Consider the following 131,326-nt stretch of genomic DNA (forward strand, 5'->3'; position numbering starts at 1 on the left):
GTCTTAATAAAAGAACCACGTCCCCTGACTTGCTCAATGGAAGCTGATGTTGCCGTAATAGCTGCATAGCCCTTGAAAACAAGGGTTGATTGGAGCGATGACACCTTGAATACAGGAGTATTAACATTACTCTAACATGCATGAATCACTTCAAGAGGGTAGAGAAGGGAAGTAACCAACATGGTTAAAAGCTCTAAAAAATAAATAAAGGCGATTGATTTTGTATAATAAGTTACCTTTAAGTTTATTTTGACAGACTCATAAATGAAAGAATGTCCTTTTTGTTTATAACAGAACTTGTGCCAAAAAGTATATTCAAATATCACAATAATATCGTTATTGCAATACTAAACAGTTAGAGTTAATGTCGCATCTTTCATATCGTGCAGTCAAAATGTATAGTAAATCACAGTAGTAAAATAAAAAATAAAAAAATAAAAAATCTAATCTAACTGGACAAAACGTTCTTGGAGTGTTGGGTGAATATAAGGTATCTGACCAGAACAGCGGCTTCACTCCAACAACTTTTTGTCCAGTTGACAGATTCATACCTGGACGATGGAGGGATTACACATACATCTTTTTAAATTACACTTTGCATTTGACCAACAGGTGTGGAGCACCCATCTCCAGAACTACCATTGATTCTGGCAGACTTGATGTGGTTGTTCAAGTCTATTCGAGCCTATTATCATCCCTAGATTTCTAAACTGATTTGAAGGCTTTAGAGAGACAGACTGGAGGTGGTTACTGACTAACTTTGTTTCTGTGGACCAAAGTCAATGACTTCAGTGTGTGGATGCAAAACAACTTTGTGCAACTAAACTCAGACAAGACTGATCTGTTGGATGCAGTGGCAGAGTGAATCCACTGGTCCATATTCACCTGCTGCCAGTGAGACATAGATCTGAGTGTCATCTGCATAGTTGTGGTAGGACACATAATTGCTGCGTATTAACTGGCCTAACAACAGCACGTAGAGATTGAACAGAAGGGGTCCCAGGAGAGACCCCTGAGGGATCCCACAGATCAAAGCCATGTGATCTGAGACACAGTTACCAATATAAACAACATACTTCCTGTCTTCTCGATAGTCTAGCACAGTACCAGAGATGCCCATCCAGTCCTTTAGTCTCTGCAAGAGGATCCCATGATTGACAGATGTCAAAAGCAGCACTTAGCGCTAACAGGATCAAGACGGACTTTGCCTGCATCAGTGTTGAGGCAGATTTCATCTGTCACCTTGATAAGAGCAAATTTCTCCCAGTGAACAGCCTTTTCAAGGACCAAACAGATTGAGATGGACCAGTAATTGTGTAGTACTATGGCATCAAGACTGCTCTTCTTTAGGAGAGGCTTGATAACCACAATTTTCAAAGCTATTGGGAATGAATGGATTGGAGTGACATGTTAATTATACAATTGAGTGGGGATAAACTATTGAGACTTTACAAAGCTAGTGAGGTTCACATGGAGGCAGCATGTGGATGAGCTCAGACTGGTCAGTTTCAGGGGCAAAGTGAGTCAACTCTAGATGGTTGAATGGTTGTCATTTTCATTGTATAAATTATGGCATTTTTTTTTATGTTTTGAACCTTGTCATTAGAATACTGCAAACTCACTGGATATGGAAATGAATTTTAACAGCAACAGAGCTGGGTTTGTTTGTTGATCTGTTTACTGCTGCAAATAGAACAGGAGTTGTTACTGCAATAGCCTTGTCTGGGATCCAGAACACACTTCAATACTTAAAGATGTGGATCTAGTCACTGAATCCCCCTGTTTTCAAATGGGAGTGACATGCATGTTCCAAAACATTGTGGATTTCTGCAAAATCATTTCTCCATGGACTAATGTAGCATGTATAATGGGCTCGACACACGGGGAGCGACTAACGACAGCGACTAGCAGCAGCTTGTCACGTCACGCTCTGTTCCAGAGCAGATCGCGAGCCTCCTACACGTCTGATTGGCTGTTTATTTGGAGGGAATTTTGAGGTTAATAGCGGTAGATGGGGAAAAAGACGCTAAAATGAAATCACGTAAAGTTTTGCTTCATTTGACTAAAATATTTCAATTGGTTGCACTTTACAAAACTAAAAAAAAGCGACCCTGGGTCCACCCTATTCTGCAGCTAATTCTGTTTAATGTAAAAACCTTTAATAAATATATTTTTTTTAATGCTGAATCAGTCTTTAATACATTTGGTTATTAGCCTCCATAAATTTATCTGAATTAACAAATTTGCGCATGTTAACTTACCACTCACATTCACCCTGGCACCAACGAGTTCCCAGGCAGCTGCTTTTTTTGATATATCTCGGTAGTCCCTTTGACATATGTCAAAAAGAATTGGGAAATCCGACACCGTGAGTATAATTTTCTCCTCCATGATGTTTCTGAAGTGGACAGTGCATTGGCTCGTCAATCAAACTCTCGCTGATTGGCTGTTGTGCAGGCGACAGCGATAAAAGTAGAACATTTTTCAACTTTCATTAGTCGCGTCGCAGGCCTGCGTGTCGACGTCGTGCACATGCACGAGCTTTTCACGTGCACGACTTTCGTTTGTCGCGGAGGTGAGAGAGACAAGTGATTTTCGCAGTGTCGCACAGGTACCATTGAAAATAAATGGAGAGCAAGCGACGTCGCTCCCCGTGTGTCGAGCCCATAATGCTGCAATATGATAATCATATAATAACTACCAATGATAATAATAGTACAATAAAATGGGCTAGGATCAGAAGATATAGGTCGGCTCGGAGGAAAATGGGGTGCTCAATGAAAACCAGACTCAAATATTGGAGTTGAGCTCAGTTGTGATGTTATTTACAAAAGTGCCATAGACAAACAGAGATTATGTACAATAATTTACAAGATGTGTGTGTGATGTAGAACAAAAATGGATCCAATGCATTTAAGGAGTTATTTAGGTTGAGTGCGCAAGCTGCAATTTTTTCCCACTGTTCATAAAAAGAGTTCATAATCCACGTAAGCGCAAAAAGGGTCAATAAATACACATAGGCGCAAAAAGAGTTCAGATTTGGAGGATCGGTGAACCAGTTGTCGGTTTGTGCAATACTTGCAAAGTCCAGAACCCTATCACCAGCAGAGATTGTTGGTGTGCGTGCAAGTGTGTGTGTGGGGAGCGGCTACAGAGCCTCCTACCGCACTGGCGGACGGGCGCACTCAATACTTGTCCAGGCTCGAGGCCTTTTAGCTCGCCATCCAGTTCTGGAACCTGGCCTGTACAAAACAGAACCATCAATAAGTAATACCATAAACCATGTATCACAGCTAAGTTACAAAAAGTAACTGACAGTACAACAATTTGTCACAATAAATCGTCATAATGATCATAATTCAAACTCATGTACATGTATAAATATTTGTTTCATCACAGATTACTCTTTGTATAAAGGTCATATCATTAGCACAATAATTCAAAGTGCATTAAGGTTTAAATATTAAACATTACTCAATAGTTTCAGTGCTAACATTATGTAGAAAATGTCAATAATTCTGTGCAATATATATATTAATGCATTTCAAAACAGTACAGAATAAATATAGCATTTTAAGAAATGATTGTCTTAATCTTCATAGGAGTGCAGCTAGCGCCAGCACCAGCTGACAGGTCCAATCTTAATACAAAGGAGCGCTAGCATTAGCATGGTAGCTCCAAACAACCAATAACAAATCAGCACTCACCAGTTCCACTTAATACAGTCACACACAGCGCACCATCACGCAGCAAGAGGCATCTAGAAAGGTTAGCAGCATAACAGTTACTTAGAGATCGTTTTAAGCCGAGATCAGTGAGTTTTAAAGGGCTAAATGCTAAATGCTAAATACCTACCTGCAGCAGCTCAGCCACTCCCGAGACCCACAACACTCGCGAGCCGCGTCGCAGCGCCATATTTAAAGAGACAGCGCGCACCAAATCTCGCGGTACGTGTACGAAGTCTCACGATACTTCCGACTTAGTCTCGGGGCAAAACCCAAGGCAGAGACGAACCGGGAGCAGAAAAATACCCGAGTTACACTAAACTCATGGGGCCAATCTCAAGTGAGATGAATTCAAATTTATTTGTAAATCATAGGTAACCAATGAGATCCTTCATTTCATATGCATCATTGAAAAAAACAAACAAACAAATCTGATTGTACAATCACGTTTGGAGGAGCTTGAGACGCAGCGGAGGGCGTGAGGACTAGACTGATATCAATCTGAATGGAAATACAGAGATGTATCATTCTGAATTTGCCAGGCAAGCCATTTCCAAATAATTTCCGAATAATACTTGGCCACACTTCTTCAGTACTTTACAAAGATGTGAGTCTGGTCACTAGTGAATCTCCCAGAGTTCAGATTGACGTGATTGACAGGAGAATTGGACAATCAGGGACACGCATGGTCTGTATCAAAATACATAATGAAAAAAGTATCACAAACGGCTGAAAAACGTCACAAATTTCTGCTAAATCAATGACTGAAACACTAAACTTTGTTAATCTGAGGTGAGAGAAACTGGATTTTGTTTGTAAATGTTAGATGGCCAATGAGTTCCTTTCTTTCACATGCATCACTGGAAAAAGCAAATCTGATTGCACGACCATGTTCTGGCTTGAGACACGACTGAGGGTGTGGGAACCAGACTGATATCCATCTGTGTAAAAATACAGAGTGATATTCTGAACAGGCTAGGAAAGAAAATACCTCTCCCATGGTAGGTAGTCTGCATAAAATCTGGTTAAATACATTAAACTTTTCTTTTTTCAGCTTTCTTTTAAAAATAACCTGGTGCATATCCAAACAAATTAGTCTACAAAATGACATTACATAGTCAAATTGTTTAAATTTGTAGACACGATTTATTAATTAATACACAACTGTAGACTCCACATACAAAAGTGACAAAGCTCCTCCCACAACACCATGAAATTTACATTATTTACATTTGTCAAGTTTTACACACTGCAGTGGCAGAAAGAGAAGAGGTTGCCTGAGGTCTGGTAAAAACATAGGAAAATACTGTCCGATATTGCATTTCAAAAGCAGAAAAGCTGAACAGTGTTGGTCACAGAATAATACTGAGGCTCAAGAGCAGAGGTGAGGTAATATCAGGTCAGTTGTAACGTTTAAAAGAGAATCCAGCATTCAGTGTACAATTACCAGAACCACAGTAAACTATGGAGAGTTGTAAAGTAGTGATTATATGAGGTACAGTTTAGTGTATTCACAGATAGAATCATATAAACAGAGCTCCTATACATTTTCAACTTTTTAGTCTATACCATTAAACTATATGCTGGTGAAAAGTGCACAGAATGAAGAATAATGTGCATTGAAATCTTGAAAAGTCAGCCATAACTTCCTGCTGCTGTCCCATGGTTGCCCATAGGACATATTGTTTGAAATTATGTATGAAAACTGGTAGAAATGCCAAAATGTGACTAGAAAATAATACTGCAGTGCATATTCATCGACAATAGTACATGTCCCCTCAAGGCTATCATACATGCACTATAATAAATGTATATTATTTGTGCACTGTGTAATTTATTCTTGGTGGAGAGTATGCCATCTCCATATATTGGAGATGTTATTGCTTAGTCAAATGTTCCACAGTATGTCATTAAATTTGGTGGCACCACTTGACCAAGTTACGAGTAAGATCTGGGGAGAGACAAGCCCTCTCACAGTAAGACTACATGCTTTTCAAGGTATTTCTGAGCAATAAAACATCCATAATGAAATGAGTGCTAGATGGTTGCTTTGTAGAACATTCCAGGCAAAGTAATAATATCGCCATGGAGACAAGCGGGAGGCAATAAGTCCATGAAAAAAGTTACACAGTGCTACTTTAACACAGAAAAGGATACAGTATAACCATGATCATAAAATTAGGGCTTCATTTTAAAGTTGCAGTATTTGAAATGTTTAAAGTCCATGCATAGGAACCCTGTGTACAAATGGACTACTGGTACAAAAAAAATTAGTAATCGTAGCATTTTCTCACATAGTGGTCAGTTTTGATCCAAAGCTTCTGAAATTATCCAGCTCTTCTCTCCCTTGCATTGCCATTCTTATTTTTGTCCCTTTTACACAGAAGGGCAATGCAGAGTTGTTCACTTAAAGCAACATCATACCTCCACATATGCATACATTTGTCATGCACATGATAGAATATAGTATGTTCTGATATCAAGCATCATTTCCACATACAGCTCCTCAGACCCCTCATTGGCCTTGTTTACTTCTCAGATTATTACGACTATAGAGTGAAAATGAGATTTGGCTAACGCACAGATGAAGCGTACATGCACGTGGTTAAGAGGGCCCTGAGCTGTAGAAATATCAGGCTAGCTCTCATGATGAAAAAGAAATAACTAACAAAAAAAACAATTAACATCAAATGGCATTTGATATTGCAAACAAATTCAGAACAAATGTTTCTCTTTTGAATATTGAAATATATATATACAAGAGATTATTCATGATAATCATAATTTGGTTTAGAATTTGACATTAAAGTGCTTTTGATGCCATCTACAATTGTTAATATGACTTCAACTCAGAAAACAATGTTGACTTGAATAGTTAAAGTGGGAGTATTACACTTCTATGAGGTATTAATTCTTAACACATTCCACATTGTTTTGAAAATGCTATATTCGCCATAAACAACATATTAAAATGTTTAATTAGGTTTTTTTTAATGCTTGTTAGCTAACCTCCTTTTGCTCCCTGCACTCTCCATTCAGAGTACTATCACAATACAATCAGCGTGCATTTTGCTAATGAAACTACTGCACATCACATCAGGTTTGTAAAGTTGTAGTGTAAAGTTTGTATCATGATTTAGTATATTTATGGAAAATTGTCATGTGGGACCATGTGCGACATGCTTGAGAGTCTTGTACAGGAATCGCTAATTGTAAAATCCACTCAAAATAATATAGAGTCTCACCCCATAACCGGTTAATTTTGCATGGATGAAAAAACAATAAATTAAACCAGTATAAAATATTTTGTGAAAAAGTCAATAAGTAATAACTCGTCAATTCTGAGTTGAAGTTATTTTAAGTCATGAAGATATTTGCAGTGTTCAAATGTTTACTTTTAAGTGCTAGAGTTGTACTAAAGTTTCATATGGAACCATTAAAACAGGGTCAGTTTTTTTCTCCCAGGGACATATGTGTAGTAACTCCACAATCATCTGATCCATGCCTCAGAACACGGGGCTTAACTGTCTACTTCCTTTGGGCAAAATACACATTGAAATTCCTGATGAACAATATCTAAAGAATAATGACAACCTTTATCGAAGAACAGTCCCGGCCGGTAAAGCAGAGTTGCATATATTCACTACTGTAAACACTGCACTGTTCTGATGGTACATAACACTATGGTAACACAGTGGGATACAGAGGGTCTGTTCACTGGCCCTCCTCCTCACGGAGGAACTGGAAGACGGAGGAGAAGTCCTTGTTAGCGTAGCCACGAGAGCACATGACCCTGAAGATCTGATGGGCCAGAGAGCCCAGAGGGATGGGTGAGCGTGTACTGGTGGCAGTGCTTTGGGCGAAACCCAGGTCCTACAACAAAACACACAAGACTATGTATAAGAATGTATTAATTTGATACACATGAACAAACAGGTGACTCAACCAGGGCCACATAGGTCAGATCTGTGCAGAGGTGACCTTGCTCACAGAAGGAAGGTATATTTTTCAAGGTAATTTTGAATAATATCTTCAGGGAAACAAGTAGATAGGGATTTACATAATTTCCTACTGCTTTAATAAATGAGCCAAAGCTGGCCCAATGCTATCAGACCATATTAATGTAGGTAGCATTTAGCAACACATAAGATGCAGGTTCTCCACCTAATATTCAAGTAGTGAAGCAATAAAATATGAAATATTTTCAGATGTGATGTAGTTGGATTTGGAATGTTGGAATATTTTGTTAAAAAGTCCACCATAGGGCTTCAATTCACAACTATTTAGCTATTAAATAAGTGTGGCAATTATTTTCTTCAATTAATAGATACGTTGTTAGATCTCTAAAGGCTCATGAATATGAGATTTGTACTAAATTAGACCCAGATATAGCTAAAGTGATGTACACTGACCATCAAAAACACAAGTTTTACACATTTCCTTTTAAATTTTATGTAATTACTGCTTTGTCTAAATAATTAAACCTACAATGACATGTTTAGGATTTTGTGTATCCATAGGTTTCAGCTTCTTGTCACATGCAACATTTTAATAACTTTTTCCCATTCCAAAGATCTACTACACCACAATTGTGAATTGCTAAAGCAACAGTCCTTTTTGGCATTCTGAAACCCATGGATAGATCCGGTAATTATCATTATGTTTGTTGATTATTTTGACGATTCATTGAGATTTATCAATGAGCTAGTTTCAGCCCTACTCTAAGGTCACTGGGCAGAAGTGGTGTAGTGCAGTGTGCAAAGTGTATTAACAGCCACTTAACTCTTGTTTCAAAGGCTGATGTGAGTCTGGTGCTCTGGTAATGCAGGAGCCGTAAAGTGAACGCAAGCCACAGATGGAGAAGTGAAAGGGGGTAGCACACCACAAAAGAGCCATCAGCAGAGCACAAAGACAATCCCAGGCAGACAAAGCAGAGCCCCAGGAGAGATCAGGGGGAAATCAGTAACTAAACACTGTCACACTCCATTTTACTACCCTCATCATGAGCCCACAGAGCCCAGACCCACTGTGAGCACATGCTACTTTCTCTATACTTTTACAGCTGGGACAGTTTACAATAGGGATCACTGTGTTGTAGCCCGACAGTTGAAGAGGCATGAGGCTGAAGTTCTAATGCAGGAGAAGTTTATTTAACCTCAGTACAGCACCCCACACCGGGAGACCTGAACCCTCAAAACATTGTGACAGTACTATCCATTCTAGTCTAGTGCAGCCCAGTCTGGCTGTACTGCTATTGTAGAGAGTATCTGATGATGGAGCCCAAAATAAGAAGGGCTGAGCTGGCAGTGTGGGGCTGGCACAGAAATGCAATTTCTCTATCACAATGGTCTTCATTCAAAAAAAGTACAATTTTCTCACACAGAGACTGAGATTGAGTTGAGACTAAATAGGGACAAGGTGTGGTTTTAACTATATAACTTTCCTGGGATCTGCCATTTGTCTCCATGGAATTGTATTGTGCCACAGTATGGCATTGAACTTATTCATTTTGCATTTATACAATTACATGTTTTTTACTGCTAAAAGGAGCACTAGAACTGTGAATGGGATTACCTTTTCACTGATCTTAACTTGACCTAGTTGCTCTTCATAATGGCAGTGATAGATATAATTAAGTGATCCCAAAAATTATAGTTATTTTGTCAACCAACTAGGACGCATGGCCAAAGATAGTATTGATATAAAGTGCAAAGTTATAGTAGATAACATAAATTATTACTTAAGTAGAATAAAAGTAAATTAAAGTAGTAATGCAATTTTCTAATTAAAGCCCAATGACTTATAGTGAGAAAGTAGCTCCACATATTACAGTACCTTGGCCATGAGTGTGGTGCCAAAGCCACCTTGGTAGTTGTTTGCAGACGGGACCCCCTCCATGACTCCAGGCACTGGGTTGTAGGTATCACTAGACCAGCAGCGGCCAGACGACATGTTCAGGACCTGGGCCAGGAGCTTTGGGTCTAGGCCCAGTCTGAAGGAGAGACACAACCAAAATAAAATATATGAAGAGTTTATCTGCAATTTTTAATCAATCAATATTTATTGATAAAATCTGTAGAAAATGGTAACAAAAGAAACAAACAAAAGAAAGTGTTGACGTTTTTTAAAAACTGAGATATCTGTATTGCAGTTTAACCTTAAGTGTATTTGGTTGGAAAGTGAGGTAATAGATATATATTTTTCCCATTAGCAAAGCCAACTGAGTATATTATATATTTACCCCAGATGCCTTTCCTTTCACAACCTGGTATATTACAGTGACTGGAGTGTGCAATGGATTAATTGACTTATCCTGACACTTTGCACTTCAGATGAGGTTTGAGGTGGCTACCTTTTAGTTTTAGGGCAAATGCTCACCAACAACCTTACGGTCAAGAATAAGAAAATAAACACGAGGGCTGAACAAATGGGGATAAATATAAAATTAACAAGCCTTGCAGTTGTGTATTAATAATAGGATTCTTTTGAAATTTCAAATTTTAAACTCGCCCAGAAGAATTGGCAAAAATACTGAAATATGAACTGACAAACTAATACAAGAATAACATTTAAGAATATGTTTGTACAATTGCAGTTTTTGTAATTGATCTTATAGCCCTAATAAATATCTAAACTGAAATTGAACATTCTGTATCCAATTAATTTCAACTACTACAGATTTTCCCTTATTACACTGCACTACCATAGATAAATAAATAAAAACGTGTGATCGGTGATAGAAGACATTTTGTGGCCAGTCTGGACAGGAGCAGGAGAAATATGAGTGCAGAATCCAGAAACGGCGCTGACCCCTGTTGTACCCCGCCCGGCCCATTCCTCACGGATACTGCCTCAGCGCTGTGTAATGTGGCCTAATGCACTATTGATGTTTAGCACCCGGGCTATCCCTCATCAAGCCTTTGAGCAGCAGAGAGAAAGTGGAGGAGTGGAGTGGTTAAGCAGTCAACAGCAGCCATAAAACTCACAGTGCAGCGATACAAAAGGCTACACTAGAGTCTCTGTCCCCCCAGTCTGTCAGTGTGACAAGGTCTATTATACTGCAATATTTCCAATGAGCTTTGTCTAAAGCCAGCAATTGAATACTTTGATGATGTTTTAATCCTTATGCAAAAGTAAAACAAAGCGTAACATCACATATTACAAAAGACATACTTTTTCAAGGTATTTAACCCCTTACAAATTCAGCCTTATGAAATCTGTGTCTAAAACTAAACCTATGTCAACCCTTTGGAACGCTAACAAATGGCTGGGCTCTTTGTGAAGATGAGGCGCTGTAGTTTTGGCCCTTTTTGATCTACTCTCATTAAAAATGAGAACAAGCTTTGTACAGAGTAATATCAAATCTCAAATCCTGTTTGGATTATTAATGGTAAACAAAAGGATAGGTATAGCTGGAGTCTGGAGGGATGGTAAACAGTAGATAGAACATTTGTTGGGTTTTGACAGTTCCCATGTAAAAGCTGAAGCATATATCACTAAAATTTTAATTTAGGCACTTGTAATTGTGGAATTCCAATTAAAGTCCTATTCATTTTTTGTGAATTTTAGGGTTCCTTTTTATTTGTGGGTTTGGAGTAAAAACTGGTCCAGATTCTTCCCAGAGGGTTGATTTGACTGAAAATAAGTGGGTTACAGCTTCATAGTTTCCATTTATCAGATGGTAGACAAAAAGAATAATAAGAAAATTTAGAGTCTGAAGGCCCCCTGGCACTTATGAGACTATAACATATGGAGATCACCATATCATATTTTGTTCACTGTAAAACACAATTCTTGATCTCAACAAACTTCATAATAGAAATGGGTTTATTAGCTTTTTGTTCCAAAATGCAGAACTGATGGGCCCCGCCTCTTCATTATGGCATTTCACTGTAGCAAGGGATTTTTATGTACATGTTTTTACTGCTGAAAAATTGTTATGTGACATTTTTGAACCCTATGCATGTGTCAGAGTGTGACTTTTTTGAATAAACACATGCAGAGCAGTTGGTGGAGATGGGTGGTAGGTGAAAACAAAACTTAAACTTCAGGACAATACAGGATTACTCAAACATGTAGAATCACAATGAAAATAGTCTTCTGATTCTGATTCTGAAAAACAGCTTAGAGTAAAGTAATGATGAGTAAAAACGGTTATAACATGGTTAAAATTACATAAAGGTTGATTTTATATTAATAAAATGATTGAGACAAAACAGTAGCTTGAGTAGCAATAGTGTTACTAAATTGTAAAATACTGAATATATTACCAAATAGTGAATAGTGTGGCTTCCAAATAATGCAATACTGGAAAAAGTACAAAGTATAAAGAGTGGTATAATAAAACGTTAACCTGTCTTTGCATGTTTGTACGATCACATTTCAGTTAGTGGACATAAAGGGCTTTTGTGCATCACATTGCAGCTATAGAAATTTGCACCCATTTCAATATGAATGTGCAGTCCCACAAACTGATTTGAACTTTACTGGTGTTTATTAGACAAAGAAATAAGTATTTTAAACTGCCAAATCATTTTAGTGTCTTCATTGTCTCTACTGTTCCATTGTTATGTTCATAGCCAAGACGCTTCACCCACTATAAAGCAATCTTTTTATAGCATTTCTGTGCTGTACCAGCTCCAGATCAGCCCTTGTTATTTTGGCCTATGTCATAAGAAGTATAATACTCCTTACAACAGAGGCATAGTCACACTGGACTAGACTGGAATGGACAGCACTATCACAATGTGTTGAGAGTTCATGTCTCCAGTTGCTGGATCCTGTACTAAAGGTAAATACATTTAGATTAACTCATGCCACTTCTCTTTAACTTTGGGGCTACTGCATTTATATCCAATGTCTGATATTTTGGCTGAGGCTCACAAGCTGAAGTAAAATTACAATAAAGTTCACAGATTAAAATGTATAACACAATATATTTTTTCTGATACAATTTAATCTTCCATATGTATTCCATTCACTTGATAACCAATACTAATGGGACAAGATTCTGTGTCACAAGATCTTGCAAACAAGGCCGTGCACACAAAGGGAAAATCATGTGTGCAAAATCTTCCCATTTAGTTTGCATTTGGCTTTGAGCAGAAAAAGGTGCTGATTATGTGCTGATCTGGTAATACAATTTGAGAAGCTATAGTTCCAAAAATAGTACTACAATGACAGCGCAAGTATTAAATAGCAATTGTGAGGCCAAAATTGTGAATTGGATCGCCTAATTTGTTAATCATAAATTGTTTCAAAATGTCATCTTGTCTCATTCTCGAAGACCCACTCTAGAGAGAAAATTGTGTTTTCTTGTGTGTACGAAAACATCAGCCAGTATCACGGTCTCTCATACCAATAATAGCACCAATATATCAGCCATCTACTTGTACAGACTAATGCAAAAGTATAAGTCATGACACATTAACATATTCATTCTGGTGACTGACAGTAAAAGAAAACAGAAGTTGTTGTGATTATTAAATAGCTTTCTAGTTAGTACACAAGCAGCGTCTGGACAAAATGGCCAAAGTAGAACAATACCCATAAAGAAAGTGGGTTCTTCCACAGTTAATAAGCCCGGCGCAGACAGCCTTAGAGTGGGCTGGTGTTACTGGGGTGCCACTCCAGCCACTACACTGTCTGTGGCTTTGCTTGTCACTGCACATTTTGGGACATTACAGTTTGAGTGCACCACAACAAGGCCGTGCGCCGCCTTCACTGGGCCTTGACTGCATACACCATAACACAGAGCCTGATGCCTGCTCATGGACGGCCCCTCCCTCCTCCTCCGCCAACGCCGCACAGGACCGCACGTTTAAGAGCTGTCTCGCGACTAATTAAGAATGGCAATGGCATTAAGCCGCTCCATTCTCCGGGGTTCTCTTTGTGTCTGCGGTGCTGGCTTTTAACTGCTCTAATGTTTTGGAAATGTGGCCTGACTGACGCACGTCTTAACAGGGAGGCTCGCTCATGATGGCGTCTCTTATTTTGGTTATTTACGAGACGAGCACAAGAGGAACAAATAAAACTACAAGCTATAATGCCACTCATAAGTCTTTCAAATCAGACCATTTACACTACCTACTTTTGGTAATACTATTTCTAACTACAGTGCTACATGATTTTTCATGCATACTTCATTGCTGAGCTGCAATAAATAAATAGCAGTCTATTGTAGTCTGTCATTTGTAGTCTATTGATCCACAAAAATGATTGTTCCAGCTATCATTTATTGAATAATAGGTCGATATAGTAATTATCATGACAGGGCTACTAGAGCTTTCAAATGTAACGGTTGTCATTCTTCCACCCATTTACCTCAACATTACACATCACATCATTCATTTCTATATAATGCTTCTTAAAGCTCCTTCACAAAAACGATGCTCTTTTAGATGGCGTTTGCCACTGTGACTCGCCGGCTCTCCTCCCCCTCCAGCACTGTGTGCTCTTGGGGGGACATATGTTTGACGGCCCCTCCCTGTGTTCTGGGTCAGTGGCTGAAAAGGTTAGCAGTGGTGGCGGTGCTACAATAAAGCGCGGCGGAGCGAGTGCGTCGCTTGTTATTGGGCCCGGAGACGCTGACGGACGGGGCCTGTTGTCCTCTGTTAACGATAAATCAATAAAGTTCCCGCCTGCCTGGGGTGAAGCGTAATCTGCGTGGAGAGAGAAACATGTCATGGTTTAACAAGATTGACATGGATAAACAAGGGAGGACATGGATATGGTTAGCATGTAGCTGTGCGAACGCTAATGTGATTATGTCAAATGAACTGGCGAAAGAAAACAATCTACACAGCAGGATTCATGCAGGGTCCATGCAATCAAAATGGCATGGCACCTCAACAAATATGAGTAAATAGAGCCCCTTGTCACTTAATACTTGTATACAGGGATGGTTTAGCCATTATTTGTTACTGTGCAAGTCTTTTATGCCCATGTTTCATTCCCACTTTATCATCAGTGCATCACAATTGTCTTTTTGAACAGAGTAGATGAGTAAATATATTCATGTATATCCCAGAGAATTACATTTTGTTATTATTTATACAAAAGCGAAAGGTTAATTTCTAAACTTCAAAATAAATTTGGTCTCTTCTACGTACATTAAAAGGCAAATAGCAGTTATAAGCCACAAATACAAGACAAATATTGGCTCAATCAGCTCAAATCGGCTCAATCAGCTCAAAAAAATCTATATTGGACCATGTCTATTTGAATGTTTTCTAAAAATCACAGCCATAGGCAAAAAACAACAATATGTCAAAAATAGACCCTTACGGTGTTTCCAAACAGAACCTCGTTTGTACCCTTCTCCAATGCATTTTCAATGGGAGGAGTCAACAACATGACAATCAACTTTCTGCATTCTGTTGAGAATTTGGGAAAGACCGTTTTTACATGAGATACCCCGTCTGTCACAACCGACCACACATACACACACAAGTGAAGTTTCCTGCCCGGGGACACAATGACAGTATGGTCTCTGTCTAGTTGGTGGGCAAATTCTGCAGCACTGTCTTTAAAATGAGCCAGTTGTGTTTTTCCACATTTTTTTAAGGTCAAAAGTTATTCCTCATGCATTCTGAGCATGCTAATTATTCACCACGGTGAGTTTATAAGCTCTTTTCGCAACTCTCAGGCCAGAGCAGAGTTTTGTCATTATGCCAACAACATCTAGCATGCTATCCATGCACTTCCTGGACAATAAAGCACTTTATAATTAGATGCAGACAGTACATAGCAGACTTATTTATTATACAATATATCTGCAATGGGGCAAGACAAACTTTGATCAAATACATTGAAATAATTGGGCACAGGGCCTTTAATAGGCCAAAACACACATCACAAAAGGATAGAGAGCTAGTGAATATCTTGTCACTTGCAGGAGGAAGGAGTGTGCGACTATGTTTCTAGAGACATTACAGAGCTAATGAGCACATCTCCTCTCACACAGGAGTTTACGGGGCCATTTACACACTCAAGCAGCACTTTCATCTGCATCACTGTGCATTCGCAACTTTATTACAGCCCAAACAGCCGTGTGGGAGCGAAACCTTAATGTGACGGTGTCTTTCATTAGTGCAAATGTAAATTAACAAATGGTGGTTCCACTGTGAAGAAAGGCTGTTTAATCTGAACTTGTGAATCTCTGCTGTGCCATACCAGCTAAACAAAATGAGTTATATTTGAAAATCTTCTGTGATTTTAAGATATGACACAAAGTGCGCAGACCATAGACAGAAGAACAATTTGCAACGATTATCTTTCACACTCACATGAAGGACAAAGCCGCCACACTCACAGTTTTCAAAAAAGTTTTTATACAAGCGGAGTACAGCAAAAGAGTTATACGATCCAAAAGCGTGTTATAATGAAAACGAATACAAGAGGATATGACGTGAGTGCTGTAAGCAGCCTCTCCAGAGAAATGTGCATTAAATCCAGCTTGATCCACATGTGTGGTGTATTCACTCAATATAAACTGATAGTAAGGAGCCAGTTAAAGTCCTTGTAGCCATGATGATACATGGCACTGGTGACAATCATAGGTTTCCAACATGTACTTTGTGATTTGAGGTTTTGAAGCCGTGACTCCACAAATGGTAGTAACAAAATCACAATGACCACACAGACATGAGAAGAACCACCACAAATAATCACTTTTAAGAAGCACTACTCGGACCACATCTCCCCAAACTCATGTAGTGGCAAATCAGGTTTAGAATGGAGCTTAAAATGCTCTAGTGCAGCCGGCCTTAGGGCTGCATGGGCAATAAGGCTATAAAACTTTTAATTGTGGTTGTGACGACCTGATTATATTTAATGATAGTGAGATCCTATATTCCTACTCTCAAACATGTAAGAGGCTGAACACATTTTACAACAGAGGGTGGAGCTTGGAGCAGAGCTGATGCACCATGGTGACTCAGGCCATGCTATAAGCAACTGCCATGGACTCAATAGACAATAGTCTACTGAGTATCATGCAAAAGCTGCAACAGGGAAATGTTTATGAAATTGAATATGAATAAAACAATAACTAGTCACCAGAGTGAGTTACTGTTAGTGTGAACATATCTCTGTAGCGTTTTTCCTCAGCCTGATTGTGACAAAGCCTTGCTCAACTCGGAACGGTCGACTGCGTGCACAAATGACAAGGCCAGATGAAGGGATTAAAAGACAGAGTGACACAAAGCAAACAGAGCCTACACCGGGGGAGTGTGTATGCGTGTAGGGAGCAGTCATAATTGTCATGCCAGGCCATCCTCTGCTCTCACAGAACGCCACGCGCGGCTGAACACAGCCTGGCTCCATCTGAGATCAACAAATTAGCTCCAAAACTGTGTGAGACTGTGTGAGAGTGTGTGAGAGAGTGTGTGAGGGGGTGTGTGGGGGTGTGCGTGTGTGAGTGCGTGTGTGAGTGCCTGTGAGTGAGTGTGTGTGAAGCCAGGTAAAGCACACATGTGACAAAAGGCCAATGCTTCAGTCTGGGATGAGACAGTGTGACTAAATTGGCTGCGAGTGTTTCTTTGCATATGGGAGTGGCGGCAGTGCACCATGGGAGATACATGGCGGTGCCTTTGGATAGCAAAAGTGGGTTGGAGGGGCTACAACAGTGAAAGGAGATAGTGGGATGTGAGCAGAGCTAGGCTAGGTTAGCATAATTAATAATGAGCAACGATCTCTAAAATATCCTAGACCAGGACTAAACCCAGACTAGAACAGGACTAAAGCAAGTCTACATCAGGACTAAACTAAGCTCAAAGGACAAAACACCATCGATTAAAGACCTACAGTCCTACACTGCACAATTATTGTTGTTTGTTGTTGTTTATTATTTAATGAAGGAACAATGCATATTAAGAACAGAGGCATGGGGAACGAATCCCACACCTGTAAATATGCAGGATTATAGCCAGTACTAATTTTCATCCTTTGTCCCTTCCTAGAAAAATTATGTCAACATTTCCAAATAACACTTTCACTTTAACTATTATTTATGATGTAGCCACATTTGAAATTAACTCCCAAAAAGCACTTACCTCTTTAAAAACAAATTTGAAATCAACAGCATGACAACATCTCCTATAAAAGCTATTTATGTCCTGTAGTGTTTTAGATATCAATTTTCTGAGACTTGGGATTTACATTTGTGCCGTGCAGAGTGAAGCGGTGTAAATGGGAGTGCCCATATTTCAGCCTTATTCTACTGTGGTCTTATTTATGTGTGCACCCTGGACGACTGTGCTCCCTCCTCTGCACAGATAAATCAGAGCTTACACAGGAGCCCCATCACTGCAGCTAAACGGGAAACACCACACGGCATAAATCCACACTTATGGAATGAGTCGCCTAATCAGTTATATAGAAGGGGAGGGATTAAAGATAGCAGAGGGAAGTGATCATCTGGGGAAGAAATAACCAAACAAAAAGTGGTATTGAGTCGGGGGGGGGGGGGGGGGGGGGGGGATATTTGGGTTAAAAAACCCAATTATACCACTACTGTATTATATCTGTACATTAGTGTTATGTGTTTGGACCCCCTAGAAAATGAGATGGCATATGTAAAGAGAAATTCCAACAATATCAAAACTGAACATAATTAGTGTTAGACCAATATATCAGCTAAGTATTGGTATCGACCGATATTCACATGTTTGAGTAATACTGATCAAAATTGGTACCAGTTGACCGATATTGCCCTCTGCTAATGAAAGGCTTAACCCTGCCTCCCCTTCGCACATGCAGGAAGAAAACAGCTCCGTGGAAAGGGCAGCGATCTGGGATAGAGATGTGCTGCTGCTGTATTAAACTGTTATCCTGTCTTTATTCTGAGTCAAAAGGCCCAGTACAGACAACGTTATGGTCTTTTAAAGACACTATATCAGTTTTTGACAATATGTTTGCTTGAATAAATTTGCGACTATTCACTCATGACCTGTCACTTGTGCAATGCTTTTATCAGACTTGCCTTGTTTGCCTCCTAACTGATCAGTTTAGACGTATTTGCTGTCTTCAAGTTAGGTTTAATTGCTCACAGGCTCTCTTCTCCTCCACTTAACAGAGTGCAGGCAGCTGAGGAGGAGGGAGGAGGACTAGAGACTTTACTAAACAAAACAAGAAATTGTCAGGATGGAAAAATACTTTGACTCTAGTATAGAATAATTAGGCCCATCTCTAAACATACTGAATAATATGGCTATGCAATTTTGTGTAGTTTAAAATAACAAATTATATATAGAAAAAACATCGTCCCAATATTGGTTATCAGTTAGCTGTTGAAATCTGTGTATGAGCGTTGCTGTCCTTTTTCACAGACTGTGATATTGGACTGGTACTCAGTTTCAGAAACTACACTGAGCCCAAATATTGGAATTAAATCTGAGGAAGAAAATATAAAAAGAATACAAGTAAAATATATCATATGCATGGGTTTCAGAGTGACGAAAAATAGCAATTAATGATTCAAAAAACATACCTTTTGATTTAAAACTGTAAAAAATGTCTCCTATAATCAGAAGTTGAAACCCATGAAAAATGTAAATCTCCAATCATTAAAATCCCACATTGTAACTTTTTTAAATCAAAAAGTAGACAGAAATAATGTCATGTTTTTGTTTTGTTTTTTTAAATTACACTGAAAAACTCGCATCTCCACAAACCTGACTCTTCTTCGGCCAGGACGATGCCCTTGACCTTCTCCTGTTTGTTTCCATGGAGATGTTGTTCCTTTGGCTGTAATCTTCCAGATTGTAGAATGAAATGTATTTATCTCTATGGAGAAGGCTCTCAAGTATGTTTTAAACTTTTTCATTTCTTAACTATTATTTGAAAGAAGTGGAGAGTAGTGCCACTTGCTGCATGTTACCAGTTGTGGTAGATTCACTCACTACACACACATATTCAGTTTGGGCAGTTTTAGCCTGTGAATTATCCCTAATGTGTGGTGATGAGGTCATTATCTGGTTAGGGATGAGTACACTGACAGCTTTGTGATAGAGGTCTATCAACAGATGGAAATCAGGACAACAGGCCCTGCCCACTCATCCATCTCACTCAAACAGATACACCCCTTTTTATGACACAAACACACACCCCAATCCTCTCTGGAGTGGGCCCTTCTCTGCTAAATAATGACTTTAATATACCAGATTCAGGGTGTTCTGAAAGACCAACTGGCTTTTGTGCAGCTCTATACTCTGCTTATAGATGATGTCTTAAGTCAACTAAATTTGAATTAATTGAATAATTATTGAATTTACATTTAAGGATTTATGTGGAGCCTAGTACTTCCTAGTACTTTTTTGTATAAATAGCTCCTGTATTAGTTGTTTGGGTATGATACATGGTTGGATCATGGAGATTAGGCCAGTAGTCGACTAAAGAAATTCATGGTTGACTAAAGACATGTCTTGCAGATTGATTAGAGGACTTAAAAAGGGCCAGAACAAAAGCTCTCAAAACTTTTCTGTATCTTTATGTATCTGATCTAAATTGCACTCACAGGACTACAACTGCACTGAAATAATTGCAATAAACAATAATCTATACAGAAAAATTTACTAGGTGTTTATGCAAAAACATTAAACTTACATTTTGAGTTTAATCTGTCTTTTTACAAAAAATAGCAAAAGACAAAGTTTAAATCTATCAACTGGACAAATTATTGTAGGAGTGAAGACATTTGCTACTCATCCAAGCCATTTCTTCAGTTCTGGTCAGATTGCTGGTGGACACTGCCTTATATCTATCTGAAGGGAGGGGCTAACCATACTGAAACTGTAAACAGCTATTGTCTCCAGTTTCAGCTGAAACTACCCTATTTAACCTTTAATGACTCTGCTATTGCTATTGTTTTCTTTGTTTGGGTCTGAGGATGGAGTTATAGATGGGGGATAGATGATGTCTAAGGCCCCCATTCCTGTTTAAGGAAGGACCGTCTTTCCTCACAAAAATAGCTTCTTTAACTCCCGTCTCAAACCATTTCTTTTTTCTGGCTAAAATCTGAATCTCACTGTCTTCAAAGGAGTGGTTAGTGGCTTTGAGATGGAGATGTAACGTCTTCACTCCTACAACAATTTGTCCAGTTGACAGATTTAAACTTCGTCTTTTGCTATGGCTCAGACCTGGACGACTGAGGGATTACACAGACAATACAAAAAATATTATATTTTCAACTAACTACTTCACTTCTTTATGCTGTTCTTCCTTATAAATCCTTATAATATAAATAAAATGATTAGTTGACTAATACAAGTTTTGGTCTAATGCTCTACAGAGATACTGAAAGGTTTTGAGAACTTTTGCCACTTTCATGCCACTGTCCCCACTGTAAACTAATAGACACACAAAGTATGTCTTTAGTAAACCAATCATTTTTTTAGTCGACACAGCCCTAGATATGTGAATCTACAGAATCACCGTTTACAGTTAGGATATCTAAATGTAATGATCAAAACAAGACTTCATTTTTTAAGTTCAATAGAACGTGTTACCTGATGCCGAGGTTCATGGTCTCGGCGGTCCCGATCATCCCGATGGCCAGCAGCATGTTGTTGCAGATTTTTGCAGCCTACAGGGAGTTCATATAAAGAGACAGGAAACAGGGTAAAAGACTATATAACTGAAAAAAATCTATACTATTATGTTATTATGGAGGGTCTGCCACCTGCTTGCCTTCATGGGGGTAATGTTGCTTTGCCTAGAATGTTCCACAGTATGGCATACAAACATTACTTGCATTTATAATTTTTTTTACAGGTGTTTTTGCTAAAACAAATATTTTGGAAACCTCGTGGTACTGTGAGTGGTTTCTGCCTTTCCACAGAACTGACCTGTTACTTGAGCTGATGGCTTCACTTGCTTATCTCCATGGAAATAGATACCATGGTGTGTAGAAATTTCCAGGCAAAATAATAACATCTCCATGGAGACATGGGCTTGCGGACCCTCCTTCAGAAAAGTTACCTATTGCACCTATAAATTAGGGCTAAATGATTTAAAGAAAAAAACTAACTGTGTTTTTTTGGTGAGCATTGCGATTGCAGAGAGGTTAGCAATTTATCAGTTTACAAGATTCAGTTTAAATTCAGGAGAATTACAGTTAAATTCAAATATTAAATGTTATAAGTGTTTACAACTGTCAAACTAAACTATGGCGTTAACAGGTTTTAGACATTATAAATTGGCTAAAGAATTACAGGTTTTGCCATTGGCTAATTACAAACTCAACTTCTTGTAGCCCTATTGTCAATTGTACATATTAGTGCATTCAGAGTATAAAAACATAAAAACCCTGTACCACTGTGGATAACTGCTGTGGTCAGCTGCCCTTACCTGTCCTGACCCAACCTGGCCGCAGTAGACCACGTTGGCCCCCATACACGTCAGCAGCTCCTGGGCAGCCGTGTACTCCTCCTCTGGGCCCCCCACCATGAATGTTAGCTTGGCCATGCTAGCAGCACCCACACCTGCGCACACACACACAGGATAAGAGGCAAAGGGTGACAGTGGCAGGGGTAAGAAAGTACTGGAAGACTCAAACTGTTCAAATATACAAGCAACGATGGTCCTTAGAAGTTATAATTATAAGTTAGTGTAAGACTGATAGATAAAACATACTAGCTGAGGTGGCAAAGTTGATAGTAGGTAGGTACCAAATTAGCAGGTACTATCCATGGGTTTCAGATTAGGAAAAACAATTAACCAGTCAAAGCAAAGTGTTCGATTTATTGATTGGTAAAAGTTAAAATGGCGCATTTAAACAAGAAACTGAAACTCATCAGTAGTGCATTGGTTCTCAGAGGTCATTTTCACACATTACTGTGTTACTAGGTGCAGCCAGGGGCCGGAGGGGGTCTGGTTTGGGAACCACAGGATTTCATCTCTGTTGTTTGCAGATGATGTTGTCCTGATGGCTTCTTCGAGCCAGGACCTGCAGCAGGCACTGGGGCGGTTTGCAGCCGAGTGTGAAGCGGCTGGGATGAGAATCAGCTCCTCCAAATCCGAGGCCATGGTTCTCGACCGGAAAAAGGTGGTTTGCTCTCTCCGGGTGGGTGGTGAGTCTCTGCCCCAAGTGGAGGAGTTCAAGTATCTCGGGGTCTTGTTCACGAGTGAGGGAAGGATGGAGCGGGAGATTGACAGGCGGATCGGTGCAGCGTCTGCAGGTCCGTTGTGGTGAAGAAGGAGCTGAGCCCAAAGGCGAAGCTCTCGATTTACCAGTCAATCTACGTTCCTACCCTCACCTATGGTCATGAGCTCTGGGTAATGACCGAAAGGACAACGTCGCGGATACAAGTGGCTGAAATGGGTTTCCTCCGCAGAGTGGCCGGGCGCACCCTTAGGGATAGGAGGAGCTCGGTCACACGGGAGGAGCTCGGAGTAGAGCCGCTGCTCCTACACGTCGAGAGGAACCAGCTGAGGTGGCTCGGGCATCTGCTCAGGACGCCTCCTGGACGCCTCCCTAGGGAGGTGTTCTGGGCATGTCCCACCGGGAGGAGGCCCCGGGGAAGACCCAGGACACGCTGGAGGGACTATGTCTCTCGGCTGGCCTGGGAACGCCTTGGGGTCCCACCGGAGGAGCTGGAGGACGTGTCCGGGGTGAGGGAAGTCTGGGAGTCCCTGCTTAGACTGCTGCCCCTGCGACCCGGCCCCGGATAAGCGGAAGGATGGACGGATGGATACTGTGCTCTGTGGAATGACTCAATAGATTTAGGTTTCTTTACTTCACTGCTGCGTTGGCCATCAGCTGATCGCCCATCAGCTGATCACCCAACTGATTTCCATGATAACGAGCTTCAAGCAAATGGCGGCCCATAAAAATGCACACACGTGCCTGCTTACCTGGCACTACATACAATGGTCTTTTCTTTCATCTGTGGCTAAATACACCGTGAGCACTGTACGCACTGGTGGCGGAGGAAAAAATGCTTTCTGAACAGCACACTGACAGATCAAGGCTCACCTGCACAGACAGAGGCAAGAGGAGATGTGTCGCTAATATTAAGTTGAGATCCAAATTGCCTCGTTAGCGGAATGTGTCAAACAACAGCTCTGCAGCGCCCATTCATACAAATATACAAAAATACACACTTTTACTTGCACTTAATACCATTTCATACTGGCTTAGTCATGTTTAGGCAGTGTTTGGTTTAGGGGTGTAATCCAAACACCATCGACCAACAGCTCTCGAACAGGTGTAGTTGACTCTCACTGAAGAATATAGTGCAGTAAACCGTAAAGGACACAATTTGTCAGCAGCAGCATGAGTGACTGTGTAGAAAAGGTCATACGTGGCCCTTCGGCTCTCTCTCTCTCTCACTCTCAAAGGGACAGTGGGTATTCCTCTAGGGAGCTATGGCCTTTTGTCCCGGGGCAGCAGCTGTGCCTAGGGCTCTGGGCTGGAACCCCCCTGGTGGACCCCTCATGGGCGGAGTGCTGACAGGACACAGGGGTAATTAACTGCACACTTTATCATGTTCAATTAGGCTCGGAGCATCCAGGGGGCTGATGGCTTAAGGAGCGTGCCGTGTTCAAACAGTTTAACACAGCTGGTTTAACACGTCTGTGCTGGAGGATGGTCAGGGCTGTCAGGTCTGCTGAGACACTACTAGGGTTGTAGACCTTTAGTTGTTTAGTTGATTAATCGGTTGACAATGTATTACTTGACCAAAATTTGAATTAACCGACTAATCATTACATTTAGATCATACAGGACAACGAAAAGGCAAAAAGGAGAAGTTAGTAAGTGAGAGAATTAGCTAAAGATTTAGTATATTTATATTTACACATGCAGATTAACCTCATGATTCACAAGTTAAATCTGTTTTTATATAAATACTTTTTTGTACATATAGCTGTTTTTACATGAACTCCCATGCAGGTGTGGTCTTGTAAGTGCTGTTTGGGTCTAAATCTAAATGACAATCTGCTGTTTGCTATGATGATACACTAGAATGAGGCGGGGCCATAGATCTATTAAAATAACTGGACAGGATATTGCCATCTTGGATTAGTGGCCACTCTTTACTATTGGAGAGAAAAAATCCCTCCTGCTGATAACTTTCCGTGACTCAGCATTCATTAAGCTGTTTTGTATCAATATTGCAATTTACAATGTGCAAAATTTGAAATGATGATCCACTCACGTTAAAGTCCAATTCTAAATACTTGAAATTAGCATAATTTGTACCATGATCTGGACAACGCTATAAGCATACTCGTAGTCAACAGCGTAGTACAATAGTGCCTAACACAGCAGCCCAAACAGATGAAGTCAGCTGGACGTGTCTTCTGGGGCCCATTTCGCTCTAATGAAAGGCCTCTTAACAGTGAGAGCCTCATAATGTCACTGTTAATAATTAAAAGGGAATTAACCCGTGACAAAACAGCTCAAGTGGTCCTATACTCCTCCAGCTCAGTGCAGAGATGAGGACCACTACTGTACATGTAAACACAGATCCATGCGAGATCAGCCCCTCCCCCTCTCTAATTGGCTGCTGTTGTCAATGTATGATAATATAGTGCTATATGGAGCTGTCACTGGGTTATTAGGGACTACAGCAGCATAAGGAGATCACACAGGAACATATGGCATGTACAGTTGTTAAGATATTAAAGGAGATACATTATGGTTTAGTGTTAGCGCCCTCTGCTAGTAATAATGGGAGTAAACCTAAAAAAAAAAAAAAAACATACTACAGATTAATGGGTTTTGGGAGGAATGAGCACTTTTTTGGTTTCAATTGGCAATACAGTGGTCCCTCGTATATTGCTGGGGTTACGTTCTAAAAATAAATCGCAATAGGCAAAATCCGCAAAGTAGTCAGCTTCATTTTTTTTTACAATTATTATATATGTTTTAAGGCTGTTAAACCCCTCACCACACACTTTATACACTTTTCTCAGACAGGCATTAACATTTTCTCACATTTCTCTCTTGTTTAAACACTCTCAAAATTCAAACCTTCGTATATTATATCCCCATTCTTCGAACGTTCTTCTTTAAATCTGTTGTTCATGTGCCTCTGCTCCAGCAGTATCCGCAGAGGTGGCCTCTCCTTGCAGAGAAACACTTAAGTCCAAAGTGTTTCTGAAATTTGTCAATGCAGAACGTTTCATCGGGGACATATGTAAATTAGAATGAACACGTTCTGTACTGTACAGGAGACACGGAATGGAGGAGACTGACTGACAATGGTCTACAGTCCCTTAGCCAATCAAAACAAATTCATACGCTGTAAAATTACAGACACAAAGATCCACGAAACAGCGAGGCCATGAAAGGTGTACCGTGATATAGCGAGGGACCACTATACAACAAAATGCAATAGAATATTTTCTGTTGTTTTCTGTTCAAATGTGACAGCTGCACTAAATGTAATTACTAAAAGGAACGTTTTTGTACATACATAGTGCTTCCCCCTTTTGGCGAATGTGCTTCCACTTTCTGGAAGTGGTAAGTCACATGCCTGATTCCATAGAAATAGAAATTAAAACCACACATAGGAACATATTCCATGGAAATAAATGTATGTTTAAGTTTCATACCATACTATGTAAAATTATTGGAAAAGGAATGACATTTCCATGGAAGCAGTAAGTGTCCTTCTCCAAGCCAAATCAGAGTTCTAGGTTTGTGGAGATTCAAGCCCGAGTTTTTCAGTGCAATAAACCAAATTGAAAAAAACAAAACAAAATGGGCAGACTTCTCTCTAACTGCTGCAGTGAGCCTCGTCATTTTGGTCTTAAAATGTTCTTATTTGCCCCTATAACTGTTAGCCTTGATGGGTTTCATTTTGCTGGAGCTGAACACTATGGGTGATGACACATTCAGAGTCCAGTAAAATTGTGCATAGATTTTTGTTGTCATATTGGCCACGTGTAATATTTAAGTTGAAATCTGATCCCTGTGTCAAACTGCTATTTTGGTGAAATCACCATGTCATAATACAGTACTTGTGTTTAATGCAGGTCTATATGCTCAAACACACACTCCTCCTACTGGTCAGCCTCTATCATGCTCTGAGTGGTGCTCCAGGTGGATTTAACCAATCACAGAAAGATGCCAAATTTCAGAAGCAGCAGATAGCTTTAGTTACCTCATAATAGATAATAAAGTGCACTAACCTTGATCTAGGATCTACAATAAGGCTATATGAACATTTTAGCATACCACCCGCCCCTAATATGACATCATCATGAGGGTCCCATAATAGCCTTTTTATATTTGACTTGATTGCTGTGAGCGTCCTACCCTCCCTCAGCCCCAAACATGCTGACAACTGCTGCTTCATTAGTGCGCATCACCGGAGAAGACCACTAAAAAGGAGATTATTGATAACACAGCCAACGTATGGGTCGATATATCGCAGAGAGAGAGAAGGGAGAAAAGAGAGAGAAGGGAGAGAGAGAAAGAGAGAGAGAGGAGAGCATGAGACAGAAAGAATAAGTCAGATAGGAAAGAGGGAAGGAGAGAGAGGAGAGAGAGAGTTTGAGAGAGACAGGAAGAATAAGAGTGAGAAGGGGAGAGAGGAGAAATAGAAAGAGAAGAGAAAAGAGAAAGTGAACAAAAGATAGGGGGATAGAGAAATGGAGAGCAAGAGAGAAAGACAGAGTGAGAGAGATGAGTGAAACAATAGAAGAGAGGGAGCCTGGGAGCACAACCAAGCAGTATATAAAGAGGTAAGGAAGAAAAACAAGGGATGGCCTACCACCCACTCTCCCCCTCAAATTATCTAATCACCCATAATAAGCTCTTATGATCTCTAGTGGATTTCTATAAGCTGTGACACAGGCGTGATGGAAGATGTGCACCGCGGCTACAATAATACCTCATTACCATAAGAGTGCGCTGTGAGCTGGTGCTGTTTGTTAGCATTGTGGACCGGGGGTGGAGGGGGGTCCTGTTGGTTCTTAGGCCCATTCTGGCAGAGACGGATTAAAGCAGAATCCTAATGAGGCTTCTGGAGCAGGGGTGCGGGCCTCATCCATCCCAGTGGAGGTGACGGCCCGCGATCGTCGGGGGGATGTGGGGAGCGCATGGAGTGTACGCCTATGATGGAGGACATGACGGAGGGCGAGAGGGAGCAAGGGCGAGGGGTGCTCCATGAGAGAGAGGGGAGGAGAAGAGGGAGCAGGAGTGGTTTAGATGGGAGAGGCAAAAGTGTGGGCCTACAACTTGGCTTGGATGAAAAGGAAGATGTTATAATTTATTTAAGCATAAGTAGCAGAATTGTTGAAACAACAGAAACGTTGTTTGGCTATAATGTTCTGAAGTATATTTAACTTTCTTTCCATGGAATCATACAAGTGATGTTCCACTTTCAGAGAAGTTATACAATGTTGCTTTTAAGAAACTAGTATGTTTTTTTTTTTGGTAGATAAGCTTACAAAAGGTAGGTAGAGAAGTTTTGACTGAATTTCAAATTGAAAATGACTTCCGGATGCCACACAGATGACGATGTTCTGATGACTACCTTTGAAACCGTTTCTACCTTGGGCCATTTCTGCACTAATTACACCGATTACACAGACTTGTCATTGTGGTACCAATATTGGTATTAGATATCAAATCTTTTCCTTAGTAATTGAAATCAAGTTCTTAATTTTAGTAATGTGACAACAGTAAAAAGAATACAGTCCACTTTCGGGTCCTCTGTGTTAAGCGTATTCCAATCACTTCCCCTCTTTCTGTGTCAATATGTGTATATATGTGTGATGGATGCACTGTGCTGCTGTACAGGGCTGTGAGACTGTACACTCACCTCATTCATGTGGTGGACCTAACTGTTCACTAGACCCTATATGAACCAGCAATCAGCGCCTTAACAGACACTTTAACACAGGGCTTTGGTGTGGAGATGAGACTGCAGCATGGGAGTAATGACACAAGATCAGAAAGGGTTTTATGCAGGATAAGATGGGGCTGTGCAGCACATTTTCATCAGTGAAACCACAAACACTAAAGAAAGTCGTACTCTGATCTCGTCACAGTGAATCATTTAACAGGTACTTTAGTGTAAGTTTATCAGATTCCATTTCCTCCCATTTAACACATAGGCTATTCACATTTCACCTGTAATAGGGCCATTAGGAAACATCCACTGAATATCGGCATCAGTGACAACACTGGTTTTATAGATCGATAGAAACTGCTAGAAAATGAATGTATGCAATATCAAGTGTAACTGACTAGTTTTGTACAATGTAAGTGTGGTTTTAGGGATGTAACAATCTCCACACATGTCCTGTAAATTATCAGAAATTCCTGATAATTCCAATGGAATATTACCAAGTTAATTAGGGAAATGTAGCCCCTTCAGCAGTGCTTCATATCCACTAATGCTGTTTAAATGAAGCCTACCGCCAATAAAACGTGCCAACTGCTTTGCACACAGCTCATAAGTAAGTCGTGGTGACGTGTGAACCTGCTGTGGCTCTGCTCCATGTTAGAGCAGAGTGCCGTGTGCAGTAGTGGTTACGAGGCTGTGGGTCCGTGTTCTGTGTGCACACGGCTCTGAGTGCTAATGAATTTAATGTGAACTACAAACGTGCTCCATGCTACGGCTCCCTGTGATCTGTTTGATTGGAGCAGATGGCATGCGCTTGCTCTGGTCTTCTCTGTAACCGTTTTCTGATGGTACTGATGGTTGGCCTGTGAAGTCAAAGCCACAGTGTTTATGCCACGCTCAAGTTTCCATTAGTTTAAAGGGACGACGGAGAACTAGTAAAGCCGGTGTTTGAATCTGGCTTCATTAAATCTCAAGTCTTTATCACATGTTTAAAATTGGCAGTATTTCTCTACAGTGATGTTCAAAGGCTTTTCAGAAAAAAAAAAATTAGTTAGTGCCTGTTCAACATGTTTAATAGCAGTTAGACCACACATATGCACACTGTACGATGGTTCACACGATCAGTCATGGCTACAACCAGTTTGAGAGAATATCGGGCTCTAGGCTTCGTGTGACAATTACAATGGGTAGCTAAGGCTAGCACTGCATGCTAGCAATGTTTTTGTGTTTGTAAAAGTTTCATACAAGAAAAATGGAAAAGGGGAGAAATGCTGTTACTTAAGAGCACTTGTATTTACTGTTGGCCATATTTTTAAAAGAGATTGTCTCTGTCTCTGTTGCAGCGAGAGGATGGCTCACTCTGCAACCAAGACTCCAAAATATCAGACACGCTTGATATCAGTCACAGCTCATCTTTGACTGTACGACAATTACACGTTTATTCTTTTCCTCACCAGTAGAAATCTTTTGTTACACATGGGCAAAATCATGCAGGGGACACCTGGTTTAAGTCGAAATGTAGAGCTGTAATGTAGAAACTAGACTGGGGTGACAGCGGCTCAGTTAGCGCTTGTCCACCAGCCTGAAGATTGGCAGTTTGAATTTCACTCTAAGTTCTGTTGTTGTTTCCTTCAGCAGGACACTTCACCCACCTTGTCTATGTTAAAATGTGGGGTTTGTATGATTGGAGGTGAGCAGAGGGGCCATTGGAGGAAATTGGCAGCCTCACCTCCTCGAGTCTACTCTAGGACAGCTGTGGTGGCTACAAAAATACCACTTGTGTGGCTCGGGTTTTGTTGAACCTGTAAAGAGCAATATATATGTTAGGCATTCCTATTCTTTCAATTACGTCATGTTTTAACTATGTTGTTAGGGACGGGACAGTAATTAATAATATAGTTTATCACTGTACTCAAAGAAGCTACTTAGTTACTCATGTTCTCTCCTAGATCCTCGTTTCTAATTATAGCAAGGTACAATTCTATAAAAGTTGTTTAAACAATGGTACGTTTCATCAAAGCTACTCTGTGTTTGTCTTGTTCAGGTAGTAATATTGCTTATTGGCATTGTCTCCCTCAACAGAATACAAAATAATCTTGACCTTGTGATACCATAAGCCGATAATCTATGAAGTTTCAGTGTTCAAATGATCAGCCAATAGCTTTTGTTTATCTTGGTTTGAACTGTTTTACGCTTTGTCAGAGTTCCTTTTCCTTGTTTCCCTTCATGTACAACACTTATAGCTGTTCATGAAATACCAAACCTAAGTACTTCAAAAAGCCTGAATCCTGCATGCACAACTAGAATTGTGCCCGCTTTTATACATGATGTAGGTGCGAAATTTGGCATGTGACTCTGTAGCACTCAAGTTAGTAGCCCTTATACTAATCCACACTTTGTGCTTAAGAGTCCTAGGAGAAAGGGAGCATTCAGGATAAGCACATTTATAGCCAACAGCGCTGCCTCGTGTGGAGCACCGTTATAATTACACCAGAGCAGATTGCTCTTGAACAAATGGAAAAACCTAAACAAGCACATAACACAGATCTCAGCAGCTGGACCGAAGGTTGTGCCAATCTAACAGAGCTGGTATGGGCTGGAGCTAACCACAACCACAAGAACAACATGCTGGAATAAAATTGGGACGTGACCCTCAGTGAACGACAGTATGGACTTTTATAACAGTATTTTTTTTGGGGGGGGCTTAATATTTATTGTGTGTTTTATTTAATGTTGAACGTTTTATTTGTCTATGCTGTGTTCTAAATGATGATGCAAATTGTGTTTAAGTGTCATAAAGGTAATTTGTTTTTGTTTTCTAGTGAAACTCATGGATGCCATTGTGTCTTAGGGTCCTTTGGGTCAGTGAACTCAATCTCAGACACCTGTTTGCCAGGTAAGACTAATTAAAGGAAAAACTACTTAAGAAGGATGTTCCACATTATTAAGCAGACCACCATTTTCAAGCAATATGGAAAAGAAAAAGGATCTAGTGCCGAAAAGGGTGAAATAGTTGAATACTTACAAAAAAGTAAGCGTGTTCATCATACTATTGGGACATTTGTAGCCGATTCAGAGCACACACGGATTCGTGCAGATAAAGGCACAGTGAGGAAGGTTTTTGCCAGACAAATATATGTGATGAAGAGAACAGCTGCTAAAATGACATTATAAAGCAGCAAATGGGTATTTGAAGCTGCTGGTGCCTCTGGAGTCCCACGAATATCAAGATGTAGGATTGTCCAGAGGCTTGCAGTTATGCACAAACCTTCTAGCCGGCCATCCTTAACCAATGCTCACAAGCAAAAATGGCTCCAGTGGACCCAGAAATACATGAAGACAAATTTTCAAACAGTCTTGTTCACTGATGAGTGCCATGCAACCCTGGATCGTCAAGATGGATGGAGTGGTGGATGGTTGGTGGATGACCACCATCCCAACAAGGCTGCGACACGTTCTTCCATGACACAAAAAGAAGAATCGTGCTTTCCGTAGCAAAATCCTCTTCATGCAGGACAATGCACCATCTCATGCTGCAAGGAATAACTCTGCATCATTGGCTTCTGTGGGCATAAAAGAAGAGAAACTCATGGTGTGGCCCATCATCCCCTGACCTCAACCCTATTGAGAACCTTTGGAGCATCCTCAAGCAAAAGATCTATGAGGGTGGGAGGCAGTCCACATCCAAACAGCAGCTCTGGGACACTATTCTGACATCCTGCAAAGAAAACTCTCCACAAACTCACAAGTTTAATGGATGCAAGAACTGTGAAGCTACTATCAAATAAGAGGTCCTATGTTAAAATGTAATTTGACCCGTTAAGATGTTTTAATTGAAATAGCTTTTGATTTCAGTAATATGCTAGTGCTTCTAACTGAAAAATAAATAACCATTTTCAGCTCTTTACAACAATAACCTGGTACTGAAACTCTGTTGTGCATAATAATTTGGAACAGTGCATTTTAAGTTTTTATTTTTGAAAAAAATGGACCGAGAGATTGACAGGCAGATTGGTGCAGCGTCTGCAGTGATGCAATGGCTGTATCGGTCTGTTGAGGTAAAGAAGGAGCTGAAAGGCAAAGATCTTGATTTACCAGTCAATCTACGTTCCTATCCTCACCTATGGTCATGAGCTCGGTCACATGGGAGGAGCTCAGACTAGAGCCGCTGCTCCTACATGTCAAGAGCTGAGGTGGCTCGGGCATCTGTTCAGGATGCCTCCTGGATGCCTCCCCAAGGAGGTGTTCCGGGCATGTTCCACCGGAAGGAGGCCCATGGGAAGACCCAGGACACACTGGAGGGACTATGTCTCTCGGATAGCCTGGGGACGCCTTGGGGGGAACTGGAGGACATGTCTGGGGTGCGGGAAGTCTGGTAGTCCCTGCTTAGACTGCTGTCCCCCTGACCCAGCCCCAGATAAACGGAATAAAATGGATGGATGGGCATTGAGAGGTTTTGTTCAATAGCATTCAAATTGTACTGTAAAGGTTGATAACTTGAAAATCATGATGACTGTCATTTATATTGACAATTTGGCAAAATCAGAGAAACATATCATTTGTATAATAATTTGGAACGCAGTGTAGTATGTAACATTTGAGTTGTCGAGGCTATAATTAAGTAGTTAGTTATTGAATTAGTTGTAGATATGTTAGATTGTGCCACTAATTTATTGAAACTCACTTTATTTCCCATATATTATGCTTTGAAATGGATTTGCATTAGGACTTAAAAGGTGCACTATGTAATCTTTGATTGGGAGTCCGACACCTGCTCGTCTCCAGGGAGATGTCTTTGCTTTGCTCTTAATGTTCCACAATATTGTACAGGATTGTGAAATAGGGGTGAAGAGATAAGGAAACATTCAGCTAATTTTTGGAGCTGGGAATTGATCTCACAATGTGCAGAACAATTGACTACTCGGCAACATTTTAACAAATATTTTTTATTATTAAAAAACTGCTACTAGGGTTATCAAAAGTATCGAAAAGCAGATACTAATCAATACTAAATCTAACATCGGAAACAAGATGCTTATTTGACCAGGTATCGATACAAAAACTCAAATTCACAGGACAGAAATAAACCTTTCTTGATTAGCTTTACAATGATCTTGAGCTGTAGCAGAACAAGTATAAGACCACATAGACTAGTGGACTAGTGTATGCCCATGGACCACTATGGAACCAGCCTGGACAACTAAGGGATTACAGAAATATAAGATAAAAGAAAGTACAACAATTTACTGTTGAAAATCAGATTCTATCGTCTAAAAAGAGTGTTTTTTTATTATCAACATGGCGTCGATATTGCGTATCGAGTCTATTCCTTAGCTCCTCAAAATCAAGTTTGAAATTTTAGTATCATGACAACTCTAGTGCATATATATGTTCAATATCATATCTCTAAGCAGCTCTTAAATACTTTAATACCAGTGTGCTCAGCTCTTGCTCCGGCCCTTCCCTCTCCTCCCCATCAGTAGCATCATCATCATGGGTAAGTGGTGTGCCCCGTGGGGAGGGCCTGGTCGATGTTAGTGACAGAGGGAAGAAGCAGCACATGCACACAGGATCAATCCATCCCCAGGTCCAAGGAGGGCCATCAGGACACTGACACTCTGTAATGAGCCCCGATCACACTGTTAAAGGCCCAGGCAGGCTAGAACTCCAGCAGATCAGTACAGCTCTCAGTTCCTATCAGAGAAGGCACTCAAACTTCAGGATTTTTACTTTAAATCATGACATGTCATGATTATAAATTTTGAAATGGGAACAACTGCTATATGGCACATATAAAGTTATTAGTTAAAGAGGAGCAAAAACATGTCTATTAAACATTTTCGACCAATAAAGCATTTTAAAAACCATACATTTAACACAGTGATTTAAATATATTATGTGTTAGCAGTTAATACCCTCTCTTTAATATTTAGAATGATTCATTGATTAATTATTTAACTCTATAAAAAACTGCATTAGTATGTTAAAGTTTGTTAATTAACAAAAACAAAAATATTTGTATCTTTATCTTTTGTATTCATCTCCAAGTGGATATAGTAATATGGTAAAACAAGTCTACAATTTGAACAGTAAGCATTAGAAAAATAAAATTGCCTACACAGTTGCCAGCACAATCTGGGGAACCAAATAAAATGTAATAACTAAAAAAATCGGTCTTACCATATTAAAGCTTCCTTACCTGATTTTCAGATATTGAAAGGGGAAACTATGTATTTAAATCTCTCCAACTCATCTCCAGCTCTCAGAAACCATTTGGGTAATATTGAAATGCATGAACTGTCATGGTTGTGTTCGGCTTTAGAAGTATTAAATTGGGGAGGACTGCCAAAGTGCAGCCAATCCTAGTACTGCTTGTGGGTCTTATGATTTATAATAGATCCATTTTCTTTCGCTTACCCACAGCTTATTTATTGGATGCACAGCTGTCTCATTTGGTCACAAAGTGCTAGGGCTGTAGTTGACTATTAAAATTCTTGGTCAGCAACAGACATGTAACTGCAAATCGGTTAGTCGACTATAAAGGGGGTGTGGCAAAACCTCTCAAAACTATTGTGTGACACAAACTGCATTCACAAGACTACATCTACATCGCAGGAGTTGATGCAAAATAATTATTTATGCAGAAAAAGTACCAGAAAAAAAACAAACATGAGTTTAATCTGCCTATTTACACATAAATACCAAAAAATACCAAATCTTCATCAAACTCAGTCACTCACCAACACCTTTCTGCCGTTGTTCCATATAAATCCTTACAATCTAAATAAAATGATTTATCAACAAACACAAATTTTGGTAATGTAATACGCCATCAACTGATTATTTGACTATACTCTAAAAAATATGCTGCACTAGAACTAGCCATTGTATAGACCTTTTTGTTGGATATATGGATTTCATTTGTTGATGTTACAATAATGATAACTGAGCGTATGGTGCAGCCCTACTGAGCACATGCACTTTGTTCTCCCACTTTTAAACAGGCTGTGGATATTCAGGTTGGGCCACATGGGAGCCAGCACGCAGGAGACTGACACTTTGACGGATCTGACAGACTGGTGGTGGTTCAGAGCCTCCAGAGCCATACACCAGCTGCTGGGGGCTCCATCTGCAGCACCCGCCCTGTCACTGGTCACTGTGACTCCTCCCCCTGGTCCCTGTCCCCCTGTACCTCGACAGAGAGGGACAGCCCCACCCCCTGTCCATCTCTGCTCTGACAGTGAAGAGGCCAGTAGGTGGGCAGTAGACAGTTGTGTGTCTAGTGGTTGCTAGCCTGTTAGCTCTGATACATAAAAGGTACCATGTGTTTAGCACTGTTCAAGAGGACATATTGTGCTTTCATCTACTATATAGCTATAATCTATGACTTGCATGGATCATGGCTATATGCTGAATATTTTAAAGCGCAATATTTAAAACAACTGTATGATTTGTATGTATGTTTGTATGGAAGCTAACTGCAGCTGCAAACCAATTGTACCTGCAGGTATAAATAAAAGTTACTTACCTACCTACCAACTTAAAAAGAAACAAATCCGCTGACTTCTGTGTTAGAAAACTGCGGTAAACAAACAGCTGCGCAGCTGTCTGTCGCTCCTATAGATAGCTGCAGATCACACTAGAGAGCAGAAGATTTTTTTCCCATTTCTAGCTAAATGACTAAGCAATGTTCCTAAATCCTATGTCTATTACCGATTAAGAAAATAAAATTGGAGAGCAAAGTAAGTACAGACCAGTGGCGATGAAAATGGTGAGCGAACAGAGCAATGACGTATACCGGAGAATAAAGATTGCTCAAACATACATGAATCACTCTAAATACAACGATGAGAGAAATTAGAAAGGAAACAATCTTGCAAAAAAACAAAAAACATGTTATAATAGGTCTGCTTTAAAACTACTACTACTTGTTCTTAGCAAGTCTGTTCCTTAACACAGCATTTCACATTTTACCATCTTTGAAACATTATCTAACTTATAATAACAGCAGCTGAGATGTATAATCAATTTGACAAGCTTCTCAAAGTGTTTTTACAGTAGGCCATTACATAGTTAGTCCCTCCTCTGCATCAATCAAACAGTCACCTAACGCCTTCATACAGACAAGGGGAATTGTCTTGCCTAAGGGCTCAATTCAAAACATTTCCTGTCAGAAGACAACCTCTAGTCTCTAACTGATCGATGGTCGTGACAAGTTTATAACTAAACTCCTTACTGAATATTTGTAATTGCCAAAATGTTACAAATGTCAAACTTACATTTTTGGACACATGAATAAGAAGCATATGGTCAGTGCTTTTTGGAAATCAGGTTTTGAATTTAAGGAACCAAGACCTCAGAAAGACTTTACAAACTTGTGTGCTAGGACTATGAGATTAATCAAAAATTTGTAAACTGAAATTGCAATTTGAATGGACATTCACAAAATCGCAAAGGCTCTCCGGGTTCGGAGAGATGTAACCCGACGTTTGTGTTTTTAAAGTCGCTGCGCTCCTCGTGTGTTGTATCAGTGTGATTGTGAGCTGCTGTGTCATATCGTAACCACAAAACATCATCACTGCACAGCCAATAAAACAGAGCATCAGGGGCAGCTGGAGTGACAGAAATGGGCGCAAGATACAAAAGTCAGGAAATAGCAAAAATAATGAGGGGACTTTATTCCTCACCTCTCGTACAGTTGTAAAGTTACACTGAAGCATTCTCATCCATATTATTCATTAGAGTTTATCCTCTGCAAATAATCACACCCAGTCCATAAAACAGTGCTATTAATTCTGTTCGAAGTGTTCTTTAAAAAGTAAAAAAGGGAGAGGAGATCCTCACGTCTGTCTGTTTACATAAGTCCACGCAGCGAGGATCGGGGTGAAGCTACTGCTACAGTAAACACAAGCTCTATTTCCTGTGTTATTTATCACCATCCTTCTGTGAAGTATCACACCACATTTCACAAACAATAATAGCATAGTTTTGACTTGGATCTAAACTAGAAGTGCAATGATCTGATCTTTTGAACAGTTTAGTATCTCAAAGTCATTTTACTGTAGCCGCTGACACAAGGTGCACTCAACTTTTAGCTTAAGGTGCACGGTCTCTTCGCTACCATATCTCACTCCAGTCTTTGCACTCTGAGATTTAAAATCTCATTAATTCTCTTTGTTACATTAATTATATGTTTTGTTTGAGGGTGCTTTTTCAGAAAGATACTTAATAGTTTTGAGAGTTTTGCCACATTCCCTTTTTAGTTGAACCAGAATTTCTTTAGTCGACTACAGCCCTATTCAGGCAGTATTATGTCTGCAGAAACGTGTAAATCATTGTTCAGTAATTTTGTAATTTCTTGTGTTAAACCTCTCAACTAATGGACTTAGACATATTATAAGTATCACAAGTGCAGGATTAAAATTTAATAGCTCTTTTTGCAGTATTTTGCAATTAATGTAGCATATCTCTATGACTGTGTACCAGTCCTGGACATATCTACAGCGTGCCCATCCATGAGAGTGCCTCTCTCCTTCACTGAGGGTTTCCATTTTTGTTTTCTTTATGGGTTTTTTTTTCCCCAAAAAACTTTCTGTTGGTTAAACAAGGTGACTGCTGCTGACTTTTTGTGCTAAATGCAATACAGTCTCAGACCTGTAAGGATTGTGTACGAAAGAGTGCAGAGAGAAAGGTTGGTGACCGGTTTCTATAAGCTCACTGCCTCTGAACCTATTATATGTAATGTTATGTCTGAGATCATCAGCATATTATACCAGTCACTTGGAGCCTCTAGTAAACTACCTTCTAAACTCTGAGATTGAGTGTGTAGTGCTGAGGATGGCGCTCAAATACTCACATAGCAGTGAGCAGCAGGCCTCTGTTATGTGGTGTGCCTATGATTAGAGTCATGCCAACTCAAGTGCCCCAAACAGACTGGGCCCACAGCAGCCCTTTCTCCAGCCTGCTCACAAGCAGGCACCGTGGCCAACAAGCTGGTGCCTGGGTTTTCTATAGCTCCACAGCCCACTTTCCCAGGGCTGCATGGGAGGAAAACAGAATGAAAGATATTTGGGGGATTTATATAAAAGCCGCGTCCGTTAGCGATGTGGCGGTCGATCATGGGAGTCAGACACAAACATGAGCATTCTGGGTAATTACCGCTAACGACCGGCGCTCGTTAGTATGGCTCCCCTGTGCCAACACCCAGAGTTGTGACATCAGAGCGGGCTGCTGTGGTGTACTTTCACACAGTGTGGGGAGCTCTCTCACAGCACAACACAAAGTCTAATTCAGCACAACTTACAACTGTCCCATTCTGCAAGACTATCATTTGAGTTTTCTCATTAAAAGGTCCTCTACAAAACCTTTCTGGTGCAAGGTCCGCCACCTGCTTGTCTCCACAGAGAGGTTATTGCTTTACTGTTCAACAGTATGACATTATCTGGGGTTGGGTAATGTTCAACGGTAGTATGGTAGCAACAAATTTTAATGGTACAACTGGTACCAAAAGTAAAGTACAAAAAACTAGTGCCTTCATGCTTCCCAGCAAGAAGGTTCCACGTTTGAGTCTTTCTGCGTGGTTTGCATGTTTCTCCCTGTTTCTGGGTGGGTTTCCTCTGGGCACTTCCCCCATCAACCCAAAACATGTACAATAAGTCAAATCTTCCAGCTAAGGTGGTCCTGATCAAGATCTGGAGATGGATCCCTGAGCGCTGTATGGCAACAGCTGCTCCTGACAGACTGGGCCAGCAGCACAGGTTTAAGAATGGTTCAAATGCAGATAATGAATTTACCTTACAAGAGACAAATAAAAAATATATAAGTAGTGTATTGCTTTGTATCATGCTTTTGTATGTTTATGGAAAATTACTGTGTAGGAGCATGAATGACGTAGGGTTGTGGGATGAGAATCAGACAGAATCTTACTGCTTACCGTGATGGGCTCAGCGCACATGGAGCAACCTCCCATTTCTAAGGGGCCGTGTGTGACAATGCGAAAATCACCTGTCTCCTTCAGCCTGGCAACAAATGAAAGTAGTGCCCATGGAAACTTGAGCATGTTAACGTGCACATGCGGAACAATCCTGAAAGTTTAAACATTTTCAACTTTTGTTGCTGTTGCCAACGCTACAGCCAATCAGCAAAGTTCTCTTTGACAGGGCACTGAGCTGACATGAGAACTGCCAAAATCAGCATGGAGAAAGAAGAATATTCACTTGATATTTCACAAAACTACTACGAGGATATATCAAAGAAAGGTGGATCGGCTTTTTACTTCTGATGCACCGCAGAGTCAATATTAATCAGCAAAAACCTCATAGGTCTACTTGGTTTCATACTTACAGCTTTTCACCCTGTAATGTCCTCAAATTTCACAGCCAGTCATATCTGTAGAAAACTTGGGATCTGCCCTGGACTAGAGTGTGACGTGAAACTACCGCTGCAGTTCATTGCGCCCCATGTGTTGGGTTTTTAACCTGATGCAATGGGTGAAACTGGTGGTCACTGTCGTTTGTCATCCCCTGTGTGTCAAGCCTATAAGGAGGGATCAAATAGGGAGAGAAATGCATGGCTGACTACTTCAGGCTTGTTTTTGATGAAGCAACAACGTTATATGGTTGAAAGCTTGAAAAAGGTTTTTTTTTTTTTTTTTTTTGCATAATACCCCTCTTTAAGACAGTAAAAATCAAGTTCAGCTCCTTTAAGTGCAGTGGAGGCAGAGGAGCTGGTGCATGAGTGCACTGGTTGTTTCTTTTTTAAAGGCGATGATGAGTGGGCAGTGGAGATCTGACGGTGAAGTGCCAAACCCAGTGACGCACAGGCCATATACAAGCTCTGGTGTTAAACATGCCACTGCTGAAAACACACACGGACATTTCAATCACAGAGGGAAATTACAGAGCAAATGCAGGAAATGGACACTAAGCAATAGGCAACTGCTTACGGGGTTAGACTTCAAATGACTTGGTGTGTGAGAGATATTTCCCATAAAAAACAATGTCAAATTATCCACATTCAAAGCAATATTTAGTACAGGGTTGTCAAATAAATGGATAGGGATGCATCGTTCCAGCTTTTTCTGTTCTGATACCAATCTTGATACTTTGACTTGAAGTATCTACTGATACCCGATAAGAACCAATGTAGAGCAGAGACTGAAAATAGAATTTATTTCGTATAAGGCATAAGGTAAAAAAAACATCGAGCATTTTATAGCTACCGTATTATATATAATTTAAAGGCAGAACAACATTGAAAAATTAATAGAATAGTGTTTTAAGCCAACACTATCCAGTAAGTCAGTTGGTCTATAAATTACCAAAATGGGACTGACCCGATATCCGGTTCAAACATTTTCAATATCAGCACAGATATGTGATGTATTGTACCAGTGCATCCCTGTAAAAGGATACCCAAATATGCTAAAACTAGCTTTGAAACTAAATACTCAATTGAAATATAAATATTTAGCTCAAAATTTGGCATTTCCAAGCTTTAAATTCAGAACAAAAAAAAATTTTTTTGTTTTGAAAATTACTTAAAAAAAGTAGTTTTTATTTACTATGCTTAAAATTTCATATATCCACAGTGCACATCACTACAACACTGTTCATGTTTGTTGGATTGTCTTTGACAAAACTAACTTTTAAACAGCCTTGATTGTATAACTTGTCTCCAGTGAGGAAGGTTTAGCTGTCACCTTCTCAGCAGCAATGATGGTGACAGTAGTATAGAGTGCCCTCTCCTGGCGGGAGTGGGGCACAGGTGGTGGCCGTGTGTGTCCGTGTGTGGAAGGAGGAGGAAGTGTCTTTATGAGTGGTTTCCACAGGTTAATCCAGGGTAAACAAGGATGGCCATCTTCTGTGACCTCTAACCCCTGATCTAACATCAGAGGAAGTTTCATGTGCCAGGCACTTTTCTGACATATTGGTTGGGAAGCCCATTGCTCACGATTGCAAATCTGCTCCTACATATTCATAACCAAAATATATAGGGTGGCTGCAAAAGTATATAGTTCCTCTTAAATATCAGGCCATGTGACTCTTACTTGCATTTTGACTTCTTTGTTTTTCTTGTTTGTGTGCAATAGCAAACTATAAGTAATTGTTCTAATAATCAGAATTTTAATAGCAGCTTGCGTCATTATTGTTGCCATACTAGCTTTGCCGTGGTAGGCACTGGCTGTGTCTGGGAGGCCTGCAGGATGCATGTATTAGTTTGGACAGTGCTTGTCTGACTTGGATTCATTTCCTGGAGACTGATTCCAACCTTATTCATAGTCACTAAATGCCTAACCACCATTTTAACTGAACTTTAAACCATGTTGTTCATCTAATAACAAAGAATTTACACCATGAACCTGATCTTTATCCCCATATGTAAGGCAGGTCCTCATGTTGTGAGTATGTATACAGATTTTGATTCCCACAATGTGATAAATACCTACCTTTACAAACAGGGCCTATATACAAGACAGGGCCTCATCAGAGCTCATCACTGCTCAAACCATCACAGCAAAATAGGAAACAGAAGCACACAAAAAAAATAGTATAGCTGCATGCTACAATTCCAACCAAAAATTACACGCAAAATGTAGCAATACTGACAACACCACCGTCAGAAACTTGAATAATAGATTGCTATGTAGCTGTCCTAAAAGGCCAAAGGTTTCTGTGAACTTTCTCACAGAAAAAAATTGGACAATGAAATTAATTAAATCGATTTTTTTTGGTAGGGCTAGGAAATATGGTAAAATAATTTATTACTCTTTTCCACTCATATTGATCTATTAAAATACAAATTAATTAATTGTATTTCTTTCTTTCAAAATTAACTAAAAAAAAAAAAAAAAAAAAAGCAAAGCTTTTAACCAGTGTCATTTCACATAATAAATCTAAATTTCTTCCTCCAGTTTGAACTCTGCTCCAAACCACATGCTTTTAATGACAGAGGTTTAGCTATCCTCTTGATTAAAATTCAATTTTGGACAATTCGTGATACTTGGACCTTGAGTAGATTAGAATATGATTAATAGCACAGACCTGACAAAGTAAAAATGACATTATATCCAGCGAACATAGTCAATAGGATCCGTGTATGTGTGGAGGATTATAGAGACTGAAGCTGACAAACTCTGTGATGGACATTTTTACAGCAGCTGTCTCATCCATATCTTATCAGGCTCCTCTCCTCCTTCTGCGTTCCCTGCTTTTTATGGCTCTTTATCTCACATGAAAGACACTGACAGAGGACGGACGCCATTACGGCTCCATCAACATGAAACGGCCTGACGTGGGCTTGTCCGGCACAGTGCGGCCCAGCACGGTACGGCCCATTAAAGAGGAGCCTGGCCAGTGTCAGGGAGCGTCAGCGTAATGAGACTTCAAACCTTCACCTTGTCTTCAGACTATGGTCAAAGGCAGCAGTAAAAGCCGAAGAGCACTCAGTAATAACGACATGTCCCTACGCCTAACGCCAAGGCACTAACCAGCACTTAGCCCCACAGAGCACAGGTTAGATATAGTCTAAGAGACCTCACAGAGCACAGGTTAGATATACACAAGAGGTGGCCCAGGGTTCAACTGCTTACACTCTGATGGTCATGGGAGATAAGCCAGGCCTGCAGCTTAGAACTCACATCTTTAATATCTCGTCAGTAAAATGCTTCATGATACAAATATTCAAGGTACTGTCAAACAGCATAGGAATAAGAAGGCCCATCCAATTTAGGACAAGGATTCCTCATGCAATCCAGAATTTGAAAAAAGTTAATGTAATTCAAGTGTTATATCTGACTCAGCAACAGTAACGTCTGTTCAGCCGTATTAGGGGAAGCAAACCACCACAGAGCAGCAATAGTTGAAATAACTCTAAATGCAATTCACCCAATAAGATTTGACCATGAACCTCCTTTTATCACATTCATTTTGGAGACCACATCCACTAAAAGCATTCAAGAGCCAGTTTGGAAATCCAAATGCCACAGTTAAGTATGAGTTATATATTTTTCCACAATACTTAAATTATCTACAAAGAGAGCCCTAAAACAGGGCAAAACAAGTGCAAACCTTTGCTTCGGATGAGACCAGAATATGCGCTCAAAGTGAAGCCCTAACCAGTGACTCCAGATTGCTGAGAGATTAGAGCAGTACCATTAATGTGTGCGTATGAGTTACCTCCTGACACTGGGGCATCCATGAAGACTGCTCCCATCTTCTCTGCGGTTACTGCCATGTCCTTGGACACATATGGGTCTATGGTGGACGAGTCGATCAGCAGAGTACCCTTCTTCACCTTTCTACAAAAGACAAGACACAAAGACCTCCATTAGGGAAAGGCCAGATCTATACACAGGGCCTAGGATGACACATATGCTATCTGTGCATTGTAAAATTGTGTTCAATTCAGCAGTACTGCTCTAAAAACTCAAGCTCGAGATTTAAATGTTTGTAATATTTTATATGTTTCACAAAACTACAGTCTGGCAGTATTCTATTTTTGCTGCTCATTAAAATATAGAATAATATAGTAGAGGATATTGCCCATTGTGGGGTGCGGTATAGTGGCCAAAGTCTAGATCACATGTGTCAAACTCAACGCCCGGGGCCAAATGCGGCCCGCCACGTCATTTTATGTGGCCCGCAAGAAGATAAATTAAAAGGCATGACTGTCATTTTTAAATAAGTCTATACTGCTTTAATGTTTGCACTGACAATAAACTAATGAGATTTTCCCCGCAAGTGGAACTGAGATATATTTGCAAATAATCATCACAAAATGTTCATGAAGAGGAAAATTGTTGGCATGGAAGGAAGTTGGGAGGAAGAAAGGTGAAGGTGAATACAAGTTTGTGCTTTGAGGAGAAAAACCTGTATCTTTTTTGTGTTATGAGGCGCGGTCGGTACAATCTACATCGACATTTTGACACCAAAGACGGAGCTAAGTATGCAAAAGTTAGTCTGCAAGAAAAACAACAAATTGTTCAATAATTAAAAGGCTGTAAAAGGCTGTATTTGAAGCAGAGCTGAAGGTCTGTGAGCAGGTGTGTCCCGACCACATACACACTTTTAAAAATGTCAGTTTATCTCAGAAACCGTTATGTAACAAGTGAAAAAGTAATTACATTTATTTTACATGACATTCAGTTACATTTAGTGATATTTACACTGCCGCAGTTACATCTGGCCCTTGATGGCGGCCATTTTGCTCATGTGGCCCTCGGTGAAAATGAGTTTGACACCCCTGGTCTAGATACATGTTGAGTATTACCACTAAACAACTAACTGTATCCACTTTCCACTGATCCACATGGGCCATCTTAATGTCACTTATTTGGTAAATTTGGTAAATTTACTGTAAATGCTGGCTGCAGTAACTATCTCTTTACAGGTAATGCGTGTATTTGGCACAAGCTACAGTCTCAGTTGCATTCAGTATCGCTTGGACCACATGAACTTTAGCACAGAATAAAGAGGAAAGGTCTATATGACAGGTGTGTGTGGTGCCTCAGCGTACTTGAGAATGCCACTGTTTCCTGTGTAGGCATCGATCACATTGGGACTTGAAGGCAGCATGGTGATGATGCGGTCTGCTTTGTCTGCAACGTCAGCTGGTGTGTCCACAACCTGCAGAAGACAACATGTCTTTAATTAGCACACCATCGGCACTTATGCTGGGCCTTAACAAAACTAATAACATGCATGTAAGCATATGAGAGCAGTTGACAGTTGACAACAGTGATTGTTAATGTTATGTCTGTGTCAGTCCAGCAGTCTCCCGGACCCTTTGGAGCTGTAAGGCAAAGTTCTAAATCCAAGTTCATGAGTTCAAGTAAGCTTTAATCATTTCAAATATAAAAAACTAACTCTTATAATATTATAAATATTTTATTTGGCACACACACGCACAGCATTGTGAGTGTGATAGTAGGGAAGCCCAGTCTGTTTTTTTCTTTTGTTACAGGTTGAAATTGTGCAGCTACACTGTATTAAGGCAGTAAGTAAAACTCCCTGAAGAAGCATTAGAGTTTGTTATAGTTTGACAGTCACTATGACTGCATGTAAACCCGAGAACTACAATTGAGGTGTGGTAGTTTGAATCTCCTACATCTCAGTAACAACACTAGGAGGAGACTAGGAGAGACGTTTAACTGAACTCTGTATGATACAACAACAAACAGGCAGATATTAGACATGTGTTTCGTCATGCAGATCTATTACGCAAAATCAACTTTTCAGAGCATTTAACCATGCTATAGTTGTTTCCCTTTCTCATTTGTCCTCTCAAAAATGTTTTTGGAGTGATTTGTGCATATTTGAAAAATCTTTAATCGCCAATCTTAATTGGTGATTAAAAGATACTGCCTATCCTTGTTTTCACTGCCACCAGCATATGCCTGCTGCTCTGTACTTACTTCGTTGCTCAATTTTATTTTCTTAATTGTTGATACACATGGGATTTGTCAGCATTGCGTAATCATTTTGGTACAAATGAAAAAAAAGCAACTACTGTTGCTTAATTTTGTGTTTACTTGGGTTATCTTTGTTTAATATTTAAATTTGTTTGATGATCTGAAACAGTTAGGTGTGACACATATGCAAAAAAGTAAGAAATCGGGAAGGGAGCAAATACTTTTTCACAGCACTGTATTTGGTTCTTTGACCTGGTGTAGACTGGGATAAGAGTAGTTTGACAGGTTTTGGAGCAAAGACAATTTGAATTTGGTTGTAGGGGACTGTCAGTTGTCTGAGTGTGTAAATGTGGTGACTGATATGGACCTGTTCTGCTATTCTTGCTATCTTAGTGTAGTATAGAGCATTACCTGTGCACCTATGTCCTGCAGCTCTTTACAGGACTCGGGGAATACATCTGTGCAGATGACAGGATAACCGTTCTTCAGCAGGTTCTTGGCCATAGGAGAGCCCATGTTCCCCAGGCCAATGAAGCCCACTGGAGTTTTGGAGGCCATGGTCCGCGTACACACTGAACAAACCAATGAGAGACATCAGGACCTCACACTGGTGCAAAACACTAACACATTTCACCCAAAGCCCATCTAGGCTACCATTTACTACTATTATTCTTCGGCATTGTCAGAAATGTGTATGGTCTATCATAGGGCTGTCACACAACTAAAATTTCAAACTCGATTTCAATTCTAAGGAACAGGTTGAATATTGCCACAGATTTTGATACCACAAGTACACTACCAGTCAAATGTTTGGACACACTTTTTTCATTTGGTGGTCTTTTTATTTTCATGACTATTTACATTTTAGATTCTCTCTGATGGTATTAAAAATATGAATGAACACATGTAATGTACAAAAAAACTCAAAATAACTCCTTTTTTTCCCCTTCTTTTATCACTTTTTTGCAGTCTTGGCATTCCACTGATGAATCCTGACAAGACACAGTGGTGAAGCGAAAACCATTTCAGGAGACTTCATCAAGAAGAATGAAGCTCATTGAGAGAAGGTAAAGGGTTTGCAGAACTATCACCAAAGCAAGAGCTGCCTATTTTGAGTGATTTTAATAAAAAAAAAAAATAAAAAAAAAAAAAAAGGTTGAGTTATTTTTTCTTTGCTACATAATTTCACATATCTTGCATCATATATTTGACATCCATCCAAAATGTAGAAAGATGTAAACAAAGAAAAAAAAAAACATTGAATGAGAAGGTGTGTCCAAACATTTGACTGGTAGTGTAAGTAGGTCTATAATAAAATATTCTGTAACATATTCAAAAACATTCTCATTTTAGGCAATGGACTGCAATTGCCAACACTAAATAATAGTACTTTCATTATGTTACCATTTGGTACTAGTACTAGTTCTGATAAAGCTCAAGACCATTCTAAAAGTTTTTATTTTTTAAATCAGTACTCAAAGAAAGAATCTAGATTCAGTACCAGTTTTAATATGAATAAGTATCTGTTTTTCAATTTGACAACCCTTGTCTACCATAGAACTAAATAAGTAAATCATGTATAGTAATGCATGTACAATAATGTACAATACTGGTCAAGCCAAAGTGAAGCAGGCACAGAGATTCAAATGATTCTGGATTATGAATTATGTTTCAAATAGCAACAAGTACAATACATATTCAGCTATACTTATTTGTGATACTACTACAGTGTAAACACTGACAGCAGTTGTGGGAATGAACTTTGGGCTGTCCTGTGAAAACACTACATGTTTATGCTTACACAGCACATGTCAACTCACTCTGATATACTGATAGACTATAGGCCGCAGTGAAACACATAACAAACATGGAGAAAGTCATACTAAACTGTTCTGGATTTAAAGGTGTACTGTGTAACTTTTCTGGTGGTCACTATTGCTTTGTTTAGAATGTTATACAGAGGAGCATCAGAAAACACCTAGCGCATCTTTAATGCGCTTGAGTTCAATCTCAGAGATGTTTAGGTATAGATAAGTCGATATAGTAACTATCATAACAGGCGTATCGTTCAATAAATGATTACTGGGAAAATATGCTGGGGCTCAATATTTATCATGTGTACATTTTTTGGGCAAAAGTGAGCAGACTGGGTACTTTTGTTGTACTACAATAAGATTTGAGCTGTAGAAAGTTGAATAAATGACTTTTTATGGCTAATTATTAGTTCATTCTTTTATTTATTTGTTGCAGCTCATGTCTTTTGATCATACTGTTGATTTAAAAATGGTTTACTGGGATTATCTTGTATTATTGTTGTACTGTATCAGTGGCCTACAGTAGTTTCAATATTACCGTTTATTGCGATATCTCTCTGTAGCAATATGGTGTGCTTAAAAGATTATTATTGTGAAAGGCCTATGTATAGAAAAAAGTGATATGGCATTACCCAGTGATCTACAAAACTACACAATCTAAAGTACATTTGTCAATGTCACAGGTGCATTATAGTACATGCAAAAATAAGCATTCCCATTGTACCAAGAGACTAACTATTTAGGCTATCTAGGTTTTTCCTCTTGCATACAGTCAATACAATACAAATACATTTTTATGTAAGTACACATGTGTCAAATATCTTCTTATATAAGACAATGCACAACATGCATATTACAGGACATTTGACCCAAATTATGTATTTTGTCATTTCAAATGTCATTGCTCCTGTGGCTACAGGTCCAGAAGTGGGAGTGTGCAGATAACCATCTGCTGTACAGAATCTAAAAGTAAAGAACCCGGCCCTTGCACAAATGCAGTAGGAAGCATCAGAGCAGGCTATTCTCCTGCCGTGTGCAGTTCAATAAATTCGCAGGTGTTGGGACATCTGTAATTGATTACAGAATTGATTACAAGACTGTTCACCTAACTGAGCTAACAGGCTAGTGCTAACATGGCCTGCTCTGTGCAAGTACAACCATAAAAGCCGGCGAAAGAAGCTGATGTGAAACACGAGCAGATACGTTACCGAATGCAGAGTCCACATGTTTATTCCAGCTGAATAAAACAGTGCGTGACCCCCGAAATAACGCGGCCATGCTTGTTTCCCCTTGACCTCGGCGTGTGGTGACAGCTCAGCTGTCAGAAAGCCCAACAGCGCAAGTGCCCTGCCAATCAGAGCGCAGCATTTTCTCTACCTGTCCAATAGCAACGAGGCAAAGGCGGGACTTCCGGCTCAATGCACAACAAACCTTCCATTGTAAAAGTTTGTGTGTAAAAAGAAGTACAATTTGATATTATAACATATTTACGTTTCATCTTTGTCTTTGGTGTTTTCTTTTGGAGTTTCACAACGGATTTACCACTAAAAACTGGTCACTTCTGTTTCTGTTTTATTTACACATTAGTGTAGAGCTAATAAATACTGAAGTACATGGCATATGCATATAATCATTCTTCACTGTTATTTAATGTATACATCTAGAACACTTGTTGGATCTATTTATGTCTATGTCAAGAGGTAATTATATTGTATTGGCATTAGCAGCTCTGCATGAGCCTACATGGTATGAACAGGCCTACAGATTCAGGCCAATATGACACGTACAAACCTACAGGATAGAAACAGCCCTACACGGCATAAACAGGATTACAGAATCGGACCTACAGAGCTGTCCCCTTTAAGAAGACGCTCACGTGAGTCGCATCCGAGCGCTTCTCAGCATCACCCCGGAAGTGCCGCATCCCTCAGCAGCTCAGCAGCAGCAGACGCGTCATCGCCACAACAACAAGAGGACCATCATCAGAGAGCTATCAGAGGAGCAGCGGGACCAGAGCAGGGCACAGAACGCAGCCCGCACTCCCAAATCCTTAGTGCCCGGGCACACTCTGTATGACATGGGTACGGACTGTCTCTATTACGCCCTGCTTTCTTACAGCTAGCCTATCCGCGGGGCTAATGTTGTGCTAGCTCATGACAGGACAGGACATGGACAGGACATGGCCTGTTCGGTTAATGATCGCAGCTGAGCAGTCATTAATCAGATGATCATGTGAGAAACGAAGCTGAGTATCACTGGCATCTTGCCACGCGGTTATTGGAATGCACGTTTAGCAATAGGTAACGTGACGTGTGTTAGCTGGCTTGTTATGGATGCTTTTTGTCAGCATTTGAATAATTTATTTTTATAATGTTACACGTATTTATGGGCTATATGGGATTTATACTTGTACAACAATTACTAGGATTACCTCGCAGTCAGTATATATACTAATGCTTTATATCAGCTGCATAGAAGGCGCCCTGGCACCACCCTGAGAATTGCAAATGGCATGGAGAGGGCACAAGTATCAAGTCCACATATTAAAAAGAATAAGACCATGTAAGTAACATGGTGTAGAAATCAGTGCTGTCATATGTTCTTTTTAATATACTCCATATATTTTAAATGCCGTCTTATATCATCCAGCAGCAGCATCAAACTCCTTAGTCACACCCAGTGGCTCATGTGAGCTACTTGTAGACTGACTGAAATGGGAAATAAGAACACAATCTCCCCAGGAAAAAGTTAAAATTATTTTTTATCTAGTCTCTAGTAGCCTTGGTTATGTAGTGGTTTTGTTAAGTTTATATTTTGAGTTAGTTGACTAATTAATAAAAGATTTACTGTATGGTTAAAATATTGTTATGACATCATAGAGTGTCACGTGTTATTCTCTAATAACAATAATGTAATAGTCGTTGTGGTGGTAGGATTTACCACAAATATTTCTTGTTGTAAGGGAGAATATTGTTACAATGTAGCAAATTCAAGGGCTTTGTCAAAAATATAGCTGGTTGTGTTTCCCAGAGATTTTGTTAAGGCTATGGTGGTACAAATGATGATTTATTTGAATAATTTCATGGCATTCAATTTATGAGTATAAATTTGACTTACTGCATATATTTAACTTTTAAGCAGTCATTTTTGACCAGTGTAGTCTTATTTATAGGTTTATAATAATCCAATTATCAACAAAGTCAGTTTTTTTTGTGCCTATATAGCCCAGTTTATTTTAGACTATGGGGGGCCACCAGTCTCCTGTATTAATAATAAACGCTGATATGGTCAGGTTCAACTTTTATTTATATTACTTTTAGATATGCCTAATGAAAATTGTGATTAATAGGGAAAACTGGCCCTTGCTCACATTTTAGGTGGTGCTCTACTTTGGTGCACTATATAACTTTTCTGATGGAGGATCTGCCAACTTCTTCTTCCAGGAGAGGTTACTGCTTTGCCTGCAATAAAAAATAGGATATTATTCACACAATATGGGTTAAAATGTATCTACACTACCTGGCTTTGGACCGCCTTTAGCTTTGGTTATGGCACTCATTGGCTGTGGCATTGTTTCGATGAGCTTCTTCAATGTCACTCTGTCATAATGAATCCTGGCATTGTCATCTTGGAATATGCCCATACCATCAGGGAAGAAAAAAATCCATTGATGGAATAACCTGGTCATTCAGTATATTCAGTTGTCAGCTGACATCATTCTTTGAGCACAGACTGTTGCTGAACCTAGACCAACTAGAGGAGACTCGTACCTATTTGCTTAGTTACATTCAGGTGGCGACTTTTTTTTTTTTTGGCCAGGCCAGGGAGACAAGCAGGTGACGCCACTGGCCATTCATTTTTTTAGCAGTAAAAATACTTGTAATTGAATAAATGCAACAATCATCAGTTTCCCCAGGTCAATACCTCTGGTCAGCAACCAGAGGTAAACATGTTCAAATCAAATAGCTTATACTGATAACAATTGTAACTGATAATAACTGCAGCCAATCATTAATCAATGCTAGTGCAGCCTCTGCAGCTCAGTAAGTGGATTCTGGAGGTTCTGAGCTTTCATGTGAAGCATGACCTGTCCATGTACAGAGAATGAGGAAACGCTTGTATGTGTCCTCTATATATAAGTTAAGGCACTGACAACTCAGGTTCAGTTGTGACTGTAGTTCCTTTTTTTAAAACCGTAAAAGTGCACATTCTACATACAGTTCCTTTAATGCCATACTGTAGAATATTCCAGGCAAACTTTTCCATGAGAGAAGCAGGTGGCAAACCCTCCACCTGAAACGTTATATGATGCTTAATTATTTATGACATTTTCGCTTTCTAGAATCTAAAAAACACAATTTACTCTGAATACAATTTACAAATTGACATATTCATCTTCAAATGCTGCACTAAATGTGTACTTACTTGTCCTGGCCTGTTCACCTCCAGAGCCCTGAGGAGACCTGCTCGAGACCATGTCCTCGTTCCAGGTGGTGGACTCCTCGCCGGGCAGCAGCGTCAGCATCATGGAAACCTCCAACTTTGCCCACGTCATCTTCCAGAACGTGGGCAAGAGCTTCCTGCCCCAAGCCCCCCTGGAGTGCCACTACACCCTGACGCCCTACATCGCCCCCCACCCCAAAGACTGGGTGGGCATCTTCAAGGTACCCATTACAGGCTAATTACAGGGCACGCCACGGAACATCTGAGCCAATTCAATAACCGATATTTATGGTGAAATTATTGTAATTATTGCGGAGTGTTTTGACATGGATTACGTGTTTTATGAATTGGGCTTAGTGTTTGAGAGAGGCTGCTAACACGTTCATAAGGATGCCGCTAATAGGTAGTCTTCCCGGTACATGTTTGAAAAGTTTACCACAAGCTTTGGTGTGGTGGAGGGGGAGTGGGGGAGAGTAAACATGGTGGGCTGATTCTGGTAGGTCTCGCTGTGGGGCAAACATTTTGGTGCACTTTCTGGTGACCTACATGACAGTGGTTTTCAAAATGCGGTCCATGTCCTATGGGTCTGTGAAGGTACTGCAAGTAGACCTAACTATTACCATAGATCAGGGGTGTCCTAATTTTGGCCGGAGGGCCAAATGCAGCTCTCAGACCAATTTTTATTGTCCCTCAGGTCTTCTGTTGAGCTGGCCCAGTTGATCATAGTCAGTACTTTTTATGGCAAATTTGAGCAATCCTACCACTAGAATCTATATAGAACCTAAAATTAATATTTCAAGCCTTTTTAAAAGTATGATGTCAAAACTATGTTAAGTGAATTATCCACTATTGACCAATGGTCTGTGGCTGTTCATGTCACATATTTTATGGCCCTCAGTGAAAAGAGTTTGGGGACTCCCATAATAGAAAGTGACAGATGTGTAGACTAGTCAGTGATTTGTTTTTTTTTTTATTTGTTTACTCATCAAACAATTATTTTTATTGTACACTAAGACCTTTTAAATATTAAATAAAGGTAGAAGTCTCTAATCACCATCAGAAACCAAAAATCTGTTTGGAGGATTGGATGAATTTTCTGTTGCTGTCTTTAGCCTATGTAGAGTCGTTGGTGCTGTTGGTAAATTGTGTTCTTTAAGGAGATGTTGATTTCAAGGAAAGTATTAATTGTATTACATGTATGTTTGCATAGCTTAGCCCTGGTTTTAGTTTCAGTTGGCAAAGTAACCACAGATTGAAGGGAGGAGCAAACATGACGGACTGGTTACAGCAGGTCTCCGTTAAACACATAATTACTACAACACCTATCAATCACAATAGTCAAACAGTATCAGGACAGAAATGAAAGCTAGTCATCACTTCCTTTACTTATCCCCTTTCCCTGATTTTTAATAATGCAGTTTTATGCACTATGCCTTGCACTTGTATTAGACATCCTTGGTCAAATCTATAGTAATTTAGAATAATAATAATAATGTATGATATAGTACCATTGTTGATATTTGTCCAGGGTATCAAGATTACCGGAGGGCACTTTATCAAGAGCACTATAACACTACATTGCAGTGTTTTATCATTTAGGCCTAGTTTCTTTGAGGGACCGGGACCACTAGGCCTGTCACTGTAATACTTTAATACATTCACCTCTCCATATGATTCCTACAGGACATATAACCCTGGCCTTTTTCCCCATCTCCCCTCTCTCCTCCCCACATCCCTTTTTTATCAACGCCGTCAAATCTCACACATAATTAAGAGGAAACCCAAAGCCTTGTAAAAGTCCAAAGACAAACAGTCGAATGTTGTTAAGCCTGTGACTTCAAAACAGGCACTGTCATTAAAAAGGAATCAGGAGCAGGCTTTATTTGGAAAAAGTTGATTGGAAAATGTAATTGTTGTAATGCGGCCGATCGGCTTTGATGGTTAGGAGATGGCCCCAGGCAGGAAGCACCCGGGCCAGGATCTGAGGCTGAGTGACGCGTGTGTGGCGTGTCTGTGGTAGTACCCGGAACAAGTGTCTTATCACTGTACAGGTTTTATAGTGTAGTGTCTGATGTTTTACTGGATGTCTTAGTGGATGTCTTCAAAAATAATACTTTTTATGTAGATGTAGAATAAGCTGAAATCATAGTTTGTTTATTTATTTTTTTGTTTTTGGGGCGCTAGTGGCACAGGCAGTATGTGTTTGCCCTCCAACCACTGGGTAGCACAGAGACTTAAATGTAATCTGAACTATGTACAGATGCAACTATAGTCATATGATTTATGATACAGGAAGAAAAAGTTAACATTTTTAATTGCCCTAACTGTTTTTATTTTTTTTGCCAGTCATAGTGCAATTTTATTAAATGTTATGTTATTTAGAAAGGAATTTGTTGTTCTTCTAAGGCCTGAAAGTTATGAATATTGTGAGCATCTTCTTTAATACAGTCTTCAAGACTTTTTTTTCAGCTGTGGTGTGAGAAGCTAAAGTGAAACTGGAAAACAAACAGAAATGAAATGTAGATTAACTTTTCAGTAATATATATATATATATATAAAAAAAAAAAAAAAACGCATCAGAAAATAGCTAGCACCACAAACTGCTACTTTAACAAGTTACATTACATTTTTGCAATCTTTTCATAAGATAATTAGTAGGGATGCACGATAATATTGATCACCAGTAATTACTGGCTGATAATGGCAATTATGACGTCACATCGATAATTCCGGTAAGAACATTTTTCACGGATAATTTAATCCAATAATTAGAAGCCCAGAATTCATTGATTCAGCCGCTTTTCCTCCAAGGTTTTCTCCCTCCGAACGCTCACTCTTTGTGTGTGCTCCAGTCGCGCACACACAAAGCAGCCGCACACACACAGAGCAGCCATTGTTAACTTTCAGGAAGCATCTCTAGATGAGCACACTACAGTGGGTGAGGTCTGTGAAACCCAAAACTTTTGGCATTTTGCAATTTTATTTGTTAACTGGTAACGAGACAAGGAAGACTCTATATCTCCTTAGAGTTTTAAGAAGTAGATGAAGAGGTTCATGAAGACAGTTCTACCAAACACAGCTGGTGAAAGTGACAGAGATGCCACAAATGACACACCAACCACACTCTCTTGAAGATATCATGGAACGCATAGGAGTACGAACAGTCCTAGCTCCTCCAAGTCACACACAAGCACATCATTCATTAACCAAAATATGCACTGGATAACATTGCTGCAGCAGTAGGACCAACTCTCAGGAAAATGTTCCCAAATATGCAGGAACTGTAAAAAATGTAAATGGATGTAAAACCAACATAAAAGATCTTAAAGGTAATTACTGTCTCTCCATCTTGTCCAGATGACAACCAAAGTCTGAGATTTATACATTAGTACGTAAGGGGTTGGATGACATGAAAAATTTTATGGTTTGTGACAGGGTCGGATGTCCATCCATCCATCCATTTTCTTCCGCTTATCCAGGGCCAGGTCACGGGGGCAGCAGTCTAAGCACGGACTCCCAGACTTATCTCACCAGACATGTCCTCCAGCACCTCTGGTGGAACCCTGAGGCGTCCCCAGGCTAGCTGAGAGACATAGTCCCTTCAGCATGTCGTGGGTCTTCCCTGAGGCCTCCTCCCGGTGGGATATGCTCGGAACATCTCCCTAGGGAGGCGCCCAAGGGGCATCCTGAATGATGCCCGAGCCACCTCATCTGGCTTCTTTCAACATGGAGGAGCAGTGGCTCTACCCCAAGCTCATCCTTTGTGACTGAGCTCCTCACCCTATCTCTGCGGAGGAAACTAATTTCGATGAAACCTCAAGAACCCGATGGAGAGTATAGCGCTTGTCCAGTGTTACGTGACCGGGATGAAAATCCGTTCTGGTCCTCCTGAACCTGAGGTTCAACTATCAGTTGGATTCTCCTCTCCAATACCCTAGGATAGACCTTACCAGGCAGGCTGATGAGTGTGATTGCCCTGTAATTGGAGGACACCCTCCGACCTACCTCCTTAAACAATGAACTACGACCCCGGTCTGCCAGTCCAGCGGTACCGTCCCCGGCCACAACGCGATGTTGCAGAGACGTGTCAGCCAAGACAACCCCACAACATCCAGAGACTTAAGGTACTTGGGATGGATCTCGTCCAGCCCCAGAACCTTGCCACCGAGGAGCTTGCCAACCACCTCAGTGACTTCAGCCAAGGTAATGGATGAGTCTCTGGGTCCCCAGTCTCTGCTTCCTCCTCAGAAGACATGGATTTGAGGAGATCCTCAAAGTATTCCGCCCACTGTCCGACAACATCCCCAGTTGAGGTCAGCTGCTCTCTGTCCACACTGTAAACAGTGTTGGTGAAGCACCGCTTCCCACTACTGAGGCATCAGGTGGTTTGCCAGAATCGGAGGCCATCCTATAGTCCTCCTCCATGGCCTCCCCGAACTCCTCCCAACCCCAAGTTTTTGCCTCTGCGACCACACAAGCTGTGGCACGCTTGGCCCGCCGGTACTCGTCAGCGGCCTCAGGAGTCCCACAAGTGAGCAAAGCCTGATAGGACTCCTTCAGCCTGATGGCATATTTTACTTTCGGTGTCCACAACCGGATTTGGGGGTTGCCGCCACGACAAGCACCACAGACCTTATGACCAAAGCTACGAGCAGCCACATCGACAATAGAGGCTGAGAACATGGCCCACTCCATGTCCTCAACATGGTGTTTGTTTTGGACAAACTGTGGCTTGCACAGAAGTCCAATAATAGACTCCCCCCCCCCTCCTCCAGGTGTCACTGTCATTGCCCATGTGGGTGTTGAAGTCCCCGGTTGGTGCCTGTCTAGTACCCCTCCCAACAATTTAAGCATTGGGTTTTTGTTACACTGTTCTGCCATTCAGTTAAGAGTTGTTCGTCAAGGTTATCTTGTTTATATGCAAGTAATGTGTTTCACTATTGAATATTTTTGATCACACTGACTTTTAATACTTCTGATTTCTACAAAGCTTTTGTTCATTATATTGTATTTATTGCATTAACTTGAATATTCTAAAAATGTTGTTGTTGTTGTGTCAATAAATATCATTTTATTGATTTTGAAGAAACTAAAATTGTTGACTTCCCTACAGGTTCTTATTCTTATCCCTTACTGTTGCACTTGAACCTGCAGTGGTTGCCCTCTTGTTTTGTGTGTTTTAACTCTTGTCTACTACATTACATAGTGACACATATGGCAGGTTTCCATTAGTAGCTGAATATGTATGTAAGCACGTAAAGCTCATTGGCTTTTTAAGATGGTTTTCTGCTATAGAATAGCAACAAATATCAAACACAGTTTTGTCACAAATGTATGGGTAGCTGTACCCGCTGTAACCATTCCTCTTGGCAAGCTTGGATGTTTTGATGGGAACTCTCACACACCTAACAGTTGAGGTACGGTGTATATCATCACTGAATGTTGTCCTGGAGCTGCTGCATTTCTAGATGGTCGAATTCTGTGGGTATTCCATTGGTGGACTATATATCTATATCTGCAGCTCCTTCTCCAAGATGGGGAAGAGGGACTATTTAGTTAATGATAGCCAAGTGATATAAAATATAAGCTAAATTGTATGGACAAAAGTGGGTATTCAAAAACTACTCAATTACATAACAAATAAAGGTTAAACACTAAATATAGTAGTATATGTTGTCATACTAAAGAAGGCCCACTGCCATTGGATTTAGTATACACAAATGACCCATTTCTCAGTAGGCTCATGCACTACACTAGGATATGTCTTACCTCGATCACTTCAAGACATGTGAATTGTTCTAGACTCTTGTCCAGAAAGTCACCAGAGAAGTAGCTGGTCTCTGTGTGTGCTGCTTCCTTAGAAATCCCCACCACTGTTCTACCCTGGTTGTGATTACTTGAGCTTGTCAGGTAACTTCCTTTTGAAAAATCATTTCATTTCTGAGTAAGACTTGCATTTGTCCCACGTAACAGTCTTCCAGATCGGGCCGTATTCAAGTAGCAGTTCCATTGGATGATGGCACCTCATTGATGTAGTGATCCAAAGGTAAGCGGTGGATGCTATTAGTGGAGTATGTGTGTAGCCATATCACCACAAACATACACTGCACCATTTATGGAGATCCCATATGGTGTAAGTTTATCATAGGAATATATGTGTAAAGGTAAAATGTGCCAGAGCTTTGAAGATGTTGAAAGACTAATAATGAGATTACTCAACATGTGTGAATGTTACGAAACACAACTCTGAGCATGTTGTTTCGTCAAAAACATTCCAACACGAATAAAAGCTGACATGAGACATTTTGAATGATATAGGACCTTTAAGTACTTATATCCAAGATTCATATCATTATTACAGCACCTGCTCTATAAACAGTTAAAACCATTTAAACACATACAATGAAATAGCAAGAAATCTTTTCGTAGCCCTTAATAAAATCACCGCCATTACATGAAACTTGACATTTTCCTTGTTAAACCATCAGCTATAATTTATTAGCCTGTTATTTGTTTTAGCTGCGACTATCATAATAATTTACTTGAGTGTGGGGATAAACTACCACACAAACCCTCCACAATCCCAAATAATGGCTCCAACTGTGCTACCGACGCGTGATTGGTCGAAAATGACTCGCCGTAACCTGACATTACCTGGCTCTTCAAACTGGCTGCGCTAACTGCCCCGAGGCTAACTGTCAAATATGAGATGAGTCAGGAGGACAGGAATCCAGTCCCCTCTTTCTCTCTGTTGGCTTGTGCAGGTGTTTAACTGTGTACAAGCTGCTCCTTCAGTCACACGGGAGGCTACAGCGGGACATAGACGCTCCCTAGTGGACAACATGCAGAGAGACTTTGAACAAGGAATAATATTAAGCATGAAAGAGAAAAGAGTTGTTAATGGGGCCGTACACATAGGCCTGTCACGATAATTACTATATCAACTTATGAAAGCTGGAACAAGAGCTTTTTGGGGTCAATATTTATCGTGTGCACAGTTTTTTTGCAGTACTGAATTTTTGGTTACTTGTATTTTTGGTTATTTTTTGGCGGCTTTATGATAAGATTTGAGCTGTAAAAGGTTGAATTAAGAACTTCTATGACAGGTTACAGATGCAAAATAAGTACTAAAGTGTTTCCTTCTTCTGTTTATTTATTTCAGTTGATGGCTTTTTAACAGTATTGTAGATGTAGACTAGTTTTTGTGGCATAAATCTGCTGTTGGGTTATCTTTTCAGTGGCATAAATTTGTTTCAATATTATCATTTGTCATCTATATTTTCTTCAGCAATATAGTGCACTTTAAAATGTGTTATCTTGACAGGCCTACATACATAGAGATTCTAGCTTGGGCGGAATAATTTGGGGAAAAATATCTAATTGTGATTTTTCTGACTTGCATTGTGTAGATTTCTTATTGACTGATTTATGAATAGGATTCTGTTCAAACGTGTCCAGTAGAATTGACAAAAAGAAATAATGAACTGAGAAATTATAGATTATTTGTACAGATCTAAACTATAGGGTGAGCATTTTTTTTAATGCAGAATAAGACAGGATATTTTGTTGAAATTAAATTAAGGTATTTCAAAAATTGCAGCCTTTGTGATTTGCTTTGTGATTGCGTCCTTTCAAATTTTGATTTAATTGTGATTAATCTTGCACACCTAATTATAGCCATTATAATCATACCCAATTTGGTTATGATCTAGTCCAGGTCAAGACATGTTCTGGTCGTTGCATCATATCACCAAAGCAAATTTTTTGTTTGTGAATTTTGTTCACTTACAATGGCAATAAACCTAGTCCAACCTCTGACCTGGTTTAGACTTGATAATACTTAATTTACTTCTTTACTACTAGATTAGCTGTAGTTCTGTTTTTTCATTATTAGCTCCTTGTATTACCTGGTTCAATACTTGGTTTAGTCCTTAATTTGTCCTGGTTCAGGCCTGGTCTAGACTTGGTTTAGTCCTAGTGTGTCCCTCACAGACCTGCTTCTAGTTAAGTCCTGATTTATTTGACTTGATGATAATTTAATATTTGATTTAATAATGGAAAGTGGTTTAGTCCTGATTTTAACATGATTTAACACAAGTTTAAACCTAGTTTAATGCCTGGATCAGTCCTAATTTAGTCCGGGTTTAGACCTGGTGTAGTCCTAGTTAAGGCCTGGTCTAGGCTTGATGTTTGATTTAGTAATACTTATGTTGTGGTTTAATTCAAATTTTGTTGTTTAATGCTTGTAGTACAGAGTTGGTAATTTCAGACTTGGTCTAGACTAGATTTAGACCTAGTGTTGTCCTTTGGGTCTGGTTTAGTCCTGGTTTAGTCTTGGTTTAGTCATGATTTAGTCTGGGTTTAATCCTGGTTTAATCCTGGTTTAGTCATGGTTCAAACCAGGTTAACCCTTTGTTTTATTTTCACAGTATACTTACTTGCCCGTTCAGACCTCTACAATATATTTGGCAGTTCTAATCAGCAGGATATACTTTAGATTTATGGATGTATCTAGAGTTAGTGTTAGAAAGCCCCTGTGCGCTGCGGCTCTAGGTTGTGGCATGCCTCAGATGGCGGCTGGGAGAAAACCCGTTGACGCAGCGTATAATTAGAGTGTCATCGCGCCGCTCACTCACACCTCAGTCCCATGATTGATATACACTGCTCCTGTCATTATTTTATAACATCTCCGCGCCGCTGGAATGCTCCGCCACTCTGAAACGCACGTCACTCAAACTTCGACTCTGCAATTAGACAAATAATTTATGTGCACGGCTTTCTCCACATGCTGCAGCCCAGCATGCCGCGATACCAAAGGAGGCGGAAAGAATGTCCCTGGCCCTGTTTTCGTTGGGTCATGCAAAGATAGAGTAGCCAAAACTTGTACTTCCGCATTAGTAATATGATTTTGAAGTAACGTTACTCTTACTTTAGTATGATGTAGTGGTCCAAGAAATTGCTTAAGTAAGAGTAAAAAAGTATTTGGGAATGTAATGAATGTAATTGAATGGATAAAACATTAAATAAAGCACAACATCTGGTATTTTCAAAGGATAGCCATAAAAATGAGAAAAAGTGAATCATCTAAAGAAGTTGTGTGAAAAACTCAAAGAAGAAACACAAATGTTCAAATCATTTAATATTTTCAACATCTTTCTATCATCTATCATCAACAGCTTTTGTCTCTTGTAAGACCTACTCACAGTGGAAAGAGTAAATAGACCTCATACTCAAGTAAGAGTAGTGTTACTTCAATTAAAGTGTTACACAAGAAGGAGTAATAGCATGCTACTAGAAAGTACTCTGAAAAGTACAATGTATTTACAAAGTTACTCAAGTAAATGTAAGTAGTACTGCCCCACCGCTAGTCTTGTTCAATAGAATACTGAAAAAGTGGTGTTGTTGTTTTGTGTTGAAAATACCAAGAGCGCAGAATGAGCCTGGGTGATTTACGGTCATGATCCGAAATTATTTCTGGCTTACATAATTTTACTAAACAAATGTGTAATTGGCACTGATTGGCAACAGCTACTGTTTGCATTGGCTTGAATATGGGTCACGATTGTACGTATTATTCTTTAATACATCATAAAATAGTAACTGTATTGCAAGTAACTTCATTGATATTTTAAGTACTAGCCTCCAGATTGTTTGCCAGTGAATCATGACTGAATCTTTCCAATCTCATATTAAAGCCACAGTATGTAACTTTAAGACAAAAAATAGGTTCAACTAAAACCATGTTTGTTTGTTGTTGTTTTTTTTAGTTTTTTAGTTTTTTTAGCATTTCAACTTGAAATGCTAAATATGCAAATTAGGTTAATTTGCAGCTTTTTCGTCAAAAACATGTTCTGGCTTCAGTTGCCACTGAAATTTTAAAGTACTTTGTAACATCACGTAACACTGTTCTGATTACAGCCAGGTGTTTCTGATTACAAACACCTGGCTGCAGGGGCGGTGTTTGAAGTGTGGATATCTGTTAAACCAATCACATTGTTCGTCATATGTCCAGATCCCGCCCCTCCTCTCTGCTCGCACTCTTCAGTCCTCCAGACACTGCCCATTTTAGCAGCTCTATTTGAAATGTGGTTGTGGGCAGAGTTTAAGTATTTAGTCCCACTTTAAGTAAACATTTGCCATTTCAACTTAAATAATTTCACTGAATAGACTTAAAGCAGTTCTGCTGTGTTAATGCTACAATGGCTATTGTTAAATGCTTCAGAGTTACATTTGTCAATAATTCTGTTTCCTTAAACTTATATTTTATTGCAATTAGCATATGTTCTAGACCCAGTTCAGTTAATCTGACATGATGATACCTATTACCTTCCAACCCTTCTCTAATATTTTAATATGACAGAAAGACACATGAAGAAGCTGCCAACATAATACATCACTTGACAGTTGCTCGAGAGGTTTGGCCACATTTCCAGAACTGCACTGCTCCCAAACCATTGTCACATACAAACACACTGTGGTGTCTGGTTGGGCTGAACAATTTTGGAAAAATATCTAATTGCAATTTTTCTTCTGCTCAAAGAAATATGAACTGATAAACTAATGTTAGAATCCCATTTTCTCATGTGCAATCTTGCAAGATTCTATTGTAATTTACCCGAATATCTGGTGCATTTAGGGCATATGATTGTCTGTTTATACATTGTGCCTTATAGATTCCACCCACAAGGAAAACACAATATCAGAATATTCACGGTGGGCACAGGATGCTGACATGACAAAAATGATTTTCAAAAATTATGTTGTGGTAGCATCAGAATACATTTTCTCAATTTCAGCACTAAAGATGAGGCTCGATTTCTAAAACACTGTACCCCATATAATTTTCAACACAAAACTGCCTGTGAGTTTAAACTAGTTTTCTTTTTGACAACCCATTTAATGTCATGTTTATGACATTCAAAACAGTAATTTAAAGATACAAAATGTTACTTTCAGGAGGTGGTGGTACGTCACCTGCATGATTCCATAGAAATGGATAGTTAAAACCATATGTTGGCTATAATCTTCCACAGTGTGGTATAAACCTATCTCCATCGAAAATGTTGGAAACAAGAAGCAGGAGGCCCTCCTCCAGACCAAGTAACAGTCAGGTTTGGTTTATTCAATATTACCATGTAGTTTGATACTTTTCAGACCTTGGTTCAGCCATATACTATAATAATAGTGTGAGTAACATGTCCCGTCAGTGCTGTCAGGGCTGTGTGTGTTCAGAATGTTGTGAATGTGGAGGTGTGCTGCTGCAGTTCTCACTTATGTAACTCAGGATCACATCTGTGTGAGTCTGACAGATTTATGACCCCTGCTTTTGCAAATGTCTGAACACCTCTCCCTTTAACGGCTGTCGCCTCACAACAAATTACATTACAGCCCACATGAAAAAAATTCGCATTTTACTTAAAACTGTAAAGGAACTGTATATAGCTTGCACTCTTACTGTTTAAAAATATTATTTCGGTGTCACCTGGGTTGCCAGTGGCTTGACCTGCAGATAGAGTATACACAATTTTCTCAGGCCATGCCTCATGTGAAAGCTCCGAACCTCCACCATTCACTCACTGAGCTCCAGAAGCTGCACTAGCACAGATTAATGATTGGATGCAGGTGCTGGGGTTTAGGTAGAGAGGATTCAGATCAGAGAGTCATTTTAGGTTTAAACCTACTGGATTTCAGCATTGCACTGACAACCCGAATGAGAGACTCGTGTGAGGCTCATTCTGCTTTCTGATTGGATAATCATCTTGAGAATCAAAATGTCAAATTGTACATAAGTACATGGGACATCATGTCCAATGTTTGTTTTGTTTTTTGTTTTTTTGTAGCAATTAAGAAATGATGAGCATTAGAATTTTGATTTAAAAAGTCAGTGATCAACTTATTTATGGTATGGTATTTTTAATGGAGAGGCCTACAACCAATTCTCTCTTAGTAAAACTATTTGGTTTTGAGCAGAGTTCAGAATTTGGCGGAACAACAATCTGACTATTTTTTGTATAAAATTGTAATGATTAAAAGTTTGTCTTGTTTAAGTTCAGGAAATTATAATTGGAATCTTTTTTCATATATATATATATATATATATATATGTTTTGAGGCCTGTGCACATGTGTGCCCGCCCAGCTAGTTCCCACCTCTTTTGGACACCCTGAGTGGGGCCAGGAGAGGCAGGAGGAGACAGGAACAGGAGGTGTGGAAGAGTGCTTTCCTGGTATAGATACAAGTATACTGTTTAGTCTGACTAATTAGTTTTATAATGACACACTGAACTACACCAATGACCAGCCGTGTTATAGCCCCCCTAATTAGCCAATCACTGAAGTTGTATTTTTAAAAAAAATTAAATATCTTGTGTCTTAAAAGTATCTTATTATGTATGAAAGATTCACCACCAACATGTTCTGAAATACATAAACATTGTAGTTGGTTGGATAAGCTCAAAATGTGGTACATCTTTAGTTTAGCATTATTGAGGAATCTTATAATTTTGGATGTGCAATTATTTACGTTAATCAAATTGTACAGCCAGTCCTCTGTTAGTTTGAAAGAATGTTGTCAAAGTGGAGGTTCATTCACACTTGCTTTATTAATCCATTAATTAAAAATATTGCCCAGATATGCATATTTTGCTCAGATTGTTGAGTCACAGGTAAAAATGTTAACTTCCCCTGCGCAGTTATTAAGTTCATAAACTATCACCGGACACATCCTGTGGTCAAACCGTTTTCACAACAAACGCATAACTTCTTATGGCCAAAGTGTGTAATTTCTCATAGTTCATTCTCATGGCTGACAGCAGAGGAAGCTCTAATGCCTAAATGTCTCACTGGAAACAGAGGTGTAGTTTATAAAGTATGTTTTTCAAATGCAGACATTGTCCCAATGTGACCAAAAGCATATTTAAGGGAATTAAAGCGACAATAATGCATAATATGTGTCTGTGTTGTCTAGCGTGCTAATCACAGAAAATGGTTATCTGCCAATCCAAACATGAATTTTTGTTTGTTAGAATAGCTAATTCACATAATGTGTTGTTAAGGGATTACAGTAATACAGGCTGATCATGTTCATTGGAAGAGCCAAAATATCTCAAGTGACATTTATCAGACTTGAGATAACTGTTGTGACACAAACGTATCAAAGCCGGAAAGCAGAAGCTGCAACCAGAAAGGATCCAATTAGCAAACTGCAAAGGCTGCAATTTTTGAAGTATCCCCATTTCCTAGGATATTTTGTTGTTTGTGTATTTTGTTGTTTTCTGAAGTACTATTTTTTTAAATTCTGCATTAAAAACTGGTAGCCCTGTACTTTAGATCTGTACAAACATTTGAAATGTGTTTCAGGTATTAGTTTGTCAGTTCATATTTCAGTCTTTTTGTCAATTGTTCTGGACATGTTTAAAGTGGGATTAAACACCTAAACTCTGCCCACAACCACATTTCAAATAGAGCTGCTAAATTGGGCAGTGCCTGGAGGACAAATGTGGAGAGTGAGGGGAAAGGAGGGGCACGGTCTGAACATTTATGAAACAGTGTGATTGGTCTAACAGGTATTCACACTTCAAAAGCTGCCCCTGCAGCTAGGTGTTTGTAATCAGAAACATATGGCTATAATCAAGCCAGACTTGCGTGATGTCACAAACTACTTAAGGCCACTGAAGGCAGCACAAAAAAGGAGCAGCAGAAAGCAGCAAATCTGTAAATTGCTCAAGTCTCAAAGACTAGGAACAGTAGATTATGCTATTAAAACAGCATATACACAGTTTAGTGGGTTAAATGTTTAGTTCCATTTTGAAATGTGAACATTGGACTGAATCCTATTATTAAAACATAAATTGCAAGTTTCTGCTTTCTGTGTTTGCAGGTTGGATGGAGCACAGCACGGGACTACTACACCTTCCTGTGGAGCCCTATGCCTGAAAACTACGAGGCAGGGAGCACAGTGCACCGGACTGTGGTGTTCCAAGGTGCAAACCACTACACACACTCCGCACTCTGAAGTCACTCCTCCATTTTACAGCACATATAAACGCGCAGCACTTTGATTTTAATAAGGGAACACGACCGCAGAGAGAGGCCTGGGACCCTGCTCCTCTGTAACCGCCGTTTACTGAGCCTCTCATAGTCAGATATTACCCAGTGAAAATATGAGAGCCTGCTGCGGTGTGGCACAGTCAGTAAAACCGGTTAGCTAGCTGCCTGCGATGCTAGCTGCCCTGCTGCAAAACAGAGCACATTAGGGGTAGGAGTGTAGCCACAGGCGTTATGACAATGAAATGTTAATGCTTGGCACTGTTGACATGCAGATGTTGTTCAGAGTGTACTGTGTTAGGACATAAACAAAGAATGTGGTGACTGATGGTTTAGATCACCGCTAATAATACAAGACCTTGTAAAATTTGTTTTCTATTATCAACACTGATGATAAATAATTAACAATTTTTGGCTCATTTTGGATTAAGGTAGGAATGAGTAGCAGTACAATTCAATTTGACAAACAGTGCTATGACTCCAGTAATACAACTATAAGCTGTAGTTTATAACTTAGAATTTTATAAATTTGAATTTTTGAAGTTATATTTTTAGACAGTTCATGTATTTTTATTTCTCCTTTGCTAATATTATTTTAAAGGAAAAAAAATAAGTCTTGAGGAGATTTTAGTGAGTTCATTTAAACACTATTTAACACATGATTTGTTCATTTTTCGTCTTGACATTGACTATTAGTTTTGTTAAGGACCCAGTCTGTACATCTTACTATTTCATATTAGTAAGTTTAAGAGAAAGTGGCACTAAAATATATACTTCTTAATTACAAATATATATTGTGAGCAAAAGAACTCTCTTGTCTTCTGCAGGCTATTATGTCCCAAAGTCAGACGGAGAGTTCTACCAGTTCTGTTACGTGACCCATTCTGGGGACATCCGAGGGGCCAGTACTCCATTCCAGTTCAGAGCAGCCACACCCACTGAGGAGCTGCTGACCGTCACTGAGGATGAGTCGAACTCGGACATACTAGTGGTTAGCACGAAGACCGGCCTGCTTCAGGTACTCTCACCACATCACAGGTTTAGCTCAATCATGCTCTGGTATTTTAATGAGAGGGATGAATCCATGAGGTAAATAAAGGAATATTCATGGGTTAGATCTGGACTTTGTCTGTAAAGCCCTTTGGGGGGGTTGTTGTTTCAATCTTGCGTTGTACATTCTGGCCATTATACTGTGTGCAGAGGGTGGAGGAGGCCCAGCAGGAGCGGAGGGAGCTACTGAAGACTATGCGCCTGCTCCAGGAGGACAAACAGCAGCTGCAGGAGGAGCACAGACGCCTGGCCCAGGAGAGAGACCACGAGAGGGACACCTGCGCTCTGCTCCGGACACACAACCAGGTCAGATATATGCACAACCATGTATTCTCTCTATACCACACGCAAGAGAAGATTGTTTAGATAATTTAAATAAGTGGTTTATCTGTGCCAGATAACAGTCCCGTATGTAATGCATTATTCAAGACTTTTAAAACTACTTTTTATACCTGGATGACTGGATGGCTTGCAGTTTTACCTCACAGCAAGAGGGTCCCAGATTTAACTCCTGGGCAGTGTGGGCACTTTCTGTGTTCCATTCTGTACCTGAGGGAGTTTCCTCATACACAATAGCCAACTTTTAAGCTAAGATAGTCTTGACCAAGCATACCTTAAGATCTGGATAAGGTTTGCCACCCCCCACTGCTGATATTAATGGATGATCTTGAAGATTCTGAATCTGCAAACTTTGAGTGCAAAGATCCGCAGGATAGAACTATGGCTCGCTGAGTGTTTATAGTACAGGGCATTGTTCTTCAAACGTCAGTGTATGTTTACTTGTAGTGGTCAGCGCACAGACTCTGGCGTAGACTCTGTGTTTACACATGGATTTGGAGCCAGTTCCTCCACAGTGATCACAGGCTGAGAGCAGCAGCAGCAGCAGAGGAGCTCCTGTCCCCGTCTGAGAGCCAGTGCCACAGCAGCCTTTACGACCTGACTCAGTGGGCCAGAACGGAACTGGGACGCCACCGCAGGCCCGGCACCCATGACGTCAAACATCCCCCCTCCTCTACCCCCCTCCTCCCCCGTCCTCTGGCACCGCGGGGCCCCACACATGTGCCAGCGCGCAGCAAACAACACAAACACTCTCATTATGCCACCCGCCTGCAAAGCCCTTTTAGAAGCTAGTGTGGAATGAGAGGAAAGCTCAAGCCCTGCCCAGCCTCAGGGACAAAGTGCGCTCAGTCACGCCATCACACTGGCCAGGCCTTGCGCACCACGGCGATTCTCACCCCACCACCGGCACATTCCTCACTCCCGCTGAGAGAGAGAGAGAGAGAGAGAGACGTAGAGAGAGAGGGGGAATTAAAGCGCTCACACAGACCCTTTCATCGCATTTCCCATCAGCAGATTCAACACAATGCATCACAGGCAGAGACAGACATGGCATCTGAAGTAGTATCAACTTAATTATAGCTACTGAGTAATCAGTGACTAAATAATGACCATTCTTTTTTCCCTTACACACCCATAAAACAGGAAATGCGCTGTAAAAACTAATTGATGGTTGATTGAACAAATTTACTACCACTCAGGCAATTGTCAGTTAAGAGAAAAAGATGTTTAATACATGTTTATATTGTTTTCTTACACAATTGAGTCATTATTTAATTCTGGGATAATTATATTTTATTTTTGATTTATTAAATTTTTAGCAATTGTGAGTGTGACCTAGTAAAAGAATTTTATGTGATGTTGGGGTTATAAATCAAACATATACACAGTTTTTTGGGGGGGAGGTCAATCTAGCATGTGCGATAAACTATTAAAAACTAACATTGTCAAAGGACTGAAGGATAAATTACAATTTGAACTGTCACAATTATTCTATAGCAATGACTGATTTTGTATTGATAACATTTAATACATGTTCTGAAATGTCCCTATGTGTCAGATGCCCTCCCTGTGTCTCCATATGGTCTTACTCTGTTTAATAGCTGCTAACCCTGAAGTTTAGACCGCTACAAATGTGTTCTGAAATGTCCCTGTGTCAGATGCCCTCCCTGTGTCTCCATGGGGTCTTATTCTTTGTAGAAGTCTAAACTACAGGGCTAGCAGCATTTTCAAGCATGTTCTGAAATGCAATGTCTATCAGTTTTTCAGTTAGCATAATCATCATTCACATTTTAATACCTCTGGTTAGTCTAATTTTTTCACTTCAAATCTATATTACAAACCTAATCACAATTGCAACACAGGTCAGAAATGCTCTATTTGAGACAACAATTGGAACCAGATATTTTCCCAAATTCACTCAGCCCTAACTAAAAGCATTTACCATCCCCTCTGAGGGTGGGTGGGGGAGGGGTCAGCCTGTAGTGTGAGAGTGACACAGAATCTGGTCTCACATCGCCCCCTGGTGTACAACTGTGGACCGACCTTACCAGCTCTTGCCTCTCAGGCCTGCTTCGAGTTACTCCCCTGTACTTTTTTCTTTTTTATGGAGGACAAAAGAGCCGTAAACGTGGTGGTAATACAAAGACTGTTATTAAGACGCCGCTTTCATTCACCAGGCCTGTCCTCACGCAGATATACTGCGAGGAGCTAGCATGCCAAACTTTTACGCACACGTACAGTAGGTGCGCTATGCTATAACCAATGAAAAATAGCCTGTCGCACATGAAAACATAAGTACATATTTTGCGGCTGCTAATTTTACGACTACACTTTTTATAAGGTCTTTATGCACTGCTAAAGTGCTTCCCCAAACGCCCGCCGTAAAAAAGTCCTACAGTAATCTCCAGGAGCGTGCACGAGCGCGGGGCATGCACATGTGGACTGACCAGAGGTGGTACAAAGTCTGCTACTTGTACTTTAGCTACTTTTTAAAGAAATTCAATATAACGCTTTTGTCACAATTTAGTCACAGTGGGAAGAGTAACTGAACGTTTTAACCAAGAGTACTGTTAGTTCAATTAACATATTACATTTTAACATTACTCTTAGTCAAGTAAGAGTAATGTTACTTCAAACTAATATTACTCCAAGTGAACTCCTTTAAGTGAATCTAATTGGAAGAACCAAACATTAAATAATGCACAAAATATTCTATTTTCAAAGAATATAAATTTTTGAAAAGTAAATCATATCTGAAAGAGCAGTGCAAGAAACAAATTTCATGTTATTGACACAAAGTTTTGTCACTTGTAGACTTACTTACAGTGGGAAGAGTAAACAAAACTTTTACTTGAGTAAATATTTTTATTGAAGTAACAGTACTTTTACTTAAGTAGATGTAAAAATATGCCGCTAGAAAAGTACTTTGAAAGGTACAATTTCTTTAAAGAGTTACTCAAGTTAATGTGACTGTATAAATGCAATTGAGTACTACCCACCTCTGTATGCATTTATATTTTCATATGAAAATTATTTTGTCTATCTTTAGAAAATACTAGATTTTGCACCTTATTTTATGTTTAACCCTTTAAATCGCAAAACATCTAATTTATAATTTAAAGTTTATGTCCCGACAGTTATTACAAATACTTTTTACTCTTGAATAATTTCTTGGACCACTCCTTTGCACTTCTACTTGAGTAATATTTTCAGATAATGTTAATCTTACTTGAGTACAATTTTTGGCTACTCTACTGACCTCTGTGACTGACAGGTGAGGGCTGCCTTTAATTTAATAATTATTATACAAATTTTACTATGGACCATTTCAGGCAAAGCTATTCAACAACTCCATAGAGACAAGCAGATGGCAGACGCCCCACCATATAGGATAGTAAATTTGTCAAAATCAAGTTTGAACTTTTCAAATAATAACAGCTTCAGAATTCGTTTGAATTTTTTATTACTTTAGGCACATTTAAAGCCTGAATTGACAGCATAAAACAACTTCCCCTTAGTGGAGATGTCACATTGTCAAATGTATAGTGCTATAATAATTATTATTAGATTGCATTTAAATCAGATATTGTAAAATTCCTACATTTATCCTAATGTGATGTATAAATTGATTAGGTTATTTCAGTTCTTTCAGATTTGCTTGTGGTTTGCAGTGGTCAAAACCAAGCTATTCCTCAATTACCTTATGCATTCTGAGCATCCCAAATATCCATCACGATGAGTTTATAAGAGACAACTCTCAGAGACCAGCACCGTTTTGCTGTGATGGTAAAGCTAACAACAGCTAGCAAGCTAATGTGCACTTCCTGATTATCTGACAATAAAATGCTTTCTGATTAAATGCAAACAGTATGGAGTGGGCCTCTTTTGATCTCAAGAGCTGCTTATACAATGTATCTGTACCAGGTTGAGACAAATTTGGCTGAAATACCTGGGGAAAAATGTGGTTATAGCACACTAACCATGTGCAGCCTCTGTAGTTTCTCAGAGGAGCAGTGGGTGTGTCTGCAGAAGTATGTCGTCCTGTCAAGTAGATTTTTACCGTGATTTAACGTCCCCTGGCAGACCAGCGGCAAGTTGAAACTGCGCCATTTCTCACTACATCACCATTTTCCCTCAAGATTTATCATTATAATACCAGATCATAAAAGCAACATAATGGACCTGTGATTGTTTTACACGATGGCTGTATTAATATGGCTGATAGTTAGTGCTTTGTCTACGCCAGTGTATCTTCGAAGATTATCAGCAGGTTGTCATCATTTGTAAGAACTGATTTGTGGAGGTGCTGATAAGATAAGCCAGTGCCCGGGAGCGGAGTCCTGTTATAGTGGAGGTGCAGCTTATATCACAGATGTTTGATTTAGATACATAACATTTGAAATATTGTGTCAGAGATGGCCAAAAAGATGGAGCATAAGTGATCCTATCTTCTAATGAGAAGAAGACTGGGCAGTGTAAGTGATTGCATTTTATAGATGGGTTGGGACTGCAGATGGATGTAGGAATATTATGAATTACTGATTTCATCATGAAGCAGTATGAAAAAACACATAGTATGCAAAATTGACTTAGAGTTTTTAATCATGTTATACTGTTGTCACCTCATCAAAAATATACCTGAAGTCATATTTTCACTTCATTCTCACTTGTTAATTTATTAAGCCAAAGTCATCTTGTTTGAGCTCTCAAAAATGCTCTGTTTGCATTTTGCCCACATTGTTGTGTCACTGGTAAAACTCTGAACTCTGAAACTGTGGTCAAACTGTGTTCACAACAAACACATGGCTCTATTAGCATAGCATTTATGGAGGATAAGGACTTCATTTGTTTACCTTCTAAATGTTCATTCCTGTTGCTGACAGCTGAGGGAGTTCCAGCAGCTAAATGCTTCATTGGAAATGGAGGTAAAGTTTATAAAGTATATTTTCCAAATGCAGACATTATTTTAAGCTAGAAAATGTGAAATATTTATTCCAAGGTGATCAATAGCATGATTAAAATGGAATTAAAGAACACATTATTGTGCATTCTGGCTCTAAGTTGTCACAAGATCTAAAGCTGAACTATGTAACTTTTCTGGAGGGGTGTCTGCCAAAGGCTTGTCTCTATGGAGAGGTTATGCTAAACTGGAACATTCCAGCCAAAGCAATAAGCATATTTATCTTGCATTTATTCAACTACATCTATTCTTATTGCTCAAAATAAAAATATGCACTCTTGCTGTTACTTGCCTGCAACTTGCTTGTTTTCATGGAGTTACATACATTTACTGCCATCCCGTGGAACATTCCAGACAAAACAATATCTCCATAGAGACAAAGCAGGTCGCAGTCAGTTCATAAGAAATGTTCCATAGAACATATTTAAATCCAATTTCAATTAATAATAAACTTGCAGAAAATAAGAAAGCATGAAAATGCATGAAAATGCATAAAAGAAAAGCTGGTCTGCGTGGTCTCGTTATAATTTTGACGCAGTGTAAAATGTTAAATATTTTATACGAAATTTTAAAAGCCCAGTATTAGCCACTAAAATATGATCTAGAAGGCATCCTTAGACTGACATATTAAGTATGGAGATTTGTGCTGGTGGATTCTTACTGTCGAAAAATGCAAATAGAAGAGTCATGTTGAAATGATTTATGGCAATGGGAGAGGAGAGAAAATGCTCCAAACCTTTGTGAAGAGGTAACATTGCTTCATACAGAAGCAACTTGTGATTTTGTTTTGCTGTGTTCAAAAATTGCACTTATGTCAGTTGGGCAGAGCCAGTGTATATATGATTTTAATCAATAGGGCTACACATATCTGGCTTCAGACACTTCACCTGTTGAAATATCCCTTCATACTGTCAATAAACATGGCAATTGGTTATTTTACAGTCATATAATCGGCTACAGCAACTTAATCAACATTAAAACAAATGTGAACATTGAGATACACCTGTTTAACATGTTGATTGAACATGTGATGATAATAATTATTAGTCCCCACTGTGGGACTAATAAAGGCATATCTTATCTTATAATGTATTTGTCAAAGTGTAACTAAACATTAAATCCACTACTAAACTATATATGCAGTTGAAATCAGAAGTTTACATACACTATATAAAAAGACATATTTTCTCACTGTCATGAAATGAAATCAGACCAACCTTTTCCTGTTTTAGGTCAATTATTTTTATTTGTTAAATGCCAGTAGATGCAAGAATTCTGAAGCTCCTATCAAATAAGAGGTCTTATGTTAAAATGTAATTTGACCTGTTAAGATGTTTTGATTGAAATAGCTTTTGATTTCAGTAATATGCTAATGCTTCTAACTAAAAATAAACAAACCATTTTCAGCTCTTTGCAACAATAAGATGGTTTGAAACTCTATTGTGCATAATAATTTGGAAGCAGGTTTGTTTGGTGTGCCCTCGAGCAGACTGTATATGTTTTATGTTATAAGTTTTAATAGCATTGTCTACTGTTCCTAGCCATTTTTTGCATTTTTTTTTTTTGCAAACTAGGTAATGTGCAGCTTTCTAGTCAAAAATGCCTAAATCTTAGTGTGTCCTGCCTTCAGTGACCATTGCAATTTCCAGTAGTTGGTGACATCACACAGACTTCTTATTACAGACAGGTTTTTCTGATTGCAAACACCTGGCTGCAGATGCAGACTTTATAATATTTGCACAAAACTGGACACTTTATAACACCGGCCACTTTAATAAGTTATGTTTGCACTGTTTGTTCTGATGCTGCTGTTGTATATATTTTCTACCTTTAAGTATTTTATTTGATTTTTAAGCATATCTTTTTTTAACTTCGTGAACTGTGTTCACAAACGATGGCAATAAAAGGATTCTGATTCTTTGAAGTGTGGATAACTGTTAGACCAGTCACACTGTTCTTATACCCACCCACCCACTCCTCCTCCCTCCTCACTCTCTTCTTTAGTCCTCCAGGTACGTCCCAGTTTAGCACCTCTATTTGAAATATGGTTGTGGGTGGAGTTTAGGGTGTTTAGTCCCACTTTAAGAGCGTGTTTGTGTTTTGTAGGAGCTGCTGCGCTCATCCCAGGGCCTGTCGGAGGAGAGGGAGGAGGTGCGCAGACGGTTGAGCGAGGCCACCGAGAGAGTGAGGCAGCTGGAGGAGGACCTGCTCGGAGTGACCCAGCGAGGTCTGCAGAAGGAAACCGAGCTGCACTGGTACTGCTCTGGCTCATACGTCTGCTCACAACTGCTCTGTCTGCTCCTAACTGCTCATATCTACTCACACCACCTCCATCTGCAAGATCTGCTCAGTGCAGGGAAATGACCATCTGTTGCCAACCAAATACTATACTAAAGGGATCGGAATGTATGTACTTGTCAATGTACTTGTACTACTACATACGCAGTACTCAGACAGCAATCAGGCAAGCAGTAAGATTTATCATTAGGTTTCTATCAATTTTCTTTACTAAATTTGAAGTGAAGCAAATGAACTGATCTTTATAGTCAAGTAAAATTGGTAATATTAAATTTACTAGTCAATAGTGGAGATAGATCGATATAGGGCCAACCGATATATCGATCTATCTCCACTAACCAAAACATGAACGCCCTTCGAGACAACTGTTGTTGTGATTTTGGGCGTTACAAAAATAAATGAAATGAATTGAATTGAATTATTGCCCTTTTTAGCATATCAGCTATATGCTTTAAATCTCTAGCACGGGCCGATATTTTGTTTTGGTCGACTTGCTGCCTAAAGAGCGCACATAAAACATTATTTCTTTAAAACTGCGAAGAGATAACTTCACAAAATGACTACACTACTATCCTTAAAATTTGTGGTTGATTTTGTAAGAAAATTAAATTATATCATTCAAGGAAAATACTCAAAATCAGGACCACAGATTGGCCCAAAAATATCGATAGAGCTTATGGATCATCGGTTTCTCTGGGTTCTAAACGATCAGCATCAGCATTGGCCATGAAAAATTGCATATCGGTCAATCTCTAGTTACAAGAAATAGTCCCTAACCCAAAGCTGGCAGTTTGGATGCCTGTGATTTTTAGTGTGCAATGATGGATGGAGAGGTTAGAGGTCATTCACTATCATTTAGGACTTAACTCTGTAAAGAGCATGGCATTTTAATGAATATACACTTTATATTATTATATTTATTTCCTTTCTTTAACACTATCCTGTTTTGCTCTTTTTAGCCTACGTGAGCGTCTGAAGAAGCTGACTGGAGAGAGGGATAGCCTAGAGAGCCAGCTCAAGAATGAGAAGGATGAACGAGACCTGTACAAAGTATGACACTAGGGGCCAGCAGACTGGTGTCTCTATGCCTTTATAACATGTCTGTATATGTGTGTGTATGTATGTTAGGCCCACCTGCGTAGCACGGAGCTGGAGAATACCAAGCTGAGTGCAGAGCTGCAGATGCTGAAGGCCGTGGAGCTGAATAGAGAGGTGACCATCGCACAGTTCCAGGAGGAGCTCGAAAGGCTGCGGCTCTGTGTGGCTCAGAGGGATGGTCTGGAGAAGGAGCTGTTGCAGCATAAGGCAGATAAGGTATATGCTCTTCAGTTCTGATGTTTCTGCTTAGAGGGCGGGTACTATAAATGTTTTGATGCTGGCAATGGTAAAAGCAGAGGGAACTACAGGGACCATAGTACATTATGGTATAGAATACTATAGCGCATTGTTTCACATCCTAACACATAAATTCCACTGCTGTGCTGTGTTCAGGCAGAGCTATCCCGTGTGCGAGAGCAGCTCCGTCAGGCTGAGGAGCAGCTGCAGGCATCCAGGCAGCAGGCCTCTCTGCTGGCCTCAGAGCTGAGAGACTCAGCCAGTGCCCGTGACCACTCCATGACGGAGTTGTACCGAGCCCGGCTAGAGGCAGACAAGCTCAGAGCCAGTCTGTCTGAGGCACAAGCCGAGTGTCAGCGCATAGAGAGCCAGCTGGACCGCCTGAGGAGCACCACAAACAGTCAAACACTGGTGAGAACACCTCTTATATAACAGTGCAAATACAGCCTTAAAGATATATGCAAAACATGACATACACTTGTGTCAGGCTGTTGGGCCCAGCGGAGAGGCCCTCCCCAGCATTCTGGTGGTGTCAGAGGCAGAGGTGGAGCTGCAGAGGGAGGTGGAGGAGCTAAAGCTGCGCCTGCACATGGCTGCAGAGCATTACAAGGAGAAGTACAGGGAGTGTCAGAGGCTGCGCAGGCAGGTAGCCAAGCTCAACAGCAGCCCAGAGGCTCAGGGGGTGAGTCCTGCTCTCAGTTAACACTAGGTGAATACACACACAGATATAATCCAATATTAACATAGAGTGTGCTTCAGGAGCCAAAGAGAAACGTTTCGACAGAGACAACACAGGGGCCACTCACCTCCAGCCCAGAGTCCCCCACAGCAGGTACTGTACACACATCTACAGAACATGTGCATGTTGCTATTTATATAGCATAAGTTTTTTTCAGTTGATTTGTTAACTGAAAATTCCTATAATTGCCCTAATATTGATACTCTCCATTCTCTTTTTTTCCATATATACTTCCATAGGAAATATAGAAAGTGCAATCCTTGAAGACGCTATGACAATCAACCCTGAAGTAAACACAGGGACATGTGCACTCATTCAACCGCTCATCTGCTCTGAGAGTGAGGGAGTCCTGAGGGGCGGTGCTACTGAGGACAAAGACCAGACCAAGACCCCTGGAGACTTCAGACCTGATGTCTCAGATGTCCAAGCAGAAGACAAGCTCACAGAGACAGTACAGAGCCTTCCACTGGGCAGCTGGGTGCAGGTGGACACTCACGGGGAGACAAAGGTTGAGACACCGAGCAGCAGTGAGGACAGGGCAGTGGAGGGGGACAGTGACAGGGAAGAAGGACAGGAGGATACAGATACAGATGAGGAGGAGGACACAGATACAGATGAGGAAGAAGAGGAGACAAGCCCCACGGCAGAGGAGGAGAGTCCCACAGTGGAGGAGGAGAGCCCTGTAGTGGAGGAGAAGATGAGCTCCAGGGTGGAGGAGAAAGAGACAAGCCCCAGGATGAAGGAGGAAGACACAAGTCCCACAGTGGAGGAGGAGCTAGCCCTGATGGAACAGAAGTGGAAAGAACAGTGTGCCATAAACGAGACACTCAAGCAGAGACTGGCCAATGAAGAGGAGCGATTCAGGGTAAGTCCCGCCCACACACAAACAACAGGAACAATTCATTCTCAGCTTATCTGTTTATGCCTAGTGTATAAGATTGAAAAGCACATGATTCAACAGATATTTTTCAACTGTAAATGAAAATGAATGACTAGTGCTAGGATTTAAAATATTTTAGGTCACTATTATTGGTTACTGCAGTAAATGTCTTAATAGAGTTGACAAAGTATCGAAAATCAGGTACGAATCAATACTAAAACTAGTATCGAAAGTAGATTTTCATTTGAGCAAGTACAAATACTAAAAAAAGGTACACAGATATACAAATATATGTGTATATGTACAATGTATTAATGTATACAATTAATTAATTATGGCTCTTTTTTACATTTGTCATTGGGCTGCAAGATTAATTGCAATTGAATTGAAATCACAATTTGAAATCACAATCAAATCCCAAAGGCTGACATTTTTTAAGTACATAATTTCACCAAAAACAACAAAATCTCCTGCCTTATTCTGCATAAAAACTGCTAACCCTGTAGGTTTGTGAGTTTTATATTTTAGTCTTTTGTCTGTCCTCTTGGTTTAAAATGTAAACTTTGAAAAGAATGCCATTATTTAAACATAAATCACAAATCTAATCACAATCAAAATGCTTGTCAGAAAAATCTATTGTTTTTTTATTTTTTCTCCCCAAATCATTCTGCCCTAATTTGTCATCCTCCTTGCTTATCCATGTGTGTGGTAAATGCGTGCAACTCTCTCCCAATCCTGTCCTCCCTGCGCTGCTCTCCCTGGCTGTGCGTGCAGCGTTTAATCTCAGCCAGAGAAGTTATGTTTATCTCAGCTGTAAATAAGGCCCTCCCGTGTCTTTGATAGAGGCTCCGGGCCCCAAGTGGCCTCTAATGGCCTCCCCCAGACCGACACAATGCCATGTTTTATGACTGTTTACATCCACCACCCAGAGAAGGCAGAGAGGGAGAGAGAGGTGGACAAGTTAACTCCCTTCACCTGAACTTAACCTCCTCACTCGGGGCAGTAAATCCAGAGGAGAGCCGGAGAGGACACGGGAGATGAAAGAGGAGCTGGGCCCGAAGACGGAGCTGGATTTAGGGCAGGAAAAAGCAGCGGTGACAGGAAGAGCGGAGAGGAGACAGGACGCAGGAGGGATCATGTGTAAGGAGAGAAGAGCGACTGTCCATGTAAACTATCCTACTCCTACTACGTCAGGGCAGAGGAGAGGATTTACTGTGCTCCCCTGGACTGAGACAGCCTCTTATCCACACACACACGTTGGGTTTCCGTGTTTCTTTGGGATATTCATTTCTTGGAGACTGATCCCAAAGTTTGTACTTAAAGGGCCCATATTACACTATTTTCAGACCTCTGTTATAATGTTGTTTCCGCATCAAAAACTTAAGGTGTTGTGTTTTGTTTCATTCACACATGCCGATCAATAAAGGCAGATTAAACTTGTCAATCATGAGTTTAATCATGATTTTTTTTTAAATAAAGTAGTATATAAAATAAAGTAGTATAGTTTAAGTAATAATAGTAAACTGGTATTGACTGGTATTGATGTGTTGTGTGTGTTCAGATGCAGATGGCGGAGCGGGCGTGTGAAGTGGCAGACCTAAAACGCAGCCTAGCCCTGGCCCTCAGAGACAAAGAGCAGCTCCTGGAGGTACCAAACAAAGTTATTACCTTCCGAGCATCATAATTATTCACCGCGATGAGATTGTAAGTGCTTTTCACAACTTAGAGTCCAGTGGTGATTGTTAACTTAAATTCTAATCACAAGTGCAATTTGATCATTTTCCCAAATCATTGAGCCCTACTCTAAAGCATTCAAATTGAAACTGAAAGACAAATGATCGCACAGGAACATGTTTAAAAAGGTTAAACTTAGGCTTGATTTCTTCTTTAGACTCTGATTGCTCTATTTGATATGTCAAACTACACATCTTTAAAGTGTATTTCAAATGGCTCTGAAATACCATAACCCTTATCTTGTGTGTAAGCGTTCTCCCTCTCTTTATCCCTCTATAATGAATACATCCAAAGTGGGCTCGGGCTTTTAGTACCGTGCCATCAGACAGTGCAAATGCCAGCCGACATGTCTGTTTCGCCTCCTCAACCCTGGTTTAAATGTTAACGTGCACCACCACGCGCTAATGAAGTCATCAGGAGAAGAGCGAGAGGGGGGAGGGAGAAAAAGAGAAGAGGGAGAGAGGAAGAAGAAGGGAGAAGGGGGAGAGAGGGAGAGAGAGAGAGACAGAGAGGAGAGAAAGAACACGGTGAGAGAGAAAGGAGGAGATAGAGGGGGGAGAGAGATAAGGAGGAAGAGAAATGGGGAGTATGAAAAGAGACAGAAGAGGGGAAGAGGAGGGAAGGAAAAGAGGTGAGAGAGAAAGAGAAGAGGTATAGAGAGAGTGAGAAAGGAGTAAAGAAAGAGAGGGGGGCTCACAGCACCACAGGCTGACACCATTACAGTCATGAGTAGGGTACTAATGCTCCATTTCTCCTTTAATTACAAAGGCCAGGCGCAGTGAAGAGGAAACTTCTGCACTCACCAGCTTTGTGGAAATAGTTTGCTTAGGCCATGGAAAAGCACTTTTAACAGCACATTTTTAACAGAATATTTGGAGTGGAACATGGAATGAAGCTGCTGTCTGTAAGTTATTAAATCCTAGCACATAATTCTAAGAGTCAAAAGAAACTAAATAAAAGTCCAAATTAAGTGAAGAAGAGTGTATATTACGGCTGTAGTCTTTGGTTGATTAATGGGTCAATACCGTTTTAGTCGACCTATTTTTTTTATTGTGGACTCGGCTAATTATTGTATTGGAATCATAGAGATTCACATGTTTAACAGCTAACCAGAGAAAGAACTGAGTCAGTACGCTGGAGTTTTTTGGATGAACGAACACTTACATTGTGTTTCTGTCACATGAAGATGATGTTTGTTATTACTTAGCATACATAGTTGCAGTAATGCACAGGGCATGTATTTCGTAAACCTAGAATTTCTTTTGTCGACCTCAGGTTTGTGTCATGGTGGCGTAGTGGTTAGAACTCTGTCGGCGCGTAGGGAATTTCTGTGAAAAGTTTTAATGTTCTCCTAGTGTCTGGTGGGTTTCTACTGGTGCTCCGGGTTACCTCATCAACCCAAAACATGTACAATTGGTAAAATCCTCCCGTCCTTACCTAGCCTAACTCAACATGTCCTCCTGACAGGTCGTCCAGTGGCACTGATTTGAAAATGTGTTCTCTGCATTTGACTTTTCCAGAGTTACTTACCTACCTCAGTCCCATTTTATCACCTTAAAAACCATTTATATAAATGCACTTCACCTATCTTCCTTATTCCTGCCATTTTAGCAGCCCTACTCCACTCTGCAACCAGTTACTGATGCCTCGATCACAATAACCCATACGACTGGCCATGAATGGTCTACAAGCAATTTTATTATTAATTTTTTTTTTATTTTGCTCATTTCTTGTGGCCTTCTTGAGGCTGCCTTACAAAAATGGTGTTCGTGGAGCATTTGTAAGTTCGTAGCTAGGTCGATGATCATGTCAAATATTTTGTATGAAGGGGGACCCTAGAATGGCCAATCCACCCCCATAGCTCCCCAAAGATGTTTGCCCCATTTTCATAGGACATTCAGTGTTGACTAAAAATGTTCAAATGGCAACCACTAAGTGTTCAAATTGAACAATAAACAATACAATTTACAATAAAAAAGAATTCTATATCAAGTTTTATAAATCACTACAGAGTAGGTTTGGGTACCGAAAATCGAGTCCATGGCAGTGCAGTTCTGTCAGCTGTGGAGCGGGTTTGGATCATCACCGCTGCTGCAGGGGGCCTAATGAAAAATGTAAACTCTGCTGTTTTTGCATTAGGCTGATATCCACTCTCTATTGAGGGCTTTTGTGCCATTAAACCATTGAATAATTTACATTTGTAGCTTGTAACAGCATCTGGATAAGCTTGTTGTAGTTGGAGCGCTTAGTGGATTTTTATTTTTTTTTTTCTGTGGATTTATCAGTAAAGTTATTGTACACTGATGTGTATTGTAGTGTATGAAAGGCTCGTGACAGCTGTGTGCCATTATACTCGTCACTTACGCACAGACGTCCCATGTCCGCTCATTTGTTTTAACTTTTTGTTGTTGTTGTGTTTTATTTGCTCCACGTAGCCACTAAAAACTTAGTCCATTCATGTAGAAGCTTGAGTAGTAAAAGATGCATAAAGCCATGATCTGAAAACTTCTGCACTAAACGGAATCCATCTGCAAAAATGTGCCAAAAGCCATACGATCTTTATAAGGTCGAAGTGACAACGCCTAGAGTTGTACACAGTGTGGACATAAAGCGGCCGTGTGATAGTAGGATTGGCGTAAAGATGCATTAGGAAGGCCATGCGGCGCATGTTAGAACAATGTAAGAACGAAATAAATCTGTAAGAAACTCCACCCTCCTCCACAAATATCTGCAAGCTCCAGAGTTTGTACAACCTGGGAGCTTCGTATGAGCAAATCTTTTGTACAGGTTATTGTGACTGTGGCTTTACTCAAAACAAATGTGCAATGTTGTCTGCTGTGTGCCAGGAGCTGCAGCGATACGTGTGCAGACAGAGGGAGCAGGAGGCCCGGGCACAGGGGTCAGAGGTCAGACAGACCATGGTCCTGAGGTACCCCCTGCCCTACCCCCAGGAGCCCTGCCCACCCCCCCTTGTGCCCCAGCAGCCCCCAGAGCTGAGGTTTGGAAATCCCTACTCCAGTGACACCAAAGGTACAACTAAGTACACTATTATATTATAGTTAGTGGTTAAAGTAATATATATACATGACAATGGAATTTAATGGTACAGTGTAACTTTCTAGAGTTCACCTGCAGGATTGCATGGAAATACAAAGTTAAAACCACACTTTAGAACATTCTTCATGGAGATGGATGCATTTTATGCCATACTGTGGAAGATTATAGCCAAAGGAACACCATTTCCATGTAAACAAGCAAGAGGAGGGCCTACTCCAGTCCAAAAAAGAGTCAGGTTTTTCAGCTCAATTAAATTAAAAAAAAGGTTTGTACTTAAAAAGTTGCATTGTGTCCTTTAAAACTTTTATTGGCCAATTATATTTTAAATTGATAATTTTGTTCAATTGTTGAGTTGCTTTTTTACACAAAGTCGTTGTTTTTAAGTTGTTTTTCATAGTTATTGAATATAGATGGAAGATGAATATAGATAAATATAGTATAATAAACTATAAGTATAGTGAAAATAAAAATAGCAGTAGTTTATGGTAATAATAAAACTTAAATACATATTGTTGGATGTTTATAAGCTCACCTGCCATTCTTCTCTTGTGTCTGTGCAGAGTGTGTTGATGCTGCTGTGTCTCCAGATCTCCTGCCCCTCCCCCCTCCAGAGGGCCTGCCTGGCCTTCAGCCCTGTGCTCCACCCCTTTCTCCCTCTAACCCTGCCCCTAACCCCGGCTCCCCCACCCTTCCCTCTAACCCCGCCTCCTCCAGTACAGGCCCAGGAGCTCCAGGCTGGGGCCAGGAGGTGGTGTGTATTCAGCCCAGCCGCAGCACCAGTCCCCCGGACAATGCAGAGCATCCCCCAGACAACACGGTGAGGTCTTCCTCAGACTGATGAAGAAATGGGGTGTTTGTACTGCACTTTAATACAACTGTTTAAAGAGAGGGTATTATGCAAAATCAACAGTTTGGAGCTTTCTTCCATGTTATAATGTTCCCTCATCAAAAACATGCCTGAGGAGGTTTTAGATTTCATCCATGCATGTTTGCGTAATCTTGCCCAATGCTTTTGTCGAAGACAATACAGTTCTTTCATAAGCACCAGCCTCCTAGTCTGGGGCATATCAGAATGTAATGTATGCAACATAGATTATCTACTACAGCCACTTCATTTTCGTGTTATTTCCACAGTTCTTTAAATAGCCACTACTATGACCCAAGGCTTCACATATCTCCTAGTCTCGTTTGCTCCTCTCCAGAGCTGTGTGCTCACAGTGGAGGGGGAGGGCTCATTTACATACAGCACTAATGAACGTCAGCGGGTCAGGCTCAGAAAGACAGGCCTAACGAAGCACAATTAGGCGGGTTTTGCATAAGCTCTGTACTATTCTGTCGGATTATCTCAACTTGCGCTGGTTAGACGGTTTTACTGTATGCTAATCTCAAAGTTTAAACACGGCTGCCCATTTTGTAACAAGTGTCTTTTCCACTTGAGTAGTCTGACCAAATCAAACCAGTCATAGTGGTTTCGTAAATGTCATGTTTGTGTTGTAGGCAGCTGAAGCTTCGTCTGAGAATCGCACAGATGCCAGGGCCACCTTCTGCTTTGACTCCAGGTGAGATCTACGCTGAGATAGAACTATAGGTCTGCCTCTAGTTTTTTGGCTGTGGAAATGGTTTCTTGATGAGAAAACACAAATTGATTTAAAATACTTTAAAAAAAAAACGCACACACATTAACAAGCTCTGTACCTGAGCAGAGCAGACATCACATGGTTAAATATACACTTAAAAACCATCAGTTTTCAAGTGGACAAGTGCAGATCACTCTGCAACGAATGTTTATGAGTGCAGAGCAGAGGAGCACGGTCCACTGGGCTCATTAATATAGTATAAAGATTTGTGAAATATTTAAATCATAGAAAATTTCTCATTTTAAGCATTTATATACATTTTCCTGAGAACATTTTGTGTTCAGCTATTAAATGAAATCTGCATGCAAGTTAATGCATGGTATTGAAATACTCAGTGCATCTTTGAAGAATGAATCCAATTGCAAAAGTGTGTGTAACCTGAAACCTGTAGTTAATGGATTACCAGTAGTAAATGTTGTGTACCTATGTGTGAGCAGTAGGAGCAGTGAGGCCCAGCTGCGCTGCCCCCTTTGTGAGGTCATCTTCCCTCCACACTTTGAGCAGAGGAGCTTTGAGCAGCACGTGGAGAGTCACTGGAAGATCTGCCCCGTCTGCTCCGAGCAGTTCCCTCTGCACTGTCAGCAGCAGCTGTTTGAGAGACACGTCCTCACGCACTTCGACAGGCATGTGCTCAACTTCCACCAGACTGACTGAAGCCCTACTGTGTCCAGATCTACTGAAGCTCCCTACTGTGTCCAACACTCATAGTCCCACTAAAGCACCCTACTCCTGCTATTGTGTCCAGCCCTCAGCAACCCACTGAAGCACCCTAGTCTCGCTACTGAATCCAGCCCTCAACAGACCCTCTGAAGCACCGTACTCCCACTACTGTGTCCAGCCCTCAGCGACCCACTGAAGCACCCTAAGCTCCCTTCTGTGTCCAGTAGGACATTCTTAAAAGGAGCATGATTCTACATCTTAACAATTCTCGATCAATTCTAAATTCTCTAAAAATCGATTTAAAAATGCATTAAGTGTCTCCGCCACAATAAAACGCCCCCTTTAAATAAAAAAAATAAAAAAACAGGGACTAAGCCTGTAGATTGTGCTCATTTTTAAGTCATTGTTTGCTGCTGGACTCTCCACAGCTCCACGCACCGGAACAAGGAGAAGGGGGGCTGTCTCCAAGTGCACAGACACACACACACACACACACACATGCAGCACACACATGCAGCACACACGCAGCATGCACACACAGGGGAGGAGACTTACATGAGACTGCAGAGAGACAGAGGACAGATGAACAGAACATTAGCACTACTTTGAATCACTTTAGCTCCATGCTTGTTTTACCATGTTGTTCGCTTTCCTTCGCTGCTAACTACAGCTACAACTTATTGGAGTTAAAGGGCCAGAGCCCCGTTCATCATAAATAGGCTATGACCTTTAGTAGAAAATATTTTTAATTTTTATCTTTGAAAAATAGGCCTACGTATTTAAGTTTAATTACTGCAGTATGGAATTAACTGGGCTCCTTAGATAATGATTGAATAGATCTATTATTTTTATTGAATTATGAACTAATAAAATAAATACAACTAAATACAATTTCAGGCACCTTCTGTTAGATTCTTGCCTGATCTAAGAATAATTCTATAATAATAATTTTGTATGGATGTACAGTTTACATAAGATTGTTACCACAGGGAAATGAATGTAGTTTCAGGATTTAATTTTGAATTGTTTTCAAATCGAGAATCGTTTTTGAATTACATCGGAATCAAATCAAATGGCCAGGGACTTAAAGAATCACACCTCTAGTGTCCAGCCCTCACAGACCCACTGAAGCCCCCCTACTCCTTCTACTGTGTCCAGCCCTCAGCACACCCACTGAAGCCCCCCTACTCCTTCTACTGTGTCCAGCCCTCAGCTCACTTGAAGGTGACAGAGTATGCTTTAGACAGGCTTTTGAAAAATACTACTACTTAAAGGGGCCTGTACCTGAACCCTGAGTGAAGAACATATTTCAGAATGAACTAATAGCCCTGCCCACTATGCCCCCTCTCTCACACTCATGTTGAACCATGACTGAGAAACAATTCAACAATGACTCTGGCCCCCTCTGCTGGGAAAAAAGGGAAGTGAAGAATTTTGAAATGATAAATTGGCAGCAAGGCTATTGTCACATTATCAGATAAGTTTTAAGCTTCAGACAGTTCAAAAGCTCAGAAAAGCATAATACGTCTCCTTTAATGGTGGGCTGTCATGTGACTATTGAATCAATTGCACTTTTCTGAAATCAGCAAATGTTAAAAGAATGTAAAAAAAAAAAACAAGTTTGCAGACAGCATCAGATGGGCTTTGGGTGATACCACATAATCTCTGTGGTGGTGCATATATGGTGTGACAGGGCATCAGGCTTAATCGGTTTTGGAAGGAAGAAATTATAACATGGAAGCTGCATAGAATTGCTTTATGACAAAGTTTAGGCTGCTAAGAGTAGGGCAATAGTGCAATCAAGAGTATATATAAGAATAAGTATTTATAATGGAGACGAGGGGAGTAGACATGTACTTGAATGGGAAGGGAACAGCTTTTATTGTGAGGGTAGTGCTGCCACTTCAGGAAATAACTTGTCTGATACTGCATAGTTTGAATGTAATTCCATTATTGAAAAATTGAAAAATGTATATCACTGTACCAGTTTTATTCTAGTTTTGGAGTGAACACAACAATGTAAGATGTGTACATTTGCAGCTTAACAGGCTACAAAAATCAAATATTAAATGAAAGATCTACTATTAAAGGTGCTGTACCTGTTTTTCAACCAAAACTAGGTCATTTTAAATGGTTTGGTCTAAAAATATTCCTCACTTATCTTATGCATTCCGAGCAACCTAGTTATTCACCGTGATGAGTTTATAAACACTTTTCACAACTCTCAGAGACCAAAATGGAGTTTTGCCATGACTAGCTAGTAAATAGCATACTAATGTTAACTTTCTGATTATCAGACAACAAAACACTTTTCTATCACTGACATATTCCTGAGGTGGCAGCACTACTCTTGTATAAAGTAAATCATAAGTCTAAGTGCACTACAGAAGGCTTTATTGTGAATGTACTGTACATATGAATCTGTGTAGGGGCCTGTCCATTATATCTTTTACTCTTCTTTTACATGTTTTATTTCTAAAGGACAGTTACTTTCTGTTCTGCTTGTGTTGGCTCCATAGTCTTCTTTATACAGTCATCAGATCTGTACAAATGTTTTTATTATGATTTTATTTTCCATGTCACAAGTGTAGACCAGATGCCCATATTTACTGTCTGAAGTGCATAAGCAGGAGATGTGTTTTTACTCCAAACAATCGAATGTCGCCTTAAAACAGCCTGTGTGAATCTGCTTTGATAAGCCTGTCAGCATAATACATTTAAAGTCGAACATATTGGAATAAATTATAGAACACTTGCCACTGACACAAACCTTTTCTAAAGGAACTAAATCGGAATTCTAAGTAAAGCTGAAATAAAAAAAAACAACAACTAAATAGCACAATGAAACGCTTAAAGGGCCCGTATTACTTTGTTTACTGACCTGTTGTAATGTTCTTTCCTCAACAAAACCATACCTGGAGTAACATTTCGTTTCATTGACACATGTTAAACACAAACCCGGCTGTGTTCTCAGACTGAAAATGTTGGAGATGTAGACAGAGTAATAAGGTTTACTCAAGCATGTGTAAATGAATGAAAACACAACTCCAGGTATGTTTTTGATGAGGTAACAACTTTTTAACATGACTTGGAACAAGCTCACATGAGTCAATTTTGAGTAATATAAGACCTTTAAGTTGGCAAAGGACGAAGGAATTGTCAAACTGTATCATTACTTCAAAAGAAATTACCAAAGTATGAATTAAATAAAGTACTTGGGGAAACAACTACTCAAGAATATCACTAACTATTTCAAGTGGTTAATGTAATTGGCAGGATAAAACACTAAGTAATGCACAAAATCTGGTTTTCAACAGAAAAGAGAAAAAAAAAAATCGTATCTGAAGGAGCCGTGCAAGAAACACATCATTTCATATCGTTGTCATAAAGCTTTTGCCATTTGTAGCCTCCCAGTGGGAAGTGGGAAGTAACCCTGTACTTTGGGAAGTACAGTTATTATATTAAAATGATTACCAAAAAAATCTTCCCTATTACCAATTAAAAATTTACAGGATAATCACAGAGCCCCCTAAAATATTGTTTAATGTATGGAACAATAATTTGATATAGTAATTATCATGAAAAGCCTTTGCACGGATGAAATATGAAGTTTATAATGTGGCAGGTCTAACATGAAATCAAAATGCATATTGTCTGTGGTCAAATGTCTCTATAACAAAAAAAAATAAAAAAAATTGCTCTTTAAATTTAAAACATGTCTCCTCCATCTTCATGTGAGATTGTACGACTGTTTTATGAATAAATGATCATTCAAATGTGTTTCTGTTGTGATTTATTGCATTTATTGCAAATGACACAAACACTTTTTTAAGTTTTATTTTTATTTTTTTGCTGTTTTTTTTCTCATTTTCCGTTTCCATGTAGCAGCTTCAGTCTTGTATCGAAAGACATTTGACATGAACTGGTTGTCTCTCGTACAAAAAGGCGCTGGTTTCTTATGAACATGTTACATATGAAAATAGAATTTAAAATGCACTTGACAGACACACGTTACGTTACATTCACTGTACAGTTTAACAAGTGCTCCTGCTGCATGTCCGCCGCTCCTGCCCCCTACTGGTAATACTATGAACTGGTATGCTGCAGGCCGGTTGCCGTGGTGATAATCTAGATAATCTATCTAGATAAATACAGAGGTTAGAAAAACTGTTCACCCAACTTAAAAGATCACTAAGGTTATGGCAGTACATTTTTAATATCGCCATGACAGAGGCTAACCAGCTGTGTGGTAACTAATCCACGACACAATTATTTTCAGTAAAAAAAAAAAAAAAGTAAACATAAAATTTGGCCAAATGTCTAACTTCGAAGTTTATACATTTTCAGAAAATTATTGTAAATTAAAATTCTGTCTTAATTATGCTCAGTTACCACATAGCTGATTATCCTTCAACAAACTTTCTAACCTTTTAAATTGGATTTTATTAATCTACAGAAATGTTTTGGATCCTGAGAAAGATCTCAAGAGGTGGGCTGAATTGAAGTGTCTTGCTCTGACACAATGGCACAATAGTCTACCTGCACAGGGATTTGGCAAAAATGAGCTTTAACTGCACAGTAGCTATGACAGTGGAGGAAAAAAAGAAAATATATTTGATTTTGACATTGTACCTACAAATTTGTCTGAAATGTAGCAGTTCATACACGGAATACTGTACTGTACATTAAGTGCTTTCTTTAAAATATTCACAGCCAAGAAAAAAAAAAAGTAACTTACATATATATTTTTTTTCACTTTTGGACAAATTGTTTTAACCGTGCAGGTGTCCAGTCCTAGCATAGTGGGCAGGAGGAGCACTGGGATGCTAGCGTGGCACGCCTTTCCACGTGAACAGCTGAAAGGTTTGTGCTTGACCTCTGACCTCTATGATCTCTGACCTGTCCGAGGCATCTACAGAACCCTCCACGGCGTGCTAGTGGAATGTCTACACCACACTGAACAGCTGCAGGGACAATCTAATACAAAACGCATTCAAACCACAAACCTGGTATGAAGCTATGGGCTACTTACACCACAACTTCTGAGTCTGAAAACTGAAACTGATCAACTCTTAATGCTTACTAAAAAACTTGTCGGTCATTGCTTCCTGGAGTGGGAGGGGATAGGAGAAGTAGGTGGAGATAAGAACAACCAAGTATTTTCAGCTCAAAGAAAGACAGTCGTGGTAAGAGGATGAAACTGAATATATACAATAAAAACTGAGTAAATTTTACTCACTCCCCTTTAACGATTTCTTAGATAGAGATAGATACATAGTGAGAAAAATAGGTTAGGGAGAGATAGGATAGAGGAGGACAGATGGAGGGGTAGGGGGAAGAGACAGATAATGGGTATTTTCAGACAAATAAAACCAATATTTCCTAGCCCAACTGGACTGCGAGTTGTGTAGTTTTCAGGCAGAAGTTGTGGGTGAGTCCTTTTAAATGCATGAGAACATTCCATTATTGAGCTACATCCATTTGTTCGCACTCCTCCGAGGTGCGACCTTCAGACGCCCCTCCCCTTCCCACCCCTGACCCTTGACCCCTCTCAGGCACATGGCATGGTGGATGTTTGGCAGTGGAGAGCTGTTGGCAACTGTCATGGAAAAAGAATCCTCATCTGGGCGTGTTTGGCATCTGGGCATGTGACAGCAGCAGCAGTGTGTGGTACAGAGAGTGGTACAGCTCGGGCACTCTCCACATGAGGAATGACTTTATGAACACGAGTACTGAAGTATCCGGGCCTGCTCTGCTCAGCATTCAGAAATGAGGTGAAACTGGCCGTAACAATACAAAAGATTCAAAGGAACACTTATACACTGAGTCAACCTAACACTGACCGAGATACACCAAATAAAGCTGGAAAATAAAGTGGAACTATTTCTGCTTATGCGCATGAATACTTTAGAATATCTTTATATACACGTACATATCTGTCTAGGTTTATATCTCATAGTTCTATATAAAGTATAACTTAACTCTGGTGGGTGTGTAGCCCACGTTTAACACCTTAGAGTGACCGAGGCACTGATCTGAGAGTAGAACAGGAGTGGAGTGGCGCATGTGGGAGGGGCTAGTGTGGAAACTGACCTATGGGAGGTTAACCTAAAGGAGATCAACTAATGATAAATAACCACTAAACTTGTTTTAAACCGGTTCAACAGTTTGGCACGAATTAAAGTTTTCCCCTCTACAAATGTACTGTAATGTGTGTTTAGTCTGTGGCCGTCTATTCCTCATATTTGGAGCCTCATTATGAATTACTCTAGTGCATAAGTCAAAAATATAACATAGCATCAGAAGAAGCCAATCCAAAACTGTTACTGGATATTGGTACTGATCCAGAAATATGTGCTGTTCCGATACCAGCTTCCAAGTATCGCTTGGAATGTTTGGACTTTTGTTTAAACAAAGCTGTCATAGTCTGCACTTGACAGATAAATACCAGCTACATAACACATAATGATCAGCTTTGTCTTATGCCATTTTTGTTATAAGGAAATGTGTGCCATTGTTTGATATTGGGTATTGGTAGATACTTAAAGCCACAGTATTGAAATACATGGAACTGAGCTGCATCAGCACATTTCTACTAATGTCTCCTATCTGCTAAAATCCAGTTGGCCAGAATAGAAATCTACTAGTATTTGATAGTATTATTTGGCTATTGCTGATGTCAAGTCTTGCACTTATGTACATGACCAGCACAAACAAATGTTTTCAACAATTTTCTACAAAAGTAATTTATAGCTTACTTTATCTCAAAACAACAAGGTATATTATGCAAGCTCCAGTATATCACTGTAATATTTATGTCCTTGTATTGCAAGGATTGTGTGCAATATTGTGGGGATTGTACTGACAACCCCCCGTGTTCTGGTGTGGAGTGTTGGGACTGCTCTCAGGTCAGCTCCAGGGCCACTCTCTCAAGGGGCCCCCTTTCTCCTCCTCCTCTCCTCGCCTTTTACTTTCATTTGTTTTTTGTCTTTTTCGTTCTGTTGTTTTTTACAGTTAGCACCTTATGTCAGTCAAAACAAGAGAAACAAAAGTGATAGCATATATACCGATGTGCAAATGTACAAGAACCATAAAATACTAGAATAAGGATTTTCAAAAATAAAAATACGGGCGATATATATATAACAAATACAAAAAAATACATGATAAAGTAAGGTCGTACAGAACTTAAAGCATGCACTTGTGGGTTAGTGTGGACTGGGTTTGGGACTAGAATTGGGACAGGACTCGGGACAGGGTTTGGAACTTGACACTGGGCATGGGACTGGACTCAGAACTGGGTTCTGGACTTGGGACTGGACTTGGGACTGGACTTGGGACTGGACTTGGGACTGGACTTGGGACTGGACTTGGGACTGGACTTGGGACTGGACTTGGGACTGGACTTGGGACTGGACTTGGGACTGGACTTGGGACTGGACTTGGGACTGGACTTGGGACTAGGACTAGCCCTGGATCTTGCGCAGGATGTCAGTGGACACAGGCGGGTGGAAGTTGATGGTGTGATGCCTCAGACCTTGGGAGGTCTTGTAGCTCTTGCCACAGCGACACTTGAAGGGCTTGCGGACGCGGATCTGGGTGCGGTGGCCGTTCTTGGCATGGTACTTGATCCCGTTTACATTCTGGAACAAACAGGTAAGAAAGGTCAAAATACAGCACCAAATGTAGCTTGTTTTGGGTTTTTTTTTTTGCTCCTAGATCTCTGGCTTCTGTGTGTGAGGTCTTTAGCCAATTCTCTGTCAATAAAAGCACGTGGTCTTATTTGTATTGCTTGTTTGTTCAGTAAATTCATATCTAAAGCCATGTCCATTTGCAGCTCATCTTTGGTCATACGACTGTTCTAAGTTTGATCTTTGTCCCAGTCTCACTCTGAGACCTACAACCCATGATTTCTATCTACAACTCCAAATTTTCCTATTCTGTAATGGACGCTGACAAAATATCTTAGAAGACAGTGTTTTCAGTGTACCTTGTATCTCTTCTTGCAGCCGGGCACGGGGCATGCGAAGGGCTTCTCCTCTCCTCCGTTCATGCACATGGAGCTGAGGATGGACTCCGAGCTGATGGCGCTCTCTGTGGTCCATGACTCATCGCTGTCCGACTCTTCGAAGTCCGCCTCCTCCTCATCGTACTCACTGCCTGCAGGAGACGCGCAAGAACAGTGGGATAAGACTTCAGAGACAAGTAACCTTAACATTGAGATGTGCCTTTAATATAATTGTATGCCTATTGTTGTAGAATAAATGATAGTTGTCCAAAGGTTGAAGAGAAGAGGCATGACGCTGGAGTTCTAATGCAGAAGAAGTCTAAGTCAGTAGAAGACCCAGAACTCAGTGTTGCCCATTCCAGTCTAATACAGTCCAGTCAGGTTATGCTTCCATTTTAGGGAGTAATATACCTGATGACGCAGGCTAAGATAACAGGGATTGAGCTGGCAGTGAGAGCCCTCAGTACAGCACAGAAATGGAATTTCTCTAACACCTCTGTTACAGCAACCTAATCCCTCATCCAATAGATAAATGTATCGAGTAAAGGTGCACTAGGTAACTTTTCTCCACAAAGATGTCATTGCTTTGACTAGAATTGTCTGCAATATGGCATGATGACTTCACCTGGTGAAATTACTGGTCAGATCTGTGGAGATGCAATCCTGCTCATGGTAACAATGCATGTTTTTCAGGTATTTTTGAGAAATAAAAACACAAGCAGAAAAGTTACACAGTGCACCTTTAAACTGAAATAACCAAGCTGACAAAACAAGAGCAGTGTTCTCCTGATATAGCTGCAGCTGTAATTAGTGGTTACGCAGAGTGGCAGCAATGTGTCGTTTGGTCCTGGGCCGTGTAGAGAGGGAAAAACAGAGCTGGCAGGAGAAGGGGCTCATTAAGTGGGAGTGAGGCCTCCTGCACCATGTCAACGCCCAGCACCCCCCACCCTCACCCCCACCCCCACCACACAGGAAGCACAGCCCTCCAGGAAATAGATGCCACCCTGGCACATGTTGAAAGGGTCTGGACCCGCACACATCTGCTCCTGGGGCCCCATGCCAGCGCTCGGAGGGGCCAGTCATTAACGCACCATGGAGGGCTCTGTTCACTGCAGGAGGAACACACTCCACAAAACATGGATACTGCGTAGGGAGAGGTTAGACAACTCATTTCACCAAAACATAGTTAAAATGGAACTAAACACTAAATCCACTTCGTTTTCACTTGTAAACCACATATATGGTGTTTTAATAGCATTATCTACTGTTCCTAGTTATTATTTGGGAATTTTACTACAAAGTACAAACATTTGCAGCTTTCTGGTCAAAAATGTATGAAACGAGTGTGTGCTGCCACCAGTATTGACTGCTATAACTTGTAGTTGGTGACATCACACGAGACTGCCCTGATTACAAACACCTGGCTGCAGGGGTGGAGTTTGAAGTGTAGCTACCTGTTAGAGCAATCACACTGTTTCTCATGTGCCTAGACCCCACCCCTCCGCCCCCTTCACACTCCCCTTCATTCCTCCAAGCACTGCACATTTTAGCAGCTCTATTTGAAATGTGGTTAAGGCCAAGGTTTATGTGTTTAGTTACACGTTGAGCTGAGAGACAAAATTTTCCAAAAAATACTGTCTATATTTGTTTTCATAATTTTTTTATAGTTATAGTTTTTTATGGTTATTACATTGCAATGATGTGATATTTTGTGTTTAGTTCAGGATTGACACCTTTTGTTGTTCTTGTAACTGTTATGGACAATTTGATGTTAAGGTTCAGTTACAGTCAGTTATGAGACTAGCTCTGGTGAGTTGACACTGTTGTTGCTTGTTCTGGTTGGATACGGGCAACAGATATGACACAGATATGGACTTCAAACCTTGTGTATAGTTAAAGTAGAATTAAACACTAAATATGTATATGGTGTTTTAATAGCATGATCTATTGCTCCTAGTCTTTTTTTGTACAAACCAGGTATATTTGCAGCTTTCTGGTCAAAAATCACAAAATCTAAGTTTGTGCTGCATCTAATGGCCATTACAGTTTCCAGTAGTTGGTAACATCACGCAGGACTGCCCTGATTACAGTCAGGTGTTTCTGATTACAAACACCTGGCTGCAGGGGTGAAGTTAGAAGTGTGGATACCCATTTAATCAATCACACTGTTCTTATTTATCTTATTTCGCCCCAGCCACTCGTAAATGCTTCTAAACCGTGCTTTCTTTGTGGTGGCACTTCTGATTAAACTGGAATCAGATTCATGTCAATGGCAAATTTGGGGAAAAAAAGCCACTACAATCTGACTAAAGTAGGTTGATTTGTGTAAAATGTTCATTGTTCATGTGCAACAAGTCAACGATGCACCGTTTGTCTGAGAGGCCTAAAAACAGCTTTGTAGTCCGTGTAGACCTGATTTCCTGTCAAGATCCGCAGCCCCATATGAAATAATACAAACCCAAAGACGATGGCCATGCCCACAGCAACTTCCAGTGGAGTTTATGTGTTTGGGCCCACTTTAAAGTAACTAGAGCTGTACTATGTTTTCTAGTGGAAGTTCAGTCACCGTCTTGTTTCCACAAAAAATGTATTGCTTTGCCTTGAATGTTCCTCAACATGGTATTAAACATATCTGTTTGCCATTTATTCAATTATATATTTTTTTTAATATTTGGAAAGTGATAAAATGTGCTATATAATGTGCAATATAAATAAAGTGGATGTGGACTTTGCATCCGTAGTGAGTGTTTTGGGCACACACACACCTGTCGTACCTGTTGGGGTGCTGCTGCGGAAGGAGCTGGACGGTGTGATGGGTGGGGTCACGGGCGGGGTCAGGTTGCCGCTGGTGTGTCGAGGGGGCGTGGCTGTGCTGTTCCTGGAAACGCTCCCGCTGATGGACAGGGACAGTTTGGGAGTGGCCTTCTTCTTCATGGTCTCCTGCTCCCTGCGCGCCGCATCCGTCATGAACCTGTTGCCAACAAAACAAAGAGACACCTTTAAGTAAAATGTATCTTGTTTTTGAATTCCATAAACTTTACCTCTGTCCCCAGGCAAACATATTCAAATATAGCATTTACTGATAACAATTGTATTTACTGATTTATTTTTAATTACAAAAAACATTGGACATGACAGCATTAATCTTTATAATTTGATGTTTTAGTTCTGAAGATGATTATCCAATCAGAAAGCAGATTGAGCCTCACATGAGTCTCTCATTTGGGTTGCCAGTTTCAGTGCTGAAATCCAGTTGTTTTAAACCTAAACCTAAAAAGATTTATCTGAATGGTCTCTATGTAAACCTCAGCACCTGCAGCCAACCATTAATCAGTGCTAGTGCAGCCTCTGCAGCACAGTGAGTTAATTTTGGAGGATGTGAGCTTTCACGTGAGGTATGGCCTGTCTAATGAGAAAAACTTGTATGTGTCCTCTGCCTGCAGGTTAAGGCACTGGCAACCCATATTCAGTAGTACCAGTACCTAGTTTAAAACTGTAAGCACAGGCTACTGATACATGGGAACATACAGACTGGGGCAGATTAGGACATAATATATATGCCAAATATCAGCAAAAGTTTCAATATTGGACCAGTGAATATGGGTAAATCCCTTGATATCACAGATAACCCATCGCTAATGCATAACTGCCTAATATGACGTCTAATAGGGAGGTTTGTGGTTGTACGTTATTGAACCATCACAGTAGATTACCACAAACACAGATGACATTTACGGTTGTACCACCGGACCACACAACACACATTCTGCTCTCTTACTGATTTAACCCAGCATGTAGTGGGACACAACATATGGGTTACCACAGACATGCACTCTCACACACGTGCACGCTCGCTGCAGTGCTGTGAAGGCCTGATTGTGTTGTGCGGTTTCTGGGTGAGTCACGTTGGGGGAAAGCATCAGTCATTTTAGCTGCTCCACACTACCAGTTCCGCTCCCACAGTCATTTGTAAGATCACAGCCCTGTGCTGGGCTGACACTGCCCCCTGGTGGTGATATTTCCTCTTAGGCCTCTTTTTAACATGTTACAGGGTTGGTCCTTTGTCAAAAACCTTGCAGTCATTTCTAATAGGGATGGTCCAATATGGATTTTTGGGCTGATACTGATACCCCATTTGTCTTGTTGTTGTGGCCAATAACCGATTTTTGCCAATACCGATATAATGCTGTTAAAATCTATAATGCAGGCCAAACAAAATGTATCTTTATCTAGGACAAAACAAATTGTATTTTCACTAATTTAGTCTGCTCAAAATGACACATCTGATGCACTGATGGACTGAGAATCAAACAGAAAAGTTCAGAAAAAAATATCGGTGCCAAATAAATTTAAAATATTGGACCAATACCGATATCTGGAGGAATCCTCCGATATCACCGATAACCAATATACCCTCCCTAATTTCTAATCGTTATTGTGATCAGCAGTTTACGTATTTTTAATAGTGAGGTCCACAGCCAATCTTCTGTCAGTAAAAGCATGTTTTTTCACCAAATTAATATTACAAAATATAATAAATGAGTAATTTCTTTACATGTCACTCCAGCCCTAGTTTGGGAAGCCTTCTAATATATGTAGTTAAAATAAATGAAAATTGTAGTTTCTCAACTGTTCAAAAATATCCCCGTTTAAGAAGACATAATGTTTGTTTGTTTTTTCTGACACATCAATCACATTTTGTTGCAATATTAACAAGTTGCATCTAGTAAGCTAATGTTGAGAGAAAACCACTACAACACTATAGCTCATAAAGTTGATTTAGGACAATATGTCTCCTTTAATAAATGAACGTAAGAGTGCGTACCTGTTGATGTAGCTCAGGGCAAGGTAGGTGGGCTGCTGTTGCTCCTGCTTCTCCAGCACCCGTGGGTCTGTGTCTGAAAGAGACCAGAAGACACAGGCATACTTTGTAAATCTAATCACTGTCCAATTATTTCTGCTACTAAGTTCACAATCAGTCTCATCCTCAGGATATTTGTAGATAGTTGGTCCAGACTAGCTCCTAGCTGAAGATCTGGAGAAGGATACCTGGGTGCTCCTAACAGGTCACCCCAGCGCCACTTAAAGGATAGGTCAAATGTCTAGGCAGTGGAAACTAAAGTCTACATTATTTTATGTTATAAAATGTATTTTTCCCCAGTACAAACACACAGTAAAAGCATCTCTTGAGGTCCAAATGAGACCACTGTGTAATGTGTGTAATTTTAAGCATTTTTTTGTTATCAGAGAACCAGGAACTACATTGTTAGCATGCTAGTTGTTGTTGTAAAAGGTGCTTAAAATGTAATGCAGTGAATAATTAGGATGCTAGGAATGTGCATTAATCAAATTTGATCATTTAATGCTTTAAAATGATCAATGATCAACTTGTAAAAGGATGTGTTTTGGAGCAGGGTTCAGACGTTGGAAGAAATTTGACTATGTTCATACGTTCATGAAATTAAGATGGGAGCCATTTTTTTTGTTTTTGTTAATTGTGTTGTTTTTTAAATTGTGATCAATAAATATGGGGATTTATTTTTTATTTTACTTAGTTTTTGCCATATTACTCAACGTTAATTTATGCACAAAAGTTGCCTTACAGAAAAAGATTTGGCTAAAATGAGTGTTTGGGAATGAATTATAACTGAATGAACCGTGCCAACTTTCTCCAACATTAGAGCTAAACATGTGGCAGTAGCCTCCAGTGCTTTCTTGTCTGAGAGCCACAGAAACAGGCAGATAAATGATGTTAGCTGCTCAATGCTCTTTGTTCACATGAGGCTTATTCACTGCTGCCTCGGGCTCCAGTACTCCAGCATGTCTCCCACTGTACGATCCATCATCTGTGATAGAAATGATGTCATGCCCATAAAACTACAGCCACTTACCCCACACGGAGCACGCTGATTCGCAAAACTTACATGTCCAAATGAGCACACGCTACAAGCATTACCACTTTTGAATCAAACATATTTACACAGTGACGTCTTTTAATATTGATGTCTAAAACAGAACATTGGGACAAAACTCTCTCTGGGACGGCAGCAGCCCACCCAATAGAGAGTAAACAGTTCAAATACTGTGGTTGTGTTCTTGGGCAAATACTTCACTCTAGGGCAGAATGATTTGGGAGTATCGAATTGCAATTTTTCTGACACACAGTACGATTAGATCTGCGCTGTTTTAATAATAGGACTCTGTTGAAAGTTCACATTTCAACTGTAACGCAGCCAGAAGAATTGACAAAAGCTTGAAATATGACAAACCAATATAAGAATAACGTTTCAGAACATGCCTGTACAGATCTAAACTAGTGGGTTACTTGTTTTACAATTTGCTAAGTGTGTCTATTCCAATTGCATTTTGATTAGTTTGTGATTAATCTTGCAGCCCTACCTCACCCACATTGCCCAATCTACAAATATCTCTCTTGTTGCAATAGGAACCATGTGACTAGATATATACCATAGCAAAATATTCAATGAGGTAATAATGATAGCCAATTATTATATGTTTGTAAGCAATTTGTAGAGACATCAAGACATATCTCAATTTGATCACATAGCCCTATACAACTGATTACATGAGGTAGTTGTACATTATATTCTTTTTATGTTATTTTTTAGTTATTTACTTTTGCGCGGCCAAAAATATACACTGATTCCCATAGCGTCTCCCCAGGTGACCCTGCAGTCTTATGTGTAGTTAGTGTGTAGTGTGTTAGTCAAAACACTTCCACAGCTGCGAGCCAAGTGTGTGCTCTGCAAAGCCCCACCTCACTCACTGCAGGAAGTGGCATCCACATTGGACCCGCACTAACAACTGTAAAGTACCAGCGCCACCAAGTGTTCAACACCACAACAACTCTAATTTAATCTAGCCAAATCCAGATACTAAAACGGATATAAAAACTAGATTTGACCAAGTATTGATAATGCAAAAAGGTCAAAATGGGACAAAGTTGGACATTTCCAGAATCGTTTTACAATGCTCTTGTTGTATTTTTGGGTTTCAGATGACATCACAACACTCCAGTCATATTTCTCCTGTAATACACAAGTTCATGGGTCTAGTCACTAATAGAAATGATCAAGATCGACATTTGTGAATTTACCTTTTGGATGTTTCATGGCAAAGTACAATATAATCAACTGGGAAAATAGGCTCTTGCCCCTCATCTAGCACTATAGTATCATCACAATCTAGAAAACAACCAATACTACATTAAAGTTAGTGAACAATTTAAAACAATATATCCTATCTTTTGAATAAAAAAAAAGTCCTCAGAATGTTATCTATAACTGGAAGCATGAATAGGTTAGATTTGTGATTTATGTTTTAATACTAGGATTCTGTTCACATTTTAAACATGTCCAAAAGAACTGACAAAGACTGAAATATGAACTGACAAAGTAATACAAGAATCACATTTCAGAACATGTTTTTACAGATCTAAACTACAGGGTTCAGTTTTTTTAATGCAGATTAAAAAGGAGATTTGCTTGTCTGAGGAGAAAGTTATGGTACTTTGAAAAATGCTGCCCTGCGATTTGCTAATTGCATCCAGTCAAATTTTATTAAGCTGTGATTAATCTTGCAGCCCTAACTTGTATGTCCCCATAGGAAAACTTTGCTGCATATGAGCCATCTTTCAGGAACCAGGGGTGATCCTTGTCCAGATTTTAACTGAGACCTTCTACCTAGTTTAAGGACTAGTCTAATGTGCATAGGCTATAGTATTTATTGTTTTCTGTGCATATGACAGGCTACTCATTTCTTTAAAAAATAGTAAGCATAATTAGATTTAAGATGTTAACAAAGGCCAAAAGTTGCCTAAATTACACAATAGTTATCATTAGACAAATAAAAATAGAAACCTACATTTTGTAAAAATCATTGTTTAAACTGTCAGAAAATGCCTTCTTTGTGCAGAAAATATCCATGTATTTTGGATGGATTTTAATGACATTAATGACATGGGTAGAGGTTTTCAGTTTTGTAACACACTGCTGCTTCCTGCATTTTCCAACTTTTTGCTTTTTACTTTTCTTTAAAAATTGCCTCTTAACTGATGTAAAATTATGATAAGGCCTATATTTACTTCAGGTGCTATCCCACTAAACCAGGGGTCAGCAACCCGCGGCTCCGGAGCCGCATGCAGCTCTTTCATCCTTATACTACGGCTCCGTGTGGCTTGGGAAATAAATTATAAGGATTTAATTAAAGTGTATTTTATTTGTGTCAGTTCTTTTTTAAAATTGTTGTGTAAATTGGAAGATTATTGTGATCTTGAAATATTAAAATAAAATTATATTTTATTATTTTTCTTCACTCAAAATAAGTGTTACACTCGTGGAAGGCTCCCAGTGTTGTTGTTTTTTGTTTGTTTTTTCATTGAAACTAGGTCCAAATGGCTCTTTGGGTGTTAAAGGTTGCCGACCCCTGCACGAAACCAAGTCATAATGAGAAAACTATACTAAACTGTCAAATGCACTTGAAATTTGAGCGGTAATTCCACATAGAAACTCTAGAAAATATTCAGGGATTTCATTGTGCTTCCAAAAAAACTACTAACTAACAACATTCTGATTAGCATTTAGAATTAGCACTTGGATGCCACAAATATAACTAAGAAATGTAATGGTAAAGTACCACAAAAAGAACTAAAGGCTATCAGATGCACGGGATTAGCGTAAATAAGTGCATAATTTTGAAGTAACAATGTTCAGCTAATTATTGGGAACCTCTTTCAACTCAGTCCCGTCCCAGTGTTCTGGTCTTTTACGTGTTCACACCTCTGAGTGAAAAAAGTTCACACGGTGCGGCACATGTTTGAGAGACGGCTAAAGAGCTCAACTGTTTTGTGGATTTTAGTTGTTTTTTTGTTTTGTTTTTTTCAATTTAAGCGCATTAGACTACTTATTTCACTAAAACATGGTAAAGATAATTCAATTTAAAATTTTACAAAAGAAAATATGTTTTCCATCTTTTATTAAATCATCTATTAATGTACAAAAAAATTCTACTTCCTGGCTGGACATGGTCAGCATTCATGACACAGTCCTTCGCAGAGGTTTGGTTTCCTTTGGTTTCTTAGTAACTATAGTGTTAATCAGGGCCAAACTTTATCTAAATTGCATAATAGTTATGATAAGACCATAGCATGTATATATCTAAATGGACATGGCTAACCTGCTGGCTGCAACGTTTCAAATATGAAGTGATCATGGGTGCTCTTCCAGCTTCATCAACTCTGGCTCCAATTCAATTTACATTGAAAACCTGTCACCTCTCTCTCTGTAACTGCTGCTGTCAGGCTCGTCATTTTGGTCTTAAAAATGCCAGAATCATGTAGAGCAGGCTAATATGAAAATCTTGTTTTGCTGTTGTGTCCATAAATGAAGATACAAACATGAACAACAGACAAATCAGGTGCCTTTTTTCCCCAAAGTCACTCCTGCTAGCGTTAGCAACAGGCTTGATTGACAGTGTTGCTAAGAGCCCGCTCCCTGCTAAACCAGCGGGAAGGGACGTTACTTTAAACAGCCTTGCTCTGAATTGGCTCTTTGGTTGCTATGCTCACGGTCAGAATTCCGACAGGAGCCGAACACTATGGATCGCTCTCACTTAGTCCACTTCTTTATACAATCTATGGATTAGACTAATAAAAATGAATGACAAAATTTTATTTTGTAAAACTGAGAAAAATGCCTTAAGTTGTTCCTTCATTTTGGATCTAATGTTCCCTGTGGATGACATCTGACAGGTATTCCGTTTTCCAACTCAGTGCAACTTCCTGCATTTTTGTACTTTTCTTCTCAACCTTTTTTCCACGAACTGCCACTTAACTGATGTGAAACTATGTTAAAAATGTATATGAACTTTAAACTGCCAAAAAATGCCTTCCGTTGAGTTTACTGCATGTGTTAATGACGTAGATAGAGGCATTTTGTTTTTAGAAATTTCTTTTCAACTCAATTGCCACATTACTGACGTAAAACTAGTACAGTATAATGTTAAAATATGTACCACAATTACATTTCTCAACTCTACAGTGAAAGTATTCAAGATTCCAAATTTAATTTAATGATTGGTAATATTTCTGTGACATTTTTGTTTGACATATAAATAAGCCTTGTGATTCACAACCCCAGACATATTATGGTACTAAGTACAAAGCAAAACAGCATCAACAGCAACAACAGTAGCATCAAAAATGATGCTTAAAAACTGAACTTGAGTCTCCATGTGCCCTGTGCACAGTGATGTCACGTGGTGGTCTTTCTTTCTGTTCTCCTCTTGCAGCTTTCTCCTCTTGATCCTCCTCTCCTCCATCCCAATCTCCCTCCTCTCCCTCCTTCTCTCTTACTTGCTTGTAGACAAAATTGCTACACTGATCTTGGCTGAAGGTCCTTTCAACTGGCAACAATCATGTCTTTGGGGTTGAATAATGGCTCTACTTTCAGAAGCTATTGTGAAAAAATAATGCCAGTTTTGTTTGTAAATGCTGACACAGAAGACATTGAACTTTGTGCAAATCTGTAATTTGACAAGTTGATGAGCATTAGAGAGCAGGTCCCACAGTAGCCTCTGTGTCCTGCCCCATGGTGAGAGTGGGCAGGAGGTGCAAGAGGTGGAGTGATGCAGGTGAAAGAGGCCAGGAAATGCCTCCAAAGTGCTAAGTGCACCGGGCGCTAAACAACGCCACAGCCTTCGGAAATTGCCAATTACTCAGGCTGTACAGCGAGCTGAGGAGCTCTGTTACAGCAAAGTGAGCACGTGTGCGCACGCATGTGTGTGGAAAGAGAGAGGGGGTGTGCCGGTGTCCAGGTGCACAGAGCCCAGTAAATGCAGAGGTTTAAGACTTCCGCTCACCTCGGCAGGACAGGAAGCCTTCACACCACAGATGCTCTGGGAACACGGGGGACACTTCCGACATAAACACTGGACTGGACTCTACACTCCTCAGTACTCTGCTGTTTTTAAATTATAAACACTATAGTGATCACTGCGACAACATAAAGTCATATTCAATAGTTTGAATTCTGTAGTTTAATACTCTAAATAGTTCATTAATTATCAAGTATCTCTCTCTGAGAAATGATTATAAGATTAACAACTTGGGGATCATAGGATATTTCTTTCAAAACCATAGAATTATAAGATGAGCACTCATTTTGAACTATATATATATATCACTTAGAGTACAACTATGGGCTGCAAGATTGATCAAAATCGTTCAGCCCTACTCTGTGCAAGAATATGAGTTGGTGGCAGTCAGTGCAGTCTGCAGTGTTATTTAGCAGAGTGCAGCTGAGTGGCTATGGATTATTGTGAGCCTGTCAGACATTTGAGAGTCTCTGGGGTCTATAAATATCCCCTCGTTAGGATTCCTGTCATTAAAGCAGCAGCCAATCAGCAGCCACCCCATACTTTTCACCACACACAGCCTATGGGAGAGAGTGGTGCACTTATGCCCTCTGCTGGAACAAAACAAAGTACAAAAAAAGTTACCACGGTTGATCTGAATACATTTTATTGTTAAGTCTGTCATGATAACAAACTTTGACGAGTAATAGGTATTACTTTAGAAAATATCACAATATACTATAATATTGAAGCTACTACTAATATATCTGAAAAACATGAAATAAAGAGCAGAATTAAAGGACTTCTTGAATATATTTGAGTAAAATTTGTATAGTACAGATATATTGTTACAGTATAGGCAGCCCTTGAGGTCAAAGTAAATAATAAATAGGTCCACGGTGTGCTGACAGCATCTAATTATAAAGTGTTTTATTGTTTGATAATCATAAAGTGTGCATAAGCTGGCTAAGTGTTGTTAGCGTTATCATGATGGCAAACTCCGCTCTGGCCTCTGAAAGTTGTGACAAGCTCATTGCGGTGATTAATTTGGATGTTCGGAATGCATAAGGTAATTGAAGAGTAAACACTGCGAACCGCTTAAAATGAACTAGTTTTTTTTGACAGGTCCAAAGCCTTTAAACCTATTTTTATTCAATATAAATTACATTAACTACTTAGATTTCAGTATATGCCTTAATAGAATGTTCATGATTTGCTGTATGAAATATTATGCTATAATTAATGACAAAATGTAGAGCTCTTATTCCCTTTTTAAACTAATAATACTAATATTAATAGTTTATTACAGTAGCATTTTGCCATAGATATAGCCAGATTTGCTATGCTATGAGATGAATAATATTGTGTCACTATTTTATTATATTAGTACTTGTGCTTGTAATTAATAAGTAACAGTATGAAACTGAAACTATCAATATCTTGGAGTAATGTTGTAGTGTAAATACAGTGTGCATGTGTCTAGCTGTTACTGCCAGACCTAGAATGCAAAATGCAGGGTTTGTTGCGTAGGCAGCTCATTAAGGCCCACAGAGTGTTTGGAGGTGTTTCTGGATCAGCAGGGGCTGGATGGGGGCAGAGTAGAGGAGTCAGTGAGGGGGGTGGGGGGCTGGTGGTGAGGGAGTGATGGCACATGGGGGGTACAACTCTCTATAATGGCCTGTGCTAAGGTATGGTTCAGCTGGATAAGGTGTTTTTAGTGCAGCGCATGGGACAGCAGCAGCGCTAATTGCTACATTAGCCTACACACAACTTGTCATTCAGGAAGTGCAGCAGCAGACACACAGCCGTCCGGTGAGACACATATGGTCATGGGCCCGGCCTTTGTAAAGTGTAGTACTGTCAAAATATAACAGCACTGCACTGTTTGTTTTAGAGCAGCATCTGGTGGGCGAGATGTAAATTTTAGAGAAAAATGTATTCACATCACATAACAAAAGAGGTTCTATTCTACTCCGGTCAACTATAAAAACAGGATGTAAATGAATGTTTTTTCTATTTCAACTGTAGTCCTAACTGTAGCACTTGTCTTTCTCTGCAGTTCCCTCCTCTACAAACCCCGGTTGAGCCTGCAATGTGTCACTGGCCACTTTGACTGGAGTACGACCAAGTCTGCTTTTGTCAGAGAGAGGCTACCACACCAAGCAGCTATACAAAAGCTACAACTGATTAAAAAAAACACTATATAACTATAGCAAGTAATTATTTCACATGAGACATTCAAAGTGAGGAATGCATTTCTCTTTCTTTGAATTTGAATGTTGAATTTCTTTATAGAAGCTTGCTGTCCATAATGACTACAGTGACCAACCTTAGGCACTCTAAGCCCCAGTGCAAGGTCTAGGGTGCAAACCAACTTCTGTCACAAAACCACTGTGACAAACATTATATTACAAGCAAATAGAGTGTCTTGCACAAGGACACAACACCTGCATGCTGTAGGGATTGCACATCCTTTCTTGTCTCTACAACTGAGCCAATACTTTCTTCATATTCATAATATTAATAACAGCACATCACTCAAACAACACTTTCTGTTTCATCAACTGGGGCTCCACCTGGATAACCAACAAAGCAACAGGCCATTATGAGCACGCCTGGAGCACAGCTTGTATTACAGTCTACAATGCACATGTCTATGTAGCCTTGCCTCAACAGAACACCACTGTTTGGGATTCCCCTGCATCAGCCCCTGGGTTTGTCTATCTCCTCCCCTGCCTCTCCCCCTCCTCTGCTCTCTCCTCTTCTCATTCCCCCTCTCCTCTCTTTCCTCCCCATCTCTTGTCCCACTTTTCTCTCCTCTGCTCTCTTCCCCTCCCCCCTGGCCTCTTCTTTCCTTTCCTCTCCTCCATTTCTCTCCCTTTCCTCCTCTCCTTTCCCCCTCTGCTGCTCTGTCCCTGTCCCCTCCTCTCCCTCGCACCTCCTAGGCTGTCTTCTGCTCTCTCTTCTCCTTCTTTCTCCCTCTCCTCTCCCCTTATCTCTCCATACTCTCCTCCATACTCTCCCTCTCTCTCTCCTCTCTGGCCCTGTACACGCTGAAGTAATGCACAGGTCTGGTCTTGCCCCGGTTTAGCAGAAGCCTGAGATCACAGCATTCCTCCAGCCTTACCTCCGGGCAGAGCCACACTCACAACAGCAACAGCAGCCCACAGCGGCACACTTCCTCCTGGGCAGACAGCAGCGTGAGCAGGGCTGGGTCTGGAGCTCAGAGGACTACCTCATGGAAACTACTGGGGCTTTATAATAATGAAAAGTTATCAGGGTCACGATAACAGCTAGGGCAATATTGATATCATAAGGAACTAAAAGGGCATGTAGTAATATGACATGTAGAATTGCAAGTGTAATCATAATCAAATAAAATCACAATTTGAATGACACAATTAGCAAATCAAAAAGGCTGCAATTTTTGAAGTACCATAATTCAGCTGACTACCTGAATATACTGAATGACCAGGTTTTTCCATCAATGGATTTTTTTCTTCCCTGATGGCACAGGCATATTCCAAGATGAAAATGCCAGGATTCATTGGGATCAAATTGTGAGTGGTTCAGGAGCATGAGACATCATTTTCACACATGGATTGTCCACCACAGAGTCCAGACCTTAATCCCACTGAGAATCTTTGTGATGTGCTGGAGAAGCTTTGTGCAGCGGTCAGACTCGACCATCATCAATGCAACATCTTGGTGAAAAATGTATGCAACCCTGGATGGAAATAAATCTTGTGACATTGCAGAAGTTTATCGAAACAATGCCACAGCGAATGCAGAACAACCAAATATTAGAGTGTGGGACCTTTTTTGGTGGCAACTTTTTTTTTTGGCCAGGCAGTGTATTTTATATAAGCAGGTGAGGTCAAAATAAGTCCACTCACTGTGTAATGTCTGTATCTAATTAGAAACTGCTACAGTACACGTAGCATGCTGGTTGTTGTTAGCTTTACAGTCACTACAAAACTCTGCTCTGGTCTCTGAACATTTTGAAAAGCTCTTAAAACTCATCAGGGTGAATAATTAAGATGCTTGCCCTTACCCTTCCCATAGTATAGATGCAGGATTTCAAGGTATTTTTGACCCCCCAAAAAAGTTACATAATGCACATTAAAATAGTGCACTTTTTAAAAATGTATGTACATTTTCATTGGTTTGTCTTTCATTTGTGTTGTCTGTTTTGAAGTGTCTGAAGCATCTTTGAGTGTCATGAAAAGTGCTATGTAAGTGTTATTTATATTTATTTATTTACTTACTTTAAGCTTTTTGATTTCCTATTGATGCTGCTTTTATACTTTGTAGTTGAAACAACACAAATCCCCCCTTGTGAGACAGCGACAGGTTCTCTAGTCTTATTTTTAATAATGTGAAATTAATTATATAATTGTTATTTAATCAATCTTGTCAACATGGTATCAAAAAATCTATCTAAGTAAAAATATTGCAGGATTCAACTATGAGTTACTGCTGGTTTTCAGATTACTACAGATCAGATCACTACAAAGTACAATATAATCACTAGGGGAAACTGGCTCTTGCCCCTCATCTGGGAGTATAATATCATCAAATCTAAAATCTCAATTAAAGCCGCAAGCGGCGATGATGGCCCTCGCCCCCCATGCGACCGCCCCCCCATGCAACCGCCCGGGGCCGGCCACTGCCCCCACACACCATTTTCCCCACCCGGCCACCCCACGGCTGCAATCCGCCCCCCTTCACACAGTTTCTATATAAATATGTGTGACCAACACATTATAATGGAGGTCCACGGCGTTGAACCGGCAACTTCGTGCACAATACAGGTATGGTGTAATGGACTTTTTTGCCCCTTTTGAGGTTCACAATTATCTCCCCAAGTTTCATGCCAATCGGACAAAGTTGTGTTTTTTACCAGTACAGTAGGGGGCGCTATAGAGGTCACTGTCCATCTGCTCATTATGTTTCTCTATTCACAGTTTTATTCTGTATCAGTGATTAGAATTTGAGCTTTTTAGGCTGATCAATGTGTCTGTGAGAGGGAATCAATTATGCAGGAAAGCAGTCATATTTTGACAGTGTGCTGTGCATAAACCAGAAACAATATCCCCAAAACGTGGTTGATTATTGACAATCGACATATGTACATACTGTATGTGGAGTTTGATGTAATTTGGATGAAAAACCTAGGAGTAGATATAATTCATAGACATGCAAGTCAAAGTGCCAAGTGCCAATTTCTTTTCAATTCATTGCGCCCCTGGTGGCCAACAGTGGAAAATAACCCATGGCCATAATGTAATTTTTTGTTTCTTCTGATGTCACTGATTTATTCCCCGAATTTCGTAGGAATCCGATAATGTTGGCGTTTCACCCCTATGGTAGGGGGCGCTATAGTGTTCATTTTTATTACAATTAATAATCCATTTTATTAATACCCTCATATCACATGGGTGATTTTAATTTGAGCTGTGTAGACCAATGCATGTGCGTGTCAGACATTTTTAAATGATTTTATTTGGAGTCTTTGCGCCCCCGGTGGCCAAGTGTGAAAAAAAACCTATGCCCGTAATATTATTTTTTGGTCCACGTCATGCCCCCAATTTATTTCCCGAGTTTCGTAGGAATCCGATAATGTTGGCGTTTCACCCCTATGGTAGGGGGCGCTATAGTGTTCATTTTTATTACAATTAATAATCCATTTTATTAATACCCTCATATCACACGTGTGATGTGAATTTGAGCTGTGTAGACCAATGCATGTGCGTGTCAGACATTTTTAAGTCATTTTATTTGGAGTCTTTGCGCCCCCGGTGGCCAAGTGTGAAAAAATACCTATGCCCGTAATATTATTTTTTGGTCCACGTCATGCCCCCAATTTATTTCCTGAATTTCGTAGGAATCCGATAATGTTTGCGTTTCACCCCTAAGATAGGGGGCGCTATAGTGTTCATTTTGATTAAAATTAATATTGCATTCCATTCAAGGCCCAATCTCGCATATGTGATGTGAATGTGAGCTCTGTAGGGCAATGCCTGTGGTCGTGAGAGGACATTGAAAAAACAGGAAACGAAGGCGTATTTCGGTGGCGGCGTACGGGCGAACCGTGTGGAATTTGGAGAAAACGTGGATAACTTCTGCAAACCCATGTGTCTGGATGTGGCATGTGAAATCTGAGCTCATTTGGACCAAAAACCTGAGACTAGTAGCGTTTTGAAAACACGCTGCGAATGAAGTAGCGAATTTTTGATCCAAAATGGCCGACTTCCTGTCTGTCATAGAGCAGTGCTTCAATTCATTTTTATGCTTGTTCCATGGTGCTCTATCACTGTTCCGAATTTTGTGCATGTATTCCAAAATTAAACAGGCTCCTCTCCCATAGGGGTGAAATTTTAGGTGGCGCTGTCGAGTCAGGGGGCATGGGACATTTTCCCGACACCAATATTATGAAATTTTTCGCCGAGCCGGTCGATTCTATACCCCCATGTGAGAGTTTTCGTGAATGTTCAGGGGGTGAAAAATGCGATTGTTTTGGCGGAAAAACAAAGAACAATGTTAATATGCAGTGTGGCCCTGAGCTGTGTGGCCCTGACTCTATATGAGAGGGGTCTGTGGCTTTGCACCGGCAACCATGTACATAATACAGGTATAGTGTAATTGACTTTTTTGCCCCTTTTAATGCCCACAATTATCTCCCCAAGTTTCATGCCAATCGGATAAAGTTGTGTATTTTACCAATACTGTAGGGGGCGCTATAGTGTTCATTTAGATAACGATTAATAGTGCATTCTATTAATACCCTCACATCACACGTGTGATGTGAATTTGAGCTGTGTAGACCAATGCATGTGTGTGTCAGAAATTTTTTTATGATTTTTTTTTTGTATTTGCGCCCCTGGTGGCCAACCGTGGAAAATGACTCATGGCCATAATGTAATTTTTTGTTTCTTCTGATGCCACTGATTTATTCCCCGAATTTCGTAGGAATCCGATAATATTGGCGTTTCACCCCTATGATAGGGGGCGCTATAGTGTTCATTTTTATTACAATTAATAATCCATTTTATTAATACCCTCATATCACACGTGTGATGTGAATTTGAGCTGTGTAGACCAATGCATGTGCGTGTCAGACATTTTTAAATCATTTTATTTGGAGTCTTTGCGCCCCCGGTGGCCAAGTGTGAAAAAAAAACCTATGCCCGTAATATTATTTTTTGGTCCACGTCATGCCCCCAATTTATTTCCCGAGTTTCGTAGGAATCCGATAATGTTGGCGTTTCACCCCTATGGTAGGGGGCGCTATAGTGTTCATTTTTATTACAATTAATAATCCATTTTATTAATACCCTCATATCACACGTGTGATGTGAATTTGAGCTGTGTAGACCAATGCATGTGCGTGTCAGACATTTTTAAATCATTTTATTTGGAGTCTTTGCGCCCCCGGTGGCCAAGTGTGAAAAAATACCTATGCCCGTAATATTATTTTTTGGTCCACGTCATGCCCCCAATTTATTTCCTGAATTTCGTAGGAATCCGATAATGTTTGCGTTTCACCCCTAAGATAGGGGGCGCTATAGTGTTCATTTTGATTAAAATTAATATTGCATTCCATTCAAGGCCCAATCTCGCATATGTGATGTGAATGTGAGCTCTGTAGGGCAATGCCTGTGGTCGTGAGAGGACATTGAAAAAAACAGGAAACGAAGGCGTATTTCGGTGGCGGCGTACGGGCGAACCGTGTGGAATTTGGAGAAAACGTGGATAACTTCTGCAAACCCATGTGTCTGGATGTGGCATGTGAAATCTGAGCTCATTTGGACCAAAAACCTGAGACTAGTAGCGTTTTGAAAACACGCTGCGAATGAAGTAGCGAATTTTTGATCCAAAATGGCCGACTTCCTGTCTGTCATAGAGCAGTGCTTCAATTCATTTTTATGCTTGTTCCATGGTGCTCTATCACTGTTCCGAATTTTGTGCATGTATTCCAAAATTAAACAGGCTCCTCTCCCATAGGGGTGAAATTTTAGGTGGCGCTGTCGAGTCAGGGGGCATGGGACATTTTCCCGACACCAATATTATGAAATTTTTCGCCGAGCCGGTCGATTCTATACCCCCATGTGAGAGTTTTCGTGAATGTTCAGGGGGTGAAAAATGCGATTGTTTTGGCGGAAAAACAAAGAACAATGTTAATATGCAGTGTGGCCCTGAGCTGTGTGGCCCTGACTCTATATGAGAGGGGTCTGTGGCTTTGCACCGGCAACCATGTACATAATACAGGTATAGTGTAATTGACTTTTTTGCCCCTTTTAATGCCCACAATTATCTCCCCAAGTTTCATGCCAATCGGATAAAGTTGTGTATTTTACCAATACTGTAGGGGGCGCTATAGTGTTCATTTAGATAACGATTAATAGTGCATTCTATTAATACCCTCACATCACACGTGTGATGTGAATTTGAGCTGTGTAGACCAATGCATGTGTGTGTCAGAAATTTTTTTATGATTTTTTTTTTGTATTTGCGCCCCTGGTGGCCAACCGTGGAAAATGACTCATGGCCATAATGTAATTTTTTGTTTCTTCTGATGCCACTGATTTATTCCCCGAATTTCGTAGGAATCCGATAATATTGGCGTTTCACCCCTATGATAGGGGGCGCTATAGTGTTCATTTTTATTACAATTAATAATCCATTTTATTAATACCCTCATATCACACGTGTGATGTGAATTTGAGCTGTGTAGACCAATGCATGTGCGTGTCAGAAATTTTTTAATGATTTTTTTTGGAGTCTTTGCGCCCCTGGTGGCCAAGTGTGAAAAATGGCCTATGCCTGTAATATTATTTTTTAGTCCACATCATGCCCCCAATTTATTCCCCGAATTTCGTAGGAATCCAATAATGTTTGCGTTTCACCCCTATGGTAGGGGGCGCTATAGTGTTCATTTTGATTAAAATTAATATTGCATTCCATTCATGCCCCAATCTCGCATATGTGATGTGAATGTGAGCTCTGTAGGGCAATGCCTGTGGTCGTGAGAGGACATCGAAAAAACAGGAAACGAAGGCGTATTTCGGTGGCGGCGTACGGGCGAACCGTGTGGAATTTGGAGAAAACGTGGATAACTTTTGAAAACCCATGTGTCTGGGTGGGGCATGTCAAATCTGAGCTCATTTGGACCAAAAACCTGAGACTAGTAGGGTTTTGAAAATACGCAACGAAAAATTTGGCGAATTTTCGATTTAATATAGCCGACTTCCTGTCCGTCCTAGGGCCGCACTATGATTGGCTTTCTTGCTTGTCTCCATGAGCTCTATCACTGGTGTGAATTTCGTCGAGCTAGGGCGAAAAATGCGTGTCGGCTCCCAATTCATTTTAAAATTTATAATTTTCTAGGTGGCGCTGTCGAGCCGGTGTGCTTCAGACATTGTCGCGATGCCAATTTTATGAAATTTTTCGCCGAGCCGGTCGATCCTATACCTATATGTGGGACTTTTCGTCGACGTTCAGGGGGTCAAAACTGCGATCCTTTTGGCGGAAAAATAATAATAATAATAATAAGAAGAAGAAGAAACCCAGGAAGAACAATGCCCCTCGCCATCACTTCGTGAGTGGCGAGGGCCAAATATGAAAACCACCAATAATGTGGGCAAAACAGCATATGACTTATCTGAGTATTCTTAACATAAGCAAGTACTTCGCACTTCACGCCACATGAGGGCAGTGTGGTATATGCTAAATCACTGTATTTCTCAGAAGGACATAGTAGACTTATAATGCATTTCATAAATAAACTTGACTTGTCATATTTATTCTGTATCATTATGGTCAATTAATATAATGAATAATGCATCTACTCTACATGATATTCTTCATAAATATGCAGCACATGTCCATGCCTGTATTCAGACATAGTTTTGTGTTTTTCTGATTTGAGGAAAGACCAGCTATAATCCAACATTGAAACAAATGACTGACCCAGAGTCCACCCCTTACAGACTAGCCCCCCTGGAGATACCCATAATCTAATCTGCTCCACCACAATGAACAGGGCAGCATCCCCAGACACCACATGAGAGGTCTGACATGTTTGTGAAATGATGGACAGTACATTATTTTTGTATTCAAGTTTAAAAATCTTATACCGAATTTTTTCCCTGTATTTGAGCAAAAATGGTCTTGGCTGTCACTGTCTACATATAATTATAAAGTGTTGTAATGTGTGGTAATCAGGAAGTGTGTGTTAGCATGCTAGTTGCTGTTAGTTGTACTGTCGAGGCAAAACTCTGCACTGGCTTCTAAAAGTTGTGAAAAGCACATGTAAACTCATTACAGTGAGGAATAACTTTGAACCAATGTAAACAGTTTTAAGTGACCTCGTTCTTTTTTTCAATCAGGTACAGCGCCTTTAAGTTCAATCATACATTTTATATATATATATATATATATATATATATATATATATATATATATATATATATATATATATATATATATATATATATATATTTTTTTTTTTTTTTTTTTTTATGTTTACTTTTTTATACAATTTGCAGACATATTGAATTCACAAAAAAATACAAATAAAACACTTGTCTCCATAGAAATGTTATTACTACCTAAAATGTTCCCAGATATGGCATTCTACATTCCAGACAAAGCAGTAAAATCTTTATGGACACAAACCGGTTTGCCTGCCTGAAAAGTTACACAGTGCACATTTGATTGTAGTCATATCAGTAATAACAGGTCCCTGCAGGGCTCCCATAGCTGTACACCTACTTTATTAACAAAAGAAAACATGGTCCATTCAACTTCACACAACGAACAAAACAAAATCGTCAAAGGCCCAGGTGCAACTAATACTTCATATTCAAAAAGAATCTTATGATACTTTCCAGCTGAGGTCATCAACATTCCCTGGGGATGGGATGCTAACTGTAGGCACTGATATGTCTGAAGTTCTTAAGTTAAGACTTTAACAAAGTCTGACCATAAAGAAACAAATGAGCTACAACAGGTGAGCTCATTTGTGCTCTTAAATAAGTCTTTCATACATAAAATTACAGTCACAAGGTAGCATTAGCCAACAGTTTTTCAGTTAGCCACATTGACCTTTTTGATGAAAATCAAACTTAAACAAACCATGAATATGTGTATTGATTAAAGGCTCCTGAAAACAAGATGTTTAAACCCATTTTGTATTTTTTTCTTGAGTTTTCAGATGATCTTAAAACATTTTTGCCTACGTTTGCTAATATGTGCAAACTGATGAATATGAAAATTATCAAATTATACTGTCAGGTAAAATTACTAGCCATAAGATAAATATTACAAATTATAAGGGTCAACATTTGTGGAACTTTGACTATTTCTTTCAGTGAATCTGAATCTACAGGCCCCTGCCCTCCATCTCAAATTATGGCATCATCAACTTCTAAAACGTGAACGCAGCCCATAGAACTCCATGGTCTTTATTGCTAATTGCCTTTTGTATGCCTCAGCTCAGCAGGGTTTCCCCAAATCCTTCTGTTATCCCCAAAAAGCATTCCCTTACCAGCATTTTGTCTCTAAGGGAAGTGAGCCAGATTTAATGACATTAAGTGGAGATTGGGTATTGATTACAGACAGTCTAAGTTAAATGCCAGCCTCCACTTTCTCTCCTGTCCATCTGTCATGTGTGTGGTGTATTGATTTGACCGGAGCACACATGCCACAGAAGACAGAGGGACAATTCATTACTCAAACCTGGACTATATGCTGGGGGGGCAGGGGGGTCGGGAGGTCAGCCAGATGGTCAAACATCCAATAAATGATGAAGAAGCTAATGTGTTTTCATGCAATGTCTCTGCAGGTGTGTGTGTAGCCACAGTTGCCCAGGGGCAGAGTGATATAAACATGGCAGCCATTTTGCACCAACAGCTTCTCTGACAACCACCAATCACATACTAATAGATGGTATATAGGGAAGGTAGGTGAAATGTCTTGCTCATGGGTACAACTGAAGCAGGGATGGGTTGTACTTAGTTACAGTGACTTTTTAATAACATTTTACTTCTCAGAGTAGTTTTCAGACTAGGGATACAAGATGAATTGAATTGTAATTTTAACGGACACTATTAGCCAATTGCAAAGGCTGCAATTGAAATCAATTGAAATAACATCATTTGTTCCACAAACCACATATCCTGTGTTATTCTGCATAAAAACTGCTAACCCTATGGTTTACAGCTGTACAATTATGCTCTGCAAATTGATTGTTGTCTGTCAGTTCAGATTTCAGACTTTTTGACAAATCCTTGACGCATTTAAAATGCGATCTTTGAATAGAATTTTATTATTAAACGTAAATCGCAACTCTAGTTACAATCGCAAAGTTTGTCAGAAAACTCACAATTGGATATGATTAAAGATTAAACAACCCCACTATGGTTAAATCACTCCAGATAATCTTACTTTTCATACAGCAGAAGTACAGCAGCAGTAGTAGAAGGCCTATGTGTAGTCATATAGTGGCCTATTATTTGTTAATATGGAGCATCTACATACTTGTCCACAGTTATAGGCCCTGTACTTGATTTTTTCCCCATCTATTTGGCCAAAATTTGTCTTGCCCTGGTGCTGATTGTATAAGTAGCTCTTGAGGTCAAAACACGTTTGTTGTGTACTGGCTACATCTAATTATGAAGCTCTTCCTTGTCAGAGAACCAAGACGGGCACTGTTATCAATCTAGTAGTCATAAGCATTACCGTGACAACAAAACTCCAGACTGATATTTTAAAGTTGTGAAAACTGCTTATCAGCTCATCGCGGTGCATAATTTGGATAGTCTGAATGCATAGGGTAAGTGAAGAATAGTTTGGACCACTGCAAACCATTCTAAATTAACCTTAAGACAGTAAAAATTAGGTACAGCACCTTTAATATGGCACTCCAAGATGACACTCCATCGATATAATTGGCCGGGCTTAAAATACTAAAATATTTTTTCATAGTTTGGTCATATTTTTTTTTAACTAGATCATAAAGAAACAATATCCAAGGAATCTGCCCTTAAATAAATACATTGTTTTCTAGTATTTTTTTGCATTAACAGGTGAGAGCAGTTTGGGTAAGATACATCGAGATGCATAATAGTTTGGAGAGCTTTTGTCACGCCCCCTTTTTAGTCGACTAATCGATCGGCAGGACACATCTTTATCAAAAGTGCACATAGGTTTAGGGAATTTGCAGTTACTAATAGAACATAAGACTGTGAAGTGCTTGCATGTATGAAGTGACTTAAAGATCCCTGAGGCTGTATTACTTCTGGTTATACTTGATCTCTTATTTATTTATGTTCATTGGTGGATGTTGTTTGTATGGGCTTATGTTGGCTTTACTCTGTGTTAAAGCATGTGACCCAAACACAATACGCAGAGAATTTCTGTAGTCGAGTACAGCCCTATTAAATTGGCATAATGTTTTCATCAGCTAAAGCTAAAAGAATGACTTGATCAAATCTTGCAAAAAAACAAAAAAGACATAAGACTAAAATTAATAAAAATTCCTTGAACTGGTAATAAAAATGGGTAATAAAAAAAACAGTACTAACACAACAAAATAAGACTTTGTCATGAGCAGTGCAGCATCTGATGGTTCACTCTTTGTTGTGGAGACAGCAAAGTCAGCCAGTGTCTGTCCCCTGCCCCTTCAGAGAGAGGGCCAGTTTCCATGACAACCAGCTCAGTGACCCCACACCCCGTGCCCCACTGCAAACAGCCTCCTGTGGACAGATACACGATGCTAATCATGATGAGAACACATCAAGTCATGCATTGTCTAGTGGTGTCCTAGACTGCATCATGTTCACTATGGGCCAGGGAGAATGATCTTCTGCACACCTATGTTATTAAAATGTAATAGCATAAAAGCTGTATGGTGGAACAAGCATGATAAATTGACTCTGCAACTCATGTAGTATTATGCCATATTCATTGTGAACACCGGAGCCTCTGACATTCCTGAGCGGCTTGAGCCCTGTGCATCACACATCACAGGTCACACTCAAAGAGCCTCTTGTTTGGTGAAATATAATAACCTCGGCAACAAGTAGCAGCCTTGTGGGTTTGGGCTCAATCTGATTTGCAGACTTGTTAAAGTGTCAATGATAATTAGGTGCTTATACATTTAAAACTGTGCACCATTATAAAGGTGATTTCTTTATGTGCTATAACACCCCCAGTGGCAAAACTGGGACTCTCTTGCAAAACCTGCAAGACAGTCTGGCTGCAGACCTCCACCCAGAGGACTGTATCCCGCAGACCTCCCCCAGGATGCACCTCCACCCCATGTCCCTCACCTCCTTTCCTTTAAGTTAACTTTATAAACGACTTAATGACACTTTGCATCAGTTGTTGCCTTAATTCATTGTCTATTAAAGGTCATTAAAGGTTATAAAACTAATTTCAAATACTTGGAGAATGAAGCACTTGATTTAATGAAAATGTCGGTGTAGGTTAATTAGCATGACATGTTGTCAAAGAAAAAAACGTTTAACTGTAAGCCTTGTGTCTGATTAAGATTAGGCACAAATCTGTAATGGTTAAGGTTAAGTAAAAGGGGTTGGGTTCGTCTTTAGAGTAAAACTGTCAACTTTTGTAAAGTTGCGATAAAAGCCGCTATTTGTTTACTTCTAAGAACCTGTGAATGGAGGTAAGTCACGTGAGGATCCTCCTGGTGGAGGTCTGCGGATTGGGACCTCTGGGAGGAGGTCTGCAATCAGATCCCTCTCGCCCCCTGCAAGAGCAGAGTGTCAAGAGCCGTGCATCAGCCGGAGCCGTGAGCCGGAGCTGTGAGCACTGGGCCGGCTGCGGTGTTAGCTGCACCGCTGTCTGTGGGATGCTAATTACCTATGAAACCTCCGGCCTCGCACTCGAGTCACCGCTGCAAAACACAGCGACCACGTAAAATCCCGACCACAACATACAGCAGAACAGTGTTACACAAACACATATAGCGCCGATATCATATAACACAAGCAGCATGAACAGTGCAGAGATTCAGCCCCGCGAGCCGCGGAGGAGCAGCGGGAATAGCGGAATGCGGAGCGCTCCGTCTGCGCACTGCTAACTAGCTGAGCCGCTAGCTCTGCGCGGCTAGCTCCAGCAGCCCCCACTGGCCCCATGCCTCTGGCCCGTGACTCACCGATGTGATTGTCCTCGATGTGGACGATGAGCTCGGCCAGGGACTCGAACTGGAGACCGCAGCCCCCGAACCTGCATGAATTGGAGAAGAACGACGCCGCCGCGATGCCCGTCATGGTGCACTCCACGGGATGAAGGGGTTCGGGAGCCGGGGCGGTGAGCGAGGAGGCAGAGGCTTTGGGTTCGGGGAGGGAGACACCGGGCGGGCGGCGGAGCAGACAGGACAGCGGCAGACGCAGCTGGAGGCAGGCGGGACGGCGGTGGGGGATGGGGGCAGGAGGTGGGCTGTGAGTCCTACGTCACGACCTGAGCTCTAGTCTGCAGCCTGTAGCCTACCTGTGGAGAGAGAAGTGTCTGTCTGCTGCCCCCCGCACACACGCACACACACGCACACACACGCCAGACTGCACCAGAGCCTTTGATATGCACGTGCAGGGGCTTAGCACGCCTCACAATCCACACCTGTGTAATGACGGTGACAGATAGAGCTCCAGCAGATAGAGCACTAGACTAGGCATTGTTAAAGCTACTGACTAGACTAAATGGAACACTCATAGGCTGAGACCATGTTTCTTTCTTCAGAAATAAAGTCTAGTTGAAATGGAATGGATAAAATAGACTAGTTAAATTGTAGGCTCTTGATGCAGCCTACCAGTTTGTCAGTGGTGCACCCCTACACTAGGGATGCAATGGTCTTTGCTTTGATATAATAATAATAATCATCATCATCATATATCATGATTATTACAATAGGCCTACTTTGCAGTCTGTTGCAATATGGAGAGTGATTCTGAAAATATTGTGCAACTGCTAGCAACTTAAATCAGAGTTTAATAAAACCAGGCCTAGGACTACAATTATTTCTCCATGTTGACAGCAGTGATCATAATATATGTACTCCTCCAAAAAAAAGAAAAAGAAAAGAAAACTCCGATAGGCTATTGCAACATCATGATACATACACTCACCTGAAGGATTATTAGGAATGCCATACTAATACGGTGTTTGACCCCCTTTCGCCTTCAGAACTGCCTTAATTCTACGTGGCATTGATTCAACAAGGTGCTGAAAGCATTCTTGAGAAATGTTGGCCCATATTGATAGGAGCATCTTGCAGTTGATGGAGATTTGTGGGCTGCACATCCAGGGCACGAAGCACTCGTTCCACCACATCCCAAAGATGCTCTATTGGGTTGAGATCTGGTGACTGTGGGGGCCATTGTAGTACAGTGAACTCATTGTCATGTTCAAGAAACCAATTTGAAATGATTCGAGCTTTATGACATGGTGCATTATCCTGCTGGAAGTAGCCATCAGAGGATGGGTACATGGTCGTCATGAAGGGATGGACATGGTCAGAAACAATGTTCAGGTAGCCCGTGGCATTTAAATGATGCCCAATCGGCACTAAGGGACCTAAAGTGTGCCAAGAAAACATCCCCCACACCATTACACCACCACCACCAGCCTGCACAGTGGTAACAAGGCATGATGGATCCATGTTCTCATTCTGTTTACGCCAAATTCTGATTCGACCATTTGAATGTCTCAACAGAAATCGAGACTCATCAGATCAGGCAACATTTTTCCAGTCTTCAACTGTCCAATTTTGGTGAGCTCGTGCAAATTGTAGCCCCTTTTTCCTATTTGTAGTGGAGATGAGTGGTACCCAGTGGGGTCTTCTGCTGTTGTAGCCCATCCGCCTCAAGGTTGTGCGTGTTGTGGCTTCACAAATGCTTTGCTGCATTCCTCAGTTGTAACGAGTGGTTATTTCAGTCAACGTTGCTCTTCTATCAGCTTGAATCACTCGGCCCATTCTCCTCTGACCTCTAGCATCAACAAGGCATTTTCGCCCACAGGACTGCCGCATTCTGGATGTTTTTCCCTTTTCACACCACTCTTTGTAAACCCTAGAAATGGTTGTGCGTGAAAATCCCAGTAACTGAGCAGATTGTGAAATACTCAGACCGGCCCGTCTGGCACCAACAACCATGCCACGCTCAAAATTGCTTAAATCACCTTTCTTTGCCATTCTGACATTCAGTTTGGAGTTCAGGAGATTGTCTTGACCAGGACCACACCCCTAAATGCATTGAAGCAACTGCCATGTGATTGGTTGATTAGATAATTGCATTAAGGAGAAATTGTATAAAACAAGTACAAAATAAAACTTTACTTTACAGCAGCACCAGTAAGTGTGTATGTTAAAATCTTGCTTTGATGTTGGTTACAAACAAAGTAAATGGTTACATGATTTAAATAGAACTTTTCATCCTCTGGTTTCATCATTTCACAAAAACATTCATACACCAGAGTACACAGACACAGAGGCCCAAGGACTCAACCACAGAGCGCACACATAAGACTAGGTGTATGAACATCCTGCATTTCATGGAAGAATACAGCATAGATTAGCCTATTCAAAATGCACTTATGAAACAAAGCTCAACTCACAAGTAGGTTTATAATAGAGAAAACACATTAAAATATGATTACAAGCTCAAAACTGGCTATGAAAATTTTCAAACTGCTAGTAGGTTACAGAATGTGGGCGAACACATAGGCTGAGCAATACAGACTTAATTTCTCAATAGCTCAATAACTACACTGAAGAAAATATACTTTTTAAAAAGTACTTTTTATGCAATATAGTTATAATCTATGACACCTGTGGATCATTATGTTATAATTTGGACATTTTAAGTCACAATATTAATCTAAAACAACTTAATAAAAGAAATAAGTCCGTCTGCTGAGTTGGAAAACCGCGGAGCCCAATGGGAGTCGATTCCCACCTGCTCCTTTACAGTATGTCACTGTAAAAGGCCATCACAACAAAATGTTGCATGCTATTGGCACCTCCCATGGATAGCGGCAGATCACACTAGGTAGTAGCATTTTTTTTTCTTTGTGTCAAAATGTCTACACTACTATGACTCTAATGAATTCTATGATTCTAAGAAAATCAAATAGGAGGAAGAGAAGTACAGAGCAGTAGACATTCACTGGTGGTGGTAAAAATGGGGCTGTACTCTGAAATTAATGATCTACTGGATGCAGCGGTAAAGTGAATCTACTGGTTCACCTGCCAGTGAGACACAAATCTGAGTGTCATCTGCATAGTGGCCACATTATTGCTGCATATTAACTGACCTAATGGCAGCACGTAGAGGGAGTCCCTGGACTGACCCCTGAGAACCCCACAGGGCCATGTTAACTGACACACAATTTCAGCAAAGTACTTTCTGCCTCCTCTTTGCCATGGATGTCATTTATCACCTTGATAAGAGCAGTCTCAGTGCTGTGGTGGGGCCTAAAACCTGACTGGAAAACATCAAAGGAGTTGTTATTTTAGAGAAAGCTAGAAAACTGGTGGTAAACAACTTCTTCAAGGATTTTGTCTAAAAACTGCATATTTAAGGATCGGTTGGTATTGTGGCATCAAAACAGCTCTTCTTTAGGAGAGACTTGATAACTGCAGTTTTCAAAGCTCTTTCTTGCATGTCAGAAGTATAATTAAATTGTTACAAATCATATCCAAATAATACTGTTTTCCCTTCTCTTCTGCCTGTTTGATGCATGGTTGTAGTCGTGGTGTCCTTTAGTACACCCTACTGACCACTGAGCAGACTGCATCAGACATGGTTCTGAATGTCTCATTAACTTCTTAACTAATTAACTAATGTTGTTGTGGTGTCTTACAGAGGCCATTCTCTGCTACACTCTCAACATGTGGTTTTACAACTGGAGAGGCCAGCTGGTTGTTTTAGAGGCCACATAAGGCTCAAACAGCGCTGAATAAACCCCATGGAGAAATCTGTAAGAATCAGGAGGAGATTTCTAGTGGGTACACATGTACAGCAGGAGATGACAACAGCAGAGGCAACTTTCAACGCAAGTGACAAAAAGTAACTAACGTTTTAGCTTCACGTCTAATCAAATCAAAATCTAGTTTCATGGCTAGTTTGTGTGAAATGGAGGATCTTTGACCTGTGTTTTTATGAAAGAGCAACAGCGTTAGTGGAATAATGGAATGATTAAATACAGGATGTTTCTTCATGAAAGACGTGGTTTTGATTTGTATCTGTGAGAGGTGGGTGCGTATTTCTAATGCAAGGCTGAGTCTAAGATGATATTTGTGATACATGAGGCTGTATTATAAACGCACCTGTCTGACCAGTGTCCCTGCCTGATCAATGCACCTGTCTGACAAGGCAAGGCAAGTTTATCTGTATAGCACAATTCATACACAAAGTAATTAAAAGTGCTTTACAGAATAAGTAAGACATTAAAATCACACAAATCAAAACATAAATAATCACAAATAATAATCATAAAATTACCATTAAAACAGAAGAGTGCAGAGTAGAAACCTTTCAGTCATATGCACAGCTAAACAGAACTTTTTTGGGCCTGGATTTAAACATTGTTGAAGTAGAGTAGACTGACCAGTGCCTCTGTCTGACCAGTGCACCTGTCTGACCAGTGCACCTGTCTGACTAGTGCACCTGTCTGACCAGTGCACCTGTCTGACCAGTGCACCTGTCTGACCAGTGCACTATTGTTGTTAGTATTTCTTCATGAATGCAGATTTCGTGTAGTAAGAGCATTACACATCTGTAGAGCTGTCATATGTCACTAATATGTTTTCTAGATACCTAATGATAATTACATAGATAGCAATAGTACTGAAGGCTCAGCTGCATAAATGAGGTGTAGGAAATATACAACAATATACAATATGACACTTAAGAATCTGAAGTACATCACTAAATACAACTTCAAGTGGGTAAATAAGAATGGAAAATGTGGTCAAAAGCTCTGAAGAGTTGATTTTGCACAATATGTCTGTTAATACTTTCAATTGTAGAAGATCATATAGTTGAGATTTTAATATTACATTTCTCAAAAACAATTTTTTTCTAAATACTGTAGCTCCCACCTCTAGACCCACCTGTGGCATGTGTGTATGTTAAATATCAGAATTACACCTGCTAACATTAATATCGAAGTCTATTTCCTGATTCAGTTCACTGATGACTGATATAACTCTGGGGTGGTGCAGTGCAGAGGAGAGGGTCCATACAGCATAGTCTAATGGGGACTAATGTCTAGCTGAGTCCAGGTCTGACCGGTCTGGGGCAGACCTGTTCATGGAGCGTTCTAACAGCCATCGTAAAGCACCGAGCACTAACTACAACAAACAGGACGCACAGGGACAGATCTGTGCTCAGCCAGCCGCACAGGCAACCCAGTACACAGGGTTAGATTTGAGAAGAGAGGAGGGGATGGTCCACAGATAACTTTAGAAGAATATTATTCTAGTACAAAAGTAAAATGTTAGTGTTGAAATTATTTATTAAGAAAAATAAAAAAAAAATTAAGAAGAAGTTATGAAATAAACTAGACATGATTATCAGCTGATGATAATGGCTTACACTTGTAATGCACTTTTTCAAAGCGCTACACTATAGTCATTATTCATTCATTTCCTCACTTGGTGATGATAAGCTACTACCTGGGGCAAACTGACAGAAGCAAGGCTGCCAATCTGCACCATCACCCCCTCCAACCACCACCTATCATTCACACACACCACTTTCATACTAGGCAATGTGGGTGAAGTGTCTTGCCTAAGGACACAACGACAAGCAGGACTCAATCCTCCAACCTTCGGGTTGGGGGACCAACACTCTAACCACTGAGCCACTGTCGCCCCTAAGATTTAAGATTTTCTAAGATTTAATCAAGTGCTTGTTTCGCAAGTCTGAAGTCCAAGTCAAGTCCCAGGTCCTATGTTAACTTCAAAGGATGATTCTAAATGTCATAAACTACCCAAACCCCAGCACCTGCTTTCTTATTCTGTATCTTTGTGGTACTTTGTGTACGAATTGTGCTATACAAATACCTTTTTCCTTGCCTTGCCTTCTCATGAGGCATGGCCTGCCCACATGTCCTTTAGGTGGAAATAAGGGTGTTTTGTTAGACCCTAGTACAAGGCACCTTTCCTTTTTTGGTCAATGTAACATTGTACACAGTCCCTGTCCAGAAAATGAGAGAAACGTGCAGTAGCCTACCTTTTTTAGAAAAGTAAGAGTACAGGCTAAACAGATTTTTCTCAGGTACAGGGCTTTAGGTAGTCACAATATATAGCATAATATAATGCATAATATCTGCTTTTACAACAAGAAGAGGTAAAAATATGTTGCATTGTATAGTTCCATTGGGCCTGGTGTGTGCGGGAAGGGGTGGGCCTGTAGCCTGACATGCTCCACATGTGAGGGCCCATGAGCTCAGCGGTCCCCACACATGAGCAGTGATCTCACACACAAGCAGATGTTTTCACTTACACTCAACATGGCCGTCCTCATTACACACATGTTGTATCAGGGGCGCACAGTGACGCAGGTAATGCAGGCGCTACGTCAATCACAACTACTAGCATGTGTGCTGGGGCTGTGCAGGGAGCACATGGCGTGACGGCACAGAGGACAGAGTGGAGCGGCCATCATGGTGTGTTTTACAATTGGAGGAATTTGTTTTACATGTTTGATGATTCATGTTTGAAAAAGACAAAGATCTTTGAACTTTCAGTTCACAAAGAGAACATTCAAAGGGTACATGACAGCCCCAGGAATATGCTAATAATGATTGCACAAAAAAACTAGATATGCATGGCATCTATATAATTTGAATGGCATACGCGCCCTATGCTTGTGTCAAAAAAAGGTTGGATTCTATTTTCTGACATCTGAAATCTAAAACTTACAGTTTTTACGCATGTGTAGGGCGAAATATGTATGCAGTGTGAAAGGCTTTAGTGTGAACACTCTCTGCCTGCAGATGGTCCACAATACTGCTGCTCCACTTCTGACACACATCCAAAAACATGTCTCATCAGCCCAGTTTTGAACTCTCTCCACTGGCCCCAATATAATTTAGAATAGATTTCTTTTTATGATGTTTTGCATTTGTTCAGAGCAAAGGTAAGAATTACCTGCTCACTAATATGTTACTTTGTATGTTTTATAATTGTTTTGAATTAAAATATTGTATTTTTAATCAATGCTAAGAATTCAGGAAAGGTTCAGTTGTTAGGAACCTTTCCTATTGAAAAATATAAAAAACACAAAGTGTATCCTGATTTGAAACACACACTACTACATGTGTGCAGTTATGTGTATGTGTAATATAAGGCCCTGGCTTCTTCCTCCAGCAGTGTGTGAGTGACGTCAGGCTGAGGAGGCAGTCTGCTCCTGGATGTGTCTAAAGCCCCATACACAAGTGACAGATATTTTGCTGTCCGCCTTGACCTGGACTTCCTGGAAAAAGAAATCCTGTATCTCAATGATAAAGAAAACAAAATATAGAGATGCAATTTCCTTATAGGGACAGTGAAGCCTGGGACCCAAACTGGATCTCTCTGCATATTCTCCATCTCGGTCAGGTCACCACCTCCTCCTCTGTGTCTCAGGCCAAAACTCAGACAGAGCTGCCCAATCAGATTTGTTCATTTTAGCGATATATGGGAAAATTGGAAACAGTCAACCTCAACGGTCCTCTATCATTTAGAACTCTATCTATCTATCTATCTATCTATCTATCTATCTATCTATCTATCTATCTATCTATCTATCTATCTATCTATCTATCTATCTATCTATCTATCTATCTATCTATCTTCTCTCTCTCTCTCTCTCTCTCTCTCTCTCTCTCTCTCTCTCTCTATATATATATATATATATATATATATATATATATATATATATATATATATATATATTCGCTCATTGATTCTGCAGAAATTGGTGATCTTTCTCTCTGTGATGCGTATTTTCCTCGCAAGAAGCCATATTTGTTTTGAAACCATTTTTCTGCCAAGACTTTGTAAATTACTGTGCATTCTTGGCAAAGCGAGGTCCACCTCACTGAAAAATTCAACTGACACAAATCGGCAAGTGTATTCAATTATTGCTCAACCAATCGACTGCAAATATCTAAAAGGTGTACTATTCAACTTTTTCTAGTGGAAGGTCTGACACCTGCTTGTCTTCTTGGAGATGCAATTGCTTTGCCTGAAATGTTCCACAGTATGGCAATAATCTTATCTATCTTTACATAAAGATCCTACCTTTATACAATTCTGTGTGTTTTTATGCCAGAAAATACACTGAAATCATGCATTCTTACTCTTCTGTGAGTGGGGTCACCTCCTCACAGGTCTGACCTGTAACTTGGCCTGATGGCATCCCCTGCTTGTGTCCAGGCACAGTAATGTCATCTCCATGGAGATAAGCAGGTGGCAGACCCTTCACCAGAAAAGGTACATAGTGTATCTTTAATATTCAACAGTACTATGAAATACATTTAAAAAATGTCAATGATATAAGACACTGTATGCCCAAGGGTCATGTATTATACAAAACTGACAACAAAACTTCAGGTATGTTTTTGATGAGGAAACAACATAACATAGTTTTGAAAATAGCGTCTACTCTGTCCTTGGGCAAAATCCTTCACTCACTTTTATCAAAAATACTAGCTGTTAATATCCATATTAAGAGACAAAATAGCCTACAATGTTATAAGGCAAAGGATCCCTATAAAACAGAGACTTCCTCTTAACTTTAAAATGAAAAGATGCGTGGTTTGACTTTTGCAGTCAGTCTTTCAGATTAAATTGGTCTTTATTAGCCTAACTTTGACACGTAAAGTAAGTATTTCCATGTAGGCTTATTAATCTAAAAATATATTGTCACAACACAGTAATCTTTTTCTTTCTTACATTGTGCAGTTCTATCACTTGAACTGCTGACTGCCAAGATTGTAACCCAGCCTTATCTGCAGCAAGCACTGATTCACCGCTCAAAACACACTGACATCACTGCTACTTCCTGTTTCCCTGCGTCGCCATGGCCACTGGGATTTGCATACTCATGGGGATTGGTGGGTGGTGAGTCAGAGGGGGGAGGGGCTTGGGTCAATGGTTCAGCCACAACAACAGACAACCCATACTGGATTCAAGCACAACAATTCTTTGACAATATAACAGGATACAGAATCTGCCTCCAGGAGAGTGACGTCGTCTTTACTGTCAAATACGAAAACGATGACATAACCACCTTACAACTTATAATAATGTTAGCGAAATCACTTCCCAATGTAAAACACAATTAAATACCAATATAAGCCGTTCATGGGGTCACTTCACTTCTTCACAAATCTGTAACTTAGCCTGGTGACGTAACCTGTTTGTTTCTATGGACTGGGTTGTCAAAAATACTGAAAATCAGATACTAACTATCAAAACTAAATACTCATTTGAGCAGGTATCAATACTAAAAGAAGTCACATCCAAGAAATGAATCTTTCCTGAATAGCTGTAGAATTATCTTGAGCTGTATCAGAACAAGTGTAACACCACATAGACTGGTATACGCTCATGGACCACCATGAAACCTGGGCCACTGAGGGATTACACAGATATTAGGTCGCATCGTAATATAAAAGAAAGTCCTACGACTTAATGTTGAAAATCACATTCTATTGTCTAAATCGTGTTTTTTTTTATTAGAATTGTGGTATCGGAATTGATAAGTATCGAGTCTGTTCCTTAGCATCATAATTGAGCTTGAATTTTTTGTATTCTAACTAAGTTTAATGGTATACTCCCAAACATTCTAGTCAACAAAATAACATCACCATGGAGAGAAGCAGGTGACAGACCTTCCACCAGAAAAGTTACATAGAGCACCTTTAAACTAAAAGGTGTGTAAGAGTGCATTTGATATTAGAGATAGACCAATATTTTTCTTGGACGATATGTCAGGCCAATATTTCTACATTTTAGCGAATCGGCTATCGGCTTTAAATCTCCAGCATAGGACAATATTTTGTTTTGTCTGACCTACTGATTGATTTTGATGCTCTGAGTCTCCCCTCCCTTTTGCTCTCCCTTTAAAGCGCTGTCACAACACAATAAGTGTGCACCCCCCTAATGAAACCACTGCACATCACCTCAGGTTTGTGAAGTTGTCGTGTATTGTCTTATCGTATCATGCTTTTGTATGTTGTCACGCTGGAGGATGCAAGATGTATGCTTGTGGGCTGAATCGTGTACAAGATTGTACTTTTTAACCGGAAGCAGGGTTCGAATACTGCCCAGAGATCACTAGGTTACTGACATTTAAAACAGCTTCGGGCATGTTTTTTGATGAGGGAACAACAACAACAACAACAACAACATTATAACAAGGTAGAAAGCTCCCAAAAATAAATGTTGAATATGCTAATTATGACTTAATTAGTGGAATAGCTATGTGGTAAATATTTATCATAGTTTTACATTAATTTGTGGAAAAAAGTATATAAAAATACATGAAGCAGAGGTGAGTTCTAACACTGTTTACTAAAATCTTAAATACAATTGTGTTAGTGAAATGAGTAGTCTAACCTGGCATATACACTCTGAATTGTATCTTGTACCTTTTATTGGAAAAAAAGCATGTGGAGCTTGGAAGAGGAGAGGAGGAGGAGGAGGAGGAGGGCCCGGAAAGCTGACCAAACAAGGCCCCTGTGAGCGCATGTCTTTGAGGAGCGGAGACAGAGATGACCTCACTCCCCTCTGACTTCACAACTCCACAACAGCGGCCTGCATGAGCAAAAACCATCAGACAGAGGGAAAAGTGTAGCCCAGTTGTTTTAAAGAGTTTATGTAGTGGCTTAAGAGACAATCGGATGACATAGCTCTCCAGACTGCTAGTGGAGTTATGGGGACAGAATAGTGTTGTCATAAAAAAGCATTACATAGGAGCTAAAGATGAACATGTTTGATGTTGGGAATGACAATGAGCAACTAGCGAAGTTTAGACATACAAAAATGGAACAATTAGCATCAAACAGCGAACAGTTAGCTAACCAATTGTGGGAGTACTGGCCTAGTACCAAACCTTTAGAGGAGACCTATTATGCAAAATTGACCTTTAACCATGTTATAATTGTTTTCCTTCTCATTCACCCTCTCGAAGTTGTATTTAAATTCATGCATGTTTGAGTAATCTTTATACTCCTGTATTCAAGGTGTCACTGCTCCAATCCACTGATTCATACATGTTTGAGTAATCTTTATACTATTGTATTCAAGATGTCACTGCCCCGATCCATTGCCCCTTACTTATTTTGTGCTCAAATTTTATTGTCTTAATCTGCGATACACACAGAGGATTTGGCAGTGTTGCGCAGCCATTTTGGCACAATTTTTAAAAATCTGCTGCTTGCTACAGTGATGTGCTGCTAATGTGTTAATGTTGTGATTTAAAATGTCTAAATTATAAAATAATGATGCACTGGTGTCATAGACCGAGCAGACACAAGCACAATATGTCTTTCCAGCTATTACAGTTCAATAAAGGGTATTTCACACACTTGTAGGGTATGAGTTTTTAAATCTTATGACCCCCAGAGCTCAAAGACTGCAGCGAAGAGACCGTACACCACAAGCTAAATTTGTGAGGTATCAAAACTATAGCACACCTTGTGTTTTTCCTGTCTACAGTAGAACAACGTATTTTGAAACTCATCTGTTCCAAAGATCAGAGCACTGCACTTCTAGTTTAGATGCAAGTCAAAACTGTGTTATTATTTGTGAAATGTGGTGCAATAGTTCAGATGAATGCTTTTAATTCTCAGAAGGATCTATATGATTCTGGTATTTTATTTCGCTATTTTCTCCATAAATCAAGATATGAATGTTAATAACAGACATATCAGGTGCCTTCTTTCCCCAACGTCGCTCCTGCTTGCGTTACCAACAGGTTGGCAGTGTTGCTATGCACCCACTCCCTGCTAAACCGATGCGGGGGAAGGGGCGTTACCTTCAACAGCCTGACTCTGGATTGGCTCTTTGGTTGCTCTGAAACTCTGTCGGCTCCACAGGTCACGTTTCTCCAAAGTCGGGGATAACCAAATTGGTGCCTAAATCTGGCAAATTATCCTGTAGTGTGTAACGAGCTTTAGTCTAGTAATAATTCACCAATAAGTATATTGTTGCAGGTGCAATTTCCACTTCTTCAGTATTCTCTAATAGGTTGCATTCATGTTATTGAATTGGATGATGTCATAATTTTACATGGACCGTTGGGACCTGTATAACTCTATGGGAGATTTACAGATTTACTCAAAGAAATATCCAGATTATAATCCACAAATGTTTAATCTTATCATTACTGTTTTAGGGTCCTTTCTAATGAACAGTCACATCTGCAGGGTTGAACAATGGCACCACTTTGGATGCTATTGTGAAAAAAGATCATTTTACTTTTGTTTATCTAAGATGACA

General features: G+C 40.0%; 3 protein-coding genes across 4 annotated transcripts; 1 reads left to right on the plus strand and 2 right to left on the minus strand.

Moving 5' to 3' along the window:
• Nucleotides 1-4,853: 4,853 nt before the first annotated feature.
• On the minus strand, nt 4,854-49,092 carry LOC117378653 (3-hydroxyisobutyrate dehydrogenase, mitochondrial-like). The gene is made up of 8 exons (XM_033975298.2): nt 48,961-49,092; nt 46,350-46,510; nt 45,044-45,153; nt 43,705-43,826; nt 22,074-22,207; nt 21,233-21,309; nt 9,561-9,717; nt 4,854-7,598 (listed from the first exon to the last, which is right to left on the minus strand). Exons 1-8 carry the CDS (start codon nt 49,028-49,030, stop codon nt 7,440-7,442), a joined length of 990 nt encoding a protein of 329 aa, XP_033831189.1. The 5' UTR covers nt 49,031-49,092; the 3' UTR covers nt 4,854-7,439.
• Nucleotides 49,093-49,663: 571 nt separating this feature from the next.
• On the plus strand, nt 49,664-88,648 carry LOC117379129 (tax1-binding protein 1 homolog A-like). The gene is made up of 17 exons (XM_055225504.1): nt 49,664-49,833; nt 52,202-52,416; nt 66,074-66,176; nt 67,068-67,258; nt 67,441-67,596; nt 74,696-74,844; nt 75,847-75,937; nt 76,016-76,201; nt 76,379-76,633; nt 76,710-76,904; nt 76,982-77,054; nt 77,201-77,826; nt 79,403-79,489; nt 82,422-82,605; nt 83,193-83,449; nt 84,130-84,191; nt 84,707-88,648. Exons 2-17 carry the CDS (start codon nt 52,228-52,230, stop codon nt 84,921-84,923), a joined length of 3,021 nt encoding a protein of 1,006 aa, XP_055081479.1. The 5' UTR covers nt 49,664-49,833; nt 52,202-52,227; the 3' UTR covers nt 84,924-88,648.
• A 3,154-nt stretch (nt 88,649-91,802) lies between these two features.
• On the minus strand, nt 91,803-119,310 carry LOC117378629 (juxtaposed with another zinc finger protein 1). Of its 2 annotated transcripts, none has more exons than XM_055225508.1 (5): nt 118,991-119,310; nt 97,763-97,835; nt 95,703-95,908; nt 92,920-93,089; nt 91,803-92,572 (listed from the first exon to the last, which is right to left on the minus strand). In XM_055225508.1, exons 1-5 carry the CDS (start codon nt 119,103-119,105, stop codon nt 92,396-92,398), a joined length of 741 nt encoding a protein of 246 aa, XP_055081483.1. In that variant the 5' UTR covers nt 119,106-119,310; the 3' UTR covers nt 91,803-92,395. The 2 variants fall into 2 exon arrangements, with proteins under 2 accessions (XP_055081483.1, XP_033831160.1); XM_033975269.2 differs by having other exon boundaries at nt 95,712-95,908; nt 118,991-119,309.
• Between the last annotated feature and the right edge of the window lie 12,016 nt (nt 119,311-131,326).

This window comes from Periophthalmus magnuspinnatus, chromosome 11 (genome assembly GCF_009829125.3).
Source record: "Periophthalmus magnuspinnatus isolate fPerMag1 chromosome 11, fPerMag1.2.pri, whole genome shotgun sequence".
Taxonomy (NCBI): domain Eukaryota; kingdom Metazoa; phylum Chordata; class Actinopteri; order Gobiiformes; family Gobiidae; genus Periophthalmus; species Periophthalmus magnuspinnatus.

Excerpts from the sequence above, each read along its gene's own strand:
- LOC117378653 (XM_033975298.2), bottom strand. The coding sequence starts at position 49,030 with ATGGCCGCGTTATTTCGGGGGTCACGCACTGTTTTATTCAGCTGGAAT. Across the intron at positions 22,208-43,704 it reads GGATGCCCCAGTGTCAGGAG|GTGTGGGTGCTGCTAGCATG; the intron begins GTAACTCATACG and ends GTGTGTGCGCAG. Across the intron at positions 21,310-22,073 it reads GCCAGGTTGGGTCAGGACAG|GCTGCAAAAATCTGCAACAA; the intron begins GTAAGGGCAGCT and ends AACTCCCTGTAG.
- LOC117379129 (XM_055225504.1), top strand. The coding sequence starts at position 52,228 with ATGTCCTCGTTCCAGGTGGTGGACTCCTCGCCGGGCAGCAGCGTCAGC. Across the intron at positions 67,259-67,440 it reads CGAAGACCGGCCTGCTTCAG|AGGGTGGAGGAGGCCCAGCA; the intron begins GTACTCTCACCA and ends TACTGTGTGCAG. Across the intron at positions 84,192-84,706 it reads ACCTTCTGCTTTGACTCCAG|TAGGAGCAGTGAGGCCCAGC; the intron begins GTGAGATCTACG and ends ATGTGTGAGCAG.
- LOC117378629 (XM_055225508.1), bottom strand. The coding sequence starts at position 119,105 with ATGACGGGCATCGCGGCGGCGTCGTTCTTCTCCAATTCATGCAGGTTC. Across the intron at positions 95,909-97,762 it reads GCCCTGAGCTACATCAACAG|GTTCATGACGGATGCGGCGC; the intron begins GTACGCACTCTT and ends TGTTGGCAACAG. Across the intron at positions 92,573-92,919 it reads GCTGCAAGAAGAGATACAAG|AATGTAAACGGGATCAAGTA; the intron begins GTACACTGAAAA and ends TGTTTGTTCCAG.